The sequence below is a fragment of the Lontra canadensis genome, unplaced genomic scaffold (assembly GCF_010015895.1).
Source record: "Lontra canadensis isolate GAN:19392208 unplaced genomic scaffold, GSC_riverotter_1.0 scaffold5, whole genome shotgun sequence".
NCBI classification, from domain to species: domain Eukaryota; kingdom Metazoa; phylum Chordata; class Mammalia; order Carnivora; family Mustelidae; genus Lontra; species Lontra canadensis.
In genome coordinates this window covers 28,795,303-28,939,481 of record NW_022630999.1, presented here as the reverse complement: position 1 = coordinate 28,939,481, position 144,179 = coordinate 28,795,303, and the positions used below count along the sequence as shown (strand labels likewise).

The 144,179-nt window shown below is 34.3% G+C and overlaps 1 long non-coding RNA gene and 1 pseudogene across 1 annotated transcript; both read left to right on the top strand.

Annotated features, from left to right (window-relative positions):
- The first annotated feature begins 69,092 nt into the window (after positions 1–69,092).
- LOC116864061 lies at positions 69,093–80,197 on the top strand. The gene is made up of 3 exons (XR_004381932.1): positions 69,093–69,179; positions 70,105–70,107; positions 80,188–80,197. It is a non-coding gene; the product is annotated as an uncharacterized LOC116864061 (long non-coding RNA).
- Positions 80,198–97,550: 17,353 nt separating this feature from the next.
- Positions 97,551–119,368, top strand: LOC116864427 (annotated as a pseudogene).
- The last annotated feature ends 24,811 nt before the right edge of the window (positions 119,369–144,179 follow it).

Below are 144,179 nucleotides of genomic sequence, written 5' to 3'. Positions count from 1 at the left end.
GAGAAGGAGAAGCAGACCCTCCAATGAGCAAGGGAGCCTGGCACAGGACTCAATCCAGGGCTCTGGGATCATAACTAGAGCCTAAGGCAGACGCTTAACTAACTGAGCCATGCAAGCACCCCAAAACTCATGTTTAAAGGCAAAGAATCTTTACTGAGAATGTCATTATGCAATCCTATCTTTGAAGAGATAACATTATCTCTGAAGCTTCCAAAGAAGCTCTTTAAAGAGACTACCTCAGCTGGAATTGGTACCCTCAATATTCTCTCCCTTTCCTGTAGTCTAGAATGGGATGAAAGATTTGTCTTCTAATGACCAATGTGTAACCTTCATTACAAATTGTCTTTGCAAGATGGGGTTCGTTCACAAGCTGTTTAGAAAATGAAGCTCTCTCAACTACAGAGGTAAATGGTAGAGACTGTGTTGGCATTTACTGGTTCCTTTCTTACCACTTCTAGCAAAGTTCCATAAAATAGAGAAAAGCTCAGAGTGAAGCAAGCTATTCTGAAAATAGAGTTGGAAGGAAAATTCTGCTATCTGCCTTTGTCCAATCTATGTCAATGAAATGTTGTATAGTAGGAAACTTGTAACACTGAAAATCCAACTGCTTCTGGATTCTAAATTGAAATGGTTGTCTGTGGTAATTTTAAAACTAAAGCTTTAGCAGAAGATAAAGCTGGTATCCAGCCTTCTAGTAAAGACAGAAAAAAGCTATTGTCTTCCAGCTCAAACCATTGTTTACTGGGTCAATAGTTTGAGAACGAATCTGAGGAGTAAAGGTCTTGACATAATGGATAATTCTCAGGGAACAGAAAGGGAAAGACTGATCATGGTAATTAAAAGCAGAACTTACATAATAGGAAGTAAATGGCAAGAGTTCCCAGACTTAAAACTATATGAAATCACGATATTTGGTTGTGGTCACTCAACCAAGGAATTAACCAGAAGCAGAGACTAGAAATCTACTAAATTTTTGCAAAGAGATTTATTGAAAAGAATAAAAGAAGAACAAGACAATACAAACTTCGTTGATGTGAACCTTTAAGAAACAATCCTTTGACTTAAACTACAGCATAGGAAGTGAGCTTTGCCATTTCCAACAAGAATTTCTACTTCATTACCCAGATCTAAACATGGAAGATCATAGAGGAGAGCCCCGCAAAGGGCATAACCAAGGCAATGGGATGAACTCAGGAATTTTTCTAGAACACCTTTATGTTCACAGACATCTAATTATTTATAAAGACCATGACTACTTAGTGTTTTCCATTTTAAAATGGCCATTCTTTAATTTTGTTAGAATGTTTCTTCTCCATCTTCTCCCATCCTCAGCAGGTTGGGTACTATATGGTTCATTAGATTATTAAACACAATATTCAACCCTGACAACAAAGACCACACATTACACTCATGTCCTGGAACTTGTGGGAGATGTAGTAACTGGATGACACTTTAAGATGGTCTCTTTTGGAGTGAAATATGTGTTTGATACCTATGAAAATCAATATATAAATGTAAATCATTTGATAGCCCTTCCAAGTTCTTTAAAGGAGCTGCTTCAGTTGGAATTTGTACTATTAATATTCTCTCTCTTTCCAGAAATGGTTGATGTTCTGATGACCAACCTATAACCATGAAGCAACTTTGCAAGTAAAAGCCAAAGATAAGGATACTGAAGCAAAAATCAGAAGTCAATCACCCAGTATTACCTATTTCTGGATTTCAATTTTTGTGAAAGAAAAACAAATACCTACCTAATGGCAGACATTCTTGTAGACATACTGTTCTTGGCCTCTGTTCTAGACCTCAAAGGTAGTTCCTAAATGCACATTCATACCAGTAGGCCCTAAACCAAACTTTGGGAACTGCTATTTTAGAGGTATGAAAGGTACTTTTTCAGTACTTTTCCAAAAACAAGTTGTCTACCATGCACTAATAATTTTAAGAGGCATGGTATCTGATCATGGTTTTAGAACAAAATTTTGGTTGTCTAATTTAATAGTTTTTTTTTTTTTAAGATTTCACTTATTTATTTGACAGAGATCACATGTAGGCAGAGAGGCAGGCAGAGAAAGAGGGGGAAGCAGGCTCCCTGCGGGGCTTGATCCCAGGACCCTGGGACCATGACCTGAGCCGAAGGCAGAGGCTTTAACCCACTGAGCCACCCAGGCACTCCTTAATAGTTTAATAAATGAGTATATACTGTGTTCATGCATGCTTAGTGTATATGAATGTGCACAGACATATATCTAGACATAGATAAACATATGCAGATCTGGATATGTTTGAGTGTAAATATAAATTTGACAATTTGTTAGAAGACCATTTGTTTCAGTAAGAACATTTCTGATTTCCAAGAGTTTGCAAATTAAATAAATACATTAGGCTGTCAAAGCAAGTTTACTTTCTAAAGAAATGACAGACTTGATTAGTAAGTATGCCCTTTATCTGTAAGGTTCTTATTTGTCTACCATTTCACAGCAAGCAATTCTGATGAATGGCACAATTAACCTTTCCATTATTAAAACAATTAATTCCAAAAATTAAAGACATGACAAGGACAAAATATTAATGCATAAATTATTAGGCTCAAAAAGTATAATTATTAATCCATGTATAGTAATTGTGACAAAAACAATGAACAAATAGGATGCTAAAATCTGATATATATATGTGTATATATATATATGTATGTATATATATATATATACACATACATACAATTTTTTTGTTTGCTTCTCACTTCTTTCACATACCAAGGGATGATTATTTTATGTTCCACATGAGGTTTAAAAGAAAATTAGTATCAGCTAAGTACTGTAAACATCCAAGATATGACAATAAAGAATTAATACTAATTATCTAATAAATATAAAGATATATACATACAAAAAGTACTTTTCAAAATAACCATCTTGAGAATATATACAAATGATGTTATGCTGGTATTTGCCAAAAAAAGTTAAGTTTGTTTTTTTTTTTAAGTTGCCTCTTACACTACCTTAAAGCTATAGGGACACAAAAAAGTTAGGAGAAACAGACCACCTCTTATTTGGAATCAGAATATTCAAACTAAATTCACAACTCTGCCTTTAATGGCCAAAAAAATTAATTTCCTTGATCTTCTGATTCAAGAGAACAAAATAATACTTCTAAACTCTCTTCTCATCTATTTTGTAATAAGTAGATACATATAAGAAAGCACTTTAAATGTTTCAGTATTATACAAATGTTAAATACTATTATTATTTTATTAAAAATAGTTTCAGGAAAATATTTAATTCTGCACTGTCCAAAACAGTATTGATATGTACTGGACACTTGGAATGTGGCTTGCTCAGTGACTTAAGAATCGAACTTTTGACTTTAATTTTATTTCATTTAAATTTAAATATTCTCATCTATTGAACTTATTCTTTACACAGAAGTTACACAGAGGCATTCATCAGTTTTGAGCCTCTGATTGGGCAGTAATAACTATTAGGCCTGATCACTGTGTTTTTAGGAGGTATGCATTCACCAATGTCCTATTCAACTCCATTTGTGATCCTTTTGTACCTACAGGAAACTTGAACCAAGAGAATTTTTGGAACTTCCCAAATCTGTTGGTCATGACATCACTGGTATCACTGAACTTTTACCTCATATTCATTTGTATGTGAACTGCATTCTGAGGTTTGAGAAGCTTAATAAAGATCATCTGCAGAGACCTAATGCAAGAGAAAAAAATATTTGCCATAGTAGTATTCAAATGCTATGTCAAGACAAATTTTGATGTTTTTCAAAATGATACAGTACTTTTGCAACAACAGCACTTGTCGATTTATTTGGTTAAAGGAAAATAGAATGAAAGAGTATTTTTTTTGAATACGTGGTTGGAAACATAATAAGCTATAAAATGACTATGACCAGGTAAAGAGTTAAGGTATTGCTGGTATATTTTTCCAGATAGATGAGACTTAGATAGTCAGATGACAGATATTTGTTTCACTGATTCTCTGAGAGGATATTTTATGTTGCATATAGAATAGTCTACATGCACAGAGTCACATGATGAAAATACCTGAAGATTTAACTTGGCATTTTGTGCTAGTTACATAGTAGGCCCTCAACACATTTGTATTGACTCAAATCATTATTTCTCTTTTGGGAAGATTTTCAAGTTTCTCCGTTTATTATTATTACTATTATTATTATTATTATTATTATTATAGTAGCAGATGTATAAAATATACAAGTCAAATAATCAAGTACACCAAGGACACCTAAATCAATAGTCACCATGGATTATATATGCAAATGACAATATTTTGTTTCAGACAGAAATTATTAGTTTACTTCTAATGTCCTATTCCGATGTGTGATCAAAACAATTATTATTCATTCTTTTAATTTGGATAAAGTTTTGGGGAAGGGGCAAACAGGAACAGGTGGATTATGTGGTTCCTGGGGGTTTATGCTCAATGAAGTGGCTCAAACATGAAAAACTGATCTGCCTGACTTGATGGAACTGTAGGCTGAAAAATAATGTTTGTTATTTCCTTTTAAGTAGGACAATTTAGCAATACATTTGAAAAAAGCCTAAGAATGAATGAGTCTTATCATGGTTTTCTCCAAAAATTAAGTGAAGGGGTGCTTGGGTGGCTCAGTGTGTTAAGCCTCTGCCTTTGGCTCAGGTTGTGATCTCAGGGTCCTAGGATTGAGCTCTGCGTCGGGCTCTTTGCTCAGCAGGGAGCTGCCTTCCCCCTCCCTCTCTGCCTACTTGTGATCTCTCTCTCTGTCAAATAAATAAATAAAATCTTCAAAAAATTAAATTAAATTAAATTAAGTTTTAAAAAGAAAAAGAAAACTCACATTTCTACTTATAAAAAACATTATTTCTTCAACACACAGTTAAAGTTCTATTTAGATTAAGGCCTTATTTTTAGCTCTATGGTGATTTAGAAATAAGATTAAATCACCAGAAACCATCAAAAGTATCCTCTTATCATAATGATTCCTATCTGCTTCCATGCAGTGCAACTTTATCAAGTATCATTATTTATCCATATAAAAAAGAAACATAATTCCATAATGAAACTTTAAAAAATTTTCACAAATCAGTCATATGAAAACTCCTAGCCCTTTTTTTTTAAGGAAATGAAATTAATTATACCAAAAATACAGCTCTGATTTTTCATGGTTCCTTCAATGAAAAAGTGAAGTAAAGTTTGCAGAATACAACTGTAGTTCCTCAACAATATACATTGTATTATTCAAGGTAAAACTCCAGAGAAAATCAATGGAATGTATGGAGAGACTGAAAGATTTTTAGGAATTGGGTCATGATGTTTTGGAAGCTTGCCAAGTCTAAACTCTGCAGGGCAGGCTGGAAGGCTGGAGACCCAAGGAAGAGGTGATGTTACAGTTCAAGTTCAAAGGTAGTGGCCTGTTTGAATTCCTTCTTCTGGAAAGATCAGTCTTTTCCTATTAAGACTTTCAATTGAAGGATCAGGCCCACCCACATTACGGAGTATAATCTGCTTTACTTGAAGTAAACTGATTTAAATGTTAATTTCATTTTTAAAAATGTCTTCACAGAAACATCTAGAATAGTATTTGATGAACTATCTGGGTACCATGGCCCAGCTACACAGACACATAAAATTAACCATCACGAATACAGAGCATATAAATCTAAATAAAGAAGAACTTTGGTGAGCACTTTAAATTACTTTTGAAAATGCATGCTTTTTAGTTTAAAAAAAAGTGTGAAGTTACTGAGTTACGATCAATTCATTATCTTCTCAAGCACCAGAAGATTTCACTAATACCTTCATAATCTTCCCTTACATTCAGCATCGTTTCTGACATGTTAACTAAATGACAAATAAATAAATAAATAATAAAATAAACATTCCCAGCATCATTCCTACTTTTTCTATTTAATTTAATATGGCTAAATCCCAGGATAATTTCCCAAACTCACTCTAGTCACTAAGTTTGTCATAGTTGATCAAATTTTGATATACCATGTTTATAGCCAAAAGAAATGATAAGTATTATCAAATTGAGATTGTTCTAACCACAGTTTAATACTACCTATCTCAAAAAAAAAAAAAATACTACCTATCTCAAACATTATCCAATTGTTTTGTACATTTTCTTAGTATTAGCCTCACATCCTCGTTCTAATATTGCATCATCTATTTGCACAAAGGAAATATCAATCATATATATTTATCCATAAGATTTAGTTTTGTAAATATGAAAACACACACTAAAGATTTCCAAGAAGAATGTAGCTCATTACAGGTAATAGTTGAGAAGTATGACATGGTTAGCATTCTACAAATATGTAATCTTGTTATATTGTGAAATGTTATAATATTATGCCCTTTTCTAAAATACAGTTTACTAGAGCATAGCAGGAGGAAGGCAAGAGTCCAAAAACTGGAACAGGCAATTATACAATGTAAGTTATTTTTCTCATTTTTAAAATAAAAATTTCTTTGACTTCTAATCCAATCTTTATCATAATATGTCATGCCTAACACCCCTATGGACATAGAAAATTTAATAGTCATGCTTTACTGCATCCATCTATTTTAATTGTTTTTCCCCAAATAGTTTTAAATTTTAATTTATATGATTTTTCTGTTAAGTAAAGTGAATTGAAGTTTATTTTCTATATTTTTTTCTTTGTAACTTCTTAAACCTTTCTTTGTATAACAGCATTAGTAAATGTTATATAGTTGAAATTGTTTCCATGTTTACTCTGGTTATTACATGTCATTCTAATTTGTTTGGAATTTTCAGGCAGGATTTGAAGGAATTATTTGTCTTGATTTTATGCAAACATATGTTGTATATAGATATAGGATTTCCTTCTTCCACTTTTCAAATTGAAATACTTGGGCATCACAAACTCTAAAATGTCATTTGCAATAACAGGCTTTAAAATATTCTCTTGTACTAAACTGGTCATATCTGTAAATCAATTAATTCAAAAAGGAAGTTTTGTGGAACCTAATTCTGTTTTGCTAAAATTTATAAAGTTTTTTCTCAAAGTTTCAAATGTGATTTTTCCTTAAAAAGTTACTGAGCTTAATATTTGAATTATGTTGTCCTGATTTTCTCATACTTTAGATCAATTTCTATTTCATCACAGAAAAAAAACCTTGATGTTGCTATATATTAGGGAATTGGTTGAATATATTATAATGGCCTTGGTATCCATGTTGTTAATAGACCAAATTATTTCTAATCACTGAATTTGTTTTTAATAAAATTAGGTTCTACCTATATCTTAGATGCTGACTTATACACTTAGTCATTAATCAATATAATCAATCAATATTTATAGAATTATAGATTATATATTATAGATACTTATATAAAAAATTGAGGATTAGAAAAATACTGAAATTTATTCTCTCATTAATAAAATACATATTAAACATGCATTATATGTCAATGGGCCACACACTCAGAACATTCAGCTGAAAAATCCTGGGCCTATTCTCAAAGACCTGGGAAAAGTCCCTGGAGAAATTTCAAAAAGTCGTAAGAATCAAAGATCAGAAAAGTAAAAAGTAAAAGTAAAATCAAAAACAAAGTAAAGTTGTTAGAAACATTTTAGTTAAGCTAACTATCAAAAAACTATATAGAACCCTATTATATAATCCAACCTAATACCTAAATAATATTCTAAAAAAGATAAGGGAAGCTGCAGCAATTTTTCCCTCATTTTTACTATGTTCAAACTTAGTGAGTCTAAAACTTTATTATAAGGTCTCTTCCTATGAATATATAATACAACATGGTAAGTTATAGTTCCCATCTTGCTGCTTTTTTTTTTTTTTTTTGCAACTATTGGCGGAGTGTTATCTTCTATTTTGTTTGTTTTTGAATACTTTTCCTGAACTTCTCTGTTTATTGACATGGTGAAGTGTTGTTCTATTACTAACTTGATTACATTGCAAACTGCATTTCTCATAATTTCCTTCTTTGTATGATTCCAAGTCTAAGACGGATGAAAAGTAAAGTTGCAAGCAACTTGCAAAGCAGAAATAATGTAGCAGCCATTACCTCTGAAGCTTCTTGCTGGTTAGAGGCAATAAGACACAGAAGTACCAGCAGATACTAGTACATCCTCAGTGTTTCCTGCTCTACACCCAGTTCTCCTTCTCAGATTGGTCCCTACAGACCAATAGCAAACAGAGGCTCACCATTCCCAGAGTTTAGTAATGAACTCAAGGAGCTGGTAGCCAGGAAGCCCAGCAACCCTCCCTAGACTTGCTGGAGCTTTTCCCAATTCTACTGTGCTTTGTGAAGAAGCAAAGAAAACACTAATAAAAGGACAAAGAAAATAGTTAAATTCCTCTAGGGCCTTATTAGAACTGGGAAGAAAAATCCTTCATAAGATTATTAACCAAAAGTTTAGGGCAAGTAGCTGAGAAATGCAAACCAGAATGCAGGGGCTATTTGAATTAGAAAGTACCTGAATGAGAAGACCAGATTTGAGTTTATTATGAGCCTGAAGCCAAGGAGTCACAGTACAATCCTACTAAAGCAGAGAATACACCAAAGGATTAGTTAGATACAGCTCACTAAAATCAGCTTTTACTTTTCCAAGGGAATCAATATCTTATTTTTAATGGAGCAAAGTTATTAATTAGAGACATAAGATTTACGAATTTGAGAGTTCTGTCTTAATTATGGGTAAGTTACCAGCTACAGCCACCAGCAGCAGAAGAAAAATAGTGCAACCACTCACACAGAGAGAAAGGCAGAAGTAGTTGAAAGATTTTAGGAGCCTTCTGATGACTAGACATATTTTTTCACATCAATTCTGTATCTCTGAAGGGCAGAAAGTTTAGAAAGGGTGACTAAAAACAGTGCCTCGATTTTGTGCACAAGTCTTTACGATGCTCAAAAATCTAGTGTGCCAGAGTACAACAAGCAGAAGCACATAGAAGATAACAACAAAGGAGCAGAATTTGGGGTGGACAATTTTACATTTTGCCTAGTTTGCATTTAATTTACCATGCACATATATAATTTTCACATTGGAAGGAAAATAATGACAAATCCCTTTATTGGGATTTACTTAATTTTTTTAAATTGAAAACAAGTTTTACATAACACTTAATGACTCAGTTTAATAAATCCTTCTTAAGTGTATACTATGCTCTATACACTACCTTAGATCACAGGAATTTTATAAAATTAAAAAGTCAAAATACTTATTTTGTTAAAAATGACCACTGTTATATCTATGTGCCAAACTCACTTCACCAGATGAGAAATCAACTTTACTGATTTACATTCCATAGTTCATAGTTTCTAAAATAAATATTCAAGAGTTATAGAAGTAATTTATATTATAAACAATGGCCAAAAATAGGAGAGCTATCGGTTGTCATATCTATTTCATCAAGCTTGGGACTATTGGTAAAATCTCACTACAGAAAATTAAATATTGGCCATAATTCTTCAGTCTCCTATAATAATCCTACACATTCATACCCTTGGAATAATTCCATCGTGGCTGAAGTATATCTATTTGTCCATAAACTCTGGGCATGGCCATAGAAATTATTTGGCCAATGGGCTACTGGCAGACAGGATACGACAGATGTCTTGGAGTATGCCTTTATGATTGATCATGTCTATTTGTTCTTCTATCATTACTGTAAGAAGACTTCCTAGCCTGCTTATATATCCAAGGAAGATGAGAGATGTGGACCTAAAATGTAGCTATAGCCAACTCCAGGTATATATAGCCTGGATAAGTCAACTCACTACCATCCAAAATATGTATGAGTAACTAAGTAGGTCACTGAATGTGGGGTTGCTTAAACTGCATTGCTGTGGCAATATTTGAATGAAGAAAATAAGTCCACATACACATACACATACACACACAAACATAAAATACAGGGCACTGGTAAAGTGACTAGAAACTATTAAACAGTTATAAAAGATTAAGGGATTGATTTTTTAAAAGGCCTATTGTAGAAGGATGGAAAAACAGTGACACATATTGTGTAGTGGCAAAATATTTAGTTAAATAGTCACCTGAGATCATCAGGAAAAAAGAAAGTATATCTGATGAATCTGCCGACTTGAAGGAAGATATTTCAAAACTAGCTGCATTTGAGAAGATATTACAAGAAAAAGACAAAATTAGAAACAAACTGATTGGTGTACAAATATTTATCCAATAACTTGTAGAGCTGGATAAAGAACGAGTTTTGCACCAAACTAAAGCTGTATTCATTGTCCAAACAATCCAAAATCCTTACCAGCAGCAGCGTGTGGTAGTGCATGTGTTGTGTGTGTGTGTGGGAGAGAGATCTAATAGTTGAAATGTGATACTCCATCTGTCCTCATCCATTTTCTGATTGACCTTAGAAAAAGTATTTATCTATACCTGTTTTCTCATTTAGCAGAGAACACATAGGGTTGTTTTGATCTATCAAATGAAATAATGCAAATAAAATTTTAAAAAGTGCATGACATGTAATAAGCACTAGATAAATGTTTTTTACATAACTATTATTATTAGTCACAGTATTATAATAAAAATTTCAATACTGGCAGACAGATTTTTGTGTAATATATTTACTATACAGACTCCATCCCACCTAGATTCTGATAATACAATAAAAAATAAATGGCCATGACATATTTATATAGATACTGAAAACACTAGAAAAAGGACAACATTAGCTATAAAATCACGTTTGTTCCAATAAATGTCATCCATATTAAACTTACAACATTTTTTTATACTAAGTCCTAATATGAACCTAACACAATGCTCATCACTATAGGCTCCATAAACAGTCTGTGACTTACATGGTCTTCAACTCTGGGAACATAGTTGTATGTACAAAACAGAAAAAAAAAATTTTCTGAACTCTTTTACTGTTTAAAGAATCATGTTGTTAAAAAAAAAAAAAGAATCATATTATATAAATTATTAACTTTTTGCCTTCTGGCCCTTTGAGTTTTTCACATCAATTTTCTTTCTTGTAAACCAAAATACTTTTTTTCTCTTGCTTTAATGTTGCGACAGAAAAGTATATTCCTTATCTGTATGAGTTTACTCCAAGTTTATAATATCCAACCTTACTTGTAGCTTTACTCCTTCTAAGACCATCCCAGATGTAGCAACTTTCTCCAACTTAGTCATACAAGCACCTTTACTGTCAACAGATGGTATCAATTAATTCCCTATTAAATTCACTCTTTCCCATTGACTTACAAATTTACAAATCTAAAGACGTGTTTTTAGCCATTATTTGACACAGTTGACTTTCACTTTCTTCTCAAAACTCTCCCTGATAATCTTCCCTAGCTACAGTCTTTAATTTTGTCTCCAGGATCTCAATGTGCCTTCTTTGCATGTTGGCTTCCTTTTCTCTTTTGCTGTTCTTCATTCTTTCAAGTTTTACTCATTAGATATTTTTCTGAAGGTTTGTTTTTGGTTCTTATGACTCTTTTACTTTCTATTGATACCTAAATAGTTTCAACTCACTTCTGTACAGTGACAAATTCCATATCTATATCTTCCATCCTGATCTCTTATGCTACATACCTAGATTCCCTGCTACTCAGAGGGCTATCTTAAAATTCACTTTGTCTCCAGTTCAAATTGTTTCCTTTGAAACTTCTTTTTGTCTATAGTATCACTGGTAACTTTTATTACTGTCCTTTTGATTTTCAAACCTAGAAGCATTTATATTACCTATAGTCTGCCTATCTACATCTAAACAGTAGAATAGGCTCACTGATAAACTTTGAGAAGAGATTTGACTGAAAAAGGGAGGAAGCAATGCTGACATCTGTGGGTAAAGTATTTCAGCCAGAGAAAGAGAAGAAGAAAAACAAAGAATCTTAGTCATTAGTGAGCTTCTTGTGTTTAAGGAATACCAAAAAGCCAGTGTGTCCAGGGAAGAAGCAACAACAGAGAGATCATTAAAAAAAAGAGAAAATAAAATCTACAGAAAACTTCCAATTTTTTATACCTGTCCATTTTCTGCCTGAGGCTGAGTAACAGAATGGCTGCAAATGGGCATATATTTGCATAATCACTTTCCTTTTACTTGTGCCTTTCTTCCCAGATGACTTAGAATGCCTTTGTTAAAAGAAAAAAGAAAAAAAGTCTCATACTATGTCTCTATTACAGCAACCCTGTAAACAATAGTATGTTAATACTGAAGACTGTATGTTTTTCCAGTCTTCAGATACAAACCAAATGTAGAATTGAGACTTTCTGAAGTTGAGTATGGCACTGCCAAAGTGTGTGACATGATCTACATACAACATTAATAGATAAGATTACTCCTCATGAACTACCACTTCTGTGAAAGTGAATGAAAGAAACCTCATTTAAAATGGAGTCAGGAGGCCAGAGGGGAAGCTCTTACTCCCGACAACTCATCATCAGTTGTAGACCCCAACCAGAAGAGACAGTACCTTGCATTCCCAACAGGTAGAACCCTACCTTACTCCTCCAGCAGGAAGAATTTTTCCATGCCCAGCAACAAGCTTAGCCAAGAAGAAAATACCACAACTTAGCCAACGAGAAACTATCACTACCCTGGGTTCTATCTTTCTTCTGATGGACGTATGTTCAAAGCAGCCCCTCCCAACTTCTTTATATCTATATGAAATTAACACTCTTATTTGATCTTTGGACTTGACTCTGGTTTGCCATAGCTTGCATGTCCCAAATTACAATTCCTCTTCTATTCCTGAAAAACCTTATTTTGCTCGTAAAATGATTGGCTATTTTGCTTTTCAGTCCAAGTAACACTTGGTGTCAGAGAATTGGGATCCAGAGAAAACCCCCAACAACTCTGAGGCTGGTGAACAAACAGGTGCCAGTACACACTGAGCCTACTGAACTCACTACTTTCTCATTGACCCTGGAGTTTGAGGTAATTTTATCCTGCATTTGAGCTCCAACCCCTTTTGATTTTGAGTTCTCCCATCTTTATTCAGGATCTGTTTAAAGACTGTCCTTTCTGTTTTTTGAAGGCTCAGTCCTTTCTGGTGAGTACTCATTTGTTTTTCAGAACCTCCAATTTTGCATAGTGGGATCCCAAACCTCTAAATGCTTTCATTAGAGCCCCACTTCAGGGACTCTGGTCAGTTTTTTGAAAACTATGGTCCCTCCTCAAGCACATTTTTAATTAAATGGACCAACTTGGCTAAAGAAAATCTGGAACTTCTATGGCCATTATGGGGAACTTGCAATCTCCAAAACTTCTTTTCCTCAAGATTAACTTACAAAGTTACAGCTCCAAAATTAAAACAAACAAACAAAAAACAGAATGGGATACCTATTTAATTGGCATACAGATGCCTCCAAAAGGTTCCAAACTTCCAAAATGGTTTCATTGAAAGATTCCTTGCAAAGGGCTAATGGAAAATTAAAGAGATAAAAGGTACTTAAAACTAAAAACTGTAGGACTCATGTGTAAGACTGGGGTAACTCCCATTTTTCCCCCTGTCCTACTTGATTTGAATACTCATTCTAGTAACCCTTTGTCTGAATTGCCTTTGCACTCTGAAAAGACTATTGTTGTCTTTCAAAGTAAGTCAACCCCAGGCTTCAGGCAATCCTCAGGTGTCTTTCTCTCCTTGGTCAAAGGCCAAACTGAAAGCCATAATTAAAGAATTTTTTTTAACCCAGGGAGAATCCTCAAAAGTTTTAGTAAATAGATTATCTCCTGAGCCCAGTCAAAAGAGGGAAATAAAATTGCACATTTTCCCTTTCTTTCCAAATCCAGACCAACTGGTTATTGATCTTTTCTCTCTCAGGGATTGCTATTGCCTTCTTGTCACATTTTACAAATTTGGCTTGGCTTTCTGCCTGCATGGGACTTGCAGGTTATTGATTCTTTCTTTGGCTATCTTTGGGAGTGACTCTAGATCCTATGAAGTTAATCTTTTGCACCCTCTTGAGGATGTCTCTTGGGTGCATGGTGTTGTTTAAGGCTGCCAAAAATATTAATAGTTTCTCCTGGCTGAAACATTTTAAGAAATTTTAAAAGAATTTAGTAGGGTTACACTCAGAAATTCAGCCAAATTGTTATATGATATTCAGAGCCTGATAAGAATTTTTTTTAGGCCTTCTCCCTAAGCTAAATGTACACAGAGGGAAAGAAAAACATTCTAACATAGATAGTGTGTCAGTCCTTTGATATTAGTTAGATGGCAACCCAGTATTTTGAGGAATTAAAAATAGCTGTCTTTGTTTTCCAAACAAAGTCTTTTCGTGACCAGTGGTGTGGCTCCAGATACAATTCACAGTCCACCAATCCTTTTTACGATCCCAAAACCTCCCCTATTCCTCTCAAATGGCTTACAAATATTGAATTTGTAAGGAAAGCCAAATCTTGGAGAAACTTGCTTCCCCCCGCCCCCTTTGCCTTTAAGATGTGAAATTCTACCTTGGGTCCTGCTCCAGAACTCTCATCCAGACTATCTCTTTGATATGCAAACTGCAAGGAGGTAATTCTTATCAGAAGCAGGAATAAGGATGGGGTGCCTGGGTGTCTCAGTGAGTTAAAACCTCTGCCTTCAGCTCAGGTCATGATCTCAGGGTCTTGGAATAGAGCACTGCATCGGGCTCTCTGCTCAGCATGGAGCCTGCTTCTGTTTCCTCCTCTCTCTCTGCCTGCCTCTCTGCCTACTTGTGATCTTTGTCCGTCAAATAAATAAATAAAATCTTAAAAAAAAAAAAAAAGAAGCAGGAATAAGGAAAAAAAAAGTCATCTGAATAGATACAATTTCTTTTGTAACTAGTGAGTTGTGTATTATCACATCTAATTCATTGCAGTAATTTAAAATGGAACCTATAAGGTCTCTGCATCTGTATGTTCCTGTGTGTGTTTTGTAGCTATGTGATATTTTCTACTTCCTGATGGTATTGCCAAAATTAATTTGTAAAAGAGCTCTATTTAGTTGGCTTAAAGAAAAATGCTTATATAAATTAAAGTCTCAGAAATATAATAGAAACTTAATCTAAGTGAATTTCAGGTTTCCATGATCTGGGAAAATATTTAGTATTAAAGCTGGTTTAAGTTTGTTGGTTTAATTAAAACAGGCATGTCTTTAGAGTTATTGGCATTAAATATAATAGTTTTATTCCACTTAAGCTTATTAAAGGTCAAATGAGTTCATGTTATCTCTTATTGAATTTGTCAGCCAAAAAAGATAAGATGATGATTAGTTGTTTGTCATCTCATGAAATTCTCATGACTAATCTAGACATAATGACTAAGAACAAGTGAATTAAACAGACTTAAAAGTTTTTAAGTAAACTTTCAACAATAGTTATGCCTACTGAAGTAGTTCCCCCAAATATTTTTGGTAACTTAAAACCATTTACTTTACTAAGTAAATTGGATGATGGATACTCATTATGTATCTAGATTATTTTCAAATAAGATAAAATACTGAAATATTAATTACTGAACATAGGTTTTTCTACTTTGGGCTTTTTATAACAGAGAAACTAAATGATATTTGGATGTCTTAAAACTACATTGAAAAATGGAAAAAAACAAATTATGAAATTTACCAATCTAAAGAATTCTGGTACAACAGATCATTTACAGTTGCTTTATTCTGTTTTCATTAGAAATTAAGATATCTAAGAGGTAAAAATTCTAATAAATGGGATTGGGAAGAGGAAGATGGCAGAGCTGGAGAATCCTAAGCTCACCTTGCCCCATGGACACACCCAGATAACAGCTCCATCAGTGCAACTAAGAAAACAAAGACTGACAGAAAGACTTTCCAGTTAATTGTAGAAAAGAGGCTGTAACAAAAAGGGTAGGAGAGACACAGAAGTTGTTGTGAACCATATTCCCAGAAAGACTAACCACAAATGTGAGGGATACCACAAGCATGGCAGGGAGAGAAGCAAACCCCACACCAGGCACCTCAGGCATGGGAAACCTGAACTGAGAAGACCAGTCCCTATAACACTTGGCTTTGAAAATCAGTGGGGCTTAACTTTATGAATTTATACAATCACTGAGCCCTAACTCTGGATACTTTAAAAATCAGTGGGCTTAACTCTGAGAGAGCTAGAGGGCTATAGGAAACTGAGTCTGTGGCCTTCTAGATAAACAAGCCTGCTGAGATATTGCATAGAAGCAACAGTCTGAAAAGCACCTTGGGTACAGGTAATGATTTATCTATTAATCTCAGAATGTTTTCTGAGAAGTAGGAGTCTTTAGGAAACTTCTCCAAGAACAAAATAGCTGGTGGGGATCACTTGGGTGGCTTAGTCAGCTAAGCATGTGACTTCACCTCAGGTAATGATCTTATGGTTCTGGGATCCAACCCTACATAAGGCTCCCCATTCAGCAGGGAGTCTGTTTGTCCCTCTCTCTCTACCCCTGCTCATGCTCTCTCGCTCTCAAATAAATAAATAAAATATTAAAAAAAAAAAAAGAGTTCGTGAGTACCATTCATCTAGTCCCACCCCCATGTAATAGTCCAACACTCTCAGGAACCAGCATACCCTCTACCTATCCTGCTAACAGTGTGCACTCCCCCCACAGTGTTCTCCCATAGAGAGAGAGAATGCTCTCGGGTTGTCCCATCCAACCTGCCCCCACTGAACAAACATCCCTCCAAAGCAGTTCTTACCCTATCACATCCTGCAAGCAGCCCTGACAAGGACCAGCACCACTCTAACGTGATTCTTGCCCTGGGAAGAAGGAAGGATAAGCAAACACACTAGTATGACTGCAACCCCAGCAGATGAACTCAAGGCAGGCATCTAGTCTGACTGTCAGCCTCATCCACCAACAAAAGCCTCTTGAAAGATAAGAAAATGAGAGCACACTGCAATTCTGCATCCCTGGAAGACAAGTTGAGGGCAGGTGTTTGGTTTGACCACTGACACCACTCAACTACAAGCCTACGACAGCACCATATTAGCTTCTTTATGATACAGGAACCAAACCCTGTGCAGTGCACCCTCAACAGGCAAAGTGGGCCAACACAGTCAACTGGACTGAAGACAAATAAGGCTTGGCCACAATAGTAGCGTCCACAAAACACATATAAGAGAAACCCCTAAAGTGCCTGGTTGTGGTGAACAGAGAACATTGTTCTACAAGCCACCAGGCGATCTCTTCTTCATAAGGCCACTGCTTTCAAGAGCAAGAAATGTAGCTAACTTTCCAAACACACAGAAACAAACACAGATAATTGGGCAAAATGAGGAAACAAAGGAACATGTCCCAGATGAATGAACTGGACCAAACCAGAGCAAAAGAGCTAAATGAAATGGAGATAAACACTATGCCTGGAAAAAAAAAAAAATTCAAAGTAATGGTCTTAAAGATACTCACTAGAATAAAGAAAAGTGGAGGATCTCAGTCAGACCTTCAAGAAAAAAGATAGAAAATATGTAAAAGAACTAATCAGAGATGAAGAATTCTATAAGAAAAATTAAAAATACACCTGGGGGAAATAACAGCAGATTAGAGACAACAGCAGATTAGAGGAGGAAAAAAAAACAAGAAAGAAAGGATCAGTGACCTAAAAGAAAAAGTAATAGAAAGCAACCAAGCTGAATAGCAAAAGAAAAAAATTGTAAAAAATGAGAACAGGTTAAAGGGACTCAGTGACATCATCAGCATAATATAATTTGCACCAGAGGAATTCCAGAAGGAAAAGAGAAAAAGGGAGAAGAAAACTTATTTGAGGAAATATTAGCTGAAAATTTCCCTAATTTGGGGAAGAAAAGAGACATCCAGATACATGAGGTACAGAGAATCCCAAGAAAATCAACCCTTGTCTGATATAAGTGTTGCTACTCCTGCTTTCTTTTCCACACCAAGAGGAAGGTCCTGGTGAGTAACACCCTAATAGTTATGACACACAAGACACATAATAATTAAAATGGCAAAAGTGGTGACGAAGAGAGTACTGATAAATTTACACACAAGGGAAATGTCATAAGGCTATCATCTGACTTTTCAGCAGAAATTTTACAGGCCAGGAGAGAATGGCACAGAATATTCAAAGTACTGAAAGGAGAGAACCTTCAACAAAGAATATTCTATCCAGCAAGGTTGTTATTCAGAATAGAAGGAGAGATAATGAGTTTCACCAAAAAAAAAAAAAAAAAAAAAAGTTAAAGCAGTTCATCACAGTTAAATTAGTCTTAGGAGAAACATTAAAAGAAATTCTTTGAATGGGAAGAAAGGCCATAATCAGGAGTAAGAAAATTGTGAAAGGAAAAAAATTCACAGGTAAATGCAAGCATAATAAAAATAATAAATTAATTATTTATAAAACAGTGTGAAGGTTAAAGCACAAAAGCAGTAAAATCAATTATATCTATAAAATCACTCAAGAGATTAACAAAATAAAAGGATGTACTGTATGATATCATATACATAAAATGTATGGTGGGGGAGTAAAAATTTAGTGTTTTTAGAATGTACTCAAACTTATGCAACCACCCACTAACTATCAACTACTATATACATAAGATGTTATATATGAACCTAATGATAACCCCATGTAAGAAATCTTTCACAGATACACACGCACGTAAAGAAAGGAATCCAAGCATACATATCAAACCACAAAGGAAGAGAGCAAGAGAGGATAAAGGAACAGAAAAGAACTACAAAAACTGAAAAACAAGTAACACGATGGCAATAAGTACATACCTATCAATAATTATTTTAAATGGACTAAATGCTCCAATCAAAACACACAGGGTGACTGAATGGATTAAAAAAACAAACAAACAAAAAAGACCACTTTATATGCTATCTACAAGACTCACTGCAGACCTAAAGACACATAGTGTTTTAAAGTGAAGGGTGGAAAAGCATTTATAATGCAAATGAAGGTGGAAAGAAACCTGGAGGTGCTTGGGTGGCTCAGTCAGTTAAGTGTCTGCCTTTAGCTCAGGTCATGATCCTGGGGTCCTGGGATGGAGTCCTGTATCAGGCTCCCTAGCAGCAGGGAGTGTGCTTTTCCCTCTACTCCTTTCCCCTGCTCATGATACCAATCTATTACCCTCTCTCTTGGATAAATAAATAAAAAAGAGAAGAGAAAAGAAAAGAGAAGAGAGAAGAAGAGACAAGAAAAGACAAGGAATGAAATGAAACCTGGAGGAGCAATACATATATATTTCAGACCAAATAGACTTTAAAACAAAGACTGTAATGAGACAAAGGATACTACATAATAATGAAGGGAACAATCCAACAAGAGGAGGTAACAACTGTAAAAATTTAGGCATCCACCATCACAACACCTAAGGACATAAAGCAACTATTAACAAAGATAAAGAAGAAATTGAGAGTGGTACAATAGCATCAGACTTTAGCATCTCACTTATATCAATGACAGATCATCCAGATAGAAAATTAACAAGGAAACATTGGCTTTAACTGACATGTTAGGCCAAATGAATCTAAGAGATATATGCAGAACATTCCACACTAAAACAGGAGAATAAAAATTCTTTCCAAGTTTACATGAAAAATTATCCAGAAAAGATCACATATAAGGCCACAAAATAAGTTCCAATAAATTCAAAGGGACTGAAATCCTATCAGGCATCTTTTCTTTTTTTTTTTTTCTTTTTTTTTTATTTATGTTTTTATTTATTTTTTTAATTTTATTTTTTATAAACATATATATATTTTTTCCCCCCAGGGGTACAGGTCTGTGAATCTCCACGTTTACACACTTCACAGCACTCACCATAGCACATACCCTACCCAATGTCCATAACCCCACCCCCCCCTCCCAACCCCCCTCCCCCCAGCAACCCTCAGTTTGTTTTGTGAGATTAAGAGTCACTTATGGTTTGTCTCCCTCCCAATCCCAACTTGTTTCATTTACTCTTCTCCTACCCCATTAACCCCCCATGTTGCATCTCCTCTCCCTCATATCAGGGAGATCATATGATAGTTGTCTTTCTCTGACTGACTTATTTCGCTAAGCATGATACCCTCTAGTTCCATCCACGTTGTCGCAAATGGCAAGATTTCATTTCTTTTGATGGCTGCATAGTATTCCATTGTATATATATACCACATCATCTTTATCAATTCGTGTGTTGATGGACATCTAGGTACTTTCCATAGTTTGGCTATTGTAGACATTGCTGCTATAAACATTCGGGTACACGTGCCCCTTCGGATCACTACGTTTGTATCTTTAGGGTAAATACCCAGTAGTGCAATTGCTGGGTCATAGGGTAGCTCTATTTTCAACATTTTGAGGAACCTCCATGCTGTTTTCCAGAGTGGTTGCACCAGCTTGCATTCCCACCAACAGTGTAGGAGGGTTCCCCTTTCTCCGCATCCTCGCCAGCATCTGTCATTTCCTGACTTGTTAATTTTAGCCATTCTGACTGGTCTGAGGTGGTATCTCATTGTGGTTTTGATTTGTATTTCCCTGATGCCGAGTGATATGGAGTACTTTTTCATGTGTCTGTTGGCCCTCCGGATGTCTTCTTTGCAGAAATGTCTGTTCATGTCTTCTGCCCATTTGTTGATTGGATTACTTGTTCTTTGGGTGTTGAGTTTGCTAAGTTCTTTGTAGATTCTGGACACTAGCCCTTTATCTGATATGTCGTTTGCAAATATCTTCTCCCATTCTGTCAGTTGTCTTTTGGTTTTGTTAACTGTTTCCTTTGCTGTGCAAAAGCTTTTGATCTTGATAAAATCCCAATAGTTCATTTTTGCCCTTGCTTCCCTTGCCTTTGGTGATGTTCCTAGGAAGATGTTGCTGCGGCTAAGGTTAAAGAGGTTGCTGCTTGTGTTCTCCTCAAGGATGTTGATGGCTTCCTTTCTCACATTGAGGTCCTTCATCCATTTTGAGTCTATTTTCGTGTGTGGTGTAAGGAAATGATCCAACTTCATTTTTCTGCATGTGGCTGTCCAATTTTCCCAACACCATTTATTGAAGAGGCTGTCTTTTTTCCATTGGACATTCTTTCCTGCTTTGTCGAAGATTAGTTGACCATAGAGTTGAGGGTCTATTTCTGGGCTCTCTATTCTGTTCCATTGATCTATGTGTCTGTTTTTGTGCCAGTACCATGCTGTCTTGATGATGACAGCTTTGTAATAGATCTTGAAGTCCGGAATTGTGATGCCACCAACTTTGGCTTTCTTTTTCAATATTCCTTTGGCTATTCGCGGTCTTTTCTGGTTCCATATAAATTTTAGGATTATTTGTTCCAGTTCTTTGAAGAAAATGGATGGTACTTTGATAGGAATTGCATTAAATGTGTAGATTGCTTTAGGTAGCATAGACATTTTCACAATATTTATTCTTCCAATCCAGGAGCATGGAACATTTTTCCATTTCTTTGTGTCTTCCTCCATTTCTTTCATGAGTACTTTATAGTTTTCTGTGTATAGATTCTTAGTCTCTTTGGTTAGGTTTATTCCTAGGTATCTTATAGTTTTGGGTGCAATTGTAAATGGGATGGACTCCTTAATTTCTCTTTCTTCTGTCTTGTTGTTGGTGTAGAGAAATGCGACTGATTTCTGTGCATTGATTTTATATCCTGACACTTTACTGAATTCCTGTACAAGTTCTAGCAGTTTTGGAGTGGAGTCTTTTGGGTTTTCCACATATAGTATCATATCATCTGCGAAGAGTGATAGTTTGACTTCTTCTTTGCCAATTTGGATGCCTTTAATTTCTTTTTGTTGTCTGATTTCTGAGGCTAGGACTTCTAGTACTATGTTGAATAGCAGTGGTGATAACGGAAATCCCTGCCGTGTTCCTGACCTTAGCGGAAAAGCTTTCAGTTTTTCTCCATTGAGAATGATATTTGCGATGGGTTTTTCATAGATGGCTTTGATAATATTGAGGTATGTGCCCTCTATCCCTACACTTTGAAGAGTTTTGATCAGGAAGGGATGCTGTACTTTGTCAAATGCTTTTTCAGCATCTATTGAGAGTATCATATGGTTCCTGTTCTTTCTTTTATTAATGTGTTTTATCACATTGATTGATTTGCGGATGTTGAACCAACCTTGCAGCCCTGGAATAAATCCCACTTGGTCGTGGTGAATAATCCTTTTAATGTACTGTTGAATCCTATTGGCTAGTATTTTGGTGAGAATTTTTGCATCTGTGTTCATCAAGGATATTGGTCTGTAGTTCTCTTTTTTGATGGGATCCTTGTCTGGTTTGGGGATCAAGGTGATGCTGGCCTCATAAAATGAGTTTGGAAGTTTTCCTTCCATTTCTATTTTTTGGAACAGTCTCAGGAGAATAGGAATTAGTTCTTCTTTAAATGTTTGGTAGAATTCCCCCGGGAAGCCGTCTGGCCCTGGGCTTTTGTTTGTTTGGAGATTTTTGATGACTGTTTCAATCTCCTTACTGGTTATGGGTCTGTTCAGGCTTTCTATTTCTTCCTGGTTCAGTTGTGGTAGTTTATATGTCTCTAGGAATGCATCCGTTTCTTCCAGATTGTCAAATTTGTTGGCATAGTGTTGCTCATAATATGTTCTTATAATTGTCTGTATTTCTTTGGTGTTAGTTGTGATCTCTCCTCTTTCATTCATGATTTTATTTATTTGGGTCCTTTCTCTTTTCTTTTTGATAAGTCTGGCCAGGGGCTTTTCAATCTTATTAATTCTTTCAAAGAACCAGCTCCTAGTTTCGTTGATTTGTTCTATTGTTTTTTTGGTTTCTATTTCATTGATTTCTGCTCTGATCTTTATGATTTCTCTTCTCCTGCCGGGTTTAGGGTTTCTTTCTTGTTCTTTCTCCAGCTCCTTTAGGTGTAGGGTTAGGTTGTGTACCTGAGACCTTTCTTGTTTCTTGAGAAAGGCTTGTACCGCTATATATTTTCCTCTCAGGACTGCCTTTGCTGTGTCCCACAGATTTTGAACCATTGTATTTTCATTATCATTTGTTTCCATGAATTTTTTCAATTCTTCTTTAATTTCCTGGTTGACCCATTCATTCTTTAGAAGGATGCTGTTTAGTCGCCATGTATTTGGGTTCTTTCCAAATTTCCTCTTGTGATTGAGTTCTAACTTCAGAGCATTGTGGTCTGAAAATATGCAGGGAATGATCCCAATCTTTTGATACCGGTTGAGACCTGATTTAGAACCAAGGATGTGATCTATTCTGGAGAATGTTCCATGTGCACTAGAGAAGAATGTGTATTCTGTTGCTTTGGGATGAAATGTTCTGAATATATCTGTGATGTCCATCTGGTCCAGTGTGTCATTTAAGGCCTTTATTTCCTTGTTGATCTTTTGCTTGGATGATCTGTCCATTTCAGTGAGGGGAGTGTTAAAGTCCCCTACTATTATTGTATTGTTGTTGATGTGTTTCTTTGATTTTGTTATTAATTGGTTTATATAGTTGGCTGCTCCCACGTTAGGGGCATAGATATTTAAATTTGTTAGATCTTCTTGTTTTATAGACCCTTTGAGTATGATATAGTGTCCTTCTTCATCTCTTATTATAGTCTTTGGTTTAAAATCTAATTGATCTGATATAAGGATTGCCACTCCTGCTTTCTTCTGATGTCCATTAGCATGGTAAATTCTTTTCCACCCCCTCACTTTAAATCTGGAGGTGTCTTCGGGTTTAAAATGAGTTTCTTGTAGGCAACATATAGATGGGTTTTGGTTTTTTATCCATTCTGATACCCTGTGTCTTTTGATTGGGGCATTTAGCCCATTAACATTCAGGGTGACTATTGAGAGATATGAATTTAGTGCCATTGTATTGCCTGTAAGGTGACTGTTATTGTATATTGTTTCTGTTCCTTTCTGATCTACTACTTTTAGGCTCTCTCTTTGCTTAGAGGACCCCTTTCAATATTTCCTGTAGAGCTGGCTTGGTGTTTGCAAATTCTTTCAGTTTTTGTTTGTCCTGGAAGCTTTTTATCTCTCCTTCTATTTTCAATGATAGCCTAGCTGGATATAGTATTCTTGGCTGCATGTTTTTCTCATTTAGTGCTCTGAATATATCATGCCAGCTCTTTCTGGCCTTCCAGGTCTCTGTGGATAAGTCTGCTGCCAATCTAATATTTTTACCATTGTATGTTACAGACTTCTTCTCCCGGGCTGCTTTCAGGATTTTCTCTTTGTCACTAAGACTTGTAAATTTTACTATTAGGTGACGGGGTGTGGACCTATTCTTATTGATTTTGAGTGGGGTTCTCTGCACCTCCTGGATTTTGATGCTTGTTCCCTTTGCCATATTGGGGAAATTCTCTCCAATAATTCTCTCCAATATACCTTCTGCTCCCCTCTCTCTTTCTTCTTCTTCTGGAATCCCAATTATTCTAATGTTGTTTCGTCTTATGGTGTCACTTATCTCTCGAATTCTGCCCTCGTGGTCCAGTAGTTGTTTGTCCCTCTTTTGCTCAGCTTCTTTATTCTCTGTCATTTGGTCTTCTATATTGCTAATTCTTTCTTCTGCCTCATTTATCCTAGCAGTGAGAGCCTCCATTTTTTATTGCACCTCATTAATAGCTTTTTTGATTTCAACTTGATTAGATTTTTGTTCTTTTATTTCTCCAGAAAGGGCTTTTATATCTCCCAAGAGGGTTTCTCTAATATCTTCCATGCCTTTTTTGAGCCCAGCTAGAACCTTGAGAATCGTCATTCTGAACTCTAGATCTGACATATTACCAATGTCTGTATTGATTAGGTCCCTAGCCTTTGGTACTGCCTCTTGTTCTTTTTTTTTTTTGTGGTGAATTTTTCTGCCTTGTCATTTTGTCCAGATAAGAGTATATGAAGGAGTAAGTAAAATACTAAAAGGGTGGCAACAACCCCAGGAAAATATGCTTTCAGAAAGTGGTTGATTTTCTGTTTCTAGAATTGCTGTTCTTCTTCTCTTCGATCTCCCGTTGGGTTTCTAGGTGTTTGCAATCTTTAGATAAGCTATCTAGCTGATCTCCCGCAACCTGAAGTAGTCTCAGCTGCTACTTCTCCACCATCTTGACTCCCCCCTCCTATCAGGCATCTTTTCTAACCACAATGGTATGAAACTAGAAATCACTCACAAGAAAAAATCTGAAAAAACTCACAAATACATGGAGGCTAAATAACATACTATTAAACAATGAGTGGGTCAACCAGAAAATCAAAAATGACATTTAAAAAATATGCACATGAATGAAAATGAAAACACAATGGTCCAAAATCTTTGTGATGCAGGAAAAAGCTGTAGTAAGAGGGAAGTTTACAATACAGCCCTACCTCAAGAGATTAGAGAAATCAAACAAATGACCTAACTTGATACCTAAGCAAGTTAGAAAAAGAAGAACAAAGCTGGTAGCAAAAAGAGAATAATAAAGATTAGGGCAGAAATAAATGAAACAGAGGCTAAAAACCCAATAAAACAGATCAATGAAGCCAGGATCAGTTTCCTTGAAAAGATCAACAAAATTTATAAAACTTTAACCAGATTCATCAAAAAAAAAAAAAAAGGAGGAAAAAAAGAGAGAGAGAGAAAGAGAGACAGAACTCAAAAAAAATAAAATCAGAAATGAAGGACCAGAATTAATAACTAACAACACAGAAATACAAAAGATTATAAGAATATTATGAAAAATTATATGCCAACAAATTGGACAACCCTGAAGAAATGGATAAATTCCTATAAACATATGACCTCCCAAAACTGAATCAGGAAGAAATAGAAAATCTGAACAGACTGATAACTAGCAATGAAACTGAATTAGTAATCACAAACTCTCAACAAACAGAAGTCCAGGACTGGACAGCATCACAGGTTAATTACACCAAAAATTTAAGAAGAGTTAATATCTATTCTTCTCAAATTATTCCAAAAAATAGAAAAGGAAAGCAAGTTTCAAATACATTTTATGAGGCCAGCATTACCCTGAAACCAAAGCCAGATAAAGACACTACAAAACAAAAAAAAAAAAAAAAAAAAAAAGAGACAGAGAGAGAGAATTATAGGGCAGTATCTTTGATGATCATGGATGCAAAAATCCTCAAGAAAATATTGGCAAACCAAATTAAACAATACATTTAAAAAATCATTCAAAACTATTAAGCGGGATTTATTCCCAAATACAAAGGTGGTTTAATATTTCCAAATCGATCAATGTGATATATCACATCAACAAGAGAAAGGATAAAAACCATATGATCATTTCAATAAATGTAGAAAAAGCACTGGACAAAGAGCATCCATTCATGATAAAAACCCTCAACAAGGTAGGTTTAGAGTTAACATACCTCAACATAATAAAAACCTTATTTGAATAACCCACAGCTGACATCACATGCCATGGGGAAAACTGAGAGCTTTACCTCTAAGATCAGAAGCAAGACAAACATGTCCATTCTTACCACTTTTATTCTACATAATACTGAAAATACTGCATGCAGCAATAAGACAAAAAAAAGAAATGAAAAGCTTCTACACTGGTAAAGAAAAAGTTAAAGTGTCAGAATTTGCAGATGGCATAATACTACGTATGGAAAACCCTTAAGTTTTCACCAAAAACTACTAGAAGTGGTAAATGAATTCAGTAAAGTCATAGGACCCAAAATTAAAATACAGATATCTGGTGCATATCTATACACTAATAATAAAATAGCAGAAAGAAAAATAAAGACTATCCCATTTATAACTACATCAAAAAATAATGACATGCCTAGGAATAAACTTAACTAAAGATGTGAAAGACCTGTACTGTGGAAACTATAAAACACTGATGAAAGGAATTGAATACGATACAAACAAATGGAAAGATATTCCATGCTCACACATTAGAAGAACCAATTTTAAAGAACCATTGTTAAAATCTCTCTCCACCCAAACCAAATTATAGATTTAATACAATCCCTATCAGAATACTAATAATATAATTCACAGAACTAGAACAAATAATCCTAAAATGTGTAAGGAATCACAAAAGGCCCCAAATAGCCAAAGCAATCTTAGAAAAGAATAAAGCTGGAGGGATTATACTCCCAGATTTCAAGATATACTACAAAGCTGTAGTCATCAAAACAGTATGGTACTAGACACAAAAACAGACACACAGATCAACATAAAAGAACAGGAGAGTCCAGAAATAAATCCACACTTGTATCATCTATTAATCTATCATCTTATGATCATATTTATGTAATCTATTAATATTGCCTCTAAAGGAGACAAGAATACATAATGGGAGAAAATACAAGTCTCTGCAAAAAATGATACTGGAAAAACTGAACAGCTACATGCAAAAGAATCGAACCAGACTACTTTCTTAAGCCACACACACACACACACACACATACACACATACACACACACACACACACACACACAAACATCTTGAAGCAGGTTAAAGACCTAAATGTGGAACCTCAAACCATAAAACTGCTAAAAGAAAACAACATAGGCAGTAATTTATTTGACACCAGCTATAGGAATGTTTTCTAAATATGCCTCCTCAGGCAAGGGGGGAAAAAAGAAAAATTAAACTATCAGGACTACAGCAAAATAAAAATCTTTTCCACAGTGAAGGAAACCATCAACCAAACAAAAAGGCAACCTACTGAGTAGGAGATAATTGCAAATGATATATCAGATAAGGTTTAATATCTAAAATATATAAATAGCTCATATAACTTAGCACCAAAACAAAGAATGCAACTTAAAAAGATGGGCAGAGGACCCAAATAGCCATTTTTCCAAAAAAGATATACAGATGTCTTTGGAAAAATGGCCAACAGACATCTGAAGTGATGCTCAACATCACCAATCATCAGGAAAATGCAAATTAAAACCACAATAATATATCATCTTATACCTGTCAGAATGGCTAAAATGAAAAATACAAGAAATAATAAGTATTGGTGAGGATGTGGAGGAAAAGGAAACTCATGCACTGTTGGTGGGAATGCAAACTGGTGTAGCCCCTGCAGAAAACAGTATGAAAGTACCTCAAAAAAATTATTTCTCACTAATTCCACTATTTACTCATAGAAAATGAAAACAGTAATTCAAAAAGATAAATGCACCCCATGTTTATTACAACATTATTTACAACAGCCAAAATATGGACGTAACCCAAGTGTCCACTGAAAGATGAATGGATAATGAAATGGTATATACATATAATGAACTACTACTCAGCCGTAAAAAAGATTGAAACCTTCCATTTGCAACAACATGGATGTGCCTAGAGAATATAATACTAAGTGAAATAAGTCATTCAGGGAAAGACAAATGTCATATGATTTCACTCAAGTTAACTGAGCAAAAATAGAAAAAAAAAAAAAAGAGAGAGACAAACAAAAAACAGACTTTTAAATACAGAGAACAAACTGGTGATTGCCAGAAGGGAGGTATATGGAGGAGAGACAAATAAAGGGAATTAAGAGTACATTTACCTTGATAAGCACTGATAAATGCTTATAGAATTGTTCAATCATTATATTGTATACCTGAAACTAATATAATAATGTATGTTAATTATACTTAATTAAAAAAAGAGTTCTAAAAATTATAATTAAGGTTACTAGAAATAATATGGGCAATATCTCCAAATGAAAGTGAAGTAGGGTGTTTTCAGTAAAAGAGGGTATGAAAAATGGAGATACATTTTTTTTTTTTTGCTGAGGGAAAAGTAAGTAATTTTGTCCTAAAGTGAGGCTGGTTGTTTAAAAAAGAAAAAGAATAAAAAAGGGGTGGGGACAAAATCTGAATGTAATAAAGAAGTTTATAGAAGGTTTATAGAAGGAAAGGAATCTTGGGAAAGGAATTTTATGCATGTTAAAAGTAAATGAATTTAGTTTTTTTTAAATATCAATGCTGCACTTGTGTAATAATAAGCATTAATTATCTTTCTTCTGCTGAAATGATGAGTCTTTTTAGATTATTCATTTGATCAAAAGAAAACAAGAAACAAAACAAAACAAAACAAACCCCAAAGGTTCTCTTTAGCTTTTAAGTGATATTTTAATCAAAATAATTTTCTGTGTTTGCTATCTTTATTAGGTGCCTGATTACTCAAATCTAGTACTCTTGATATTAAAAGAGCTAAATTTCACTCAGAATTATGTAATCCTCCATATTTTCCTGTGGAGTCTTTGCTGTCACTATGTTTAAATGAGTAACAAAGTATTGTATCACAATGAACTATGGTCCTATTTAACCAAGCATTTTAAAACTTTTTTATATTTTTGACAAACTTTCCCAAATGAAATTCTAAATGAAATCTTCTTTGACCATGAGCTAGCTTTGAGATTTCCAAAGGGTCTCTGTGACATCTTAGAAAACAGGTTCTCTTTCCTTACTAAAAGGGAGATGTTAAACTAATTAGGATAATTTGATATGTTAAGTTACATGGGAAGCATTGTTAAATAAGAAGTAATACTAAGCCTTCTTTATGTCATATTTCTGTAGATATATGCTATAAGTGCTCTAGAAATTCTTAGAAATCTGATATGTCCCAGCATAATGTTATCAGTCATAATTCTCCTTAATATCTTAAAATGTTGCATGTTACAGAAACAACCAAATTTCTTTGTCAATTCCATTATAATGAGATCTCATCAGATCTTTAACAATGAGCATCTTTAAGTAGTATTTTCACAGATAGTTACTGTTTTAATCTGATGTTATTACAAAAGTGCTCCTGCAAAAGTATTTCATATTCAAGGAGAGTCATGGAAAAGACTTTTGGGAACTTTAATATCATAAAACTTAACTGGATAAGAATTTTCAGAACTAGCAGAAAAAGTGGATTCAAGCATATCAAATATTACACAGGACTGAATGAACTAAGGAGGCTGATTATAATTTTTATGACCCTGACTGTGAAACACTGCAGGTTCCTTGATGCTTTGTTTTTGTCTTTGGGTTTTTTGTTTTTGTTTTTTTTCAGATTTTTTTTTCAGATTTAAGGAAACCCCTTCCTTAAGCTGTCTATGACTTAACAGCAATTTGATAAAGTATACCCTTGTAAATGAAGATGAAAACATTTACTTTTTCTACCTGATCCCTCCAAAATACTTTTGAGTATTCTTTTCATGGCAGTATAGTGAGTTATTTGCATAAATTCAGTAGTAATCTGCTCTCCTTGTAAAAGGTCACAATTGGCAACACTGGCAATATTACCAAGGCTTTGACTGAAATGGTATTGGAAATAAATCTGATGACCAATCTCCGGCTGGGCTTCCTGGCCTCAGAAGCTTTCAGAGTTCATCCTGAGAAGTCTTATGAAAGTTCTAGCAAAGCAGTCTTAAAAAGAGTTCACATGGTCAATAACTATTCTTGCTATCCTTATGTAAATCATCAGGTCAAGTTTAATACACACAAATTAGTTTTAATGTTATCATCTTTGGTAAAAAAAAAAATGGATAAAAGTATAGGGATAAAAATTATGTTTGCACTTTAGTTCATGCAAGATTTTAATCCTATTAAATTGTCTTTGAGGTTGTGTTATATCCCTGTAAACTGGACTGGATCCTGAATTCTAGTTTCCTCAAATATCTGCCTATGACTTTCCAAATTAACATTTCCAGTTTTCTCCCACCCTTCTGATTTGGAATCACTGTGAATAAAGATTGTCCTTGAATCTCCTTGGAAGGGACTATACCAGGTCCTCCTCAATTCCCAGATGGCAGCCCAGACCTCATGACTTGAGCCTTGAATATTTATCTCAATAGCTGAAGAAAGCTATAGCTGACATATGGTCCTATGCAGATGTTGGTGACCTCTGAAACAAATTGTTGAGGAAGAAAAGTAGCTGACATTGAGGTAGGCTGCTTCCTCTCAAAACAATGGATTATGACTTCCTACCTTAACTCAACATGAAACTCTTTTCTTCTTTCTTTCCTTTACTCTAGCATTGGCATAGAAAGATAATGCTATCATTTGTATCTCCCAGGACATTACTGAGAGGGGTAACTTTTCTGTTTGATCTACCACCAGAAACTCCAATCTGTTTATGATGTTGGAGATAGGTAGTCCTACCTATAACCCATTTCTCCTATGATCTACTCCCCTGCACTCAAGGGAAATATAAATGGGCTAACTCTTCATGGCAAGGCTTTCAGAAAAGACCCTTCTAGGATAAGCTAGTAACTCACAGAATGTCATCCCAATTCCTCTGATCTCTGGTTTGAAAAGGCCAATCAGGAAATTCCTGATAATAATCATCAATAACCAGACCTTACCTGGAATCTCTGTGCTCCACCTGGTTTCATTTTTGTCTTCAATGAATGGTATTTTCTTTTTTTTTTTTTATATTTTACTTATTTATTTGACAGAGAGAGAGCACAAGCAGGGGGAGCAGCAGAAGGAGAGGGAGAACCAGGCTTCCTGTTGAACAAGGAGCCAGAGCAGGGCTCCATTCCAGGACCCTGGGATCACGACCCGAGTGGAAGGCAGACATTTAACCCACTTAGCCACCCAGATGCCACACAGGTGCCCCAGTGAATGGTATTTTCAATGAGCATATGAATGTTTAAAATGCTGTTGAGGGTCGCCTGTGTAGCTCAGGTCATGATCTCAGGGTCCTATGATTGAGCCCCCCATCAGGCTCTCTGCTCAGCAGGGAGCCTGCTTCCCTTCTCTCTCTCCACCTGCCTCTTTGCCTACTTGTGATCTCTCTCTCTCCCCCTCTCTCTCTGTCAAATAAATAAAATATTTAAAAGAAAAAATAAAATGCTGTTGAATTGGAGGTCAATACTTATTGGTATGTTCAACTGTCCCTGTTAAGATCCATAATAAATCAAAAGCCTCTTACTGGTCTGCCCCATTAAACGTCCATAATGGCCTTAAATGGAAACTTTCCGGAGGCATACATGAAACCAGACTTGCCTCCATAGGGAGAGACTTTCTCTCCTTGGTGAGAATAATTATCAATGAATGCATGATCAGAAATATCTCCCAATTATTAGGAGAGGTAGTCAATTCCATAACCAAAGCAGTAACAATTCAACAATAATCACTTGACTCTTTGGCTAACATAGTTTTGAAAAATCACATAGGTAATCTTATAGATGAGAGACTAGGGAGCCACCAGCATTTCCTCAGAATCTTGCTTTGTTAAGTGTCTCTTATAAAACTTGTTCTTTATGCTATTAGAATAACATCTCCTAATCTCTGTTCCATGATATGGTAGCAAAGAAGGAACCCATTTTGCACAAATATTGCATGTGTGAACCAAACATATATTTGTGAAAATCTCTCTATTGTTGAATCAGACATGATGTAAGATATTGACTTGATTTCCATGGAATGAAGTAATGTCATGAAGAAAATCACACTTTCTTAATTTCTATAGCTAATTTATATTTATCTATATCTATCTTTACCCCCTATACTTATATTCCTCCAGACACCTAAGGACTGTAGCTATAGAAGGATGGAAGCTTGGGGATGGAGTCTTCCCAGTGAGGGGTACTAAATCAATTAAACATGAAGGCTTTTATACTGAGGTAACTCTAATTTTGTAACCACCCATGTAAGAAAACCAAGATCTAAGCCTATAAATATCTCAAGGTATAAAATTGAAACCTAAGGACAACCAATCACAAACAGTCAGCTAGGCTTTAAGTTATAGCCAATCAGTAATTTCCTTACCTTATTTCTACCTGCTCTCTATAACAATCTCTCTCAGAGCTGCTGTCCATTGAGAGGTCCTAATCACTTCCGGTTTGGTGCTGCCCTTTTCAAATACATTTTTGGTCATATAAATTTTTTTTTTAAATTATTTGTTTATTTGAGAGAGAGAGAGAGAGAGAGAGAGTGGGAGTGTGAGTGGGAGGAGAGGTAGAAGGGAAGGGAGAGAATTCACAAGCAGACTCCCCACTGAGTTCAGAGCCTGATGCAATGTTTGATCTCGGGACCCTGAGATCATGATGTGAACTGAAATCAAGAATGGGATGCTAACCAACTGAGCCATGCAGATGCCCCTCAAATAAATTCTTTTAAAAATTCAATATGCTTCAGTTTATTTTTTTAACAATGGTAAATCTTTCAGGTAAGCTTTTTTTAAAATTTTTTTTTTAAGGATTTTATTTATCTATTTGACAGAAATCACAAGTAGGCAGAAAGGCAGGCAGATAGAGAGGGGGAGGCAGGCTCCCCACCAAGCAGAGAGCCCAACATGGGGCTCAATCCCAGGAAGCTGGGATCATGACCCAAGCTAAAGGCAGAGGCCTTAACCCACTGAGCCACCCAGGCGCCCCTCAGGTAAGCTTTTAAAGTGATAGAAGCTTAGAGTGTTAAACTTTGATTCATCACATGATCACACTTAAGAATTACACTTGCAAGAGAGAAATATCTAAACGAAAAGAGGCATGTGAGGTAAACAACAAAACAAAACAAAAACAAAAAACAAAAGTAAAAAACTGGAGAAATATGAATATTGTATGATTTCTTATAAGCAGAATCTTAAAAAAAATAATTGAAAAATTAAGAAAACACAAGTTCATAGACATAACTGGCAGATTCATAGAGGGATCTGGGGTAGGAGAAATGAGGACAGTTTAGTTTTTAACTTTAAATAATGTGAAATACACACACACACACAGACACACACACACACATGTATGCAGAGAGAGAGAGAATTGCTGCTGCAAGGGAATAAGGGATATGGTTTAACAAAAAAAAAAAAAAAAAGACATCTGAGGTAAAAGGAAATGTCCCTTGATATTTCCAAAGATACTCCCTCTGCCATATCTTAAGCCACATCAATTTGACAATGCTTTCTCTAGATGACAATAAAGCAGAAGCTTACACAAAGCCATCCTTGGGAATCTCTACATTTATATTGTTTAGCTGTCTTCCTATGCTTTCCCTTGATGGCTATGAATAGAAAACATCCCTTGCTATGATAGACCACAACAAATGCATAGTTATTATAGGGAACAAGGTCAGCCTTTCCGCCCCTGCTACTATACCCTGAGTAACTTCATCTCACAATGTTCTTTGTTGACTAGAAAGGCAGTAACAACTTCCATTACATTATTTAATAGCAAAACCCATAGTTCTTTGCCATACTTCCTTCTGAAATGTTTTATGTCCTCAAAATAACACAAGACTTTTCATACCATAAATAATCCACTGCATAACATGTAACACCCCAGATGATGAGCTAGAGCAATAAGCATGTCCTTGTATACATTTAGTTTCTAGAGGTAAGCATGTCCCCAAGAGCTGCTTCACGTAGAGATAAGGACAAACTAAAATGTCTAAACTTCACATTTGTGTAATGCAATAAAATGATTTTAAAATTGCCTCCGCCCTGCCCAGGGATGATCAATCACAGCTAACCTGCCTACAACTTCGTAAATTATGAATCTGAAGAGATTACAACTGTCATCTTCATCTCTTATACTGGCAAAAGATTCATATTTCAAATCCAGGCTATCTTTGCATATGATTTGGTGTTATATTGTCCTGCCACCAACTAATCACGATTTGGAAAGATGATGAGTTGTCCAAAGGCAAACATGAATTTTCCTCTTATCACAGCAGCACAGTTCACTTTAGCAGAGTTAAGGTAGCATCAGTATTCCCATTATAAACTCCTGATTTCAAGAGGTTATGTTATATATGTTGTAAAAGTTCACAGTGAGAAGATATTTGTCATATGCAATGTATTCTGGAATACTTAAATACTTAAATCTTACACCTGAAATTGTGTCTTTTAAATATATTTTTTGTGACTGAAAATTCAGGAAATTATTCTTTTTACCTTACAAATAGTATTGTTTTCCCTCATGACAAAACATGAAATTGTGTACAAAATGAGGCTTTGGGATAAACTAGCATTGAGCAACAAACAAAAGTCAAGCACCCCACCTTTCTGTGGTATGTGGGTGAATGCATGACCCAGATGTGACCAGTCAAAGCACTGCATCCTCCTGACCCAAGTGAATGCTCTGGGTTGAGTCCATGATCCAATCTGCCCCAATGAGAATAAAGCCCAGAAATTTGGGAATGAGTCTAGCAAGGTGTCTATTCTTACTGCTAGACATGAACTTCAGATAAATTGATGCTGGGGCTTCTTTAGGCATTTTTCCACCTAAGGTAAGATCTGGAACTGACAGATGTGATACTGTGGAGCTGTTGAGGTAGGCCATCACAGGTGAGACACATACCAGAGACAATTTAGCTCTAATGACATCAGATGAGCCCCTAAAGCTGTCACTTTCTGAATTCAGCTCTATACACGGATGTTTTAGTTGTATGATCTGATAAATTAAATTCTCTCTCTCTTTCTCTTGTTAAGTCACTGGAGTTAGGTTTTCCTGCGACCTAAAGCTAAATGTCTCTAAACTAATACAGCCTCCTAATCCATTTCTCCCATCTGGGCTCTAGACTCTTTAATCAATCCAGTGCTTTCTTATCAGACTAATCTTCCTAGAAGTATATTTCATCATGTCATTGTTTAAAAACAAGTGGGGGAAAAATGTGCCACTTCTAACAATGCCCATCACATTAAGTCCAACACCAGAATCTGAAATCTGAAGGCTTCCTTTGTGTCTCACAAAATATACAAGTTTATTTCTCATTACATATATATATATATATATACACACACACATTATATATTACATATACATATACTTTGTATATGTATATGTATATGTATATGTATATGTATATATAGTTAAGCCAGTTAAACACTGTTTCTTCTACTCTTTGCTGTGTTTTAACTCCATGTCTCTGTTGATGATATTTCCTTCTCTTGGAATGGCTTTTTTTTATTCTCTCCACATAAGGAAATCTTTCTTAAATTTCAAGAATCATATTATCTTTCAAACCTCTCTCAGATACTCTAATTTCAATTGTCTACATATAGTCTGTATCTCGGCACTATTTCCTTACCTTTCCAGATAATGGCTTTCTGAATTCAGTGACCATGTTTTAATGATTAATTTAAATCCCTTTTTTAGGGAGGACTAACTCATGGCCTACAAGTAAAGGGATTCATTCACCTTAAGCAAGAGGGGAATACATATTACTAGGGTGCAGGATGTTTGAAGAAAGCCAGAGAAGGTGTGACAACCAAGATCAAGCCTCTCCTCAAAACTCTGACCCCCTTTGTTTAACTATTTAGCACTCTCTTTGAGGTCTTTTTCTACCCCACTTTCCTCTCCTTCCAGTTTTTTGTTTTTTTGTGTTTTTTTTTTTTCTTTTTTGGTCTTCCATTTTTTCTCACTTTTCTCCCTTCTCTCTCACATACATCTTTCTCTCTCCATGATAATACTCTCACATTTTTTGTTCACAGCTAGACTACAGTCAACACATAAGGAGAATAATTGAGTACTAGTAAACCCCCAACTTCAAATTCTTGATAATGTTGCTGCTTTTGAGTTAAATACTTTGGTTCAATCAGACATAGACAGTGGGAGGAAATCTTGTAAAAACAGCCACTCCCTTACAAGTCACAGAGATGACTTGTGAGAAGAAAAGTGAAGTTGACATTCCCATAGATGTCTACTACAATTTCACAAAAAACTAGCATATTATTTTAATACATGTTTATTGACAGGGGTTTCACAAAAGATATAGGGGATGATTTAAACCCTCAAGAATTAGATTCATAAAAATGGATAGAAAAGTCTAGGTAAAATGGATGAGAAATTTGATTCATTCAAAAGAAACATATGAGTCTTTCAAAGGACAAATAAGACTAATAGATAACTTCAGGGTCAAAATGGCATATGTGATTAAAAATGGCATACTTTCCATGTTTGTAAGTTTAAAAATGTTTTGAGGGCTTTCAATTAAGATAAAGTAATAGGAACTAGACTTACTCTCCAGCCTGAAACAAACAAAAATTTTAGACAAAGTTTATTTTAAGATTATTTTCATGATATCAGATAGCAGGAAACAGAGCATAGTAATTCCTGAGGGTCAAAGAGCAAAAGTACTTAGCTGTATAATTAATTGTACCATCTTATACTACCTGGATTTCTCAGGCCCTAACACCAGGATGGGTAAGGCAACTGAAACATTAGAGTTGTTCAATGATCTTCTGTTCTGACTGTCTACATACAGTAAAAGAGACAGAGCTGAGAGTCTGGGGAGACCAAGGCAGCCAGAGTTTACAAAACAGAGTACTAGAATTATATATAGAGAGAACTCTGGATATCTCACAGGTCGGGAGGAACACCTGTGCTTTTCAGCCAGAGTGGAAAACCTCATAATTAGTGAGGCACTGAGCAGAGTATCAGAAGAGTCTTGCCTCAGTAATGTGTAATAAATTTAAAAGGATTTGAGTAAAACAAAGTATGTTCATGGACTTCTACAGAATTTAATTAGAAATCAATAATAAAAAAGATATTTGGACAATCCACAAATATGTCAATACTAAATACTAAATACTAAATAATATACTTCCATATGATGAGGAAATCCATCAAAGAAGAAATCAAAAGAGAAATTATAAAATAATTTTAATTCAATGAAAATTAAAACAGCATATTAAAATACATGGTATGCAGCTAAAAATATTTCTTAGAGGGAAAATGATAAGACTAACCATGTTTTTTAGGAAAAAAGAAAAGTCCAAATAAATAACAGTGATTTCAAACTTAAGAAACTAAAAAGAAGAAGAAGAAGAAGAGGAGGAGGAGGAAGAAGAATTACCTCCCCCAAAAGAAACAGATGAAAATTAAAGGAGTAAACAATAAAATAAAAATTAGAAAAGCATATAGAAAAATCAATGAAACCAAAAGCTGGTTCTTTAAGAAGATCAACAAAATTAATAAACCTCTAGCCAGAGTAATCAGAAAAAAAGGAAAATGACACTAACTAGCAGTATCAGCAATAAGAAGAATGACATCACAGATTCTACAGATATTAAAGGAATAGGGAATATAATTAATATCTATGCCAATGCCAATAAATTCAACAATTTAGACAGGGAGTCAGGAAACTTTATTTTCCCCCAGCCCCTGGACCAAGGCTTATTCAGCAGAATCACCACCATCAACCAAAAGCTCACTGTCGGGACATCTTCCTGCCATTTGGGCAAAGGAAATGCTGTACCAGTCATAAGACAGAGTCAAATAAGCACGTGGAAATTAGATATGAAAAGTTAGTTCTTCTGTGGCAAGGAAGATACTGAAACTTCAAACATGTGGTAGGGAGGAGAGAGATTAGAGAAGGATCTCTTTCAGGTATATTAAACCATTAATACCAAGTGAGAAGTTTTTCGTAGCAAGTTCTGAAAGTCGAAAGCCTTGAAATGGTGGGAAAGGGTCAAATATCTATGAATTTTAAAGAAAATTAAGTCATGTTGGAATTTTTTGAAGTAAATGAAAAGTTTTAGAGAGAGTAAACAGGCAATTTAAAAAAAAAGTTCTGTTTTGAAAATATCAAACCAATACTTTTTCTTATGTGTGAACAATTTCATTATAACACTATTATTGGATGCTATAGATTAGAAAAAAAGGATACTGGAGGACAGAATGTATTTGAATTAGAAGAAACATTATAGCTATATGGGAGCAACAAAGTCTCAGTAACACACAGATAAGTACATAATACCCAATTAATTTATTTTTCTTCAGTCTTTCTCATCTGGGGAGTAGTTTTGTTCTGCAGTGGATATTTGACCACGTCTGGAGGTATTTTTGGTTGTTATGCACCAGAGGTCTACTGTCGTGTAGGAATGCTGTTCAACATCCTACAATGTACAGGACACCACCACCCACCAAAATAATTATCTGGACCAAAATGTCAATACTGTCAAGGTTGAGAACACTTGTTCTTTTCAGTACATATTTCCTCAATCTCCATATATCAGGCACCATTCCAGTGAGGGAATAAATGAATCATTTAGTCAGTCATTCAGTCAGTCAGTCAGTCATTGTTGGGTAATGTCATCAAAAAGATGTCAACTGACCCATGAGCTGGAGCTGAGCACTAAGAGGCTTCTCATCCCTACCATCTTTAGAATGTGGATTCCACTTGCCTTTCTTACTCCCAGAGGCCTCATCAAGGATATAGCCTTGGGATACTGATGTGGTGCTGAGAATACCTGTGTGGTATACATGAATAAACTGATGAGTGTGTTCAGGGATCCACTAGTCTTACTGCCAAGATAAGCCTGTATGGAGCCCCTGTGCTTATTTGAAAATGACAGTCTTCCTCAAGACAACAATTGCATCAGTTGGAAACTTGTGTAACATGCCTTTTTAAAAAAAGATCAAATGAAATCACCTAATATCCTTTGCCAATATTTTCTCAGTATTAACAATATCTGTGATGTATAATGATGCTGTTGTATACCATACAGCTTGCATAGCTGGTCAAGGACCCCTGATGGTGAACACTGGGTTCTAGATTACAGAGTCAAAAACCACAGATCTGGTCAAACAGTTGTTTTTCATGTTGTTTTCCAATTCCATGACCCAAAAGTAAGTCCCTTGACAAATATGTACTTAGCACATATTCTTTTTATTTAAAGATTATTTATTTATTTATTTATTTATTTGATAGCGCAATCACAAGTAGGCAGAGAGGCAGGCAGAGAGAGAGGGGGAAGCAGGCTCCCCACTGAGCAGAGAGCCCAATGTGGGGCTTGATCCCAGGACCCTGAGATCATGACCTGAGCCAAAGGCAGAGGCTTAACCCACTGAGCCACCCAGGTGCCCCCTTAGCACATATTCTCATTGCTTATTTTTTTGTTTTATATATTATCCCTATACATTTACATGGAATGAACCAACTTAAGGAAATACAGAGATAAGCTTTAACAAAATGAAATGTTATATTTTGATTTGTTATCATCAGGTCAATATTTTGATTAATTATCATCAGAGAGACAAGGGCTTATTTGACCCGAGCAGATGAATTAAGCATATGAGAAATGGGGTCATTGGAGTGCTGATAAGGAAATAGAAAATGCATATCTGTCTTGAAATAAGGACTACACATTTGAATAGTGTATAAGTTAAAGTTTTTAATAAAAGGACTGTTATAGAGACATAGCCCAGAAATGAGTGAGCCAAATGATGGAAAAGTGCCAGAGGTAATAATATCTAGAGTTAAGCTTATATTGCTTTTCTGAAACAGGAAAAATAAAAGTAATCATAATCTATGTGGAATTTAAGAAACAAAACAAAGTAGCATAAAGGAAGGGAGGGAAAAATAAAATGAGATGAAATCAGAGGAGACATACCATAAGAGACTCTTAATTATAGGAAACAAACTGAGGGTTGCTGAAGGGGAGTGGTATGGGGATAACTGGGTGATGGACATTAAGGAGGGTGGGTGATGGACATTAAGGAGGGCATATGATGTAATGAGCACTGTGTTCATTTGGACTGATGAATCACTGTCCTCTACCTCTGAAATTAATAATATACTATCTGTTAACTAAATTTATATAAAAAGTAATCTAATCTAAGGAAACATATATAAATCACTTAATTAGATTATAGGATGTGGAGATAGATGAAAAAAGAAAATGACTTGTGAAAAATACAGGAGCAGTTTGATTTTAGCCAAAAATTTCATAGTCTTCATATTTACAAAATAAATATGACTATACATGGTTGAGGGCAGTTGAGTTACAAATATTAAAAACAAACAAACAACAATAAAGTTATAAAGAGGATAAAGTTATAAAGAGGAAAAAGCTTAAGATACTTGCAGTCCTTTTTCAGAGGAAATAACCCAGCAAGTTTTAGAGAAATAAATATTTATTTAGGGAATCAGGAGCATAAGAAAAGCCCTGAAAGCAGAAGATTTTCTGAAAAGCAGCAGCAATAAAGGGCTATGCATACTGTAGACATCTGTAAAAATCACAATAAAGAAAAAAGACAAGGTACAAGAGAATGTAGTAAAATACTGGAGGGAAAGACAAAAAAGGAACCTCAGAGATTAAAAAAAGGAAGTTCATAAAGCATACATACCAGAGTAATAATAGTAATAATTGATCTTTGAGGAAGATTTGTCAGATTCAGGAAGGAAGGAAAGAAGGAAGGAAGGAAGGGTGGGAAGGAAGGAAGGAAGGAAGGAAGGAAGGGGAGAAGGAGAAAAGGAGGGAGGGAAGGAAAGATGATCAAAATACCAGTCCTGAGAAATGACCTCACCAGAGAGTATGTCCGCATCTTCTCCCTCTGTGAAGAAGGCCTCGTGGCCAAAGCAAAGCTTACAATTCAATAGTATGTTGTAATTAGTTGAAATGTTTAATTTAACGGTTTAGTAAATTCAGCCAATAGTTTGTCTCAAGTGTGTGATTAAGTTATTCTCAAGGAAATTCCTTTTTTCTGTTGTTCCAATCTCAATTAAGATTTCTAACATGGTATTCATTGTTTCAAAAATATCCTAACCTAGAAAAAGAAATAAGATGGATATGTATCTTAATCCTTGTTTGAAAATACACTGTAGATGAATCAAAATCTAAATGCACAAAAATACATATCAGAGCAGCATAAAGAGTAGCAAAATTTATTTTTTATAAAATCTTTGAATAAGAAGGTCTACTTTTGCATAAATCCAGGAGCCCTAAAAAGAATACTGTTATATTTGTCTACTTAAAATATTTCAAAATTCCTATTCATAAGAAAAGCCTTAATAAAAAGATAAATGAAAGTTAGAGGGAAATATGTGTAACAAGTGTGATACACAATAGCCTATTTTCTTAATACTTAAAGAGCTCTAAATAATCAGTAAAAAAAAAAAAAAAATAGAAAAACCAGGAAAATAAAAAAGACAATTCCCCAACAAAAGTATATATAAATGACTATTAAGTACTTGGATTAATATTTAGACTTGCTCATTGTAAAATACAAATACACTAAGATATTAAAATTAAAAATACATTAAGATAGCATTTTCACTTAGCAAACTGGCAAATATCAAAAGATGGGTAATTTGTTAGTGAGATTAGAGAGAGAAATAGGCACTCTCATGAATGCTGATGTTAATATAATTATTAAAATATATTTATAGTCCACATAATCTTTGGCTCTACCATTCCAATTCTAGGATTTTATCCTATAGATTAACATGAACTACTAAGAGTCTGAGATTTTCCCCTACTTCTGAGATAACAATCAGCCTGTCACAGCTTCAGGGATATTGGCATGAAAGAAGAAGATGGGAGACTCCTGAGCCAGAAAATGAAGAACTTTATCACTCATGTGATAGCAAGCAGCCTGAGCTATATGTTTTCATCATTTTCCTTTTTCCTTTCAAATCCCACAAAGATAAAAGGGGTGGGTCCCGATGGATGCTGTCTGCATTAAGGGGTTGCCTAACAACTGAGGAACCATGAGTTTAGGAATCTGAAACTTTTATGCTGGTTACTAAACTTTTATGCTGACTTTCCTTCCAGAGAGAGATGCCATCTCTCTCTTCCATGGTCATTTGCCATACAGTGAGATAGTTCAAAATAAAATAGTAGCTAGTGCCTTTGTTCACAAGATATGGAGAAAAGTAACAGATCCATGGAATATTGATTCCTAACACAGATATCTCACATAGTTTTAAGTATGAGTATTTTCACTGTGATTTTTACAGTATTTCACTCTGTATAATAGTAAACTATTAGAAAATATAAAATACCCATTAACTAGTAAATGTATGAGGGACCTCTCCATAAGCTCATGTATGAATATATAATAAAGGCAGAAAATCGGCATATCTTTTTCAAGTTGTATTTTCTAGAACTTAAATTCATTCATATAATGAATAAAAATGGTAATAGTATTGTGTCTAGGGCAAAAAACTGCACAGTTGGGGGTATGTAGGAAAAAAATTTTATTTTTATATTTTTATGCCTTTTGTATTTTGTCACATTTACTTTATCTTTTTAGAATATTCAAATTTACTAACCTATTCTTGACCCTGAACTTATGGCAGGCCCCACTCTGTGATACATGTATTCCTAACTGATAGAAAGATGAAGGAGTTTTCTAAACCACTCAGTATAAAGTAGAATCCCTAGTAAAATTACTTTCATTATCAGTACCCTGGTTTTCTTCTTATAAAATACATAACAAATGTAAACTATTTATTTAGGTACTTTATATGATTTAGTTTTGGTACACAATAGAGAACACTATAATCTCTACTATCCAGCCCATAGTAAAAATTGACTATAAACATTAGAGGAATTATATTATGACAAGAAACTATATAGTAAGTTCCAACATATAACTGCTATTATATTGCACAATTGTAAGAAAAAATTGACCAGATTAATGCAGGGTTAGTAGTTTGGTACAAATCTTCATCAGGAATTATCCCAACTCCAAGGAGTATTAACAATAGCTTATATTAATGTACTGATGTGAATTAGAACAATAGATTCTGATAATTTAGATGCCTCTTTTTCTAGAGCAGGGACCAGCTGACTGCAACCCAGAGGTCAAATATGGCCCATCATCTATTCTACAAATAAAGTTTTATTGGAACACAACCATGCTCATTTACATATTGTTTCGGACAGCTGCGATATACCAGAGTTGAATGGTTGCAACAAGAGATCACAAGGCCTAAGATATTTACTATCTGACCCTTTACAGAAAAAAAATTTTGCTGACTGCTATTCTAGATGTTCTTTGTAAAGCTCCAAATAATGGAGAGAACAGATGCTTTCAGGAATATTTTAAAGAAACTGAATAATCATCAGCATCAGGATAAAATTTACTCAAAGTCTTTTGTATGGAGAGGAAAAGAACATAATCTCTATATGAAAATTCTCTAAAAAATATTCCTTGAAATGAATAACTGCTTATTATTATGATAAGACAAAGCAAGAAGCATGAGCAATGAGAAACTTCCATTATCTTTTTAGACATTGTCTTCTGAGCTAATACCATCCTAATTATTTATTTGAGAGGTCATTTTTGTGTTCAGATACAAGTCACACTCTAAAAATTGAATGTGAGTGCCATTCCCATGTTCTCAATTAGTTTGCTTTCTTAATAGCATTTCCCCTATTGAAGTATAGACAATCCACATGTGGTTAAATATATATATTTAAGTGACCCAGTGGTAAAAAGATTCTTTCAAAATATATATTACTTAAGCCATATATTTCCTCAGCCTAACTGTAACTCACACATTTATTGCTTATGTTTATAAAATAATAATGTTCCAGACAGTAACTAAGAAATGCTTATTTGCCCATGGGTCACACATCAGAGCTTACATGCTCACTGATAGCTAGGGGAAGGCGATTCAGTTTGCTTTAAAAAAAAAAAAAAATGAGATAAAAAGAAATAAAGGAAGGAAAATAGCATTCTCAGTTGATCAGTTTGATCACGTCCATAGATTGCATGTCAGAAGGGGAAAAACATCACAAATATCACTTCAAGTTTTCAAAAGATTAGCATTGGACTAAGTTGTTCTCTAAACCCCTTCCTACCATTATGCCTCAATTATTTGACTTTTCTGTTAGTAAATGCCAATCACTCCCAGGTGTCCTTCATTATCAAGTCAAAGAATTTTCCTTCCCAAACCTGATTGAAGCATTTCCCAAGGCTTACTGATGGTTTTAAGAGGAACCAAACTTTCCAGATAAGATATTTTATACTTTGGAAATCCTTTTAAGAACAGCATGCTGTAAGTGTGTGAGGTTAATTCTCTCTCCATCACATGCAGATAAAGTTGGGTAGGTTTTTCTACTATAATCTGGAGAACTTTCTGTTACAGTAACCCTTTCTGATTATGATCCAGCATCTTCCTGTTTGCAAAATAAAGGAAAAAAAGAAGTAAGCCTCAAAGCTGCAAGTCAAAACTACTGTATATTTTAAAAATATACAGTAGTTTTGACTTGCAGCTTATCTGAGGTCAATTGTGTTAAAATAATTTATCCATCAAATTAATTAAATTTGCTCATTTCAGATGGACATGGACACTGTTGCTGTTTTTTAGTTCAGTGTGTATGTTTAGTTCTACATATATGCAACTCAAATGCAAAATACTATAAAACAAACAGAAAAGAGCTAGTGTTCTAGCATTTCTATTTAGAAATGACCAAATTCAAGGTAAATATTTGCACATCAATGAAAGCTAATCAGGCATCCTTATCAAGTGGTAAAGCTGGTGCTTTACTCAAAGTTTAACATGGAATGGTTAAAGGCAAGGACAACTTTCAGGTGCCCTTATCAACATATTAGCCCCAATTGCATTCTCCAAATATGTTATCAAAATGGTAATTCTGTGCTTTCCTTTCTGTATCTAGACTAGGTTTCATAAAGGTAGAATTATTACTATAAATATATTGGGGGGAAACTATTTCAATTACTGGGAGAATATGTAACTCCAAGTCTATTTATTTCAATTTATTCAACTGTCTTGATATATGCGCGCATGGAACTTTATAAAGAATGAATAAATTCACCTTGAAATTGTACCAATTGACTTTGGCTGGGCTAGACTGTGAGAGGAATCAGAGTCCTTTTTTGAAATAAGCCTTGACAATGCTGATCAAAACAAAGAGGCTATTCATTTATTAAACTGACAGCTCAACCCCGGCTTCAAGCTTACAGGTTGAGGGCCTGGGGTGTTAGTTATGGCCTGGGGTGCTGGCCTCTACTAGATACATTTTTGCTACTCACACACTCAGAGCCTATATCTGATGGTGTGACATTTCCTAGGGCACTGGCAGCTGTTCAGATGTCAAGCAGCTGGTGTGAGAACTGTCATCCACTCCAGGTTGTTATTCCATGAGTGACATGTTAGCCCAGAGAATTTTTTCATAAAACCACCTTGGTTTCCCTTTAGTTACTTACAATCTTTCAAAAATTTCGGCAAAGAGATGTGTCATGGATAACAACTCTATTAGAGCAAAATTGGGCATGCAATGGTCACACCAGACAACAGTGGTTACTATTACAAGGAAATATGGCTTAAGGAATTTGTTACTAATATTAGTCAATATACTAAATTTTGTAAACAAATCATTTATCTTGTAAGTGATATTGAATTCAACTTTCTATTTACTTATCCAATCGGTAAAGAAAGCATTGTAATGCCATTCTGAATACTCTCAGAATGCTGCATAAACCAGAATTATCTTGGGTATGGCAATTGGACTGGCTTGGGGACACAGGAACATCACCATCCACGTGTGTGTGACAATCCAAAGGCTGCACAATCATATGGAAAAGAGCAAACCATTATCAGTACAGCACATTTAAATTTTCAGCCATCTACAGAATTATCTTGGCTTCCTAAGTACATTCAGCAACATGTCAAAGCATTCTTTCTTAGAACAGTGATTGCTACATGTTAAACCAAAAGGTTCCTTCCTTCTAAGAACATTCTGTCATAAAACCAATACTAATTAATTTTACTTAAATCAATTTTAGTAAAATTGATTTTAAAATTGAAAACCAAAATACTAAAGACAAGTTCTTGAACCAGGAAAACGTAATCTTAGAATCTAATCATTTGGAGAAAGTAGAAAATTTCTTAACAAAAAATAAAAATAAAAAAGCCTAAAAAGAATAGCACTGAGTAGGAGTAAGTTTGTAAGAAACCTTTAAATGAGAAGAGCAAAATAATACTAGTCAAAACTAGAGGCTGGATATTCCCAAAACCTCTAATAAACATTGGCTTTCCTCAAAAGACAAGTTTATTCAGGTTTACTCAGGATGGCAGAAACAAATCTATGAATTTTAAAGTCATTTTAGTAAGATGAGAGCAAAGTGGCCTGATAAAAATAACACCGGCAATGCCACTAATTTTTCATTCTTTCATTTCCTGCTAAGCATTTGCTCATGCTTATTCTACACAGAAGTATTCATCATCATCTAGTTCAGCTTATTGCTTATCCTTTCTACCTTGATTCATTTCCAGAATTTCTGTAACATTATTATAATTTCTCTCAGGGCATCCTTACCCCTACTGTCAGCCCACATAATATAGACGTAGCCGCATAAATCCCAACATCAAGGTAGCAGGCATATGAACTGAGGCCTAGGCAACCACTGCCTTCTGTACCCTTTAACAAAGCAAATTATTCTGACTGGGCCAATCAAATTCAGTCCGGTAATTCCAATTTGAACTGATGAGGAAAAGTTTTAAAGCAGTAAGTCAGCCACTTTATTGCACCATTGAGAGAGCTTCTCTGAAAACTGAATCATTACAGTAGAAAAAATAAACATAGCTATGCAAAGAGCCTAGTTACATCCATTGAGGTCCTGAATTTACCCTTACCTGAAAACACAACCCACACATCTTTCAGTTACATAAGCAAATAAATTCCCTGTCATTAGCCAGTTTGCAATGGCTTTGATATCTGTACCTGGACAAATGTTACTACCTATGTTCAAATTTTTATTAAATCCTCTTTTACAAGTTCTGATACAAATTTATGTTTGGAAAGGAAAGAATATAATTAAGATAGATTTTTGTGAATTTCTGACAGATAACCTTCACCTACATTTTGGATCTATGCTTTGATGGAAAAATATATTTAATCAACTAAACAGCTGGCCACCCACATGAGAAAAAAAAAAAAAAATCCAGATAGGTATCTTAAACCATTCACAAAAATCAACTCAAAAAAAAAAAATCACAATCTTAAAAGCAGCCAGAGACAAGTGACAGGGTATCTTCAAAGGACTGACACCCCTGACTTATCAATAGAAAGAAAAAAAAAAAAAAGGCAAAACAATTTGGAATGTTAATCTTCAAAATTCTGAAAAACAAAACAAAACAAACCCCTATTTACCTAGAATTTTATATCTAGTAAAATATCTATGGAGAAAGAAGGTGAAATAATTGTATTTTAGACAAAAAAAAATGAAAGAAAGTAAAAAAATAAAATAACCAAAGAAAAGGAAACTTAGAAGAATTTGTCATCTTTAGGCTTGTATTAAGGATACTCTGGGAAGAGTTTGTTCATGCATTACAATGATCACAGAAGGCAGCTAGAATGAAGAAAGAATAGGAAAAGTAGTGATGAGTAAATATACACAGAAATTAATTCAAAATGGATCACAGACCTAAATATAAAATACAAATATAAAAAAACTTCTAGAAGAAAATACAGAAGAAAATCTAGATGACCATGGGTATAGCTACAACACCAAAGACATGATCCATGAAAGAAATAACTGATAAGCTGGACTTCATTAAAATTAAAAGTTCTGCTTAAAAGATAATGTTAAGAAAATGAAAAGACAAGAAATAGACTAGAATAAAATATTTATAAAAGACACATCTGATAAGGACTGTTATCCAAAATATACGCAGAACTCTTAAAACTCAACAATAAGAAAACAACTTGATTAAAAAATGGGCCAAAGACGTGAAGAGACACTTTACCAAAGAAGATATACAGATGGCATAAAAGCATATCAAAATATATTCCACATCATTTGTCATAAGGGAATCACAAATTAAAAAACAATGGATTACCACTACAAGCCTATTAGAACAGCCCAATCTGAAATACTGACAACACCAAATGCTGGTGAGAAAGTGGAGCAAAAGGGCTCTGATTCACTGTCGGTGAAGATACAAAATGATACAGCCTCCTTGGAAGACAGTTAGGTGGTTTCTTAAACTAAATATATTCTTACCATATATAATCCTGCAATCATACTCCTTGGCATTTACCTAAAGGAGTTGAAAACTTATGTTGAAGACTTATATCCATAGAAAAACATGCACATGGATGATTATAGCAGCTTTACTCATAATTGCCAAAATTTGGAAGCAATCAAGATGTCCTTTAGTTGGTAAATGGATGAACTATGGTACATCCAGTGAAATATTATTCAGGCTAAAAAAAAAAAAAAAGCTATCAAACAACAGATAAATAAATATACATGAAGGAACCTAAAACATGTATTACTAAGTGAAAAAAGGCCAATCTGAAAAGGCTATATGGTACATAATTACAACTATATGACATTCTGAAAAAGGCAAAACTATGAAGGCAGTAAAAAAAAAAAACACTGGTTGCCAGGAGGGTAGGATGAATAGGCAAAGCACAAAGGACTATCAAGGCTATGAAAATACTCTGTATGATACCATAATGATGGATACATGTCAATACACACTTGTCCAAACCCACAGAATGAATAATATCAAGAATGAACCAAAATATAAACTATGGATTTGGGGTAATTATGATGTGTCAGTATAGGTTCATTTATTGTGACAAATGTACCATTCTTGTGGTGGATGCTGATAATAAAGGAGAATATACATGGGTGATGATGGGGGGTACATGGGGAATCTCTATACCTTCTTGTCAATTTTGCTTGAAACTAAATCTGCTTAGAAAAATGTATCTCAATAAAAAAAAATATATATATATACACACACACATATATATATATACATACACACATACATATATATGTTTAAAAAATAAACACACACACAAAACAAGCTGTGATTTCATAGAAAAATGACCATTATATTGTGCCATTGAACACAGAATCCTGGTCATATGGAAATCCATCACCCTGACTGATCATTTTTCTTAGATTTCTAAGATTATTTCAGCCACATGCATTTTTATACCTATATCTCTCTCTCCCTCTCTTACCACACACGCACACACACACACACACATTTTAGAGATGAAGAAGTGTTCTGAAATTGCCAGCCTATACAAAAATAAAATACATAAGCATATGCATGAAGTTTAGAATAGGTTCACTAAAATTTTTGAGATTTTAATATAAATATAGAATTATGTAAAGTAAAATATAAAAGAAATGTTCTCAGAACACACACACATATATCTGTAATAAATAAAATATTTGTATATGTAAATATATAGGCATATATGCATTCTTATGTATGTTGATATACATATATTTTTTCTTAATTTCATAGATTTTCCTTAATATCTTGATTCCTTTAATCCTATTTTTCCTTGCATGTTATCAGTGTTTGCTTATGTATGGTAACTGTTGCTTAATTTTATTGGTTTTTATTTGTCTTTGTTGGATTCATGCTCACTAATTATTTAATACTGAATTTATTAATAAATTTAGTGACTTAATGCTCACTAAAAATAATTTTCTGGATTTTTTCAAGTTTCATCATTCTCAGATTTTTCTCCTACTGTGTACTGAATTATAGTCCTTTAAAATGAATATATGTATGGTATATATAGAGAGATATCTGTATGTGTATATAGAGAGATATTTTTTATCTATCTATCCATCTATCGGCCTATCTATTTAGTTAAATTTCAGCTTTAAATTTAGGCTTTGGAGCTTCTCTCTTCATCCATTTTAAAATATACTCTGGATACTTTTGCATGTTCCCTTGGAGACTTTTCTGGAAAAACAAAAACGTTAACATTTTCATCTACTTTAAGTCAAAAGATTCATTTTTTTCTTTTTTTTTTTTTTAAGAAAGAAAGGAATGATGCTAGGTTGAAGAAGATGGGGAGAGGAAGTGAGACAGTCCATTAGCTTTTACAGCCCCTAGTCTACTGTGATGGTCAAGGTTGTAAAGCAAACCTGCTAAGCAGAAATAAATAAATTACCATATTAGAAACAATGGTTTTGAAACCATGAAATATGCACAACAGAAAATATTTACATTAACAAATGTGTTTATTTTCTGTAAACTATAATATTACCATAAGATAGGACATTACAATGTATCTGGAATTTTCCCATTTTACCTAAAACTTTTTTCCTTTTTTTAAAAGATTTTGTTTATTTATTTGTCAGAGAGAGAAAGAGAGAGCAGAAGCAGGGGGAGGGGTAGAGGGAGAAGCAGGATCCCCACTGAGCAAGGAGCCCAATGCTGGACTCTATTCCAGGACCCTGGGATCAGGGAACGGAGCCAAAGGCAGACGCCTAACAAACTGAAACACCCAGGCATCCCATTTTATCTAAAATGTAAATCTTAAGCTCTTATTTGATTCAGTTCAAAGCAATAATCTTGCTCCCATCTATTCTCCTTTTACATTCATTCATCTTTTTTCTTACAGTCTTCTCATTGTGCTAGTTCAGAGTCTGTGAGGAATTCTTTTGCTTCATTTTCTGATTTAAGACTAAACAAGGAGGGGCACCTGGGTGGCTCAGTGGGTTAAGCCTCTGCCTTTGGCTCAGGTAGGGATCCCAGGGTCCTGGGCTCGAGCCCTGCATTGGGCTCTGTGCTCAGCAGGGAGCCTGTTTCCCTTCCTCCCTCTCTCCTGCCTCCCTGCCTACTTGTGATCTCTCTCTGTCAAATAAATAAATAAAAATCTTTATTTAAAAAAAAAAAAGACTAAACAAGGAAAGTGGTCACTTCTCATAATTTTTATTCTGAGATCCAGCAAACTGTAAATATTAAATTAATATCTTTTTAGTAGTTGGATCATGTTGAATCAGGCAAAAGCTTGTTATTTTCTCCATCCCTTTTAAGAAATTTTCCTAGTTTTTCAAAATTTAGATTAGGATCCATGTAAATATCTTGCCTCATATAATGAAAACAAGTAGGAAAACAACCTCTTTTACATGCCTTTACAAAGTCCCCATTAGTGATACAGGGGCTCACAATTCTGTGGAAAGAATGTGATTTCTAAACAATATTTCATGTACTTTAATAGAGGTTCTTAGTTATGAAATACAAAGTTTTATGCACATTCCCAGGAAAGAAAGGCCGTGGAAACTCTATTTATTTATTACTACCATTTGACTTGTTTTAATTCTGGTTACTGAAAATACTGTTTCCTGTATACCACTTCTAAACACTTCCCTATTTCCCCTTCTGTTCATTCTGGGGTTTTAGGTCTTTTGTTTTTGTTTTGTTATTTTCCATTTGGTTTTTGTTGTTGTTTTTGTTGTTGTTTCAGAAACAAGAAACAATGATTTGAAATTATTTTGTAGAGTTAAATGTTCTACGATTCTATCTTCGTCTTCTCTTACTCTCAAGAGAGAACAGAAATCTCCATAGTCTTCAAACATGGAGCTGCTTCTTTCATATTGGTGATTTTTACTACCCCCCTCATCAGTAAAATTGCTGATCAAGTGTCAGGCTCCATTTGAAAGGCTTAACAGCACATCTTGTCAGCTTTTACAGCTCTGGAAAATGTCCCCAATTTACTTTAATTGTCTTCTCTCAGGTGGCAGCAATCAAATGACAGTGATATGGGAAGTGTTTCCTATTAGAGCAATGAGCTTGGATTCTCTAGCCCTCTCAGCCATACCATATACAAGTGATAATGAACAACCTGACAATTAAATAGACACCATTTTTGAGTTGCTATATAAACAGCGGGGCATAGTCTTATTACTTAATTACCAGAATACCAACTGATACAAAAAAGCCAGCATTTTCTTCTAATGTGTGGACTCCAGAAGAATCTCCATGGAATTGATTTTTTTATTTACTTACTTAGATTAAAACCTGCCACTGTGAAATGAAAAAACACATTTCTTATACTTAACCTGCCAACATGTTCCCTTTCCCCTTCTAAAACTACAGACATTAATTATCTATTTCTCTACTTGTAACTAAAGATGGGGAAAAAAAACAAACTTAGTTTCATAGTTGGTGGTCCTTGGGAAAAAGGAGGAAATTATGTTTTACCTTAAATAATATTTTCCTCATTTACACTAAATTAGTCCCCCTTTGAACTCAGGGTAACCAACCACTAGTAGAGTGTCAGTGAAGAATTGTTTTAACAATTTAATAATTTCAAAGAGGTAATTAACTATGCCAGTGTTCAAATTAACTTTCATAAGAGAGATATTTTGTTTAAATCCCTTATTGCTATCTGGTAGATGGCTGAATGATGCAGAACTTGTAAATAATTTCTTACATGTATGGTCACTGTTAGATTCTTCAGACTCAATACTAACTTCACCCTTTCTTAGAATTATAAATTACAGAAGGGGTCTGTCTTCTTTTCTTGTAGGGGGCGGGGGGAAGAGGGAGAGAATCTCAGACACACTCCCTGCTGAGTACAGAGCCTGACTCAGGGCTCAATCTTATGACCCGGAGATCATGATCTAAGCCTAAATCATGAGTTGGACATTTAACCAACTGAGACACACAGGTGTCCTGTTTTGTCTTCTTTAGTCACCTACAGAATTTTACTTTGTAATAAGAAAAGAATATACAATTTCATGCCCAGGACTTTGTTGTGAACAATTAAATATTTCATCTAAACAAAGTTCTTCTTACTGGGAAATGACAGTTACAGACACCATTATTATAAAGAATTGGACATATCAGATTTCCTCCACTGTAATTATGTATACTGAAAATCCAAAAAAAGTAGTTAGCTGTGGGGTGCCTGGGTGGCTCAGTGGGTTAAAGCCTCTGCCTTCGGCTCAGGTCATGATCTCAGGGTCCTGGGATTGAGCCCCGCATCGGGCTCTCTGCTCGGCAGAATGAATGTATGCATACTCCCGGTCCCAGCAACTGTAATCTTAGATATGTAGCAAAGAAGAATACATGCACAAGACATGTACACAAATATTCATAGCAGCATTATGTAGGATATTTGGATAAACAGAATTGTCATACAAATAATGGAATGATACATATCACCGAAAACAACCAACCTATAGCTACACTGAACAACATGGCTGTATCTTAAAACTCTGTTATTGATTGGGTGAATGACACCTGACATAAAAGACTATATGCTGTATGATAGCATTTATACATGTCTCAAAAAATAAACCAAACTCGTTTTAGGGTTTATGTTTGAGACATGTATAAATGCTATCATACAGCATATAGTCTTTTATGTCAGGTGTCATTCACCCAATCAATAACAGAGTTTTAAGATACAGCCATGTTGTTCAGTGTAGCTATAGGTTGGTTGTTTTCGGTGATATGTATCATTCCATTATTTGTATGACAATTCTGTTTATCCAAATATCCTACATAATGCTGCTATGAATATTTGTGTACATGTCTTGTGCATGTATTCTTCTTTGCTACATATCTAAGATTACAGTTGCTGGGACCAGGAGTATGCATACATTCATACTTAATGGAAGGGCCAAACTAATTTCCAAATATTTACTATTACCTTGCAATATAAGAGAGCTTCCAGTGTTCTATATTGTTGCCAACATGGAGATGCTGCCTTTTTAATTTTAACCATTCTGATGGGTACATAGTGGTCTCCCATTATGTTTTAATCCACATTTTCATGAATACTAGAAAGGTTAAGAACTTTCTTGAGACTTTTAGTTGACCCTTGGGTATCTTATTCAAGCCTCTTGCCTATTTCTCTTGTGTGTTCTTTCATCTTTTTCTTATTAATTAGTTGGAATTCTTTATATGTACTGGATATGAGTGCTTTATCCACCTATGTATTGTAAACAAATTCTCCCACTCTGTAAATTGCTTTTTTTATTCTTTTAATGGCATCTTTTGAAAATAAGTTCTTGAATTTAATGTTGTCCAATTGCCAATACTTCCCTTTATGGTTAATGCTTTGTGTGTCCTATTTAAGAGATACTGTTCCACTCCATTGTACAAATATTCTTCTATATTACCTTCTAAAAAAGTTGTCCTTATTACCAACCTAAATTTATAATTTCCTGGAATTTATTTTTAACATACAGTGTGAGGGGGCAGTCAAATTGCACCATTTTCCATTTGGAAATCAACTGTTCCCCCATCATTTGTAAAGGCACTATCATTTCTTACTGGTCTACATTATCATTTATGTTTAAGTGTTCACATATGCATGCATCTACTGATATGCTATGTTTTATGTTCTATTGATTATTCATCTATTCTTGCACAAATACCATGTCCCCTTTACTGCAATGTGATATTAGCCTTGATTTCTGATACAGCAAGTCTTCCCTCTTTGTTTTTCTTCAAGGCAAATACGACGGCTATAAACATTTTGCATTTGTGAATATTTTAGTGTAAGGCCAATCATGTTCCATAAAAACTCCTGTTGGGAGGCACCTGGGTGGACCAGTGGGTTAGGCTTCTGACTCTTGATCTCAGCTCAGGTCTGGACCTCACAACTGTGAGTTCAAGCCCCAAAGTATGGAGCCTATACACACAAACACACACACACATACACACACAAATCCTTTTGAGATTTTCATTGGGATTGCAATGAATCAAAAGATAAGTTTAGGGAGAGTCAGAATCTTTTCAGTAGTGAATCTTTCACTCCATAACTTTCACTCCATATGATACACATATCAATATAGTCACATTTTCTTTAAATTCTCTCTCTAATACTTGGTAGTTTCTTCCAGAAAGGTATTGCACTTTGTCTGCTAGATTTATTATTTGATATTTTTATGGCATTTTACAAGACATTGTTTTATACTATCTTACAAGACATTGTTTTAGAATTGTGTTTTCTATTTGTTGTTGCTATACAAAAATAATGGGGTTTTGTACTTTGCCTTGAATCCAAAAATGTTGCAACAATACTTTATTGACTTTAATACTTTATTTGTATTCTTTGTTTCTATCTACACATTATATGTGAATAATGAGGATTTTTTTCAATTATATTCCTTTCTTTTTTCTTTTTCTTGGTTTACTGAATGGTTAAGGTTTCCGATAAAATGTTGAGGGCTGGGGACAACAGCTACCTATGTCTCCATGTAAAACTGAATATTTTTAAAATATTTATTTAAATATTAAATATTAAATATTTAAAACTGAATATTTTAATATTAAGGACAATTTTTCCTAAGGGACTTTCATTGTTGCATATACATTTATTAGAAAACCAAAAATAAAAAGAAAGTCCTCAGTCTAAAATTTTTGAAGTTATGAATGAACACGGGATGCTATCAAGCCCTTTTCTTTGTAACATTTTTGAGATGTGATATGATTTTTATTCTTCTGTTAATAATGTTACATTAAATTAATTAACTTTCTAATGTTAAACTAACTTTATATTCCTGGAATAAAACCAACCTGATTATGATTCATTATCCTTTTTACATATTGCAAATTAAGTTTGCTAATATATATTTTTTTATTTTATTTATTTATTTGGAAGAGAGATAGGGAGAGAGAGCATGAGCTGGGGCAGTGGGATAGGAAGGGCCAGAGGGAGAGGGAGAAGCAGGCTCCTTACTGAGCAGGGAGCCCGATGTAGGGCTCCATTCCAGAACCCCGGGATCATGACCTGAGCGAAGGCATACACTTAACTGACTGAGCCACCCAGCTGTTCCAAGTTGGCTAATATTGTAATTAGGATTTGGAAGTCTATATTAATGTTAAAGATAGGCATGAAAATGTCCTTGTATTCTATCCTCATAATATGAGCCAAAAGCATTTGTATTATTCTTTGTTTTTGTTTTCATAGCTTTTTAAAATTTTCTGAAAGTTTTTGTGCAAGACTAAGTTATCCATTGTTTAGATATTTGGAAGCACTCACCAAAGAAGACATCTAGGCTGAGTTTTTTGTTATGTATTGCTTTGTGATGTTTTCCTTAAATCAATCTTTTTTTTTTTTTTTTTTTTGCAGAATGGTTTCAGTAGGGATCAAATTTGGTTAGTACTCACAAAATTATTCAAATTTTTATTTTCCTGTATCTACTACATTGTTATATTACAATTTTAAAAATTGTTCATTATATCCTATTATCTTTTTATTGTCTCTAAAATTTTTTTAAGTTAAAACTTTATTTTCTTCAAAAAGTTTAAGGATCACAATAAAACTGAGGGAAAGATACAGAGCTTTCTCATATACCCCCTATCCCCATACCTCCATTACCAACATTCCTCATCAGAGTAGTATGTTACAACACATCATAATCACCCAGTGTTCACAGTTTACATCAGGGCTCACTCTTGGTGTTTTACGTTCCATGGGTTTAAATAAATGTATGACTGTATCTATCATGATAGTACCATATAGAGTATTTTTACTGCCTTGAAAATCATCTGTTTTCCACCTATTCATCCCTAAATCCCAGAGGACATCATTAAAATCATTTAATGAAATTAATATTTACCTAGATATTCCCACATATTTACCCCTTCCTGATAGTCTTTACCTTCTTATGATTTCTTGCTCTCATCAAAGTTCCCTTAAAGAACCCTATTAGTATTTCATATTTTGATTCTTCAACTCTTTCTCAAGGAAGATACAGAGAAGGGCTGAGGAGTCAAAATATGAAAACTTGGGGCACCTAGGTGGCTCAGTGCGTTAAACCTCTGCCTTCGGCTCAGGTCATGATCCCAGGGTCCAGGGATCGAACCCCGCATCCAGCTCTCTGCTCAGCGGGGAACCTGCTTCCCTTCCTCTCTCTGCCTGCCTCTCTGCCTACTTGTGATCTCTCTGTCAAATAAATAAATAAAAATCTTTAAAAAAATGAAAACTATGCTAAAAAAAAAAGCCAATGAAAGAAAAAATATTTTTAAAGTATTCACAGTTAATAAAGTATTTCTACTTTCTGCTATGTTTTCTAATACCACCACACAAATTTCCAATCCTTGGTGGGCCCTGAGTGGGTGTCCTACAAATTTAGCTGAATTTTGACACTGTCTATCCAAGTTAAGGTCAGATCCCACAGGTTAAGGGCTCAGTCCTACAAGAGTGCCCCTCTATCAGATGCTAATCACAACTCCAAGTTGTTACCTGTGCTTCTGACTGGCTATACACCGGAGATTCCTAAGACCCCTTCTTGGGTTATTTTTTTGCTTGAATGGCCCACAGAACTCAGCAAACAATTTACTTACTAGAGTATCATATACTACAAATAATATTAAGGGATATGAGTGAATTACCAGATGAAGTGACACATATGGCAAGATCTAGAAGGGTCTCAAATACAGGAACTTCTGTCTCTGAGGTTTAAGGTAGGCCACCCTCCTGGTATACAGATTCATTCTGGTTCACTAATCTGAGCCATCAGGCACCCCAAGGATGACATCCTACAAATAATCTAAAGGGACACCTGGGTGGGTCAGTCATAGGTTCCTAACTTTTGATTTCAGCTCAGATTATGATCTCAGGGTTGCAGGATCAAGCCCTACATGGGCTCCTCATACAACAGGAAGTCTACTTGGGATTTCTCTCCCTCTCCCTCTGTCCCTGCTCTCTCTCTCTAAAAATAAATAAATCTTTAAAAATAATTTAAAAGCTAAATCACCAATTGTTTTTCTCTTAATTTCATTGACAACTCCGTCATTCTACATATCTGCTTTTTTTTTTTTTTAGATTTTATTTATTTATTTGACAGACAGAGATCACAAGTAGGCAGAGAGGCAGGCAGAGAGAGAGGGGGAAGCAGTCTCACCACTGAGCAGAGAACCTGATGTGGGGCTCGATCCCAAGACCCTGGGATCATGACCTGAGCTGAAGGCAGAGGTTTTAACCCACTGAGCCACCCAGGTGCCCCTACATATCTGATCTAATTTTATCAATGTACATGTATGTATACTGTGATCTATCAAGAAAAAATTCAAGATATCTGTTTATTTCCAAGTATAAACATATTTCAATGACATCATAGGTCTGTGAGTATATTTGAATTTTATAAATTGTATCAATGTAACTGGATTAAAGTCAAGTCACTTTCAAGGAACAATTTTTAAGATAGAAAAGTCACACTACACTGTTTTTCTAAAATTATTACTTTTAAAATTATTTTAATCTTTGCATGCAATAGTCTGTCTTTTTTGTTGACTTAGTAAAGTTAACTGGAAGTTCACTAATAGCCCAATGAAGGACCAGAAATATCAGAATTACCTGAAGTTCCTAATAAAAATGAAAATTCTATAAGAAGCCTAGCCTATACCTATAAACAGCATAAAATCCAGAATCCCCTTTATAACATGCTCCCCAGATGATTGTTTATACACTACAGTTTTCAAATTGCTAAAGTAAGACCTAAGGACTATCTCTCTCATCATTATAACTTATTAACTAATTCTATATGAAGAATGCTGAAACTCATTTAACAAAACAAAATATCCAAAAAATATTTTGCTTTAGGTATTAGCCTCATTCTTGAGGTTATGACTAGTTGAGCAAAAGAATATAGAAATAGAGCCTTTTTGTTTACTTGTAGAATTGCCTCAGTTCTTACCCTCTGGGGTTGACACAGCAGATTTCCTGGATATTTAAGATAGATAGAAAGATAGATGGATGAACAGATAGATGATAGTTTTTTCACACTGCTCAACTATTTAAATTTAATAACTTTAAGAAAAGTCTCTTCTAGAAAATGACTTCATTTCATCACTTGACATTTATTATTATCTGAGATAGAATTTTAGACTACTTCATATTTACTTCACTTTAATGACCTTTTAAATAATATCATCAGATAATGTATTTGCTTTCTGGAACAAGTTCCATTTTGTTTGCAAAACTAAAATTTATACTTTCAAAGTAATTCTTTTAAGTGGATCCACCTTTAATCCAGCTTCCTATGCAGTTTTTAATTCTTCTACAGCTCAACATGTTTTATCACTCAAGGCAACCCAAATCACAAATCACAAACAACCCATATCATTCACAGACAGAGGTACATGAAGGCCATAAATAACTGCAGAACTAGAGATTACAAATTTAAAGCATAATTCAAAATATGAGGTATTCACACATTATTTGGGTAACATTTTAAATAACATTTTATTTTATTTTAGGTTTTATTTATTTATTTGACAGACAGAGAGAGAGCACAAGCAGGCAAAGCAGCAGGCAAAGGGAGAGGGAGAAGCAGGCTCTCCACTGAGCAGACAGCCCAACATGGGGCTCAATCCCAGAACTCTGGGAACATGACCTAAGCCAAAGGCAGATAGATGCTTAACCAACTGAGCCACCCAGGCACCCCTAAATAACATTTTAAATACAGTATTAATGTAGTAGCTTAATCTATGCAGCCCACTAATTTTCAGTATAGTACAATGCTTAAGTGCTTAGAATTCAAAGTCAAACAAACGTGAGTGAAATTCTGGCTTTGCAAAGTGATGGGGCAAGTAGCTAACTGTCCAAGGAAAACTTGAAGTTCTCATTTTAAATATCAGGATAAAATAGTACTTACCTCCCAGCAGATAGTGAGGCCCAGCAGAACATTCATTTCATAAAGGCAAGAACTTTGCTATCTTTCTGTTTTATTGCAAGTACCCAGCACGTTATCTAGTGAATAGCAGGTATTTGACAAATAATTATTTAAGGAATTAAATATGTCAAAATGCAAAAGTTAGCACAGCATTAGGCATTAATAAGATGATTAGCTATTATTGTTTGTTATACCGGGTTTCAAGATACTTACAATCATATATTGTCCATTTAATAAAACCAACTATGTGCTTATTCTCCACACATTTCTAAGGTGTTCCAAACAGTTAACCCAGTAATAAAATCTGGGTGTAAATATTAAGGCTAATGTAGAGAAATAATACAAGCATCAATCTTTTCCAATTCATATCTATCCAGAGGCAATTATGATTTACTTTACAAGAGCCCACTATGAGGTTGAGAACTTTATTAAGCTATTTGGAAATTTTGAAATTATAAAGAAACATTTAAAGTTATGCTTTACACTCATAATGCTGCCACGGGAACAAATGTAAAAGGACAAACAAATCAAAGCTTCATTTTCAGATGTATGGTTGTATTGGACTTGTTTCATAACAGAATGCAAAATTTTTTAAAAATGAAAACCTGATTTCATAATGATGCCATCAGTCAAGTTGGCCTTGAAAAGTATTTCTTAAGAGTCACTAGCCAGCACAATTTTGGACTGGGCTCTAAGATTTATCCTTCCTCTATGTGCATTTTATTTATCTGTTCTTACAACATTGATCAGTGGAGGAAGTATTTATAGTATCCATAGCATAAAAAGACCTCTGTCAAAAACAAAAAACACAACTAAAAAACCCTGGTGAACATCGATGTGCTCTGCTTATGAAAACATTAGAGCTTTAGGAAATTGAGAGCTAAAGGCAGATGCATATGAATCCAGAACTGTGGTTTAGAAAGCTTACATGAGAGTGATACATTTTAAACTAAAATCTTGAGACTATCTCTAGCCATGGGTATTTTCACAATTTAAAGTCTACAAGCCTCAGTTTCTTTATCTGTTAAATGGATATTCAAAGGAAAGAATAAAATGAAATAAGGCAAGCAAGTTGTTTTAGAATGTTTTGTAACATAAAATAAGAACTTCATAAAAGCCATATTTTACTTTTTTCATATAAATCCAAGGCAAATTACAACTCTGTGAAGGTATTGTGATAGAGAAATTGAATTTACAGTTGATCCTTGAACAACACAGGGTTGGGGTACCAACACCTAGCACGGTGAAAAATACATATAATTTTGACTCCCCAAAAACTTAACTACCAATGGTCTACTGTTGACTACAAGCCTTAGTAATAACATAGTCAATCAACATGTACTTGATATGTTATATGTATTGTATACTGTATTTTTACAATAAAGTAAGCCAGAGGAAAAAACATTGATACGAAAATCATAAGGAAGAAAGAATACATTTATTATACTATACTATATTCATGAAAGAAAATCCACATAAAAGTGGACTTGTTCAACCACACATTTTGCTCCTTAGAGGACAGTGTCTTCAAGACAAGATGGATGTAGAAGAGAAAGAGCAGACCATAACTTAGATGATAACAGACTGAAGCTAAAGAAGCTACTGCAAAACCACTGTATTAAATGAAGGTGTTTGAAGGGTTACACTAGATTCATGGCAATCAAAGTGGAAAGATAAAGAATCAAAGAATCATTACTAGTAAAGCATGAATAGAATTAGGGACTGAATATATGTATTTATTTCACATTTAAAAGAAATATAAGCATGAAGTGCATAAGAGTAAGCAAAGATACTGATCAATCAAGAAATATATTTGCCTTCTCCATAGGCAGGTTTTAAATCTCTGGGGCAAATGTATGTGTGGGGAGGGGTGATGGTAGAGACAAAGGAACATGTCCAATTTACAAATTTGCTCTTTGGATTAAAGATGCTTTGGGGGTGCCCGGGTGACTCAGTGGGTTAAAGCCTCTGCCTTCTGCTCGGGTCATGATCCCAGGGTCCTGGGATTGAGCCCCGCATCTGGCTCTCTGCTCAGCAGGGAGCCTGCTTCCTCCTCTCTCTCTCTCTCTGACTACTTGTGATCTCTGTCAAATAAATAAAAAATAAAATCCTTAAAAAAAAAAAAGATGCTTTGGAAGAGCTAAGAGAATAGAACCTGTGTTGCTGGTGAATCCATACAGCTTCCAGTGACAATTTTTTAGGTACTTCTTATGTGTGAGGCACTGTAAATTACCTATACAGCAGTAAACAAGATAAAATATGACTACCTTCATTGCTCTTATATTTTGCAAGAAGAGGCAAGTAGGCAAAATAAACTAATAAACAATATAAGCTTAGGTGTGAGTATTTATTATATATAGATATTATTATACATTGAATTTGAAAGCAGAGAGTAGGAGCTATATATGTCTATTGCAAATGTGCTGCATATCATCATATATAAATAGATATTTAACACAGGTTTACAATACATTACCAGTGACTATCAAATTTAATCTGGAACTCAAACTTGCCAATCTCACAAAACTGTATTACATGCAAGACAATTAAAATAGTATTATTATAATTATTAGAGTAATAGTAATAGCAACAACACATTAAAGTGTTGGCTTTTTTCAGGTCTAAAGAATAAGAGGTAAGCATGCACTCTTATTAACATGAACTCTTTTTATTCTTTTTTTAAAGATTTATTTATTAGAGTGAGATAAAGTACACGAGCTTTTTGGAGGGGCAGAGGGAAAAACCTTAAGCAGACTCTGCACTGAGCGGTGAGCCCCGTGGTGGGTTCTGATTTCACAACCATAAGAACATGACTTGAGTTGAAATCAAGAGTCAGATGCTTAACTGATTGAGCCACCCAGGTGTCTCAACATGAACTCTAATCATTAATTGCCAGATGTGGGCACCTGGGTGGCTCAGTCACTTAAGCATCTGCCTTCTGCTCAGGTCATAATCACAGGGTCCTGGGATTGAGTCCTACACCAGGCTCCCTGCTCAGTGGAGAGTCTGCTTCTCCCTCTGCCCCGTCATCCCCCACTCATACCTTCTCTCTCTCTCTCGCAAAAATAAATAAAATCTTTAAAAAAAATTGTCAGATGTGTTCTATGTACCATAAATTTATTACCTAATTTAATCTTTAAAATAGCTCTATAAGTTACATGTTATTATTCTTCATATACTGTAAAAGTTTGTGTTCCATGACCTATTATGAATGAAGTATCTGAGATAAATGCCTTGTTTTTATTTTTCCCAACAATTAATAATTAATATAGCTATCCAGGGGAAAGAAATTATTAAATATTTTCAGATGTGACTATTTCAATCATATATTAGTTGTTTATAATGTGTTTTGCCAAAATGATTAAAGCCATATGGGTAAATGTGGTGTCTTAGTCACTTTAACTTTCTTTCTTTGTTTGTTTGTTTTTTTAAGAGATGTGGGGGGTCAGAGAGGGAGAGAATCTTAAGCAGGTTCCATGCCCAGCATGGTCTTAATCAGGTCTTAACCTCACAACTGTGAGATCATGACCTGAGCTGAAATCAAGAGTTGGATGCTTAACCACCTAAGCTACCCAGATGCCCCTGTCTTATTCACTTTAATTCCATTTAATAGCTACTATAGCTGCTGTCACACATAGGTATTTGAAGTGGCTTTTACTTCAGCTTTCTAATGTCTCCCTACTCACCACTTCCCACTTTCTAGAATCACACCTTTTCAGAAATGTCTAATCATGTATAGACTTGATGGGAGCTAGTTTATTTAATTCCTACCAATAGAAAAATTAACATAATTAGATTCAGATTCTCCTTCCCAGTGTTTTGAGGCAACAGTTGTATGCTCCATATTCAGTCAGATATACCCTTCTTAAAAATCTTGAGAGAGTGACATAATCTTGAGAATGAAAATTTGAGAGCATGACATATGGCATGAAGACATGAGATCATCTTCACTGAAGCAACAGAGCAGAATTGTGGAGGACTAGGCTTTCTGGGGAGTGAGTTCTGTCTGCATTTGCTTTAGTTTCTCAGCTAGTCTCCATCTTTAGGCCTGAGTATAAGTAAATTAAATTTAGCTAGGCTTGTTATGAAACATAATTTTATTCCATTAGAAAGAAGACATGGATTAGCTGGTAATTCCATCATAGATTCAAGGCTTCAAATGATTATATAATGTATCAACTTCCCATTGTGTTCTAAGTAAGAAATATTTTAATGGCATAAGGACAGTTTTCTACCTAACATTATTTAGGATAGAATTACTATATTTATTTCCAAGTACGGTTGTTTGGTGTTTGGTTGCCGCATTCCTTTTTGGATTATGGGACCAAAGCGGCAGAAATCAAGAAAGCGTATCCTTAAGTATGTAGACAAAGCACATCTAAAACACTGATACTTCTTTCATACCAGTAGGCCTAATGTCGCCATTCTTCAGTATACATTTAGCTTGAAAAATATTAAAGCAATACAGAAAAGCAATAGCCTAAAAAGAATAGTATCCATCATCAGTGTTCTCAAATTCTGTATTTGAAAAACTATTATATTAGTATATTAACCTGCTTTCTAGTATTTCCCTGACACTACTCTGTAACTCTTCCACAGTATTCATTTTACTAATTTTGATTACAGTTTGGTTAAGCATTAATCTACTTTCCCCATTCTGTTTCAGAATTTTTGCATTTGAATTCAGACGAGACAAGTACTAAAGCCACAAGAGAATCAATACCTAATATATTTCTGAATGTAGTCCTCAGCATTTTTATCTTGAATTAAAACAACTTGAAGTGCTCACAGTACCACCTTTAATCAAGTGTAACCATAAACTACAAAGAATTGAAAATGAAATGAGTATAAGATATTTCACACTCCAAGCAGTCAGAGGATAATAAGTTTCCACCTGTTAACATATTAATAGCAGTGTTAAAGAGCACAATGTGCCCGAGGTATTACAAGTCTGTGCAATTTTACATATGTCAAAGAAATGGTTTGCTTGTTAGCAACTAGTTAGAGTATCAAAGCAGAGCGAAATCCACAGGGAAACTAGTTGTGTAATAAGGAAAAGGGGAAATCTTTATTCCTTGAGTCATTTAAAATAACCCCCCCAAAACACTGTATAATATAGCAAGGATTGCCCTCTAAAGGATATTAGATGACCTACAGTAATAGATCATTTCAAACCCTAACGTGTGTGATTACCATGTCCTAATTTTGAATGGTGCACTCAGGAAGAAGAGAGATGATGAATACTAATACAACAAGCCATAGCACAGAGAAAGGGTAACCAGTACTAATTACTGAGGTAACAAGGCTAGGCGGAACATATGGACAGTAATCAATTACATAATTAATCAATTACATAAGTAATCAATTATAGAATTGAAGATGTTGAATTATGTTTCTCAACATAATAACTGGTTGCTTAAATTAGGTTTCTCAGATTATTTTACTTTCTTCCTATAAGTGTCCCCCTCTGTTCGAAAAACTTGAAAGTATTTTAGCACTAAGCTGAAAATCTGAATATGAAAAAATTAAGCAGGGCAAACAGAGCATAATATACTTTACCTAAATTTTTAAAAAGAATATTAAAGCTTTAAAAAAAAGGCCAAAGCCAAAATATAAAAATAGTAACATTTTCATTAAGCTCTTTTATTGCTGAAAAGTCAAAAAATGTTCATAAAAAATGCATCACTGTCTAATGTTCATAACAACTGTACCATTTTGTTTATCATCTTTCTATATTTAATGACTAAGACATGCTAACTTTGAAAATCATGATAACTGTGTTTAGTATAATTGTAAATATTTACACTTCCCTTATAATCTCCTAACAAGTTTGCTTGACTGTATCATACATTTTTTCCTTCAATGAACCAATCCCCGCCCCCCCCCAAAAAAAACCTAAGGAGTCATCAATTAAAAATTGCTAATCTATTGGTTGATTATCCATTGGTGATTCATTTGGGCTATTATTTTTTTTTAACTTGAAAAGTATTCTTAGTGCTTCTTTTAAATTTAAATTCAATTAGCCAACATATAGTGCATCATTAGTTTCAGATGTAGAGTTCAGTAATTCTTCAGTTGCATATAACACCCAGTGCCCCTCATTCCACGTGCCCCCCCTTAATACCCATCATCTAATTATCCCATCCCCCCATCCACCTCCCCTGCAGCAACCCTCAGTTTCTTTCCCATAGTTATAAGTCTCTCATGGTTTGTCTCATTCTCTGATTTCTTCCCATTCTGTTTTCCCCTCCCTTCCCCTATGATCCTCTGTGCTGTTTCTTATATTCCTCATATGAATCATATGATAATTGTCTTTCTCTGACTTACTTCACCCACTTCATCCATTCACGTTGATGAAAATGGTTCATATTCATCCTTTCTGATGGCTGAGTAATATTCCATTATATATATATATATGCCCAAAACATTTATTTCTAATTAATATAAAAGATTATACTTCATGATGACTGAGAAATAGAACCAGCTATGTGTTATAGGTAATTTTTTTTACATTTATCATCCAGAAAAATATGAAAATTATATAAAATCATAGAAGAAGTAAAATAAGGCAAATTTGCACAGTAAACAGTAAAAAAAAAATTGATATTAGAAATAATCATGGTCTCCCCAAGAACAGAAAGGTGCCCTTAACTAACCTTCTATAGTGAAGAAAGACTAAATCCAAACCTTTCTGAATTAATATTAGTCAATCCCAACAGCACATAGGGAAAACCCACATGGTAACCCAATAATCAGGGAAACTGACAAGCAGTCATTATGCTAAATACATGCAGGGAAGGTCTATATAGAGGCATTTTGATCATTTATTTAATATACCAGTTTTCACAATTTAGGTTGAGAAGAACTAGTAGAAGCATGCTACAGAATAGTGAAAATCTGTAGTTTGTGTTTCCTACTATGCAAAAACAGGAAAGTATGTTCTTTAAACAATTCTAAATAGTTTATATAAAACCACATGTAGCAAATGGAAACTGACAGATATATATATAGATATAGATATAACTTATTTATCCTAGCTAGGTTTATAAGGGCCACACAATACTCATGTAAATCTAAGGATACTAAAAGCTCAATGTAAATAATGAGGTCTGTGCCTAAATAATCTAAATTATTTGCCTTTTCAAATGGTGTTCTGCTGGATATGGTTGAACAACACACTGTTAGAAAAAAACTGTCCCATAGCAAATATGTATGCGAAGTTCTGCTTGCACTCTTTAAAAAAAAAATACACAATGATACAGTTTTACCTCATTAAAGGCTCAAGTGATCTAACATAAGTGGGTATAGGCTTTTTTTTTTTTTTGCAGCATGCCAATTAATATTCTTTGGAACAATGTAATTTCAAAGTCTGAGGAGCTCGAAGTAATCAATTAGAGAACTGAAGATGCATCTGCTAAGGGTTAGGAAAACTAGTAATTTGCCATTGCTAACAGAAGGAGCAATAACTCATATTTTTAATACAACAAATAATGTTTTGGAAAGGTTTATTTTAAATTTTAAAAATCCTGTTGTTTATTCTAAAAGAAATTAAATAGAAAACCATTAGGTTATACTACAGTTTCCTTTATAAAAATTATTTCTAATAAAATATTAGTAAAAGTATATGAATATTGTTGCTTTATTTTATTTATTTATGTATTTATTTATTTGCTTTATCAAGCTGAAACTATTATCAAAATACTGTGTAAGACATAGATTAAACATACCATTCAAACTATTTGGAACTTAAAAAAAATTCAAATCAATTTCTCTCTTGAGATTTTTTTTACCCAGATAAACAGCGTCTGGCAAAGATAATTTTAAACAATTGCTCAATAATTTTGTAGCTATTGCAAACACATTTTGCCTAAACCAGAGTAATAACGTGTAACTGGTATCTGTGATTCATTCTCCATACAAAATTGAAATGCATTTGAAAAGTCACTCAGATCATATTATTCCCTTCTCATTATATGGAGTCAACAATTCAAACATGTTGCCATGTCATGAAAGGACTTTTTGCAAACTGGTCTTTCTCTATTTTTGAGTTTATATTCTATCATTCACTTTCTTAGGATTCAACAACATTGGCTTTGTAATGTCAGAGTTGCCAGACTCAGTCTTACCATAGGGCTTTTGACCTCTCCGTTCACTCTGTCTGGAAACTCTTTCTCTAGACCTTGATAAACCAACTTATTCTAGTATAGAATGCGGCTGATTTAATCACCACATCTCAAAGAGGATTTTGTTAACCATAATACCTAAATAAGCACATCTACAGTCTTTGTCATTGCAACATAATTTCTTTTTGTACTAGAGGTTTGCACTACCTGAAATGATCTTGTTTTTTTCTCTCTCCATCAGAATATAAACTCTGAGAAGTAACTTGTCTGACTTCTTCACAACTTTATATCCAGTGCCTGGAAAAGCACATGACCCATAAATATACTTAATAAATATTTCAGGAATGAATGACAATCACCTGGATTAATATATCATGAAAACGTAAATTTGGATTAATTTAAAAATTCCTAGAATGTATACAATTAGCAGTCTTAGAGTAAATGCCTTTTATTTGCATCATTCCCCTAAGATACATATTTTAACTCAAAAAAGATAACTTTATTCCTCATTTAAATAATGTGAGCTTCTTCCTCATAGAAATTCATATAATTCAAAGGCCATAATAAAAACTCAATTTTTTCTTACTCAGTTTTATTTCCAAGCATTGTTTTTGTTAATGAAATATAAAACAATGAGTGAAGTAGGCAACTACAGAAATCAGAATGTGTGGTATAGAACGGACGTAGTGGATCTCTATTAATTACATGTAAATAAAACAGTAGACATCTTGATTGCTAGGAAAAAATTAAGTTGTGTCCATGGTTCTGGCAAACCCTCCTTGCATGGCATGGCCAATGATATATTTTGTATAATAAATATTCTGCTGGTAACTTATATTTCCAAAATGACCTTTGCATATCAAATTCTAATTATATAATAGTCCTTTCTTAATGTGGAATGTAGCTATTTTACACAAGTGCCAGCCACTAGAACTTTCTGTGTGGTATAAGAGCCCAATTTTCAAGACAAGGCAGTGATAGGAATAAACAAAAAAGCCATTAACATAATACTCAAACATGTTCAAATATTAGGTATGATGAATGAAAGTTCTGATTTTCAGGAGATTATAAGCAAATTACTATAGAAACCTTTTTTATTTAATGTTTATATGATAGCTACCATGTGTGACTCAAAATGATAATTATTAAATGACTTCTAAAAGAAGAAATAATATTTTGTGGGGGTCCACACATTTTAGAAAACTGCCTAGTAACATTTGTTAGTGGCTGTTGTGTCATGAATTTCAATAAATTTGTTCACTCTTTCTCAAGCAACTAAACACTGCATTACACCATGAATGATTCTTTTATGAAAATTTAGTCACCTGTGAGTGGCTAATTGTAAAATAGTTTGATGCTGTCATCTATTATATTTTTGATAACTTCTAATAGATCAAGTTAACTAGGTTTGACATCTTCCATCATATCTCTAAAAAAAGATGCTATCACCTAAGAATTGGATATTGATCCTTCTTTAAGTACAGACATAGGACTTGTGTGTAGCTATTATATAGTCGTAGAACATGCATCTCTCAAATTCAGGCAGAAGCAAAATTGCACCTGCTACTTTCCAGCAACAGTGTCACTTTATTAATGTTCCACTCACTAATCTACTTTTTATAATAGTGTGGGAGGCAAACACATATTATAAATTTTAAAGTGCCATATCAGTAAGTGCCACTGAAACCACTGGTTTCCTAAATTCATTTAAAAATCTAATAAAAGTACCCTTTTAGAATATTTGGCAGAGTTATCTATTTGAAAAACAAACACAATTGAGTAATAGTCTCTCTGAAAGACAATATAGATCCTTAAAACTAACTATAGAAATCACAAATATTATATATAATTAAGTCTAAATCATGATTCAGGTTTTTTTTTCCTCCAGATGACACAAATACAACTCAAACTCTGTTTCCATAACGTGTGAAAGTATTTGTTCAGGAACTCTTTTAACTAGGAGTCATTAAATCTCAAAACAAAGTGACAAACTTTGATCATTCTTTATTCCTTTTGTACTTTTGTTTTGGGGGCTTGCAACAAAAGAGCAGGTTTATTTTGTTTGTTTGTTTATTTGTTTTAATTAAGACAATGCAACTTTTGGTAAAATACCTTCTATACGGCTAATTTATCAAGCACTTTTTGATTGTGAAGTGGTGCTTTTTCATTTCTATCCACCGCCATATTACTACCTCTCCAAACTGCCCAGAGTTCAAGCTACTTTTTAAAACTTTTTAAAAATTTTATTCATAGCACACATAAAAGTTTATAAAATATAAATGATTAGCTTTGACACATTATGATGAAAACATTAGCCATGTAATTATCACAGCACAGACACCTTAAGTACAGAAGCATCTTCCTTTCCCTATGCATACACCTCTTCTAGACCAGACCACTTTTATATCCAGCCTTAATTCTTTTGCTTACTTCCCCTTCTATAGTCTTACTAGCTAGGTTTGCATACTTAAAACATTAATGTTTATCTTTGTTTTGAAATCTATAAAAATAGTTTTTTCAATATTCATTGCTGTTACATGGAGCTGTAATTCATTAAGTTTTACTAAAATAGGGTATTCTATGTTTATAGCACAATCTTTTAGTCAGGAGGTTTGCTAAAATATTTTATTAATTTTAATAATACACTTGTAGATTCTCAGATTTCCTAGTAGATAATCATAGCCTCTACTTAAATGAAAGTTGGTATACTGTCTTTAATCCCTTTAAATTTTATATCATTTTCTTCCCTAAAAGCATTAAGACTTTAAAAAAAAAAAAGGCATTAAGATTTCCAGAACAAAATTAAGCAGCACTGGTGATACTGGTAACAAGAACTTGATCTTGTTCTTGAAGTGGAAAAAATGTCATTGTTTTTTAGAAACCAAATATTAAGTATGATGTCTTCTACGTAGCTTTTGCAGGTTCATTTAATTTCTTTCTAATTAAGAAAGTTCTCTTTCCACTTTGCTGAGGTTTTTTTTCTTTTATTATAAATAGATTCTGAAATTAATCAGCTTTTTCTTTATTGAGCTAGTGTGAATTTTCTTCTTTTTTCTGTAATGTGGCAAATTGTGATTATTGATTTTTTGAATGTTAAATGAACGATGAATTTCTCAAATAAGCCTCAAATGAGCACATTGCTTTTTATAGATACGGGTTTCTCAATTCTGCTTAACAGTTTTGAATTTCTGACTAAGAAATTGTCAGATTACCTAAAAATAGTATTTTCCTATCCTCTCTTCACTGGGTTTTAGTGTCAAAGTTTTACCGATGGGGGAGAAGCAGAAATAAGTAACTGTTTTTTTATTGTTTCATTATTTGGAAATTTGTGAAATACTGATATTTCTTATTTTAAATGCACATTTGTTAGAAACTGCTAGAAAAGCCAACTGGTCTTAGAAAATTATGGAAAATTTTAATTACTGATTCAATTTCTTTAAAAAGTATATTAATATTCAAGTTTTCTATTTCTTTTTGTGATAATCCTGTTGTACATTCCTATAAATTTCTCTTTTCATTAAATTTTCATTTTTGGCATAAAGTTTGTTTATAATTTTCTTTTATATTTTTAATGTTTATTCTAGAAGATCTAGAGTAATGTTTATTCCTTTTATTCCTGATAATAGTTACTTTTGTCTTTGTTTTGTTCTCTCACATCAATGATTTTTTATAAGTCTATTAAAAAGACTTGGGCATTTTTTTTTTTTAAAGATTTTATTTATTTATTTGACAGAGATCACAAGTAGATGGAGAGGCAGGCAGAGAGAGGGAAGCAGGCTCCCTGCTGAGCAGAGAGCCCAATGCGGCACTCGATCCCAGGACCCTGAGATCACGACCTGAGCTGAAGGCAGCGGCTTAACCCACTGAGCCACCCAGGCACCCTTGGGCATTTTTTTTTTTCCATTCTATACATGTGCTTCCATTGCATATATGCTTATAAACACATATATATTTACATACGTATGCTTTTATAAATTTCTGCTAATTACTAATGCTTTATTAATTCTAATTTCTACTCCTATTTCTATTTTTTCCATTCTTTTATTTTTCTTTGGCTATATATTGCTTGTGTTCTAACCTCTTAAAATGGATATACAGGTTAGTAATAGCTTCATTTTAAAAAATATAAATATATAAGGCTATTAATTTCTCCCAAGTAGAACTTTAACTGTTTAACACAAATTCTGATAGGTAGTGTTTTATTATCTTTCAGCTTAAAATATTTTCTAATTTCCAATTCTGTGAGACTCTTTTTTCAGTAAGTATTTAGCATTGTGTGTGTTAAGTATGTGTGTATATATATATATTCATATATGTATGTAAATATATATATATACATATATGTATTTCAAAATGTATGGGAATTTTCTCCATTTCATTTTTGATTTCTTGTCTAATTGGACTATAGTCAGAGAACACACATTATATAATTTCAGTCCTTTAAATTTCTTGAAACTTATGCCTAGTTCATAACGTAATCAATGTTTGCAAATATTTTATGTGTTCTTAGAATGATATATTCTGCAGTAGGTGGGTACAATATACTAACAAGTTCATCAGATCAGTTTTGCTGATTTGTTATTCAAATGTTCTATATACTATTTAAGTTTTGTCTGTTTTTTTCCAAATAACAACACAGTAAAAAGAAAAAATGTTAACATCTACTATGATCATGCATTTTTCTACTTCCCCTGTCAATTTCATGAATTTTCACTTCATATGCTTTGAGGGCATCTTATAGCCACATACAAATTTGGAACTGCTATGTCTTCCTTCCTCATGAATTAGATTTTTATACATTTGATATATACAGATAATCTTCTTTATCTATCCTCTTTATCTCTATAATGATTATTACCTTAAAACCTATATTCCTGATAATTGTATCAAGCAACATCAGCTCTCTTTTGTTTAATATTTGCAATTATATGCCATTTCTATTCTTTTCAAACTTTCTATATTCTTTGTTATAGATGTGTTTCTTATGAGCAAGTTAATAAAAGCAAAAAATGAATTTTGTTATGTCTCCCAGTTTTAAACTGAAACATTCATTCCATTTAAATTTAATAGAATTATTGCTTAGTTTATGTTTAAAGTTAAATTTTGTTTTTTTAGCTTTATTGAGATATAATTGAAATATAGTATTACGTAAGTTTAAGATGTATAATGTGATGATTTAATCCATTTATATATTGCAAAATGATTATCACTTTAACACCTCTATCACATCTCATAATTATCATTTCTTTTTGTACAGAGAACATTTAAAATCTACTTTATTAGCAACTTCAAAGTATATAATACAGTGTTCTTAACTATACTCACCACGCTGTACAATAGATCCCCCAAACTTACTCATCTTAAAACCAGAGGTCTGTGCTTTTTAAGCATCATCTCCACATTTCTGCAATCCCCAACCCCTGACAACCAACATTCTAATCTCTGTTTCTACAAGTTAGACTTGTTTAGACTCCACATATAAGTGGTATTATACAGTATTTGTCTTTCTCTACCTGACTTATCCTATATACATCTTATATGCTTTCTGTTTGTCCCATTCAATTTCTATCTCCTTTCACCTTTTGCTTTCTTTTGCATTTATTAAGAAAAAGAAAAAGATAAAAACGTGTCACTCTGATAACTTGGAATTTACATATGCTTATTTTCTTATGGCAATCAAAAGAACAGCAACTGCTCTGTTCTCTCTCATGTCGTGAATCTTCCTGTTCCTTGTTATATGTCACGATGTACTGCATATTATACTTGAATAGTCATTTGTGAAAATATCTTAGGGTCAAGAATGATGTTATCTTTATTCAAAAATGACTCTTTTGCTCAATTTTGTTTGCTTGTTTTTGCCAGCAATTAGAAATCTAGAAATCTCTTAATTCTTGTTAAGAGTTTGAGATTTTTTCAAAGTACGAAAATGGCATGAAACTAGGAAAGAGTCCTTTCAAAAAATCAAGCAATTTTGAAAACACCCTTACTTTTAGGGTATAGCCGTTTGCAATTACAGTGCTAAGTACTCTTATTTCTCACTGTGGTCCACTTAGCCCTTTGACTTTTTCAAAAACACAGCTCAGCTTCTCACCTATATATATTGATATATATTGGCAAATGCTTCCAGGAAATTTCCAAGTTCTTGGCTCAATTATACATTCATACATATATAAATACATATACATATGCATATACATATACATGCTTTTTGTGTTTGGCATTTTTGACAAGATTTTTAAAGATTTCTTCTGTCATTTTAGTGTCTTCAAAGAGAGAGTTGGCATCAACTAGCTAATCTACCTTTACTGGAAGAGAAAGTCCTTGAGACTGAGCTATCCTAATGATTGAAATATACAGTATATAGTTTATAATAGAAATATATATTTTGAATACATACTTAGGATAAGAGTATTCTTTCCTTTCTAACATTTTCTGGCCTTAGTAATAATTTGTATTATCATAGTCTTGCCATTATTATATTATATGTTTGATTTCAAATATTATCATGTCTCCTAATAAATCCAAATCCTCAGTATATATAGCTAAATTTGTGGCTGTATATATCTTCCCTTATTCTCTTAGTCACTGAGCTGACAGAGCTGGTAGTTGGACAAGTTGAGATCAGGTACTTTTTTCTGCAGGGAGGAATAGTTCTTTGACACAGGTACTCACAGGTTCTTAGAGCACTTATTTTTATCTTTTCAAAGAACCAATACATACCCAAAAAATACGTATGGATAGCTGTATCATTTAAATGTGTAATACACATACCAACATTCCTCCAATGCCTTAATGGCAGAAAATATCTCTAAACCATTTGTCTTTAATTAATTAAATGTAATTGAAAGGAAACAAAATTTAATACACAATTTTCCAAGTGACCTCTTAGGTAGCATTATTATCTGTTTAGAGTTACTCAAGTCAGAACACTTACTTCTATATTAAGAACTTCTTATATTTATAACATATATCTCTTATGCTCAGAGTATTTTTAAATAATTTTAAGACTGAAATTTTAGACATTAAAAATAATTTTTATGATAAAGAGTAAATATTTAACTTGTGTTCTAAATGTCACTCTATTTTTTTTATTTTGAAAAAATTAAAAACACAAAGTAGTACAGAGAATAATTTGAAAATATTGCCATTAGACTAGACATGCTCTTCCTTTTTCTTAGTTTACCCCATTATCTTGTTACTTGGCTTCCTCTATTAGCTTCCTCTGAAGGGGCTTTAGGAGTTTTTGTTGTTGTTTTTTGTTTTTTCTACATTTTACATGCAAAAAAGAAACTGTAATTCAATTTTTATCTCCTATTGTCACTTGGTTAATCCTAATAATCTATGCTGCTATTTGATACCTTAGAATTTTGTTAGTAATTTTCCACGGTCATCTTAAGCTTAGGGTATTGTTAATAAGTCCAGTGTTATTCCCATCTTTGAAACTGTGAATGTGAACTGATTATTTCCTCTGGAAGTTCTTGTGACCGTGTCGACAACCCTGGTATTCTAAAATTCCATAATGATGTGCCAAGTGTAGATTACTTTTCACTTAATTTCTTGAGACCTTAGTGGATACTTGCAATTAAAAAAAATCATGTCCTTCAGTTGTGGAAAACTTCATTGTATATCTCTTTGATATTTTTTCCATTATTTCACTAGTCTTCCTTCCTGCTTTCCTTCCTTTCCCCTACTCTCCTCCCAACTCCCACCACATAATTCCATGAAAACATTCTTTTTCCAGCTCTTATCTCTTTGGCACCCCAGATCTGCCTTCATTTCTTTTCATTTGTTTCCCCCAGACTCCTGACTCCTGTCAAGTCTTTAATCCTCCAGATACACTTTTGGAAATTTTAGTTAAGGTAAGGTTAATTTCTATTTCTGCAACCAAGGTAAGAGCTCTAAATGACACACCAACTGGTGTTATAAGAAACAGATATATTAATACTATATATGTTTATATAAACATACTTATAATATAATCATTATACTTAAAATGATTCTTATATCATCTTTTCATATTTCTTTAGTAATAAAATTAAATATGCATAATTATAGTTATATAATAACAATAAATATTTGTTAAAATATATACATAATTCTGTCACTTAAAAAAACAATGCAATAACCATTCTAAATATAATTTGAAGTAAAAAAATGTGTCATAGCATATTCATTTGATGCTGATTTTAACAGGTAAAAAATAAACTGCTTTAAAACCAGAAAGTTTTAACCTTGGATCAAAAAGAATTAAAATATAAATGCTTCATAGCCATGAAAACAAAGTAACTGCACTGGAAACTTTAAAGGATTGATTTGCTTTGTAAGGGAACTTTTTAGTTCTAAATATTTTCTAATGTACTAAATGATAATTTTATCAGTCTAGTGTTAAACTATTTAGCATGATTATACACTGGGTTATAATGGAAATTGATTGTAATGCATACAGTATGTTTCTTTTACAAGTATAGAAAGAAGCAATGGTATTTTTCAAATTCATCCCAGAGGCTATTTTAGACTTTCTCTTAAAAATAATTTTTATATTCTATATAATGATATAAATAAAATTACATTTAATTTTATTGAAGATAGTTTATTGTTTAATGATGCTGTTATACAATAATGTTCTATTATGCCATCAATAAAAACATTACATTAAGTTGGTGTAATTGTCATCAATTATGCATTATAAATTGCAAATATATTTTCTCACTCTTTCTAACTGAAATTACTCTGTACAACTGAAGTTAGACTAAGGTGTCTATTCAATTGAAAATGTGAAGAGTATAAAACACTCAATTCCTTCAATGATTCATTGTGTATTTTCTTTGAATATGGAAAAAACCAAAGTGGTAATGGACAGCATGAAAAGAGATCATTAGATTTTAATATTCCTTTTTTTTCTAAGGGAATGATTCTTGTGATAGAGTTTTATTTCCCACAAATTAATATCAATATCCCTGATATTTTAATTTTTGTTTCATTTGTTGCTTAATTATAGTAGAAATTATTAATATTTACTTGGAGAGGCCACTACTGGATATCAGCAGGAAGGACAGAGTACGGAACTCAAAAAATCCTCTCTTCCATAAATGCAATGAGAACAGCAGAAAAATTGTCAAAATCAACTTTTTCTGAAGACTGAGTTGGAAGCTTAACCGATTGAGCCACCCAGGTGGCCCTTTTTTGAGTTTATTTTTGTATATAATACAAGAAAGTAGTCCAGATCCATTCTTTTGAATCTACCTGTCCAGTTTCCCCAACACCATTTGTTGAAGAGACTGTCATTTTCCCATTTCATTTTCCTACTTCCTTTGTCATAGATTAGTTCACCATGTAATTGTAGAGTTACTTTTGGGCTCTCTCTTCTGTTCCACTGATCTGTATGTCTATTTTTGTGCCAGTAACATACTGTTTTGATTACTACAGCTTTCTAGTTTATCTTGAAATAAGATGCTAATACTCATTCCTAAAACAATTTATCTTGACATAAGATGCTAATATTCATTCCTAAAACACTAAGAAAATAATTCAAATAGCTCATATAGTAAAAGAAATGACAAGGAAATTAAAATGGCACACCAGAAATAACTATCTGACATAAAAAGGAATACTGGGGGGCTTGAGGAACAAAAATGATATATGATAAATAGAGAAAATAACAAAATGACTGAGGTAGATCCTAATTTATAATAATTACATTTAATGTCAATTATTTAAACCCTCAGATCAAATGGCAGATATTAGCAGAATGGGTTTTTTAAAAACAAATGTTCTAGGAGCATGTGGGCGGCTCAGTCAGTTGAGCATTTGACTCTTGATTTGGGCTCAGGTCATGGGCTCAGGGGCATGGAATCAAGCCCAATTTCAGGTTCTGAGCTTGGCATGGAGTCTGTTTGTTCCTCTCCCTCTGCTTCTCCCCTCATTTGTGCTTTCTCTCTCTCAAATAAATAAATGGATAAAGTTTTTAAAAAGAAATAAAAGAAAGAAAAAAAACATGTTCTAATTACGTTATATTCAGAAGAGTCATACATTTATTAAAAAAAGGTAGAAAATAAATGATAAATATATATATACCATGTAAATAATAACCAAAAAGAGCTGATATGACTAAACTAACATCAAAAAATAAAACCCTTTTGTTAAGATTTTTTTTTTTTTTTTATTTGACAGAGAGAGATCACAAGTAGGCAGAGAGGCAGGCAGAGAGGGAGAGGGAAGCAGGCTCCCCACCGAGCTGATAGCCCGACACGAGGCTCGGTCCCAGGACCCTGATATCATGACCTGAGCCGAAGGCAGAGGCTTAACCCAATGAATCACCCAGGTGCCCCCAAAACATAACCTTTAATACAAAATTTTTATAGAGACAAATAAGGACATCTTATATAGGTGAAATTGTTAACCCACCAAAAGTATATAAAAATACATAACAATTCTAAACATTTGTAACTAATAACAAAGATCCCAAATATATGAAGCAACAACTCATAAAACTGAAGATATAGATAATTCAACAATAATAGTTGGATACTTTAACACCCCACTTTAAGTAATAAATAAAACAACTACACAGAATATTAAAAGAAACAGAAGACTTGAAAACACCGTAAAACAAACAGACTTAACAGACAAGTGACACTACACTTAACAAAAGCAAAATATACATTCTTCTAAAGTGCACTGGAAACATTTATCAGAAGAAACTATATGCTAGGCCATAAAACAAACCTCAATAAATTTAAAGGACTGAAATATTTAAAAGCATTTTCTGTGAGCATAAGAGGATAAAATCAGAAATCAGAAAGTTGATTTGAACATTTCCAAATATGTGGAAACTATAGAACACATCACTAAATAACTGATGTGGTTAATAAAAAATCACTGTGAAATACTGAAATATTTTAAGATTAATGAAAAAAAAACCACAATATATCAAAATTTATAGATGTAGTGAAAGCAGTACCTAGAGGTAAATTATAATTACAAAATCTTATATTAAAATGAAACATCAAAACAATAACCTAACATTCCACCATTAAAAGCTAGAAAAATAAGAGCAAAACTTAATAAAAAGGTAGTAGAAAGAAAAAACTAATGACAATTAGGCCAGATATAAATGAAAATGAATATAGGAAAACAAAGAAAATCGATGGAATCAAATGTTGTTTCTTTGAAAACATCAAGAACAAAGATAAACCATTAGCTATATTGACCAAAAGAGGGGGAAAAAAGGGAGAGAGAGAAAGAGAAAAAAAAAAAACTTATTAGAATCAGCAATAAAAGAGATCACATTACCAGTACACTTATAGAATTTAAAAGATTATAATGGTATTTGTTATATAAAAAATTCTATGCCAGCAAATTAAATAACATACATAAAGCAAATAAATCCTAAAAAAGATTCTAACTGCCAAAACTGACTCAAAAATAAACAGGAATCTTCAAGAGCCTATAATGAAGAAACTGAATTGATAATTTTTTTTAAATTTCCCAAACAATAACCCAGGGCCACATGGCTTCACTTGTGAATTCTATCAAATGTTTATAGAACTGCCACCAACAATTCTCAGTTTATTTTATGAGGCAAATATTACCTTGATACCAAAACCAGACAGACATCACAAAAAACAAACAAACAAACAAACAAAAACAAACAAACAAACAAACAAAAAACAGCGGTGGGGGAAGACAGAGAGAGAAAGAGAGACTACAGATTGGTATTACTTACATATTACATATTACGTATTACATATATTACTTACATATTACATATTACTTACATATTCTTGACTAAAGACTAAAGACCAAGTCCAAAAATACATAAAAGTATTATATATTATGACCAAGCAGGATTTATCCTACAATGTAAGATTTGTTCTACATATCAGCAAGGTTGAAAGATATAACATCAATATTTAAACATTAGTTGCATTTCTAAGTGCTAGTAGTGACCAATCTAGAAATGAAATTAAAATAAACAATTCCATTTATAATAGCACCAAAATGAGTAAAATATATTAGTTTTACTACTAACAAATTTTAAGAAATTAATTTAACAGAAGAAGAGTAAGACAATAATCTAAAAGGAATTTAAAATGCCTAAATGTGTGAAGGATCCTGGGTTTATTAATTAGAATATTTATTTTTTTAAATGGCAATAATCCCCAATGTATAGGTTCAATGCAATCCCTATAAAAATTGTAGCTGCTTTTTTTTTTCTTTCAGAAATTGGCAGACCGATCCCAGAATTCATATGGAAATGCAAGGGACCCAGAACATTTAAAACAATCTTGAAAAGGAAAAGCAAAACTGGAGGACTCACAAATCCCCATTTCAAAATGTAATACAAAATACCATAATCAAGACTGTATAGTAGTACTGGCATAAAGATGGGCCTAACAATCAAAAAAATAGAATCAAGAGTCCAGAAATACACCTTAATATTTATGGTCAATTCATTTTCAAGAAGAGTACCAAGACAATTCATTGTAGGAAGAACAGGCTACAACAAATGGTACTAGGATAACTGGACATTCAAAAACAAAATAATGAAGTTGAACCACTAATTAATGTAAGATATGAAAAATAACACACTGTAGATTAAACATAAGTATAATAATGGAAGCTAAAATTCTTAGAAGAAAACAGATTTAAATCCTGTGACCTTGAATTAGACAATGTTTTTCTAGATAGGAGACCAAAACCAAAAGCAACAAAAGAAGAAAACAGAAGAACTAGATATAATTTTTAAAAATCTGTGCTTGAAAAGACATGATTAAGAAAGTGAAAAGAAAACTCATAGAATGGGACAAAATGCTTGCAAACCATATGTCTGATAAAAGACTTGTATTCAGTGGGAGGATGGCATGAATTTTAATATTTATATGAGGATTAAATCAAATATTCAAAATAATTTAAAACATTACATGAGTTTTAAAATTTATATGAGGGTTAAAATCAATAATTTATAGAATATGTAAATAATTCTTATAACTCAACAATAAAAACACAGCTCAAGTAAGGAAAAGGAAAGAATTTTAGACATTACTCTCAAATATATAAAATTTAGGTATTTCTCTAAAAAAAGTACTTATGGGTAAGATGGTAGAGTAGGGGGACCCTAAACTCACTTTCTCCCAGAGATCCAACTCGATAACACCCACATCAGTGCAAATAACCCAGAAAACAACCAAAAGACTGACAAAATAAACTTCACAGCTAAATGGAGAGAAGAGGCCACATCAAGTGTGTAGGAAAGGTGGAAATGTGGTAGGTTGCTAAACAGACTTGTGGCAGTGTCCAGTGGAGGGAGGGATGCTGCAGGAATGGAGAGAGAAAAATAGATTTGCACACTGGGGAGCTCACACAGGGAAAACAAATCCCCATAACAGTTGGCTTTGAAAACCATAGGGGCTGAATTTCATGAGTTCCTATGATCAACAGAGCTTAACACCTGGACTTTAAAAATCAGTGGCTGGTCTCTGGGAGAGGTGAGATGTAAGAGAAAACTGAGTCCCTGCCCTTAAAGAAGCAGTACAACAAACAATTCCCAAGAGATAAAACATAGAAGCAACAGTTTGAAAAATGCCTGACATACATGGTAGGGAGTTTGTTTAATAATCATAATACCTCATAACTAAAGGGGCAAGGATCATGGGAGACTTCTTCAGGAAAAAGGAGGTGGCAGGAGCCATTTCCCTACTCAGCTCCCCAGCCTGTAAACAGTGACATATTCAATAACTAGCAAAACTTGAACACTCTTCATCTAACTTGCTAAAAGCACATCGTTCCACTGCATTCTCCTGAGAACAGGCAACCCCCAGTCAGGTCTTGGCTTTGGGTCTCCTTTCACAGCAGACCCACACAAACCTTGCTAACACCTAATCCTACCACTGCATGCTTCTGCAGATCCACTCCCTACAACTGGGCATGCCTCAGTCCCTGTAGCTAAAGGTCCCTTCCCACAGTGAACCTGTGCAAACCTTGCTAACACCCACTCACCCTACCCACTGTTCTCCTAAAATCCTGCCCCTTCTGATAAGCTCTAGGCTGGAGCCAATCCAAATTCATGTATGCAAGCAGCCCTGACAGGGGCCAGCGCCACTCCCAAGTGACTCCCTTCACAGGGAAAGAGGAAAATAATCACATATACCAGTCCAATTGCTGCTCCAGCAGTTGGTTGGTGGCAGATATCAGGTGTAACTGCAGACACTGAGAATCAGAAAAAGCTTCTCAGAGAACAACACAGGGAAAATATCCTGCTGTTCAGCGCTACTGCATCTTTAGTAAAATCCTGGCTTGACTCAATTTAAGCCCAAGCTGACCAGATGATTGGCCTGCTAGCCAAGCTCTGCCTACAACAGAGAGCAATTATAGATGACTGGACTGAAGGCCAATGCAGCTCAGCCACAACAGTAGGGTATACAAAACTCACATAGGAGACACACCTGAAGCACTTGGTTCTGGTGAACAGGTGACATCATAATTCAGGACACCATGGGACCTCTTCTTCTTAAGCCTACTACCTCTAAGAGCAGAAGACATATCTGTCTTTCCTAACACATAGAAACAAAGAGTTAAACAAAATAAGGAGACAGAGGAATATGTCTCAAATGAAAGAACATGACAAAAATCACACAAATCTAAATGAAATGGAGATAAGTAGTATTCTTATAGACAATTTAAAGTAACAGTCATAAATATATTCATAGAACTTGAGAAAAGAGTAGAAGATCTCAGTGATGTGCTTAACAAAAAGACATAAAACAAAAAAGAACCATTCAGAGATGAATTCAATAACTGAAATTAAAAATGCACTAGATGGAATGAATAGTAGACTAGAGAAAGAAGAACAGATCAGCTACACGGAGGACAGACTAATGAAAAGAAATCAAGCTGAACAGGGGAGAGAAAAAAATAATAATAATTGAGGGGCGCCTGGGTGGCTCAGCAGGTTAAAGCCTCTGCCTTCGGCTCAGGTCATGATCCCAGGATCCTGGGATCGAGCCCCACATTGGGCTCTCTGCTCGGTGGGGAGCCTGCTTCCTCCTCTCTCTCTGCCTGCCTCTCTGCCTACTTGTGATCTCTATCTGTCAAATAAATAAATAAAATATTTAAAAATAATAATATAATAATTGAAAATAGACTCAGCAACACCATCAAGTATAATAACATTTGAATCACAGAGATATTAGAAGGAGAAGAAAAGAGGGAGAACAAAATTTATTTAAAGAAATAATAGATGAGAACTTCCCAAATCTGGTGTAGGAAACAGAAATCCAAGTCTAAAAGGTACAGAGAGCTCCCAATAAAATCAATCCAAGGAGGTGGACACTAAGACACACAGCGATTAAAATGGCCAAAAGTAGTGATAAAGAGAGGATTTTAAAAGTAGCAAGAGAAAACAGTTACATGCAAAGGAAACCCAATAAGGCTGATTTTTCGGCAGAAACTTTGCAGGCCAGAAGAGAATAGCATGATATATTCAGTGTTGACAGAGAAAACTTGCAGTTAGGAATGCTCTATCTCAGCTAAGGCTATCATTCAGGAAAAGGGAAAGAAAGAGTTTCCCAGACAAACATAAATTAAAGGAAGTCATGCTCACTAAATCAGCCTCATAAGAAATGTTGAAGGGGACTCTAAGTGCAGAGGGAAGACCATATATAGGATTAAGAAAAGTAGGAAGCATAAAAGCAATAAAAATAAGTATATTTATAAAAGTCAAAGGATTCAAAAAATAAAAGAATATAAAGTATGACACCATATATTTAAAACATGCTGGGTAAGAGGAGTAAATAATGGGTTCAAACTTAGGAGAATATCAACCTAACATAAATTGCTATATGCGTAAAATATTAGATACAAACCTAATGGTAACCACAAATAAAAAACCAATAATACATATGCAAAAAATAAAGAGAAAGGAATCCATGTATATCCTAAAGAAAGCGAACAAATCATGAAAGAAGAAAATAAGAGAAGAAACAAGAAAGAACAAAAAAAATCACAAAATACATAACAAAAGAAAATAAATGCATACTTATCAATAATTAAATTAACTTAATTAACTTAATATAAATGGACAAAATTAACTTAATTAACTTAAATGTAAATGGACCAAACATTCTAATCAAAGACATAGGGTGAAAAAATGGATAAAAGAGCAATACACATCTATATGCTGCCTATAAGAGACTCACTTCAGACTTAAAGACACATGCAGACTGAAAGTGAAGGGATGAAAAAGTACTTATCATGCAAATGGAGTGAAAAGAAAGCTGGGGAAACAATACTTATATCAGACAAAAGACCCTAAATAACCAAAGCAATCTTGAAAAAAGAACAAAACTAGAGGCATTAAAATCTTAGATTTCAAGATACACTACAAATCTGTAATAATCAAAAAGCTATGATATTGGCACACAGACAGACACAAAGATAATGGAACAGAATAGAAAGTCCAGAAATAAACCCACACTTCTATCATCAATGAATCTATGACAAAGGAGGCAAGAATACATTATTGGGGGGGGGGAAGTCTCTGAAACAAATGATGCTGAAAACCAAACAGCTACATGTAAAAGAATGAAACTGGACCACTTCCTTACACCATACACAAAAATAAACTCAGAATGGATTAAAAACCTACACATGAGACCTGAAACTGTAAAAATCCTAGAAGAGAGCATAGGCAATAATTTCTCTGAATCAGCTATAGTACCATATTTCTATATATGCCCAAAACAAGGGAAACAAAAGCAAAAATAAACTATTGGGACTATATCAAAAACAAAGGAAACAATCAAGGAAGCTAAAAGACAACTTACTAAATTGGAGAAGATATTCGCAAACAACATATCCAATAAAGGGTTAGTATCCAAAATATATGAAGAACTTATAACTCAGCACCAAAAAACCCCAAATAATCCAACTAAAAGAATGGGCAGAAAATATGAACAGACATTTCTCCAAAGATGACATACAGATGATCTATAGACTTGTGAAAAGATGCTCAACATCACTCATTATGAGTGAAATGTAAATCAAAACCACAATGAGATATTGTCTCATATATGCTGGAATGGCTAAAATCAAATATGCGAGAAATAACAAGTGTTGGGTGAGGATGTGGAGAAAAAGGAACCCTTGTGCACTGTTGCCGAGGATATAAACTGGTGTAGTCACTGTGGCAGAAAGTATGGAGGTTCCTCAAAAAATTAAAAATAGAACTATCCTATGATCCAGTAATTCTGCTAATGGATATTTACTGAAAGAATATGAAAACACTAATTTAAAAAGATATATGCACCCCTACATTTATTGTAACATTATTTACAACAGACATGATATGGAAGCAAAGCAAGTATCTATCAGTAGACAAGTGGAAAAAGAAGTGATATATATATGTATGTGTGTGTATGTGTGCATGCACACGCACTTGTGTATGTGTGTATGTATGTAGTAATATATAGTAATATTCCATTGGAAAAAAAATTACATATATATGTAATTTTCCAATGGAATATTACTCAGTCATAAAAAAGAATGAAATCTTGCCATTTGCAGCAATGTGCATGGGTCTAGAGTATAATGCTAAGCAAAATAAGTCAGTCAGAAAAAAATACCATATGATTTCATTCATATGTGGAATTTAAAAACAAAAGAAAAAAGAGACAAACCAAAACACCAGACTCCTTAACTATAGAGAAAAACAGGTTTTGTTACCAGTGGGGGTATGGGCAAAATAGTTGAAGGTGATTAAGAGTACACCTATCTTGATGAGTGCTGAGTAATGCATAGAATTGTTGAATCACTATATTGTACAACTGAAACTAATATAACACTGTATGTTAACTATATTAGAATTTTTTAAAAATATGCAAATGTCCAATAAATATCTAAAAATCAGATACTCAACATTATCATCCTGCAGGGAAATTTTGTGGAGTTGTAAGACTGTTCTATAAATCCTAGAAAGATTTCAATTAAATCTGAAACACATAGTTGAAATCACAAATATCTGGGTGCCTGGGTGGCTCAGTTGGTTAAGCCTCTGCCTTTAGCTCAGGTCATTATCCCAAGGTTTTGGGATCAAGCCCCATGGGGGATTCTCTGCTCAGTGGGATCCTCTTCCTCCCTCTCCCTACCACTCCCCCTGACTGTACTCTCTGTCAGAAAAATAAATAAAATCTTTTAAAAAATGAAATCACAAATACCAAGTACTATTGACTGCATACCAAATAAGGACACCAGTTCTTAAAGTTAATCGTTCATGTCAACTATGTAGGAGGTTTGTGAAAATATATATAAATTTAAGTAATAGACATCATAGTATAAGAAAGTAAGGGTAACAGGGGCGCCTGGGTGGCTCAGTGGGTTAAAGCCTCTGCCTTCAGCTCAGGTCATGATCCCAGGGTCCTGGGATCGAGCCCCTCATCAGGCTCTCTGCTCAGCAGGAAGCCTACTTCCTCCCTTCCTCCTCTCTCTCTGCCTGCTTCTCAGCCTACTTGTGATCTCTGTCAAGTAAAAAAAAAAAAAAAAAAAAAAAGTAAGGGCAACAAAAGAACAAAAAAACCCCAATATTTTCATTTCTAATAAGTAATTTTTCCTAATTTGTATATACTGCAATAAAGATCATTTTGTCCAATACTGTTAATAAAAATATATCAGAATGTCTTAAAATATTAATGTATGTCCCCAAGTTCTTTAAATCAATTAAACTGATGTTTGTAAGTATCATATATTTATTGAATGATTCAAATACTTTTTGAGTACCTATTAAATCTAAGACTCCTTTTTTTCATTCTATCAGTAAACAAGACAGAGAAAACTAAGTTTTAATTATTTTAATTATCTAAGAGTTCACAAATTAAAATAAAATATCTTTATTAATATTTGATCTTATATTGGTAAAATACAAAAAATTCTATTGAGTTTAAGATGATTTCTAGGTTCTAAACACTATACTTTTTTTTTTAATGAAAAATGGCTACATGAACTGAAATTCATCCAACTGTTAAAAAGCAGTCAATTCCCCATAACAGTACCTTTTTTTTTCTTTTTTAAATATGGTCACAAGCTTCTTTCGCACACATACACACAATCTTTAAAACCAGGTATAGAATCATACCATCCAAATTGTTAATTATTATGTTAACTGAAAGGGGAATAATATTACAAAAGCGATAGTAAAAGGGATTCTTTTTCCTCCCTTTCTGTATATGTTTTTCAATTTGAATTTTTGTAATTAAGTATAATTGATTGATTGATTTAAAAGTATGAATAAACAGAAGTGTATGAGTTGCTTTTTTTGGCAATGAAGAATCATGGAAAGTTTATAGGGTGACAAGCATCATAATTATACTTGTGCTTTATTTTTTTTTCCTAATGAGTTATATAGGATAGATTGGCAGGGGAAAACAAACAAACAAAAACTGAAGAAAGCAATCCAAGTTATTTATCCTGATCCAGGGACTAACAGTGAGACTGGAATGAACTGTATGCATATGTCTCACAGATGGATTTAATTCGTCATCGTTACTAAATAGTTGTGAGAGATGAATGGAAAAATATATTCGATACAACCATGCTTTTCAGTGTGAACAATTGGGAAGATCTTGCTAATGATGATTTAAAAACAAAAGGGAAGAAAAATTAGAAATTTTGTTTTTTTAGATTTTGTGTGTGTGTGCAATATATGGGAGGGAGGAGAAAAAGAGGCAGGTCATTTTGACTGGCTTGTAAAATTTCTAGAGAAAGAAGACAAAAATAAGAGAAAGAAGAATTGAACTTAGGGTTGATGAGAGCCCACATGTCATTTGTTAACCTGAGTTCTCTGTGGTAAATTTAGAAAATAAAGTATAAAGGATTCACATGTAAACCAATTTGTGGCAACTCTTGATTTTACAGTATACTTCCCTTTATGTTTCTTTTGCACACTGAATTATAATGGAAAATGAACGAAATACACACTAATTTACACACATATTCTCATATGCTCACATTGCTGTGTGTAGAAGGAACAATTTGTAATAAAATTGATGTCTCTAAAGTCATGAAGTGTTTTCTCCTTCCAACTGTATTTATATGCATAGAGTTGATATTTCAGATATTTTTGTAGTGAGATAGTCTTTTGGGACTTCAACTACTGGGGATAAAAGGAGTGTGATGTTGATAGAATTCAAAATGCTGTTTGAAGAGGCATGCAAAAGTGGATCTCTCTTATTACCTTCAGAAAAATTGTGGAAAATAGCAATCTTATGTCAATTATATTAAATACACTTATTTTTATATTTTCAGCACAGGGCTTTGAAATTTTAACAAGATTTAAATGTAAATGATAAGTTATCATGATATGATTTTAATAGCACCAACACATCAGAAAAAGATAATTACCATCTTACACTTTCAACCATCCTTGGAAAATTTAAAATATGCAGTTGAGTTTAGGCATTTGGTAGTTGTCTAATAAAGAACATATTTAAATATAAATGCTTTCTAAATACGAATCATTGACAGTTTAATATGCAATGGTTCACAAATAAATATTCGGTCTTCAAAACTCTGCCATACATGTGTATATCAACATCTATCTTCAGTCATAAAAACATAGGAATTGATTTAAATACATTCAGCAAATTGCAACAATGAATTAAGCTAAACTTAATAATAAATATGCAGATCACACAATACCACCCAAGGATTAAAAAGAATATATATATATATATATATATGTAATTTTAACACAAATTTGCTATCTTCTTAGCAATCTACAACAATATTCAGTCCCATGCTGGTCTCCATAGTAATGGCATACACCTGTATAAGTCCTGTTCATCTTAATACTAGCTAATGAAGAAACGGCCAACATCTGTCAGCCAAAGTGAGCAGAACATTAGGAGAATATTAAGATATAATTGTAAAACATTTCCTGAAGATCTAGGCATATATTTCTGTCCTTTGCCTTGTGAAAAGACTAGATTCATTATACAAATGCTTATTGAGTTCCCCCTCTAAGTAGATACAGATCTATGCATTGGAATATCAGGAGAGAATAAGAAAGGTTACTGCTCTGCACAAAGTTTGTTCTAACAGATGGAGACATACAATAAATAAGAACAGACAAAATACTTTCATCTAAGTACTGTGAAGAAAAAGACTGTGTGTGTGTATGTGTGTGTGTGTGTGTGTGTGTACAGAGGGGATGGGACAGAGGGGATGATGTGAGCTTTCATCTAATGATGAGACATGATGGAGGGAACAATTCCCACAGAGGAAATAATGTGTAAGTGCCTTAGGATTGTGTGTATGTGCACTCAAGTGCATGCCTATACATGTAGCATGTGGGACTGAGGGGAAGATCTGAGCTCTCGTCTAACAACAAGAAGTAGGCAGTCATATAAAAATGGGGTTTGGGGAGCAATGTCCATGGAGGGAATAGCATATGTAGTGCCTTGATGCCGGAAAGAGATTGGCATGGTTGAAGGAGAGAAAGAAGGGCAGTGTTCACAGAACACAGTGAGAAAGGAGAAGAGAGGGAAAAAGTATAGGTAGTCATGTCTCACCCAATTCCTGTTTGTAGTATGAAGTTACTAATCCTGTTGAATTCTCAAGTAAATTCTAAGGTGATGTGCTACAATTATTATAGGAGCATATAGTTAATTATATCAGGAAAAAAATTTTTTTAAGATTTTATTTATTTGACGGAGAGAGAGAGTACAAACAGGGGGAGCAGTAGGCTGAGGAAGAATCAGGCCTCCACTGAGCAGGAAACCCGAAGAGGGACTCGATCCCAGGACTCTGGGATCATGACCTGAGCTGAAGGCAGTTGCTTAACTGACTGAGCCACCGAGGTTCCCCTAAGGAAGGTTTTTAAATAATATTTTTGAATATAATAGCAAAGCTTCTAAACCTTCCCATAGCTATTCAATCTTTAAATTACAAACACAATGAATAAATTACAAACTTTATGAAAGTAAGGTAATAATGTACACATATTAGAATTCTGTCCAAATATGTAGTGATTCAAAAGACATTTTCAGCACTGCTGTGTTTATTTTACTAAGTTAATCCTTTACTCCATTGTAGTCAATAAGTACTTAGATTACATTAACATTACCACAAACTTTGTCCTAAGAAACTGCCCAAATGGTACCTCTCATTATGCATAGTTCCTTTTATGCTTGTTATTTAAAATTTTTCCTTAAGGGGCGCCTGCTGGCTCAGTTGTTAAGCGTCTGGCTTCGGCTCTCATCATGATCCCAGGGACCCGGGGTAGAGCCCTGCATTGGGCTCCCTGCTCAGTGGGAGGCCTGCTTCTCCCTCTCCCATTCCCCTTGCTTGTGTTCCCTCTCTCGCTGTGTCTGACTCTGTTAAATAAATAAAACAAAATCTTTCAAAAATTTTTTTTTCGTTAAATTTCTTATGCTAGATTTTTACTAGGAACATCTGGATTAAGAGTTAGAAGATACAATTTCTCCGTTTCCAGGTTATTTTTTCTCTGTCTCTCATCAGATGATAGAGCATGTCCCAACCCCAGGATGGAAATACGGAAAAGCCAAGGTTGGAATTCTACTCTAAAATTTTAAGCTTAAAAAATGGGTTTTAGAGTCAAATGATGAAATTCACAGTAGACTTGAGAGCCCTACAGATAATAGCCTAGGCTAAGTATACTGCCCTGATTATGTGAGATAACCATCTACAACAATCAGTGAAGCAAAGCAAAACCTCAACAGTTAAAACATTCTGAAATAGCTTCAAAGAAAAATCAATCTTCCTTTTTTCATATACTTACCTCCCCTTTCCCCCAACACTCTTCCCTACTTACTTGTAAGATTATATTTGCCCCACTGCTTGTAATCTCTATCTGTCAAATAAATAAATAAAATCTTTAAAGAAAAAAAAAATTATATTTGTCCCAATGTTACTCAACACTTTCCAGACACAAAATTGTGTCTTCAATTGGTGTTGCAGAAATGAAAGGTAACAAGCCCTAAAAGTTTACTCCATGCAAATAAGTCATTGCTTAAAAATGTCCACTCAGTGTTCCCCTCTGTGACATTTTTACCTTGAATGTACTCATGATATAGTGAGATTTCCATTATATGATAAAACAACACATTTGATATTATGATTCATGACACATTTCATGCAATTCAGCCAGATAATAGGTACCGAGGAGGAGAGAGAGAGAGAAAGAGCTTAGAGAAATAATTTTATGTACATACATATATTGATGCTGATTTTAAGTCTGTATCTCCAACCTATCAGAACTTTTCTGGGATATATAACAAAAGTAATATAATAATTTATGTGATGTTTATACAATGAAACTAATACACACACACACACACATACACATATACATACATATATATATATATATATATATATATATATATATATTTTTTTTTTTTTTTTTTTTTTTTTTTTTTTTCTGTTTAAGCTAGATAAATGGTTTGACTGTGGGGAACTTTCCTTCTCATGACACTGCTCAGTGGATCACAGACAAACCTCACTATATCAAGATGTTTCCAGCTGGTTCATGTTTCCATTGGCCATGTGTGCTCTTGGGGCACTCACCCCAAACACTGATCTGAAGTGCCTAAAGAACTTCTAAGAGGAGGACATACACCTAGACCAGTTTTCTCTAGCCCCTAGATTTGACAACACCAAGTTAGTGATTATTTACAGCGTTCTGTTAAGCCCCTAATGAAAGTCATTCACAATCTTTTTGCCAGTATTTTGTTTCGTTCTTTCCCTATAGGTATTATGCATGACAAACTTTTATATTTAGTGTATGGCATGCATTCCTCACAAAATTCCACAGCTAACATAGATTTTCTTCTTTATATCCCTTTGAATGTTTTAGTAAGAATTTAGTAGGATGACATTAGGCTTGTATTTTACTCATAAATCCCCATGTATATGGATTAAGGGGTATACTGAAAGATCTCATAATCTGAGTATATTGAAGTTGGCACAAACTTCATAAAGGAAGTCTAATACAGAGAGAAAGGATAATCCAATAAACACAAAAAGCATGGAAAAGGCTATTTAGAAGGAAGTGACATCTGGAGATTCTAGCAGGTAGGAAAACAAATAATTACCATCAGGGAAGTCTATAAACCATGAAGAGACATTTCTCCACAGAAGACATACAAATGGTCAACAGACATATGAAAAAGTGGTCAACATCACTCAGAATCAGGGAAATACAAATCAAAAACACAATGAGATATCACCTCACACCAGTCAAAATGGCTAAAATTAACAAGTCAGGAAACAACAAATGTTGGCAAGGATGCAGAACACTTTTGGTGGGAATGCAAGCTGGTACTGCCAACTCAGGGAAACAGTAAGGAGGTTCCTCAAGAAGTTAAAATTAGGGCAACCCTATGATCCAGCAATTGCTCTACATGTATTGACCCCAAAGGTACAAACGTAAGGATCCAGGGGACACATGCACCCCAATGTTTATAGCAGCAATGTCGACAATAACCAAACTGTGGAAAGAACCTAGATGTCCATCGACAGATGAATGGATAAAGAAAACATGGTTTATATATACAATGAAATATTACTCAGCCATCAGAAGGGATGAATATTTATGTTACATTGATGTGGATGGAACTGGAGATATTCTTCTGAGCAAAATAAGTCAATCAGAGAAAGACAATCGTCATGTGGCTTCATTTATATGTAGAATATAGGAAGCAGCACAGAGGAAAACTGAATGGGAGATGATCAGGTAGAGACAAACCATGAGAGACTTTTAACTGGGAAGTGGGCTGGGGGTTGCTGGAGAAGAGGTAAGTGGGGATGGGATGACTGGGTGGTAAGCATTGGGGAGGGTGCATGATGTGCTGAGCCCTGGGTGTTATATGCAACTGATGAATTATTGAACACTACATCTGAAATTAATGACATATTATATGTTGGCTAATTGAATTTAAATTAAAAATTAAAAATTAAATCCAAGGGGGGATTAATTTAAAAAAAAAAAAAGGAAAGGAAAGTCTATAAGCAAGTACCAGGGTTTTGACAGAAACAAATGTATAGGGTCAGGATTCAAGACTCTGGAGTTGAGAGGCCTGGAGATTGGTAAGATCTAAGCAAAAGTGTCTTGAAATTGGGATCTAGTTACCAAAATTACAGGATACAGGCCACAGAAGTCAATTTTCCAGAATAGAACTAAGAATGACTTATTATAGAATTCTGATCTAAAGTACCTTAATTCTTTATAAGTAGGGTCATGATGACACTGACGGTTTAGGGAGAGAATATAACTTACATTGGGGAGAGGAGTGATACAGAGACAGACACTGATATTTTGCTATACTATTAACTTCTGTGATACTGCAATCCACGTGATAAGAATCACAAACAAATCACAGGTCATAGTGAATCGTATGAATAATATGCTAAAAAGGAACTAAACATTTCTGGGTTTATCCAATAACTCATCTCTTATTTTCCAAATGCTATATTGCTTGTCATACATGATTTGTATTCTTTAAAAAACACAGTTCTTCATTGTCCAAAGCTCTACTGTTTGCTTTTGCATCTATATTCTGCACATTGAAATTATCCTTAAGTTATATTAAGAAAATGTTCTCTATCACATAAGTGAAATTGAGTTTGCTATTCAACATGAACACAAGGGTTTTTCTCCTGTTGTATCAATATATAAATTTTAATGTCTACAAGTGATTCAATTTTCCTTATATTTTATTCATTTAATAAGTAATTGTTATATACTATTTGAATGCACAGTTCTAGGTTATTATATATTGAATTATAAAAGAAATGTGATTTCTAGTCCCCAAAGGCAAAATTATATCATATATAGCATTCAAATTCAGAACTATATATGAATAAATAATATTATATAAATTGACCTGAGAAGATTGGCAGTATGACTATACAAAATTGCTTATACACAAATGAGTATAAATAAAAAATAATAACCTATTAATAACATTATTCGTAAGAAGTTTATAAAGCTAAAAGTTCTTGTGTAAGGAGAAATAATAGCACTTATCACCACTAAAGGAAACTTCCTTAACTGGACAAAATAGATGAATATATGTTCAGTGCATATATTCACCAGTAACAATGGAAGTTTACTGAAAGTTTTACAGAAATCTCAAAGAAAAGACAGGAAGAATGCTTATGCTCACTTAAAATTAATTTCATTTTTTCTATTCCTTAAAGAATCACAAACCCATCAGATATACTCACTTTACTATGATATTTTCTCAGAATAACACAGATTTTTGATATATAATTAGATATATGGAAGGAATTAAATTATGTTATAGAATCACACACAGTAGCAATATGGACTTGTCCTTAAATTTATTAAGGATTATTTATCAAAACAAGCTAAATGAAATTAAATAATTTTGAACTAATTCTCTTTCAATTAAATTTATTTAGCATTTTACTATTCTTTACAAAAAAAAAAAAAATACTGGATCTCAGGCACCCTGTTCTATGAAGTTGAATATACATTGCAACAAAAGAGAATAATATTCCTAAAGTATAAATTTAATTCATCCAGTCATTCTCTTGATTAAGAATATTTAATGGTCCCTTCATTGCCCATTAAGCAAAGTAGAACCCAGAGGTGACGGGCATTTAATCTTACAGTTATATCAACCTTAGAGGTCATCTTGTCTGAGAGCCTACTTAATGTATATATCACTTCTGTGTTTCATCAACACAAAGAGTGAAGTCAGAGGAGTTAATCTGCATCTGGATGGTGATCTTGGCTCTAATTTCAGTGTGGCGGGGGGCTGTCAAAGGCTATGTTCACATAAAACCAGCTCTTGGTACTTGAATGGTGCTACCACACTCTAGCAGAAAGAATTTGGTGACTCTACAATGAAACAAAACTCTACTTACATTCCAGGTTTTAAACAATTACACACTGAGAGAGACTGGATACATGCATGCATGCTCTTTTTAAATTCTTTTTCAAAATTCTTTCTGTGCAGATAGCATGATTGAATTTCTCGGCTTCTTTGTAAGTTACACGTAACCAAGAGACTAATTTCAAATCAACCTGAGTGAGAATGATTTGCACTGCTTTCAGGTCTTAAAACCACCCAAACATAATCTTCCATGTTTTTCCCCATTCATTCATTGGCTGAATGCAAAGGACTTTCAGGCTAGAGAAGAGAAAATCTACCTTATGATAATCCCGTGTCCCTAGACTACTATGTAGGAAAGTGCCTGACAATTAAGAACATCATTTTTTAAATTTTACTTAATTATAAATATATTTGTAATTATATACTTGATTATAAATAAATTATAATAAGTGTTGTGTTTGCCATGGAAACTAGTGTCATTTTCATTAATGCACTTGTAATGTGAATATACCACTTATATATGGTTAATATAACATTAAATAGTCCATGTATTGCTAAGACTAAGCATAATAATGCTCAATTTTCTGCTTCATAACTTTTTTACTGTTTGTTCTCAGAACTTCCTTCAACCTGGCCAGGTTCAACACTATGGTATATCATAAACCAAGTTTACTAACCCACTCATGTTAAGACATTTTAAATCTTAAAAATCATCATTGTTATTTTCTTCTCTATTTCAAAATGAATATTTTTGATTAATTAATTAATTATTTATTAGAGAGAGAGAGAGAAAGAGGGAGGAGAAGAAGGAGAGGGAGAAGCAGGCTCCCTGTTGAGCAGGGAGTCTGACAGCATGGGGCTAGATCCCAAGACCCTGAGATTATGACTGGAGCTGAAACTAGAGAATTAACTGAGTCACCCAGGAATGCACCCCCTTTTTTTAATTATTAGTTTTTTCTTTGAGAGAGAGAGAGAAAGAAGGAGAAAAATTTCTTAACCTTCCCTTGCATACTATTATGATTAGCTTGGAATTCTACATGGAGTATCCATCTATAAAACAAGGATTAGTTGGGCATCAACTATATGTTATGTATAATGTTCTATAAGTACCAGGGACATAAAGATTAAAAAAAAAACTATAAATCAAAGTCTACTATAAAAGACAACATAAACAGATATGATACTTATATAATATGGACTATAGTAAACATACATTTCAACTTGTTAGTATCATAAATAATAAATAATAAATAAATATATAATAAATAATAAAATTGTCTGAACTTTGTAGCATATGCTCAAGCTATCATTTCCTTTAGGACATGATTTTTACAGCATTCACTCAGTCACACAATACTCAATGAGCATTTTCCACGTGATAGACACTGGTATTATTTAGAATAAATATAAACTGTTCATGCCTTTATGGGGCTCATTGACTTTGAAGAGATTACTGAATGAATAAAACAGCCTAAGGAATGTCAATAGATTTTTGACAAATATTTTAATCCCTTGTTCTTCCTCTTTACTGTATCTCTTCTGGCCATAAAATAATTCTCTAACATCTTTATAGCTTTATGCATCACTAGCTCACAGAATCTGTGAGATTCAGGTATTCCAGCACAATTAAGCTTATTAGCATTGCAATTCCCACCTACAATGTAGAAGTTGTCTTGTCAAATGGTTGGATAGTAGGACAATGAGAATAAAAAGGAAAGACTTAGTTCTAATAGATTTTTAATAAATAGTTGACATGATTCGATGACAGCAGGACAAAAGAGAAATAGCAAACATTATTCTGATTTTGAAGAATGAAAAATATTGTTATCATTAATACAAAGAGTGTAGTGAGTAAATAATTCACATATGGGTGGTAATGATGACTTTGGGGTCTGATTTAGACAACCAGAAAGAAACATTTAGAAAGGAGCTCCAAATAATGGTTCTGAAACAAGGAAAATCTGATAAATAAAGTACTGAAGTGATATGTCAAGAAAAACTATACAAAACAGAGATTAATAAGGACAAACCATTTCATCCAAATAAGTGATTAAGTGGGAAAGTATTCAAGTTTTTGTAATTCTCTAACTTAGGGTGATATACCTAGGGGTCCTGGATAGAGGTTAGAGGTGTGCCTTTACCCAACCACATCATACATGCTGCAAAATTTAACTCTATTGCTGTTAAATATTTAAGATTAAATTATCATGCTGTGGTCAATCAGGAAAACAAAACTATTCTAGGTACTTCACAAAAAATGATTCAATATAGGGTATTAAGTATTTACAAGACCATTCAATGCATTGTAGGAGTGAGGTCAGGAAAAGTCTTTACTAGCTCTGGAGTATCTGGACCCTAAAAGTCACAGCTGTTGTAATAACAAGGCAGGAAGTCCACTGGGGAAAGCAACAGGCGATGCAAAATTTCTATCTGCTGAAACCCAAACATGTGCCTTTTACTAGTCTTTCGTTCTCATTAGTGGAATCAATGTTGACCAAGGATCATTAGGCTTTTAGCCCTGTGGTTATAGCACAGAGGGCAGGAATAGAACTAAATACCAATGGGAAATCTGGTACAGCAGCATTAGTTTGTTGGCTATTGAAGGCTATGGTTCAAAGAAGATGTGGTTCAATACGGCTGATTCACCAAAGTGCAAGCTGAAGAATTCAATTTTACCTCTCTACCCTAGTGGTGGTCAGGTCTGTGGAAGCCAACATAGGAATCTCTGAAAGTTTAATTTTATAACAAAGTATTTAGTGAACTGATTAGGAAGGGAGATATAATAAGAACATGAATTTTTAGTGGTTATTCATTTAATATGTTACCCACACTAGACTATATATATGTTCCTTGTGAGTAGGGAGCTTCTCACTTTTGATCACAAGTTCACATGAGCCAAATGGAGAATAATAAAAAGATGGCTTTTAAGGTTTAATTCATGTTACTTATCTTTATGAAAGACCTTTTTCTTCTCTGCAAATATTTCTCTTTTTTTAAGATTTTATTTATTTATTTGACAGAGAGAGACAGCAAGAGAGGGAACACAAGCAGGGGGAGCTGGAGGACACTGGGATCATGACATCCCAAGACACCGGGATCATGACCTGAGTCAAATGCAGACACTTAATGACAGAGCCACAAAGGCACCCCTCTGCAAATATTTCTTAATAGAAATATTTAATAAATAAAAATATTTAATATAATTTTAAAGTATTTAATAAATAAAAATATTTCCTAATAAAAATATGTATTAATAATTGCATATACCAATAGCAAAATGGAAACTCAGGGTCAAAATAATGAACCTAGAGGGGATAATCCCTAAAGAGATTACTGAATCATCAAAGAAAAATGGATTTTTTGTACAGTTTTTAAGAATAGTATATCATATTTTATCACACACTATTTGAAAAACTGAGAACAGTATATTCATTTGCCAGACAACTTGAATCCGAAAGCTCAATTAGGGTCACCTGGGTGGCTCAGTTCATTAAGTATCTTCTGCCTTTGGCTCAGGACATGATCCCAGCGTCCTGGGATTGATCCAATGCATCTGCATTGGACTTCCTGCTCAGCAGGGATCCTGCTTCTCCCTCTCCCACTCCCCATGCTTGTGTTCTCTCTCTCTCTCTGTCAAATAAATAAATCTTTAAAAAATTAAAAAAAAGAAAGCTCAATTAAAGTCAGAAATGTAATTGAGAACACTCAATTAAAATTCAATTTAAAGTTTAGGGGCAATGTCCATTAATAGGGGATCTATTAAATAAATTATATGTTGTAATATTTAGCTATGAAAATAATGTTAATAGCAATGAGAAACATTTACTGTTTACTTTGCAGAAAACAGTTTGCTAAGTGCTTTATTTGCATTAACTCAATGAATAATTTATTATTTTTTGTATAAATTTATAATATAATAAAATCTATTAAAATAAAGATACTTCTATTTTAAAAAAGTAAAACTAAACAAGCTTTTGATGGAAGATTAGATAACATTAAGTAGGTATTTTATAGCCATATGATATGAATCCTGTGATACCCTCATTCCACGCAAATGGAAATTTTAAATTATATGCAGAATATATGTACTAAGATGATTTAGTTAATCATTTTTACTGAAAATTCTACATACATTATCAATTACATATTCCCTTAGTTATAACAGGAGAAAATTACTACTTACAATAAGCTTATAGTAAACATCAAATATATTTCATAAAAACTAAAACTGAAAGAGTGATTCGTGCCTATTATACTCCTCAGTTTTTCCAACTTACAAATCCTTAAATAATTTTAAGCATACTTAGGATCCACTAGTTCAAATATTGATTCTTATTATAAAGAAAAATCATTTCAAAATATAATTATGATCACAAAGTAAGAATTTTGGAATTTTATTCTACATAGAGTTCTATAAACAGCAGCATGGCATCAATTTCAACGGAAGACAGCTTACATTTAAAACCATCAATACATTTCTATACTTTCCTTCTTTTGTATCCTTAATTATTTGTATGATAAGTTTTTGCCACATATCTGGGAGTCCCAAAGGACTTATTCTAATGGTCCTCATCTGCAAACTTGAGCATATATAACATCTTACACCGACTGTACATAGCCAAACCACCTACTTTGTGGGTTCAGAGACAACAAATCAATGCATGATTAAATAACACCATTCTACTTTTGACTAAAAAATGGACGGCTGAAGTGTTTCCCATTATTGGTTGGTACCAAGAAAAAAAGAAAATATTCTCCCTATGAAAACAGATACTGGTTTCTCTTCTTAACAGAATGTAAGTTTATCTATAGAAGGCATCCGAGGCATTCTCAGTACATTCTTCATAATAATCTAACAGTCCTTTAAAAAATAAATATAAGACCAAACTTTATATGTATTCTCTATAACAAGTATTTAAACCATTTCATATATCTACAAAGAGTTGAGTAGAGAGTATATTAGGTACAAAGTCTTTATTCCTATTTCATGGTCCTTATAAGGCAGACAGATATACATGTATACATGTGAATAAATATATCACAAAGTACTCTGCATTCACAATAGTACAGGAACAAATATAGAAAATATTTTAGCAGTTAATTATGATAGAGTCCCCATGGTGGTAGTGGATGGTAGGCAAGGACATTGAGAAGAATATAAATGAGGGGAAGAAGTTATGGATGCAATGGCACTAAAACTTGGTCTTGATAAATGAGAAGAATTACAGTAAGTAGGTGGATTATAAAAACAATCCATGTCGATTGAATATGATGGGTGAGGTCTGAATATTCCCATGTATATAACTTAATTAGAGACCAGAAATTGAAGCATATAAAAGCATCAGGATAGGAACTCAAATATGGGTGTAGCTATCGACAACTGAGTTCCAAAATAAAGCATTCACAATTTATTTGGTATATAAGAACGAGAAATTAAAGGATACTGAGGAGGAAACCCAACTTGCAAGAGAAGATGGGAAATCTACTACAGTCTGTAGGAATGATGTTGCGAGACAATTTTGATAGTCTAGGTAAGAACATGTAAAAAGACCTGAACTGAGGGGAACTAGTTATAGTAGCAGCCTGATAGCTATTGGCATAATTCTAGCACTTAGCTATAGTGAATTTCCCCAGAAACATATCCCAAAACAAACATGCTAAAGAATCATATGTTACAGGGAAGCAGCAGAAGAAATTATGTGCATGTGTATGTTTTGGATGTTACCTTTTTTTTTACACTATGGTAATTATTAACCTCTGTGTGCCATAAAAAGAATAAAAGACAAATGTAGTTTGGGCCTAACTTATAAATTAATATACACACAAAAAAATCATCAAGGACATCTGCGTGCAATACCTCCCCCACTAATGTGTCAAAAAAACTACTCACCCTCTTAAAAATGTACCTGCAAAAGACAGAGAAAAAAGTTCTCATCAGGAATGCTTTTTCTTTTTCCTACAGCAACATTAATTACATTGTCGGCTAGAGCCAAAGAATGAGATAGGCAGAGGCAATCTGATTCTCATCTTGTTTAAACTTGTCAGTTCTAAAATGAAGTCAAGAGTGAGTCAGGGAAAATGGAGAAGGTCTCCTTCTTCATTGAGAGATAAATGGGAAGTCCAACTCCTAAATTTTTTAAAAGGAGGGTTACTCTCCAGAAGACAGTTGTCTCTTTTTAAAAGTATTACTAATTCATCCCCTCACATGACAGCCTCCCAGAGGTGGGGACTGATGTTTTTCATCAGGAGACACTCCTGTCTTTAGCACAGCTATGAATCATCTGTTGTGCCTTTGACCCTCTGCGAAAAGAAAAGGTATCTCTAAAGTGCTTAGGAGCTGCCAAGACTTACGAATTTTTAATGTTGAAATTTTGCTTCGACTCAGTGTTCTTACTTCCTAGCTCTGCTGTTTCACGTGACCTGCTAGGCAACTCTGAAGAGAAGCTGAGTTCAATAAGCATTTATTTGTTATAATTCTGGCTCATCAAATGATCTTGGAGATTAACATAATATAATATATTATAGCAGATGAGAGAAAGGAAAAGGAAGAAACCCGAGAGAATAACAAAAATAGATAAAGTATGAATGAGTAGATTACCTATTGATGGGAGAGTTAAGAGTATGATATTTAGATGTGAAGTAAGAGGATGAGAGGCCAAGATGCATGTGATTTGCACCAACGATCAAAATACTCTGAATGTGCCATGTAGTGCAGCAAGTTTAAATATAGATCCTGTTCAGTTAACAAAACTTTTTCCCTCTGAGTTGTGAATTCCCCGCCCTTCAAGTTGTGTATTCCTAACCTTCCCCCCACCAAAAAAAAAAAAAACCTTTTATCTCAAGTGTTAAATGAGTGGAATAAAAAGAAAAAGGCCTTTTTTAATTTCTTTTTTCCCAAACAGATTTGTTATCCCAAATTACTTACTGAAATTATCTGGGACAATTCTTTTAAAAACCCAGTGCATGAATGATCTTATTGTTGAGATTAATACATTCCACAAAATTCTACCCACTATTCCACACCACTCTGATTGCTCATGTGAATTTTTTAATTAGATAAGTTTTTAAAGTGTGTTCTTAAAAGAATCTGGTTTAAATGTTGATTTTTAAAAAGAAGCTTAGATACATGAGTGAATATTGACTTTTTTGGAAAAAAAATTACTTGAATCAAAATATAAGGTTTGTTCTATTTACCAATGCTGTGCCTACAACTTTGATAAAACATTCCAATGAAACCCGAAGAGTTAACACTTCCTAAATTCAGGTTATCTCCACATGGGCTGGGAAATAACAGTTTCTCCATTATCTTCTTTATAACCTGAATCTCAAAGGTCAGTCGATGATGGCAAATGCAATGGGGGAAAAAGAAGCAACAAAAACAAAACCAACAAAAAGGCTTTAGTGCCAATTTAAAAAAAAAACAAAAAAAAAAAAAAAAGCCCTGCTAAGTAACAAAGAATCCTGATTTTTAAAAAGAAAGTACATTTACCAATTTTTTTCTAATCTCTTTAAAGTTTTTCAATAGTTCTAAATTAAATCCCTTTCACCCTTATCTCTTTATCCATCAGAAAATCCGAAGGGTATTTGGATTCAGACATCCATTGGACCAAAGATCTTTCATTACACAGCACAAACAAGCACTTTTATTGAACAAGAACCCAATTACTTAACCTAGCTTCAGGTTTCATTCTACCCTATGGCATCTACTTTGACAGAAGCCTACTAATCTGTTCTGATGGATGTTGCTACATATCAGTTCTGATACACAGAGATGATTCCTAACCTTCTTGTAGAGACCACTGATTAAATAAACTGAGATGCCCATCTCAGCTTCCGTGGGCCAATGAATAACAATGAGAAAGACTGCAGGCAGATATGGACCCTTTCCTCCTCTATAAGGCACCAGCAGAGAAAGAGTTGGAAAAAAGGAGTATCTGCTCTGAGAAAATGACCAGCATTTACCAAAGTCCTGTATCAACATTGTCTGGGATTCTCTCCAGATTGTTTCTGCTCTTTAAATCACTGTCATACTTCCCACATCTTGCTATAAGAGAAGAAAATCAATTATGTAAGGTTCTTGTACCTTTGCTACTGCCATTCTTATTTTCAAACTTATTGATAAACAATGTTAAGGACTTGAACTTTAGGTCGGTAATTCTCAACACTAAATGCACATTAGAATACTCTGGGAACTTTTAAGAGAGTCTGAGATCCATCCTTACAGATTCTGATTTACTTCATCAGAATTCTTACAGATTCTGATTTACTTCATCAGGATAATAATTGAGCATTATTATTATTTTTTTAAATGTTCTCCAGATGGGGGAAAAAAGGGAGGGTGGGGAGTTCTCCAGATGATTGTAATATAAAGCTAAAGTTAGAAGAATTACTTGATATAAATAGCAACAAACATTTTTTTAATTTTATATTAGAATTATAAAGAGCTGTTAGGAACCATTTAGTCTAGTTTCACTAACTTCACTAACAATGCAGGAATATTTTAAAGAAAAGCCTCTGAAAAGTTATACAATGAACGTATTTTTACCTCATGGCAGTCTATATCTTTGGTTTCCTTTTAACATTAAATATTTAGAAAAAAATCCCCAAGATCCTTCAAAGTATCCTGCTTATGATAACACTGTTTATATTAATAAGCTCAATAATATCCAATAATAAAGAATGGGGATACAGAGAGAAAGAGGGAGAGAGGGACCCACCCAACATAAATGGGAATAGGAAGAATACCTTTGGTGTAAAATATTTTAAGGATGTCCCTACCTATGTTCATGTAAAATAATACCTTTTTGAAGAATATGGTGAAGACGGTTTCTAAGAAATATAAGGTTAGGCTTTTATTTTTAGTTTACACCTTTTAAATTACGTCTATATCTAATCATTTGTATGAACTGCTTTCATGTATTTCAACTAGCAGAATTTATTTGGATATTGGGATAATAAACCATTTGTATCCCCCTTTTAAAATCTTTTAGTCTTATTTTCCAGTACTGATATGAAATTAGCTACCCGCCTTTTCTTGTGCTACCATTTAGAGCTAACAAAATTCCATATGAGGGCCTGTTGGCTATTTGAAAGAAAACAATAGTGTTTTCCCTTGGTGGAAACTCATTTCAATTCTTCTTCATATTCTTTTAAAGATTGTGTATTGTGTGCTTAGTATTCATGTGATGGAACTGAAGGATATAAACATAATTTCACCAATTCCTGCCATGAAGAAGCTTATATTAACAATGAAGGAGATAAAAATAATAACAAAAAGGAGGAGGGAGGCAAGATGGAGGAAGGGTAGTAGACTGAGATGACATCAGGTCACAGGAGTTCCGCATAGGTATCAAACCATTCCGAACACCTACAAACCCAACAGGATATTGAAGAGAAGAATAGCAGCAATTCTAGGAACAGAAAATTGACCACTTTCTGAATGGTAGGATGTGCAGAGAAGTGAATCCAAAGTGATGGGAAGATAGACCGTGGGGGGAAGGGCCAGCTCCTGGCAAGCCACAGAGCAGCAGAGCACAAAATTGGAACTTTTAGTTAGAAGTCTACTCCACTGAGGGACATTGTTCCAGAGGCTAAGCGGGGCTGGAGTCCTCGTGGGGACAGTGGTTTCAGGTCCCCGGGGTCAGAGAAAGACTGGGGTGTCTGAGTGTGGCAGAGCTCACAGGTATCAGAGTGGGGAAGCCGACTACAGAGACAGAGCCAAGGAGTGAGCTCTCAGCTCAGGGTTACCTTAAACTGGGATCTGTGGCATAATTGGACCACTGCTCTTTGAGCAGGGACCCCACAGCTGGCAGATCCAAGGAGACTCAGCTTTCTCCCCCAGAGGAGCAGCATAGCAAGTATATGCTGGATTTGGAGACTCCAAATGGGGCTGTGTGCCAGAAAGAGAAATGCTCAGTCACAGACCACATGAGCTTGGACCGGGTCTGGAGATTAGGGAGACGGGAGTGATTGACCACTTTTCTCTGAGGGTACACTGAGTAATAAGGCCCCAAGCTCTTGGCTCCTCCAAGCCAGAGATTGGGAGGCCACCATTTTCATTCTCATCCTCCAGAGCTCTACAGAAAGCATTCAGGGAACAAAAGGTCCTGAGAGCGAACCCGAGCAGGTTACTTAGCCTGGACAATAGCAAGGGCAGTGCAATTCCATCTCAGGCAAAGACATTTGAGAATCACTATAACAGGTCCCTCCCCAAGAAGATCAGCAAGAACATCCAGCCAAGACCAAACTCACCAATTAAGGAGAACCATGGAACTTCAGAGCTGGGGGAAAGTAATGCATGGAATTCATGGCTTTCTCCCTAAGATCCTTTAGTCTTGCAAGTTAAATTAATTTTTTTTAATTTTATTTTTTTCTTATTCTAATTTTTTAAAAACTTTTCCTCTTTCCACTTTTAACGTTTTTTAACTAGTTTATCTTAACAATACCTTTCTAAAAAAAAAAAAATAAAAAAAACTATTTAAACCTTCATTATCATAGTCATTTTTTAGCCTTCATTGTATTTAGCCTTATTTTTTGTATACATATAGGGTTTTTTTTCCAAAAAAATTTTGGGATACAATTTCTTCTAATGGATCAAAATATACCCTAAATCTAGCACAGGGCTTTGTTCTAGTTTCCAGCCTGAGCATATTCTCGCCACTTTTTTTTCTTTCCTTTTCCAACCAACTTATCTTATCAATTCCTTTTCTAGAATTTTTTAAAAATTTTCATCTTTACAGTCTTATTCCACTCCTTTATTGAGTTTATGCTTATTTTTGTATATATATATATAAGTTTTTCTTTCCTTAAAATTTTGGGAGGTAGTTTCTTCTAAGAGACCAAAATACACCCAAAAATCAAATGGGTGGCTCTGTTCTATTCACCTGTCTAGTATGTGTGTGTGTGTGTGTGTGTGTGTGTATGTGTGTGTGTTTGTGTGTGTGTGTGTGTGTGTGTGTATATATTTTTTTTTTTACCCCCTTTCTTCTTCCCCCAATTTGGGGTCTCTTCTGATTTGGTTAGCATACATTTTTCTGGGGTCTCTGCCACCCTTTTAGTATTTTATTCTCTTGTTCATATATTCATATCTGGATAAAATGACAAGGTGGAAAAACTCACAACGAAAAAAAGAACAAGAGGCAGTACTGAAGTCTAGGGACCTAATCAATATGGGACATTTGTAATATGTCAGATCTAGACTTCAGAATGATTCTCAAGGTGCTAGCTGGGCTTCAAAAAGGCATGGAAGATATTAGAGAAAACTGCCTGGAGAAATAAAAGCCCTTTATGGAGAAATAAAAGAACTAAAATCTAACCAAACTGAAATAAAAAAAGCTATTAACAAAGTGCAATAAAAAATGAAGCTCTTACTGCTAGGATAATGAGGCAGAAGAGAGAATTAGTGGTATAGAAGACCAAATGATGGAGAATAAAGAAGCTGAGCAAAAGAGAGACAAACAACTGGACCATGAGGGGAGAATTTTGGAGAAAAGTGATACCATAAGATGAAACAATATTAGAGGGGCACCTGGGTGGCTCAGTGGGTTAAGCCCCGGCCTTCGGCTCAGGTCATGATCTCAGGGTCCTGGGATCGAGCCCCACATTGGGCTCTCTGCTGAGCAGGGAGCCTGTTTCCCCATCTTTTTCTGTCTGCCTCTCTGCCTACTTGTGATCTCTGTCTGTCGAATAAATAAATAAAATCTTAAAAAAAAAAAAGATGAAACAATATTAGAATAATAGGGATTCCAGAAGAAGAAGAAAGAGAGAGGGGGCAGAAGATATATTGGAGTGAATTACAGAAGACAATTCCCCTAAAATGGCAAAGGGAACAAGCATCAAAATTCAGGAGGCACAGAGAACCCCCCTCAAAATCAATAAAAATAGGTCGACACCCCATCATCTAATAATAAAACTTACAAGTCTTAGTGATAAAGAGAAAATCCTGAAAGCAGCTTGGGATAAGAAGTCTGTAACATACAATGGTAAAAATGAGATTGGTAGCAGACTTAGCCACAGAGACCTGGAAGGCCAGAAAGAACTGGCACGATATATTCAGTGCACTAAATGAGAAAAATATGCAGCCAAGAATACTATATCCAGCTAGGTTATCATTGAAAATGAGAGAGATAAAAAGCTTCCAGGACAAACAAAAACTAAAAGAATTTGCAAACACCAAACCAGCCCTACAGGACATATTGAAAGGGGTCTTCTAAGCAAAGAGAGAGCCTAAAAGTAGTAGACCAGAAAGGAACAGAAACAATATACAATAACAGTCACCTGCTCCTTACAGGCAGTACAACAACACTAAATTCTTATCTTTCAATAGTTACTCTGAATGTAAATAGGCTAAATGTTCCAATCAAAAGACCACAGGTTATCAGAATGGATTAAAAAAAACAACAACAAAACCATCAATATGCTGTCTTAAAAAAAAAAACTCATTTTACACCCAAAGACACCTCCAGATTTAAAGTGAGGGGGTAGAAAAAAATTTACCATGCTAATGGACATCAAAAGAAAGCTAGGGTGGCAATTCTTATATCAGATAAATTATATTTTAAGCCAAAGACTATAATAAGAGATGAGGAAGGACACTATATCATAATCAAAGAGTCTGTCCAAAAAAAGGATCTAATAATTATAAATAGCTATGCCTTTAACATGGGAGCAACCAATTATATAAACCAATTAATAAAAAATCAAAGAAACACATCAACAATAATACAATAAAATATGGGACTTTAACACCCCCCTCACTGAAATGGACAGATCATCTGAGCAAAAGATCAACAAGCAAATAAGGACCTTAAATGACACACTGGACCAGATGGACATCACAGACATATTCAAAACATTCTATCCCAAAGCAACAGAATACACATTCTTTTCTAGTGCACATGGAATACTCTCCAGAATAGATCCCATCCTGGGTCACAAATCAGGTCTCAACTAGTACCAAAAGACTGGGATCATTCCCGCACATTTTCAGACCACAATGCTCTGAAGCTAGAACTCAATCATAAGAGAAAAGTTGAAAAGAACTCAAATACATGGAGACTAAATAGCATCCTACCAAAGAATGAATGGGTCAACCAGGAAATTAAAGAAGAATTGAAAAAATTCACAGAAACAAATGATAATGAATACACAATTGTTCAAAATCTGTGGGACACAGCAAAGGAAGTCCTGAGAGGAAAGTATATAGTGATACAAGCCTTTCTCAAGAAACAAGAAAGTTCTCAAGTATGCAACCTAACCCTACACCTAAAGGAGCTGGAGAAAGAACAGCAAAGAAAGCTGAAACCCAGCAGAAGAGAATTCATAGAGATCAGAGCAGAAATCAATGAAATAGAAACCAAAAAAACCAGTAGAACAAATCAACGAAACTAGGAGCTGGTTCTTTGAAAGAATTAAGAAGACTGATAAACCCCTGGCCAGACTTATCAAAAAGAAAAGAGAAAGAACCCAAATAAATAAAATCATGAATGAAAGAGGAGAGATCACAAACAACACCAAAGAAATACAAACAATTATAAGAACATGTTATGAGCAAATATACACCAGCAAATTTGACAATCTGGAAGAAATGAATGCATTCCTAGAAACATATAAACTCCCAAATCTGAACCAGGAAGAAAGAGAAAACCTGAACAGACCCATAACCAGTAAGGATATTGAAGCAGTCATCAAAAATCTCCCAAAAAACAAGAGCCCAGGGCCAGACAGCTTCCCAGGGGAATTTTACCAAACAGTTAAAGAAGAATTAACACCTATTCTCCTGAAACTGTTCCAAAAAATAGAAATGGAAGGAAACTTTTGAACTCATTTCATGAGGCCAGCATTACCTTGAGCCCAAAACCAGAAAAAGACCCCATCAAAAACTAGAATTACAGACCAATATCCTTCAAGAACACAGATGCAAAAATTCTCACCAAAATACTAGCCAATAGGATCCAACAGTACATTAAAAGGATCATTCACCATGACCAAGTGGGATTTATTCCTGGGCTGCAAGGTTGGTTCAACATCCACAAATCAATCAATGTGATACAATACATTAATAAAAAAAGAACCATATGATACTCTCAATAGATACTGAAAAAGCATTTGACAAAATACAGCATCCTTTCTTGATCAAAACTCTTCACAGTGTAGGGAGAGAGGGTACATACCTCAATATCATCAAAGCCATCTATGAAAACCCACAGCAAATACCATTCTCAATGGAGAAAAACTGAGAGCTTTTCCGCTAAGGCCAGGAACATGGCAGGGATGTCCATTATCACTATTGCTATTCAACTTAGTCCTAGAAGTCCTAGCCTCAGAAATCAGACAACAAAAAGAAATTAAAGGCATCCAAATTGGCAAAGAAGTCAAACTCTCACTCTTTGAAGATGATATGATACTTTATGTGGAAAACCAAAAGAATCCACTCTGAAACTGCTAGAACTCATACACGATATAAAATCAAAGCACAGAATTCAGTTGTATTTCTATACAACAACAACAAGACAGAGGAAACAGAAATTAAGGAGTCGATCCCATTTACAGTTGTAACCAAAACCATAAGATATTAGGAATAAATCTAACCAAAGAGACAAAAATCTGTACTCAGAAAACTATGAAGTACTCATGAAAGAAATTGAGGAAGACACAAAGAAATGGAAAAATTTTCCATGCTCATTATTTAGAAGAAAAAATATTGTGAAAATGTCTATGCTACCTAAAGCAATCTACACATTCAATGCAATTGCTATCAAAATACCATCCATTTTTTTCAAAGAGATGAAACAAATAATCCTACAATTTATATGGAACCAGAAAAGATCCCAAATAGCCAGAGGAATGTTGAAAAAGAAAGCCAAAGTCGGTGGCATCACAATTCCAGACTTCAAGCTCTATTACAAAGCTGTCATCATCAAGACAGTATGGTACTGGCACAAAAACAGACACATAGATCAATGGAACAGAATAGAGAGCCCAGAAATAGACCTTCAACTCTACGGCCAACTAATCTTCGACAAAGCAGGAAAGAATGCCCCAAAGAAAAAAAGACAGTCTCTTCAACAAATGATGTTGGGAAAATTGGACAGCCACATGCAGAAAAATGAAACTGAAGCATTTCCTTACAACACACACAAAAATAGACTCAAGATGGATGAAAGACCTTAATATGAGAAAGGAATCCATCAAAATCCTTGAGAAGAACACAGGCAGCAACCTCTTCAACCTCAGCTGCAGCAACTTCTTCCTAGCAAACGAACTACAGTTACTGACTGAAGAACTTCTTAAATAGGAAGACTCCTTACTTTTTACAAGATTGAAATTAAATAATTTTCCCCTGAATTGGTTGAAATTTTAGGTGGCTTACTTACAGTTGCATATCAAATAAAATATAGCTTGGATAAGCCAAAATTGATAAAAGTATCTGAAGTGTTCCTTTAATTTGACATAAATATTCTTTGATTGAAGATGAGTGTCTGTAAATCCAAAGCAGTTCATGAAATGACCTTGAGTTTGCAACCAGTGAATATTTAGTGTTTTTCAAGACTAAAAGGTTCTGGCATGCAGGTACCAGCAGGGAGCAGGGAAAAGTAGGTCAGTAACTATGACTTTAAGAATACTACCAACAAATGGAGTAAGAATGTAGGTTAGCTGTGACAAATTATAGGAAATGATCATGTGGACAAATGGTCTGTATAAAGTATGTTAGTGAAGGCAAGATCCCCTACCAATTCCACTTCAGTTATAAAATGTCTCTAGTTGCACAGTTTAGCCCAGGAAGAAAAACAAAATAGTACAATATAATGGAGTCAAATTATTGAGGAGAAAATATTTCATCTTTTTTTATCTGAACTTGATACCAAAGGGGGGAAAAAAAAGGAAATTAAAAAGAAAAAAAAATGTGTAACTTTCCTAAGATTTCTATTATCATGTTTCTAGATAAGTCTCACTTAAAGTCCTACTTACTTAAAAAAAAATAAAAAGAAAAATCACTTTTTTTTTCAGGTTCCCCTCCCATCACAGGTTAGTAAGTATACATCAGCATGTAGTTCATTCAGTATGATTTATATTTTTTTCTTAGTATATCTTTGAAACTACTTTTTAAAAGGAAAAGTATTTCTTTTTTGTTTAATTGAGATTTTATGACATTTAGGGTATAATGCCAACAATTAATGTTCATCTAACTTTTGCAATAAAACTTTAATCTGTGACTTTTTAAAATAACACACATTGTTAAAATCACTGCATTATATTTAATGCAGTTTCTATCTGTATGAACCAGTACACTCCCCTAAATGTTATATCATCTTTTTCTGACATAAGATTTTACGGTTATAATAACCTGTCCCACATATACAGACTTCTAAGGGAATCTTTCTGAAACACAACTGTAAATGATTCCATTGTACAGTGTGTGACTTCCCCTGTACATTGTTTAGTAAAAAGGATGATCACTGGGCAAAGGCTAGCCCAAGCCCTCCATGACTGGAGGAAAAAAAAAAAAAAAATGGTCCACTCCAATAAATGCTTTCTCTCTCTCTAGAGCATTTACCAGGTAGAGGTGGAGTATCAGAGTATAATCAATAATAATTCCTTGATTTTGAGTTGGAGCTGGCCAGGCAAACTAAATATCCATGTTCTGAAACATAAATAATTACAGAAGAGGATGAGTAATCAATGGGTAGCTAATCATTTAACAGATAGAGGATATATGCTGGATAAAAGCCAAAAGGGACAAAAAATGTCTGCTCTCCAGGGTTCTGACAAATTTTAAGACATGTCTATTATTAATATAAGCATATTTTTCTTGAACTTGAGTGGAGCTATTCCTTAATACCAACAAAACCCTGCTTAAAATAGACCATTCTAAGCAAATGTGAACCTATCCATAAAAATCATTACCCTTTCCATTTCAAGATGATATTTCTAAACATTCTGCTGTTCATTCACATAATGGCAAAATCTGATGCATTTGCCTAAGTCCTTTCAATCCTGTTATATATATTAACCTGTCACCTGGAGAGCCCCCCCTTTTTATCATTTTCTATTAATTTTTACAATAACTGTCTCTTTTGCACCCTCTTTTCTGTTGGTGGTTGAGCACTGGATTTTCCTTGTCAGGATAATTTGCTCCATCTCCTACATCTCTCTCTCTATTTTTCATTCTGTTGCTTGTTTGCCATTTTTCTGTTTAATTAATGAGGAGTATATATATCACAAAGTCCCAGGCTGTGATTCAGGGAACCCAGAATTTAGTCCTTCTTACAAATATGAGACCTGGGGAAAATCACTTCACTTTTTGAATGCCAGTTTTCTCATCTAGAAAAGCCTACAATCTCTTCAACAAATTGTGTTGGGAAAATTGGACAGCCACATGCAGAAAAATGAAACTGAATCATTTCCTTACAACACACACACAAATAGACTCAAAATGGATGAAAGACCTCAATGTGAGACAGGAATCCATCAAAATCCTTGAGGAGAACACAGGCAGCAACCTCTTCGACCTCAGCCATAGCAACTTCTTCCTAGAAACATCACCAAAGGCAAGGGAAGCAAGGGCAAAAATGAACTATTGGGACTTCATCAAGATCAAAAGCTTTTGCACAGCAAAGGAAACAGTCAACAAAACCTAAAGACAACTGACAGATGGGAGAAGATATTTGCAAATGACATGTCAGATAAAGGGCTAGTATCCAAGATCTATAAAGAACTTATCAAACTCAACACCCAAAGAACAAATAATCCAATCAAGAAATGGGCAGAAGACATGAACAGACACTTCTGCAAAGAAGACATCCAGATGGCCAACAGACACATGAAAAAGTGCTCCGCATCACTTGACATCAGGGAAATACAAATCAAAATCACAATGAGATACCACCCCACACCAGTCAGAATGGCTATAATTAACAAGTCAGGAAATGACAGATGCTGGCGAGGTTGTGGAGAAAGGGGAACCCTCCCACACTGTTGGTCAGAATGCAAGACGGTGTAGCCACTCTGGAAAACAGTATGGAGCTTCCTCAAAAAGTTGAAAATTGAGCTACCCTACAACCCAGCAATCGCACTACTGTGTATTTATGTAGTGATCCAAAGGGCATGTGCACCCTAATGTTTATAGCAGCAAAGTCCACAATAGCCAAACTATGGAAAGAACCTAGGTGTCCATCAAGAGATGAGTGGATAAAGAAGATGTGGTATAAAATGGAATACTATGCAGCCATCAAAAGTAAAAAATTTTGCCATTTGCAACCACGTGGATGGAACTAGAGGGTATTATGCTGAGTGAAATAAGTCAATCAGAGAAAGACAAATATCATATGATCTCCCTGATATGACGGATTTGAGAGGCAGAGTGGGGGATGTGGGGGGTAGGGAAGGAAAAAATGAAACAAGATGGGATTGGGAGGGAGACAAACCATAAGAGACTCTAAATCTCACAGAACAAACTGAGGGTTGCTAGGGAGAGGGGGGTTATGGAGACAGTGGCTGGGTTATGGACATTGGGGAGGGTATGTGATATGGTGAGTGCTGTGAAGTGTGTAAGTCTGATGATTCACAGACCTGTACTCCTGGGGTAAATAATACATTATATGTTAATAAAATAATTAATAAAAAAATAACAAAAATTAAAAAATAGTAATTTTGCTGCAAGTTTATAAATAAAGGAAACAAAAGCATACAGGGGAGTCTATTCTTTCAAGATGGTGGGCAGTAAATACAGGGAGAGTAAAGTTGGTAAATAGGCATAGAACACTTTTATAAAAATTTACTTTTCAAGTTAACAGTATTTTTATGTGTTATTTTAATTCACTTTTATAACAGTGCCAATACTACTATTTCTAATTTATAAATGCATAAATGGAAGCTCATGACATAATGGCTTTAAGATACGTTTCTTCTCTGAACATACCCTGATGCATCAATGTTGCTCTACAATAGCCAAGAATTAAAGATATTTTCTAAATGTGGTCTCATCAGTGCAGAAGCAAGTGACTCTACCAGGTCCATTGATTTTAAGACTAACACATCTGATAATTTGTTCTAGAGTGAAGAGTGTGGTGGGGGTGGGCAGAGGCAGAGATCAAAGAAGTTGAGTATGTGGAGGAATGAGCAGCTAAGCCTGCCTAGAAGAGTCAATGATAGCTTCAAGGGGAAATAAGGTTGGCTCGAAATGAGGTTTGAAAGGCAAGGTATAATATTCTGGGGAGACAAACAATGGGGTTTTCATTCTAGGCACAGGGAGTAACACAACCAGAAACACTGTCTGTTTTGGCATGCTTTCATACTGCATAGAATTATAAGGACAGGAACAAAGGGACAAATGGGAATGAGATCAGAAAGGTAGATAGAAGAATGACCATTATTATCTCGGGGATTTGGATATGATTCCACAGGCAATTGATCAACAAAATAATAACATATTTTATGTCCAGGAAAATATCTGTGTATTCAGTATAAGTTAAAAAGGAATAAAATCATATATAATAGAGATGCTTTTAGCTAAAATAAAATATCCACAAAAGTATCAGTAGCTTTTAAGTTAAAAAGCCAGTTTGTTACTTTTGTAATTTTTACTCCTTGTCAGAAACATAGTCACACACTTTTGTGAAAAAGAATGGTCTTTTTCATTAAGTTATGTGTGATATAGAAGAGTCAACAGGTGCCTAATATGAGTGCTTGTGGTTAGGATCACTTTCAAATTTATTTTGGCATAATATTTCCAGCAAAAAATTCTAAGTCAGTTAATTTAAAAAAATGTCAAACTTCTATTAGAGGCCATTTATTGCAGGCTGTATACTATGATTTCTTTGCTTCCAATTTCTTGTCAAACGAAAAGCCGTATCTTAGTTACTCCCGAACAATTTTTAGTTTTAGCTTCTATAGTACAGATGTCTACCGCATATTCTAAAATTGGGATCCCTACTGAGAACAACAGGAAACCATGGTAAGGAAAGAAAATACACAACAATATGCATGAAAAGAGAATTTTTTCTCTCTTAATTTTAATGTTCTTTAAGACAGCATGCTGATTTCCTATGATGTGAGAACATTCCTCAAAGACACTAAATTTAGAGTCTTTAAACAATATTCTGTTCTACGAAATTCTTATAAAACACTCACTGTTGAGATTTTAAAAGTATGGGTTAATAAGTAGTTTCAGACAATAACAGAACAAAGCTACTTATTTTATATTTGGAATATGAGACTAAAATGTTTTTGTGCAATCCAATGTTAGGGATTACACTGTTTTTTTGTTTTTTTACTTGATAGAAGTATAATTTATAGCATCTGTATGTAGATTAATTGTGATTGTTTCATGTTTTATTGTCAAATTTCCTTGGCTAATAAAGCCATAGATAATGAAGCTGGCAGAAGAGATCATTTTCTAGAGTTTTCAAGGTCAATATGTCAATTAAGATCTCTGGGCTAATTCATTAGTACCAGAAAAAAATGAACATGCTGAGCAACAGGAGATTGCAAGTCTGGGATATCAAACATCTGTATTGACTTATGACAGCCTCAAGTCCTCTCTTTTGTGAAGTGATTTAGAGAGGCAAATTACTTTTTCACTAATTTGACAAAGATGAGACTTTTTAAAACTTCATAATATAGGTTCAAAGATGCTGCATCATATAAATCAGTGAACCGTGATATGTATATTAACCAAATTCTCCAAGTACATAAGTTTTCCATGTCATTTAGAAACAGCATGAATTTGTTTCTGTTAATTCATTTGACAAAGATTTATAATTTACTGAATATGTACTCTGCACAAATTCTATGTTAGCCATGTGGGAGGAGGGAAAAAGACGTATCCACTGTCTTCAGTCTCAAATACCCTACAGAGATAGATATTAAACAATTGGGTACACAGTTGTTAATTATAGCTGCCACAAGTCTCACAAAGGTAAAGTTATGCAAGATGTGAGAGTATACAATTGTTATCATATAGTAGCTTCAAAACGAGAAAAACATGGCCTGAACATATTCATGGACTATATAGACATTAATTTTATAATTAAATATAACTGAATAAGGATTTAATGAGAACCTAATGTATTCCATTCATTCTGTGGGGGTTAAGGATATAAGGAAGTCATATATTGTAATTGGGGAAACAGACATAGGCACAGCAAACTGCTAAAAGCTATAGATAAAAGAGTGGCTAGAGGTTAAAAAATGCTTTGGAGAGAGGACTCATTCATTCATTTATTAAAATATTTGTTGAATACTTACCATTTTTCCAACATTGTGGTTGGTGTTAGGGATATATGTCAATAAAACATAACCCCAGTCCGTAAAGGACTCACTTTCTAGAGCAGTTTTCTAAACAGGACTCACTTTCTAGAGTAGTGGTCTAAACCAGGGTGGTTCTACCCTCAGGGGACATATGGCAAAGTTTGTAGATATTTTTCTTTGTCACACTGGGGAGGGGACACTACCTTCATCTACTAGGTAGAGGCCAGAGGTACTATTACACATCCTACAATAAAAAGAAGAGTAGCCCCCATGAAAAATAATTAAACATCCCAAAATACCAATATTGCTAAGACAGGTAAACCCTTTAGAGTCACAGAGAAATAAGTAATCAATTACAATTCAGTAGTATTAGTGATGAATGGGGATATGCTTTAAAAGACTGAGGAAAGTAAAGGGTAGACTATAACATGTCAAGGAGAGTAGGCAAGAAAAATCATTTCACTTGGTACACTATTATTGCAAATTATGGTGAGATACTGGGAAAAGGATAGAAAGATTAATAAAGAATAGATATGAGAGAGTATTTGAGAGATAAAATAATTATTAAGTTATTCAGCAACTATATGATGAAAGTTTGGGAGGAGAAAGAGTTGAAGCAGATGAAAGAGCCAAGGATTTCCTTAAAATTTGTTTCATTTGGGTGGTGTTAATGTTCACATACACTGGAATGAAGGAAAAAGAATAAGTTTTGAAAGATATTAATAATGATAAAAAATAATATTTACATGTTATATGTCAGACAGTGTGCTAGTCACAGCAAACTATTAAATTTGTCATAACCCTTGATAGGGAGATAGAACTATTTAAATAGGTACTGTTACCCCTAGTTTTTAAGATAGGATAAGAGAGATTAAATAAATTATTCAAGGTCACATCGCTCATTAGAGGCAATATCCAGACTCCAACTGAGATTTACCTTCTAAAGCCAATGTTGTCAACGTCTATGCTCTATATGATAAGAACAGACCATAGACAATCCAGGTGGAATTTTCACAGTTTGGATCCAATTTGCCTAAGTTCTTCAAAAAGCAAAACCTGGCATAAAAGCTTGTATACGACCAGTTTATTAGGAAGGACAATTCCAGAGAAGCAGAAGTGAAGAGAAATATGTGTGAGTCAAGGATGTACAGAGAACAAATATTCAGTATTAAGTTAAACACACTTGATCTCTTGATTGTAGGACAGTCTTCTAAGAGGGCATTTGAACTATCATATTTCAGAATAGTCCATGTGGAGGATGAAAGGGAGAATACTCACCAACTCTCAGCAACATTAAATATTTGCTCCAAAAGCTTTAGCTCCCTGCCTTTCCTAGGTTGTTCATACCAAGTGGGCCTCAGTGGCAAGAGAGATGTCTTATGGCAGGATGCAAGAAAGATTCAGCATGAATGGAAAAGGCACTGATGAGTTGTTGGTTACACAATCACAAGGAAGCTAATGCAAAATAAGAGGCCAAGTTCCTGAGACAAGTACAATTGGGAACTATGCAATGGTATGCAAGAAATAGCTGATATATCTGTTCTCTAAATATTATCAGCTTTGTTGTTCTCTTATGTTATTTCCCCTTCTGGTGTCTTAATTTCTACAAAATGGAGAAAGCCACAGTACCTGTCAAGGAGTGTTGTGGGGATTAAAAGGTTTTAATATTATCAATCATTTAAAACAGTAACAATATAAGCATCAAATGCACTTATCATTTGTTATTGACATCATCACCATCATTGTTGTTGAGAAGGAGAAGATCACCCCCTTAATATCCAGGAACTGGCTGACACTAACACCAAAGCCTGGGTACTGTTAGAAGCTGGCCTGGCACTCACGGCTAAGAATATAATGTTCTCTTATTGAATATAAACAATCTAACTGAAAACATGAGGATCCAACAATGTCACTTTGTGACCATTTTGAAGTGAGACAAAAAACAAAACCTTCATTTATCAAATAGGGAGTACGATAGTCCATATTCAAAAGAGTATTTGAGAAAACAGGTAAAATAGAAGACAGATTACATTGGGCAAATTGATGAGTAGGAGATGGGGAATTCAGTCATATTTAAAGTATAAATGTGAATAGGACAGAGATGGAAATTTAACTTGGGGAAATGTAAGGTTGCAGGAGAGATTACTTAACAACAGGGAAAAGTAAACATTTTAGTTTGCTTTAAGAAAGGGTCCATGGGAAAGATGTGTTTGAAGATCCAAGAGAGCGAGGAGACATTTGATGAATGAAATTCCTAGTACATAGAAGAAAGAGATATCAAGAACATAGTTGGAGAACTAACCCTGAAAAGGAAAAGGTATTTCATTCTCTGAAATTGGAGGGGAAAGGGAGATAAATAGTATTGCCCAATGTGAAGGATCTGTGATAGATGCTAAAGGGAGAAGGCAGTAAGAAATTTTGTCACTGATGACTTGTTTTCTCAGTCAGGAAATAATCCAAGACATCTGTTGAAGGTACGGGTTAGTAGCTTGGTAACACTGGAACAGCCACAACAAAAAGAGAACTGGAACCAATAGAAAGGAAAGAACAAGGTATCAGGCACTATTAAGAATCCAGGTAACACTTCCTTTCATGGGTGCCAGTGAGAGCAGATAGTGCACCCTGAAGGCCTCAGGCACATTGTGAGAGTACAAGGTGGTGTGGTGATGCCTGCCCACCTCCAAAAGGCACACTCTTATCCTCTATCCAGGTGAATCTTTGCTCCTAATCATGGCATTGCCAAGTTTCACTTCTGATACTTTGCATCTCAGCTGAAGACTGAAGTCTTCAGGGGAAACTGTCTACAAATTGTCTACCTGTGGACAGGTGTTGAAGAAATCCACTTTACGGGTGAAGAACTTCAGCACCTGACTATGCTATATGACTCTGGAAGTGGCAACACAGCATGTACTGAGAGGACCAGGACCTGACCACTGCAGGAAGTGTCTCCCAGTGCTGACACATGGATGAATGGCACTGTGTCTGGGCCCACTCAATCCAGATCATGATGGTGGAGGAGACTGCAGCCAGCAAGTGCCCACTGGCAGCCAAGCAGTTCCATGACTCCAAGATCAAATTTCGACTGTCCTGCCCGGTCCTGAGCTGCCAGCACAAGCCACGCTTCACCAGCAAGAGGCCCAACACCTTCTTTTACATGCAGAGCCTCCCAGTCCTAGGTCTGCCCAAATAAACTCCTTGGGAAAACCAGGGAAAAAGAGAGAGAGAGAGAGAAAGAATATAGTTAAGTCAGAAGACTCTATATTCATAACCTTAATGGTCCTGATCAGTGAGGCTATGTAATGTTTCTCTAGAAGTCCTCAGCAGCTGAAATGAGAAAAAGACAAATCAAATGCTTGGACTGATTCCTTTTCTCAGCGGCAAGTTTTCTGTGGTGTAAGGTTAATTAAGAGGAACAAAAGAATAAAAAATCTAAAGAGAGCCCAGTTGAAATAAGCAATGAATATGTCTGGACTTGATAACAGATAAGCAAAGCCAGCTACAGACTGACTCATTAATGGAAGTCAAAGTTCTAGGTCACTGGAGGTGCGGGATGGGGTAAGTAGGTGGAGATGCAGAGGAGAGGAAGAATGATGGCTAGGGTAGGTGGCAGTGCCACTGAGGGAACTGGAAGGTTGGAAGGATACAGGGTTTCAGATAATAAGTTTAAGATTTTGGAAACTGAAGAGTTGTAAAGGATAGTGAGATGCATACAATACTCTAGAAATTTGTCCTTGAAGTTGGGCAGGGGTGTGGAGAGAAGTATCAGAGAAAAGTTCCAAGACCCTCACTGCCATAAAAGGTATTAAATAATAATGAGACAAATTTTGAAAAAATTACCAAATATTAGTTATTCTATTTTCTCAGGGAATGTAAGAAAGAAGTATAAGAAGTGTAAAGAAAGAAGAAAGAAGAAAGAAAGAAGAAAAAGAAAACCCCTTTAATGTTTCATATTATAATTCAGAAAATTTACACTACTGTACGATAAGTTTCATTAAGCTCCAGTGAGAATTATTTTTATAGAATGCTTATATGCTACACATAGACATTTCGAATAAATTTGCTGGTATCTACTGATACAACTTTAAAACATATTCAAAGGATTTAAGAAGCTACATTGTTAAAAGAACAGTGTATAATTCTTATGCCACTTTTCTATGTATGAAATTCCTTTTTTTATTTTTAAGATTTTATTTATTAATCAGAGAGAAGGGGAGGGGGAAAGAGAGAGAGAGAGAGAGGGAGGCAGAGGGAGAAACAGGTTTCCAGCTGAGCAAGGAGCCTGATGTGGGACTCAATCCGAGAACCCTGGGATCATGACCTGAGACAAACGCAGCTGCTTAACCGATTGAGCCATCCAGGCATCCCTGTGTATCAAGTTCTTAATAGGAAAAGTAACTGGACAAATCTAGTGACCCTAGTAAATATTTGTTACTTAAACTGAAGCTCTACTTAGCCCTGAAAAGAAATTCAGTATTCTCACTCTTGGTGAAATCTTAAAGAATGACTCATTACACCTAACTGTTCCTCCAAAATGTCTGGCTGTTAGAGGTGACTTAGTAGGGCAGAAAATAAAACATACCCATATTTTACTTGCTATAAAGACTGTAAACTGTAATTATGAAATATTAAATCCCATTTCCACAGAAAAAAAGTTACCTGATTACATCCCTGAAAAAATACATATGTCTTAATTCTTAACATCTTAATTTTGCTACATTTAGTAAGACCTTATTTTAAGGTTTGCCTTTTTCCTGATGCTGATCATCATACTAGGAGAATAATCAGAAACCACTAAGAGAAGATGGCAAAGAAATGTCATAAAAAATTACTTAAATAGGATATATTGGGGAAAAAAAAACTTGTGTCATCTAGGCAGTCTTATTTGATATGTAGAATATCTTTTACAAAAATTAGGTGATTTTTAGGTGGTGTTTACAACTAAAAGAAAAAGTCAACATGCTTTTAATTTAACTTTTCTTCTGGAATCCCCAGGCAATGTTATAACTGATTATAATTGACTCATTTAACTCATCTGAATTAGTTTTTAATAAGCTATCAAAAGATGGACCAATTTTCTCTAGTTTCTCTTGGGAATTGGAGATAATTAAATGAAGGTGAAATCCTTACTTCTAAGGATATTTTTTGGTTAATTTTTGAGGCTTCTTCCTTCTAATTTTCCTTGGGTCTGTATACCATTCTGACCCTAACTCCACCATGGGTGATTAAGAGTTCTACTTGTATATATTTCACTATCAAATATGAATAACTCTTATGTCACAGTTATGATTTACCTGCAAAGCCAAGAACTTTGTCAGTTATTACCTAGCATTATACTGTTTTATTCACAATTCACTTATTGATTTCATATGTAAGTAATGTTTTATGTTCTTAGCAATTAGATTTCAATCCTGAAATCCTTACTTTTATCTCTCAATTTCCACATATCTATTGGGATAATCAAAAATTATGAATAGGCCATATATGAGTATCTACAATTCTGCATGCAATATAAGAGCCACTAATCACGTGCAGCTATTGAGCCTTTGATGTGTGTCACTAATCTGAATTGAGATGTGCTGTAAGTTTAAAATACAAAGCAGATATTGATGTCTTAGAACAAAAAAGGTAAAATATCTCACTAACTTTTATATGGATTAGATGTTGAAATGGTGATATTTTAATATATTTGCTAAAATAAAACATATTAAAATAATTTTATCAATTATAGTATAATGGTATGGCTATAAAAACTTAAAAATTACATATATGATTGACATTTCCATTTCCCATTACAATTTTATTGGGCAGTACTGCCCTAGCACAAAGATCAAAATTAGTACACTCAGTAAATGTATCCTACAAAAGAATGCAGGTATGGAGAATATTATAGGAAACCCTATTATCTGCCCCACCATTTCTCATGGGTTTTGCTCATTTTTCCTCTTTGAAAATAACCAAGATTTTAAAACAGCTGTTTAAAGGTATGAATGGACCAAGTTTTAAAGTGTTTCAGAGTACAATCCAATAATTATATAGTATTTCTATTGCTTACAACATAATGTGTTACAATGTAGAAATAACACTCAAAATAGCTGATGGAGTATGAAGTTGAATAGAAATTCTGTATCTCCTAACTCTAGCATTCTTTACACATTAAAATGGTTATGTAAAAGCAGACCAAAAAAAAAAAAAAAAACACACAACAACAACAAAAAACTATGGCTACTCACATAGTTACTCTTTTGGTGACAAATATGCAATGATTCCTCATGCAACATTTTATAAGTACCCCACTGCTGTAAATGATTCAGCACACTCTGGCCATGAATAATTCATAGGGGAAGAACCAAATACCAAATTTGTTGGGTTATATGATGTTTACAGTAGCTTTTAAAACTTATCTGCTGAGAGGCACCTGGGTGGCTCAGTGGGTTAAAGCCTCTGCCTTTGGCTCAGGTCATGATCCCAGGGTTTTGGGATAGAGCCCTGCACCGGGCTCTCTGCTCAGCAGGGAGCCTGCTTCCTCCTCTCTCTCTCTGCCTGCCTCTCTGCCTGCTTGTGATCTCTGTCTGTCAAATAAATAAATAAAATCTTTAAAAATAACTAAATAAAAATTAATACTTATCTGCAGATTTATTCCCATTGCTCTATTTCTTATCATTATCTTTGTGGGAGGACAATTACCATGATGGACATAAAACCTGAAACAGTTAAATAATACTGCAAAATGCTCCATAAAATTTAAGTGCAACATGGAATAATTTCTCCATTTCTCTAAGTATGATGACTAACCTTGGGATTCGTGGAAACATCAAACCTCTGTTTTAAATAGGGATTTTTTTGAAAGTATGATAATTTTAGCTTTGTAACTACAGATGGCATATAATGATTTAGAAATTATTGACTTTTTTCAACTCTTTTTCTTATTTCTTCCTCTATTTTTATTTTCTTTTAATCATCAGTAGTATTCTTTTAAAATCATTAAAGAATCAATATTCCTTATAACAAGTTACAAAAAAAAAGTGAAAATATTTTATTTTTTTTTATTTTTTTAAAGATTTATTAATATGAGAAAGGGAGCAAGACAGTAGGGGGAGGGGTAATAGGAGAGGGACAAAGAGAACCTCAAGCAGAATCCCATGGAGACCCCACCTGGGGTTTGATCTCACAACCCTGAGATCGTGACCTGAGCTGGAACCAAGAGTCAGTCACTCAATTGAGCCACTCAGGCTCCCCTCTTTTTTGATTTATAATAGAAATAATAATATCAGGTTTAAAATATAACCTTCAATGTCTAAATGTCAATGAGGAATTACCACTTCCAAAACTAACTTCTTACTTACTCCTAAAGCTATGAGGATCTAAAACTTTTTTTTAATACCTATGTGGATTTATCTTATCTGTAATTCATAACTACTGATACTAATTTACATTAGAACTACAAAGAACAAGTATAATCTCTCTTCCATGTAAAGTGAAGTACTTTCTTAACATTTTTTAGCACTTTATATTATTTTTGTAGGTAATCTCACTCACAATCATGTATATATTATATATACATAGCTTAAAACATTTCTTTCTGTGCTCTAGTTCCATTCAACTTTTTATTTTTTTCTCCATTTAGCACAGGCATACTAAATTTAGCAGTCTTTAGAGCATCTCAAACTCCATGCACTGAAAATGAAACCTCTATGTCCAAATTTGATGAGTGACTTTACTCAAAATGGAATCATTCTTAGATCAGCTTCATCTTCACTTCCCATATCCCATCAGTCACTATGTCTTATCAACCTCATTCCTCAGTATTTGCTAAAACCCAGGATTTCTTCCCAGCAATCTCCTCAATTCTCTGGATTAACTTCTATTATCTCTCACCCAGATGGAGGTAATGGCTTTCTAAATGGTCTCCCTGCATCCATTCTTGATAACCTCTGCTCATCTCTGAGCAATCAAAGTGTTTACTTAAATATATAAAGAAGATGAAGTAACTCCTTGCTCAAATTTTTTGCATTGCCATTTCTAGTTATTTAGTGAAAACTCAGAAGACTTAGTAGTGGTCAACCACTGGCTACAAATTCTGGGTTCTGCTTACCATACCCTTGCTTAATTAATTACTCCTCACAGTTCAGATATCAGGAAAAAGACTTTTGCCCAAGAAAGCCTTCCCTAACTTCACTGAGCACTGTCCATTCCCTCATTACAATTTACTCATCATACCATGTATCTCAACTTCATGATGTTTAATATTATGATTTCATATTAATTCTGAAAGAAAGAATAAAACAGTACATTAAAATTAACCTTTCAAATACTTAAAATGTTTATGTCTAGATCCAAACTGTAGCCACTGGTATATATTCATATTTAACATGATTCAGGCAAAACAACAAGAAGAATTCAAAGATTAATTACACACCCAAATCTAAAAAAGCACAGGCATACTAAACCACTATAACTCTAAGCAGCAGAGAAAAGTTACACCCTTAGCCTATAAAATACTATAATCTGGATGGAGAAAAGCAATACTTATTTTCAAGACTACCATTATAATATAGTTGTGAGTGAAGGAAAGACCATGACCCTGAAAATAGTCAGAAAAATAATATGTAATACAGTCTTCGCTATATCAGAAGCTCTATTAGGCAACCAGATCTGCTTCTGCTTGTAGGGTAGGTCACTACGGATAATGTGAGAGGACTGCCTTAGGGAATGTCACAATTTCCCCATAAAGCCATTTTCATAAATAGATGTTTCAGTTGGACGGAAATTAAAAAACAAAAGCAAAGAAAAATGTCACTTTCTCAGTGGACACTTTCTCAGATGGGCACCAATACATTCATTTAAAAACACAGAATAATCTGGGAAACCATCAAAATAAACATCTGTTAGAATGGTCTTAAAGGGGTACACTTTCTTACAGCCAAACTTCAGAGGTGACCCAACAGAATCTGAGAATGGGAGTGGCAGATGGCTCCTGGAGACTACATTTTAAATAACTTTGTTCTAACCTGTGGGTATATAAGAAGTTGTAAGAAGTAAAAAAGAAACAGAGATAAACTGGCCTTTCCTGCATTTACTGTGACACAATGAAGGATTTAAGTAATTCTTTAAAACTTCTTATATAGGCTTACACACATTATAAATTTTATTTTATTTTATTTTTTATTTTATTTAGATTTTATTTATTTATTTGTCAGAGAGAGAGAGAGAGAGACAGCAACACAAATGAGCACAAGCAGGAAGAGCAGCAGGCAGAGGGAGAAGCAGGCTCCCTGATGATCATGACCTGAGTCAAATACAGATGCTTAATGACTGAACCACCCAGGCACCCCACATTATAAATTTCACAATAAAGTGCACATTTTGCCTAAATTTGTCCACGGCATTGCATTTTTCTTAAGCAAGAGACTATGTCATAGAACATGGTCACTCAGAGTTATGAAAAGCTCCCACTTGTTGAAATGAACTGTGAGTGGAGGGAAACGAGTCTTCTTTATCGTACTACTCCACCTATTTTGATATCAATTCCTAGTTAATATTTTAGAAATTTTACATATTACAAATCTGGTGCCCAGAATCTTTTCTTTCCCTTATAAATTAAAAAACTGGTTTAACAAAAGCTGTAAATATCTATTAATGGGCTGAATTTTCTCTCCAGAATTCTTATGTTGAAGTTCTGGCCCCCAGCGAAACTATTTAGAGTTGGGGTCTTTAAGGAGGTAATTAAGGCTTAAAGAGGTCATAAGGGTGAGCCTTAATCCAATAGGACTATTCTCCTTTTAAGAAGAGAAAACTGTCTCTCCCTGTCAACAAGAAGATGCCATGTGAAGACTCAATGAGAAGGTGGCCCTCTGAAAAACCAGAAGAGGCCTCACAAGAAACCAAATTTGCCAACAACCTGCTCTTGGATTTCTAGCCTCCAGAACTGTGAGAGAATGAATTTCTATTGTTTAAACCACCAAGCCTGTGATATTTTGTTATGATAGTCCCATCTGACTCATACACTCTGGTGTCTTTGGAGGACCTTAATTCTTTGGTTTGTTGGTTTGGTTTGTTTGGTTTTGGAGCAGGCCTATGATAATTTGGACAAATACATAGTTTTGAACATACCTATGACTATAACTACATAAACATTTTTATGTGTCAAAATTATTTTCACCCCCCGAAAGTTTTGTGTCATCTCGATTTCATGTTGAATGAATGTTTGATACATTATCAAAATACAATAGCAAATCTGAAATTCTAGAAAACATTCGACAATAGCAGCTTACCTTAGACTACCTCCCCATTAATTAATAATGACTTGTCCCTAGCAATACCACTACAATCATGTTATGTAGCTTGGACAAGGTCAAGCTTTGGAAATGATGTTTTTAGCAAAAAGAGTAAAGTGGCTGGGTGCCTGGATGGCTGAGTGGGTTAAGCCTCTGTCTTTGGCTCAGGTCATGATCCCAGGGTCCTGGGATCAAGGCCCACATCAGGCTCTCTGCTCAGTGGGGAGCCTGTCTCCCCCTCTCTCTCTCTGCCTGTCTCTCTGCCTACTTGTGATCTCTCTCTCTCTCTGTCAAATAAATAAATAAATAAATAAATAATCTTTAAAAAAAAAAAAGAGTAAAGTGGCTACTAGCTCAAAAATTGGGTATGAAAATGTTACTTAATTATTTTTTTATTGAAAGAATGCTTATAATCTTCATAAAACCTTTAAGTCCCAGTAGCTCTTACAACTGAATATGGATACTGAAAAAAAAATACGAAAAAGCAATTAAAAAATGAGGCAAATTATATAAATATGCAATTAAGAAACAAAATTCAGAATGAATAATACATTTGTTTTAAAAGTTCTTTTCTTCGGCTCAGGTCATTATCTCAGGGTCCTGAGATTGAGCCCATCCTAGGGCTCACTGCTCAGCAGGGAGTCTGGTTCTTCCTCTCCCTCTCCTGCTCCTCTTAATTATGCTCTCTCTCTCTGCCCCTATTTCAAATAAATAAATAAAATCTTAAAAAAAAAAAGTTCTTTTCTCACTTACTAGACATATAATGAAAATTAAAATATAATATGATTTTTGTCTATCTAGTCAGCATTTTTTTTTTAAATTTAGCCTTTATTTTTTAGAGCCATTCTGGATTCACAGCAAAATAGAGAGGAAGATACAGGAATCTCCTATTTACATGATGGCTCCCCACACATACACCCTTCTCCTTTATCAACATTCCCCTATGAAATGATACATTTGTTACAAATGGTGAACCTACATGGAAGCATCACAATCACCCAAAGTGTACAGTTCACACTGCAGCTCACTCTTACTGAAATATACTATGGGTTTGAACAAATATCTAATGAGGTATATCCATTATTACACTGCCCTAAAAATCCTCTGTGATCTTCCTATTCTTCCCTTCCCTCCCCAAAATGTCTGGCAACTGCATATCATTTTATTGCCTACAAAATTTTGTTTTTTCCACAATGTCATATAGTTGGAACCATACAGTATATATAACTTTTTCAGAGTGGCTTTTTTCACTTAGTAACAGGTATGTATATCTCTTCCATGCCTTTTTATGGCCTGATAACTTCTTTTTTTAAGTGCTGAATAATACTCTACGGTCTAGATGTGCAGCATTTGTTTAGTCATTCACACGGAAGGACATTAAAAGGTTGCTTTCAAGTTTTGCTGAATTCTCTGTAAAATTACTACAAACATCCATGTGAAGGTTTTTGTGTCGATGTAAGACTTTCACATAAACTTTCAACTCCTTTGGGTAAATACCAAGTAGCAGATCACTGGGGTCATCCTTAGTTTTGTAAGGAAACAACCACATTTTCTTCCACAGTGGCTGCATCCTTTTGCATTCCAGCCAACAATGAATGAGAATTCCCATTGCTCCACATTCTTACTGGAATTTGGTGTTGTCCATAATTTTGGATTTTTCCATTCTAATAGGTATATAGCAATACATCGTTTTTCATCTGTAATCCCTTCACATCTGATATATGATGTGAAGGAGCATCTTTTCATATGCTGATTTGCCATCTATATATATTCTCTGGTGAGGTGTCTCTTAAGGTCTTTGATCAATTTTTTAATGAGTTGTCTTCTTATTGTTGATATTTAAGTGTTCTTTGTATATTTTAGGCAACAGTTCATCAAATAAGTCTTTTGTAAGCACTTTCTCTGTTTGGCTTGTCTTCTCATTCTCTTGACATTATCTTTCACGAGCAAAAAGTTTTAATTTTAATCTTAATCTACTTTGTCATTTATTTCTTTCATGGATTGTGCCTTTAGTGTTGTATCATTATCAGTTAGCAGTTAAGGTTGATTTATATATATGCATATATATTAAAATGATCTAATTTATAAAGATTAAAGTATATAAATACTTACAATTCTGTTTTAAAATGGAAAAGAAAAAGAACAACATACCCAAATTCTTTGGAAATTTTAAATAAATTACAGCATATTCAAAGACTGAAATACCATGTATTCATTAAATGATCCTGAGAATATTCTATGATTTGGAAATCATCTATGATAAAATTTTAAAATAAAATGCAAAAAAAAACAGGTGTGCCTAGGTGGCTCAATTTGTTGAGCGACCAATTCTTCGTCTCAGCTTAGGTCATGATCTCAGGGTCATGAACTCAAGCCCCGTATTGGGATCTGCCCTCAGCATGGAATCTGAGAGAATTTTCCTTCACCCTCTGCCTCTCTCTCTCTCTCTTTCTAGTAAATAAATAAATAAATCTTCAATAAAATGCAAAAACAATATGTGATATAAACTCAATTTAAATAAAAATTGTATTTATGCAAAGGTAATAATAAAATATACAAAATGTTTTCTCTGAGTAGAGGATTATGGATGCTTCCAATATTATTTTCTTCCATGATTTCATTTTCAACTTTTCAAATTTTTTAATTATAAAAATACAAAAAAAAAATTCACCCTTTAAAGAACAGACTTAAGACAAATCTGATAAGATCAACTAATGAGATAGTATTTTTCTAGATTATTACTGGGTTTATATATTGAAATCTCTGAACAATGCTGATGATATTATTGAGATACAAGCTTTAAGTAATCCTCCAGCTTTATCAACTCTATTTTCAGGGAGAAGAAGGAAAACTGAAAATTCTCATTATATTAAATATTTAGTCACTGCAATTCCTTAAATTCTCTGAAACTTCTGTGTCTGACCCATTGTTTTGTTTCAAAATACTTAGACAGGGGTGCCTGGGTGGCTCAGTGGGTTAAAGCCTCTGCCTTCAGCTCAGGTCATGATCCCAGGGTCCTAGGATCGAGCCCCGCATCAGGCTCTCTGCTCAGCAGGGAGCCTGCTTCCTCCTCTCTCTCTCTGCCTGCCTCTCTGCCTGCTTGTGATCTGTCTGTGTCAAATAAATAAATAAAATCTTAAAAAAAAAAAAAAACTTAGACACATAAATTTTGTTTGTTTCAAATACAAACAAATAGAACAAACAAAATATTTTTCAATAAGTACCAAAATTGGGCAAATTTGATTTAAGTTTCAAAGTTCCCAGGTAAAGGACCTATTCATTTGCTTTTAAGTTCTTGAGCGTGTGTGTACAGTGCGTGACATTTTCTAATTTTCTAAGCTTTACAATTCTGTCCTCAACACTAAATGAGTAGATCTTCAAGAGGTAGTTCTTATGAGGTAATAACTACTCTCAGCAAGCCCAATCTTAAAACACATCAACACAAAATTACGTGAATTAAAAAGAAAGATAAAATACAAACACTACACATATCCATATACACATATCCAGTACAGTTCTCTAGAAAGAGTCGTCTTTAATGAATAATGTTTTCTTAAAGTTCAAATAATACATCCCCAAGTTCAAGGTAGATGATATACTAAAATAAATTATCCTTTGTTTCATTCATCTCATTATTTACATTTCAATCTTTTCCAACAGTTAAAATAATTTTTAAAAATTAACTGACAATTCTAATTACATATTGCATAGTTGCCTAATAAGCTAAATAAAACAGATTCTGAGGCCCATTCAACCTCCCTTTAAGAAAAATACATAAACTCCAGTACTCCCCCACAGCTGAGTTCCCAAGCATCTATTTTCTTTCCTTTTAATTTTAACCACACAATGTTGCCTTGTCTTCCTTTACATTTGTTGTGAAATCTTCTGCCACTTTCTTTTCCCTTTCTTGTTGAAGTTGTCAGAGTCTATATTTTCCCTTCAGTATTTCACTCAGTCTTAATGAAAATTAACCTCACAGTCAAAATAAAATGGAGCTTAATGGAAGAAAAGAAGAAGGTAATAAGTTTATAAGAAAACTGATGCCATACTTAGGAAAATCAGTGTCAAAAGCTGTGATCATGTTATCACTTGATGATACAACATCATTAACACAGCTGATGAAAGTTATCCTGAGTATAAGTAATTGTGTCTGAGAGAACACAGGTGTGAGTGTACATACCACCCACTGGATTTCACTCAGAATCTGTGAAGGTCATATGTTGTCATCACATTTCAGGACCTGACACCAAAATAGCAGCACCTTTGATGATAAAAGATAAAGCCGAAGCATGAACGGAAAACCAATCTCCTTCTTTATAATGCAGAAAACTCACACTGCAAGGCATTTCCATTCTAATAGAAATATACTTCACACATTCTACAGATCAAAAGGTATTTGAATCTTTCATATCTGGCATATGAGGATATTTCATTTCATGTTCCAGACTATTCTCCTTTCTCTCTCCCTCTTCCTCTCCCTTCACTCCCCTTCCCTGTTCTCTCCTCTTTGACTCCCAACCATGTTTCCTTACTAAATCACACCATAAGCAGTAAGTTTCAACTTTGCCTTAATCGAATACACATAAACCAATCAAATCGATTAAATGATTGAGCACCCAAGATTTACAACAGTCTCTGTAGAAAATAAAACTAAGAATACATCTACAATACAGCTTACATTTTCAAAGTGGCAATCTTTCCTTCTATTCACCTCTTATTTGGTTATTTTTCACTTGATTATTTTTTGTAAACTTGAAGTTCAGGAAGCCAAAGAAAATCCACAAGAGATTTTAAGGTACCATAATAACCTGGTGTTTAAATTTTAACTTTTCCTAAACAATTTAAAAAACATATAATTAAAAACAAAAATAATCCAAATCTTTCTCTAGTTTTTTGGAATTCAGAAACAGTTGATTCTGGAATAAGATTGTAAATTATCTTTTATGATTGATTATGATTTAGTAAAAGTTTTATTAGTTTGTGTGTATTTAGTATGATTTTCTATTTTTTAAAAGCATTATTTCACTGACAGTAATTCCATTAGTGGTGATAACATTCAAGATTTTGAATCCTTCTTCAGTTTCCATTTTCTTACTTATTAGAGTCATGTCTGTCCATTCTTCAAGGCCAAACTATTCCAGGCTCCTTTATAAAACTCCCAGGTTATTCTAGATCTGTCACGCAGTAGCTAATATATATTTTTGGCTATTTATTCTCATTTGGGAAATAGTCATCACCTATTCTCAACACGTGTGGTTCCCATGAGAATGATTCCATTTGTAGTTATATGCCTGTCATGTGACAAACCTGACCAATAAAAGCCTCACATTTCTCTGCTTCTGATTGGCTCAAAAATGGATATGTGACCTCATCAGAACCAACTGAGTAGGTTTTACTAAGATTTCTCAGACAGAATTCATCTGCTTTCTTTGCAGTAGTTGGCCTAGTGGTACCCAACTTGCAAACACAAGGAGTATGTCTGTCTGAGAATGGAGCTCATGTGAAAGAGAACCAAGATCTAGAAAGCAAATAGATTGAAGGACATTGTTTGATCCTCTGACTCAAGCAGCTAATGAGTTTGCATGTATGGTTAGAAGTGTCAGTTTCTAGAGACAAAGATTTTGCCTTTTGTTTGAACCAGTCCGGGTTAAATTTTCTGTACCCTGCAACCAAAAGTCTTAACTGACACACAGCAGTGATCACTGTCACTTCAGATTTCCTATAGAAATTGAAACTGTAAGAATTGTCATTTACTAATATATAGGCTTAAATTATTTAGCATATATTAACAAATGCTTGTTTTTAATCTCTCTGATGGGATTTAATTTCTACAAGGAAAACTTTATAGTTAGCCATGTTCTCCTGTATAAAAAGGAAAACTGAGACACCTTAAAATTTTCAAGAGCTTATTTGAGCATATTTTTAATGGAATCACATAGGCAAACCAAGAACAGTTGAAAGCATTGCACAGACAAAAGCTAGGGGCAAGGTTTTTATAGAGAAGACAAGGAAGCAAAGCAATTATTTGATTGGTTATAGCTTAAGCCGTTGCCTGCCTTGAAAAAGCCTCAGCATCTGTTTGTGATTGATTGTCATTAGGTTTCATTTTCTTGGATTCAGGTGCATTGACTCTGGCATAGGTTTGGTTTGCTTACATAGATTACTGAGGCATTAGAGCCACCCCAGACTAATGGCCTCCTTCTTTAAATTCTTTGACACCAGCATATATTCTCCGTAAGTCTAGGTTTGAATATGACACATAGGGACAAAAACAAGACTTATTGAAGCCAAGTTCTGTTAAGGATATATCTAACCCCACCTTCTCACCTTAACTACGATAATAAGAGAGAGAAGAGAGGTTCACCATGTCAAATATCTTTCCTGTTTAACTATCACATAATTATCTAGGAATGAATTTTATCATATTAACAACACAACTGATTAAGAATGAGAGAATTCGGGGTGCCTGGATGGCTCAGTGGGTTAAGCCTCTGCCTTCGGCTCAGGTCATGATCTCAGGGTCCTGGGATCAAGCTCCGCATTGGACCCTCTGCTCAGAAGGGAGCCTGCTCCCCCCCCCCCTGCCTGCCTCTCTGCCTACTTGTGATCTCTGTCAAATAAATAAATAAAATATTAAAAAAAAAAAAGAATGAGAGAATTCCCTGACAGGATATTTTATTTATTGTGTTATTTACTGAAGCATAATTATATTATTTTCATGTAAAACGTGGGTTTCTGATATAATTTCTTAGTACCTTAAGCATTGGAAATCCTTACACCAGTCTAAGGATTATTTTTGAACCAATCAGGACAAATATTCCCTCTATATCACCTACTTAATGTTATTCTGTAACTCTGGATATTACAATCATCATTTATGCCAGTCTGTGTTATGAAGTTACGTCTATGTGTTTGGTCTAAATTACTGATTGTATAAACGTCTGTCTGCATCTACCATTTTTTTAAAGTTGACCTCTTAGGTAGAGTCTTTATCATTGGTTTTTACATTTTTCTAATGCTTTTGAACAAATTTATCTTTTTTTTTTTTTAAGATTTATTTATTTATTTGAGAGAGAGAGTGAGAGCAGAGGGTAGGGGCAGAGGAAGATGGACTGAGAGAATCTCAAGCAGAGTCCCATCTGAGCACAGAGTCCTACACAGGGTTTAATACTATGACCCTCAGATCATGACCTGAGCCAAAAATCAAGAGTTGGAACATAGGTTCCAATAATAGTTGCACGTATTGCATAGAGCACTGTGTGTCATGCACAAACAATTAATTTTGGAACACTGAAAAAAAATTAAAAATTTTTTAAAAAAGGGTTGGAACATTCAACCTACTGAGCAACCCAGCTGCCCTTCAAACAAATTTCTCTCTCTGTTATTATCACTTAGGATTTTTTCTTCCTAATTAGATCGCTGTGAATGTCATAAAAGGTACTATCTCTCCAACCAAAACCCCCATCGTCTCAGCTCTCTGATTACGTGGCAATAGTTTTTCTAACTCTTGCCTCAGTTACTTCAGTGATAGGACTTTATACATAAGCCATGTCATTTAACAGAAAGAACCCTTTCTACCTAGACAATGCAGATCCAACTGAGAGCCAAAAGAACAAGGTATCAACATATTTTGTATTAATTACATTTAGCATTTCCCCCACCTCAAAGTTACAAGTATTTTATTTTTATTTAAATACCATAAGATACATGTTCACCAAAGTCTGGCACTTAAGATGTACCCCCTGACTATGTTGACTAATAAGAAAAACTACTGGCTGATAAAAGTAATGGGCACCATTCATTTTCCCTTCTCAGTTTTCTAAACTGTGGCTTTCAACATTAAGTCCTATTATAGGAAGTGTACTAAGTGTTGATCTATTAGCTGAAAAAAGAATTTCCAGGCTGATGATCAGTAATAAAAAAATAACTAAATTCAACTGAATACAAGTGTCAACATCTAATTAAGAAGGTCATCAACTCAACAAGAATTATGCTACCATCTTCATTGTGTTATTAATAACCTCTCAAGGAGCAGCTCTTCACTCTTCAGGTTCTGCACTGAATCCATGCTTTGAATACAATTCCTAATCCAAGATTAATTCATTTAAACTTTACCTTTCTGTAAAACCTATCAATTTCAAGCAGACGTAGTGGGACTATAGGAACTCAGGGGCTCTATAATATCAAAGTGTAACAGTACTGGATTTTAACATAAGAACATTTATATTTTATCAGAACATATGAAAAATCATCTTCCTCACTTGTATTTTGGTTTACCAAATTATTTAATGAAACCATTTCTCCTGAAAATCAATCTGCCACAACACTTTATTGTACAACCTGTTATATACAAGACCTTAAGTAATGAGAAGTTAAAGTTATAATGGTTACCTCTTTTGAGGAATTTCCATTACTACTTACAAATATTTTGAAAACCTCTAACAACATACAATAAGATAAAATAATAACTCTGGTCAGCTTTCCTAATGTAATGGAATGGAGATGTTGATGAAGGCTGAGAGAATGTTTCAAAATAGGAGAATTTGAAATTTTAAAATTGATAAAGAGCAAGTTTGGAAGAGAGTGAAATGAAAGCAACTAAAAAGTCATCATAATGAAGAAGTATCAGCACTGCCATCATTACAGAGCAGTCAGGAAACTAACCTTAGCATAACAGTGAGGTGGATGACACAAAAAATTAAAATATGGACAGGTACTTTAAAAATGCTATTTTGCAGGCAATAGATTCACAGGAATATAAGCTTTATCAAATGTGATAATTAGTGGGAATTTCTTTAGAAACTCTGAACTGTAGTCTAGTTATCAGTTGTTACTATCATCACTCCTATAATTTGGAAACCAAAATAACAAAATAACAATGCAGTATTAAGTAGCAAGAATTTAGACAGAAAATCATCAAACAAACTTAGGACTTTAGACAAGGACCATAGTTAAATAGGAAGAGAACTCAAGATAGGAAAAAAAAAAAAAAAAAGGCAGATGAAGAGATAGGAGAAATAATAAGATGCTAGAGTTTTAGGAAAACAAAGGGGAGAAAAGGATATTTCTTCCCGTCTTTTTTTCTTGCATGAGAATGTACATTTATGGCTTTATCACAACTGTTATTTTTTTCACAGTTCTTAATAGACAAGCTAACCTGTAATTACCAAACAATGACTACAGTAGTTCTTCAGATAGCAGTACACTGAAAACACATTTACACTTAACAGGAGGTGATTAGTTGGTGGAATGTGTTAGAAAAGCTGCAAATCCCATACAACAAGTATCAATCCTCTCTTGTTCAGGGGTTATCACTGACTGAAAACATAGTCAATTCATTAAACTTTCTTTCAAGTTCTAAAATTGTTCCAGGTGAGTTATCAGGTGTTTTTCCCATCATATCATCTATAGTGGATTGGCAAAGACACAAAACACCTGGTCAAATATAACTGAATGAACTGAAGTCTTTCGGGAAAAATTTACTATCAAATGGCCATCTCAACATTAAAAAAAAAAAAAAAATGGGGTTTGGATTCAAAACTACATTAAAGAAACATTTTTTGAGTTAATTATGTGCCAAACACTGAGGTAAACACAAACGTACATCCCACCCCATGTAAAACCAAAAACAAACACATTTACTCCAGTCAAGCTTCCATTTAGTAAGAAAATAAACAGCAACAAACCAAATACTAGTGATACAATATGATAAGGGGTAAAACATTCTGAAAAGATAGAAGGGAAAGTGACTATTTTGTAAGGTGAAAAAAGGCAAGTTGATAACTGAGTTGGATCTTGAAAGATAAGGTGGTTTCACTTTTTTTTTCATTGTTTAATTTTTGTTTGTTTTCTTGCTGAAAAGGAGAAGTAGGTAATAGGCAAGAGGGAGCAAGTGTTAAAGTATGGCCAAAAAAACGGGGCTGATTGTTAATGCTCTTCCACTTGAAATGGTCACTGTATCACCAGTCAGATTCTCCCGTGAAACAACTAATAGGATATAGACAGAATGATTAGATAGATAGATAGATGATAGGTAGATAGATAGGAATGACAAAAGGAAAGAAGGGGAGGGGAGATTTACTATAGGAAGTGACTCAACCAGTTATATAGGTCTGCAAGTCCCATAATCTGCCCTCTACAGACTGGTATAATTCAAGCCCAAAGGCCCTTGTATCAAGGGCTCTAATGCCTGAGGATAGGAAAAGATTAACATTCTAGCTCAAGAAGAGAGTGAATTTGTCCTTCTTTTCCCTTTGTTCCATTCAGGCCCTCAACAGATTGGATAAGGTCCTCTCACATTGGTGGGGGCAGACTTCTTTACTTAGTCTACTAAATCAAATACTAATCTCTTCCAGAAATACCCTCACTGACACACCGAGAAATAATGTTTTACCAGCTATCAGGCATTCTATAACCCAGTTAATAAATAAAACTAACCATAGTCACCATTAGAAAAGTCACCAGACTTTTCACAAATCTACATCTATCTTGTCTCTTATGTTCCAGTTTAGATATCGTGATTTAGATACTGAGATTTTCCCTGATGCTTTAATCTAAAGCAAGACCACACCTCCTCTCCAGTCCTATCACATCACTTATTTTACTTTATTTTATTTTCACCCTATTTTTCTTTCACTATAAAACTATGACTTCCTGATTTTTTTGTTACTTGCATATTTATGTATCCTATGTATCTTTCTATTGAAAACATAAATTCCATAAAGCAGGGCCCATATCTTTGTACTCACTGGATATTCTGAAGAACTAACCTACAGATGTATCTTTTATGTGCATGAGAGCAACAGATGAGCACACAAAATTTCAAAAAGCTCATTTAGGAGAGTGATTATTTTAAAAATAAGCAAGCATATAATCCTAAATAGATATCAAAAGCTTAAAGAATGAAAGAAATAATGATTCTCCAAAGACCACAGTCTGATTCAGTAGGGCTTAATTTTCTATTATATATAAATACACAATATTTACTCAAAAAAGTAATACTAATGCATTTATTCTCAAGAACTGAAAAGATAAAGTTCAAGGAAAATGAAAGTTATTATAGTAAAAGCAAAAAAGATTTATGCTAAAAGCTTAAAATTCCAAATTCTCTTTTCAAGTTTTGAAAATTAGATATTACTAATTTCTTAATGGATCAAATAACTTTTCTCCTACCACCCCCAACACCCAGTAATAAAAATCATATAATTATCTACATTAGACTGCCAGAAAAATAGCTGTTCCATTAGTATCTGCCTTTACAATTCTATAATTGTCTTTCAAGACTTCTTTTGAAGAGATATTGGTCCCCCAGTATTTGATGGTTTTAAAACATGTGTTCAAGTTCTCTGACACTCCGTACATGAGGAGGTAAATTCTATGTTCCTTCCTTCCCTAGAATCTGGTTGAGTTTGTAATTTGCTTGCAACTAATACAACATGGCAGAACTGACACTGTATGATTTCTAGGGCTAAGTCATAAAAATCAATGCAGCTTCTGTCTTGTTCACTGTAACACTCACTTATGGGACTCTGAAATGACATGCAAGGGTCTAACCATTCTGAGGAAGCCATTTTATAAAAAGCCCAAGACACATGAAGACTCCAGATATATTGATGGACCATTTGAGAATCCAGGCTAAGGTCCAAGCCAGGCCCCAGATATCACTAAAGAGTGAAAATCTATTTATGTTGTGACTTTTTAAAATTCTTAACCCACAGAATCAGTGAGCATAGTGACACTGTTGTTTTAAGCCACTAAGTATTAGAGTAATTATTACACAGTAATAGTTAATCACTATACAAAGATTCCAAATTTCATCAGCATGAACAAGGGATCCATACAAGCATGGAGTGAAAAATATAATACTTCAAAAGTTTATCCTCAAATAATTAGTTACTCACTGTTAAAGAGGATTCCATTTGGCCTGGAAGAACCCAGACATTTGGAAATTCTAAAAAGTATTTACCAGATAGGGTATTATTGTGCTCTATCAAGTCAAGAACCCTACAGAAAATTTATGTGCTTAAGAAATTAAACTAAAACTAGGTTTGTCTTTTCTACTTATCCTAAACTGATAATTGTGATCTGGTATATTTGTCACGCATACAATGTTTTTACTTCTGAGTATCTCTGCCTTTAAAATATGCGTCATAAGCAAGGGAAATGGCTGTATAAAACAAGCAAGCAAGTAAACAAGTGACAAGAGAAGATAACCTCTTTCTCATCTGAACAGTTTCAACCTAGAGAGAATGTTTTTTCTGACAGTTCATATGGCTGGTTGAATTACTTAAACCAAGGTCTGTGTGCAAAAGTATTTGGATCAGATGGAAAATATCACTATAGTTTCTAGTTAGATAATTTATGAAAGTAAAAACTTATTTTTACCCAAAGGTGGTACCTGAAAAAGTCATCTAAGTTTTAGTTCAAATTGTACATGATCATGGAGAATGAAAAGCCATTTGACTTAGTCAATGTAGCTCGGTATTCTAGAAGACATTCTATGTTTCCCAACAAATTGGAACTTTTTTTTTTTTTTCCTAACATAATAAAAAAATCAGTGTAACCATCCCTCAGAACAACGTACTGCTTAAAAGATAACCTATGAGAAATTATACTCTGTACCAAGCATGCTTAGATGTAGCTTTAAGAAAAACATGTACTGGCAATAGGCCTCTGGGGGAGAGGACAGTAAGTGTCCTTGAAGCCGAGCAGCTGGGGACACCGAGCTTGCCCAAGGGCAGAATGCTGGCTGCTTCATTATTCCGTTATCTCCCCTTCCCTGGAGAGCACCAGCAGTTAGTCAGACAATCCTTTCGTTTGGGCTTGCTCACTATAGGTCATGTACTACATAACCAAACATTTTGCCTTTCTTCTTATGTATCTACAAGACTCATGGTCAAGTGTAATCTTCTCCGGCTTCTTTATTTGTTGTTACCCACTTTCTAATAAATATGAGACAGGAATTGTTCAGAGCAACAGTCTTTTTTACTGTCGTCCCCTGATCCCATTCTCTTGCAGCTGACTTTTTTGTGCCTCATTCTCCTGTGCACTGTCACGAGGTGGCAAATCAGTAGATTTCAAAGATTATTTTGTGTTAGCAGGTCATCCCCAAATATTAATAGACATTGGTCATAATAAACCTTAATATTATGTTGTCTTTTTTTTTTTTTAATTTTATTTTTCATAAACATATATTTTTTCCCCAGGGGTACAGGTCTGTGAATCGCCAGGTTTACACACTTCCCCGCACTCATCATAGCACATACCCTCCCCAATGTCCATAATAACCCCACCCCCCAACCCCCCTCCCCCCAGCAACCCTCAGTTTGTTTTGTGAGATTAAAGGTCACTTATGGTTTATCTCCCTCCAAATCCCATCTTGCTTCATTTACTCTTCTCCTACCCCCTTAACCCCCCATGTTGCATCTCCTCTCCCTCATATCAGGGAGATCATATGATAGTTGTCTTTCTCCGATTGACTTATTTCGCTAAGCATGACACCCTCTAGCTCCATCCACATCGTCGCAAATGGCAAGATTTCATTTCTTTTGATCGCTGCATAGTATTCCATTGTGTATATATACCACATCTTCTTTATCCATTCGTGTGTTGATGGACATCTAGGTTCTTTCCATAGTTTGGCTATTGTAGACATTGCTGCTATAAACATTCGGGTGCATGTGCCCCTTCGGATCACTACGTTTGTATCTTTAGGGTAAATACCCAGCAGTGCAATTGCCGGGTCATAGGGTAGTTCTATTTTCAACATTTTAAGGAACCTCCATGCTGTTTTCCAGAGTGGTTGCACCAGCTTGCATTCCCACCAACAGTGTAGGAGGGTTCCCCTTTCTCCGCATCCACGCCAGCATCTGTCATTTCCTGACTTGTTAATTTTAGCCATTCTGACTGGTCTGAGGTGGTATCTCATTGTGGTTTTGATTTGTATTTCCCTGATGCCGAGTGATATGGAACACTTTTTCATGTGTCTGTTGGCCATCTGGATGTCTTCTTTGCAGAAGTGTCTGTTCATGTCTTCTGCCCATTTCTTGATTGGATTATTTGTTCTTTGGGTGTTGAGTTTGCTAAGTTCTTTATAGATTCTGGACACTAACCCTTTATCTGATATGTCGTTTGCAAATATCTTCTCCCATTCTGTCAGTTGTCTTTTGGTTTTGTGAACTGTTTCCTTTGCTGTACAAAAGCTTTTGATCTTGATAAAATCCCAATAGTTCATTTTTGCCCTTGCTTCCCTTGCCTTTGGAGATGTTCCAAGGAAGATGTTGCTGCGGCTGAGGTCGAAGAGGTTGCTGCCTGTGTTCTTCTCAAGGATTTTGATGGATTCCTTTCTCACATTGAGGTCCTTCATCCATTTTGAGTCTATTTTCGTGTGTGGTGTAAGGAAATGATCCAACTTCATTTTTCTGCATGTGGCTGTCCAATTTTCCCAACACCATTTATTGAAGAGGCTGTCTTTTTTCCATTGGACATTCTTTCCTGCTTTGTCAAAGATTAGTTGACCATAGAGTTGAGGGTCTATTTCTGGGCTCTCTATTCTGTTCCATTGATCTATGTGTCTCTTTTTGTGCCAGTACCATGCTGTCTTGATGATGACAGCTTTGTAATAGAGCTTGAAGTCCGGAATTGTGATGCCACCAACTTTGGCTTTCTTTTTCAATATTCCTTTGGCTATTCGCGGTCTTTTCTGGTTCCATATAAATTTTAGGATTATTTGTTCCATTTCTTTGAAAAAAATGGATGGTACTTTGATAGGAATTGCATTAAATTGCTTTAGGTAGCATAGACATTTTCACAATATTTATTCTTCCAATCCAGGAGCATGGAACATTTTTCCATTTCTTTGTGTCTTCCTCAATTTCTTTCATGAGTACTTTATAGTTTTCTGTATATAGATTCTTAGTCTCTTTGGTTAGGTTTATTCCTAGATATCTTATAGTTTTGGGTGCAATTGTAAATGGGATTGACTCCTTAATTTCTCTCTTCTGTATTGTTGTTGGTGTAGAGAAATGCAACTGATTTCTGTGCATTGATTTTATATCCTGACACTTTACTGAATTCCTGTACCAGTTCTAGCAGTTTTGGAGTGGAGTCTTTTGGGTTTTCCACATATAGTATCATATCATCTGCGAAGAGTGATAATTTGACTTCTTCTTTGCCGATTTGGATGCCTTTAATTTCTTTTTGTTGTCTGATTGCTGAGGCTAGGACTTCTAGTACTATGTTGAATAGCAGTGGTGATAATGGACATCCCTGCTGTGTTCCTGACCTTAGCGGAAATGCTTTCAGTTTTTCTCCATTGAGAATAATATTTGCGATGGGTTTTTCATAGATGGCTTTGATAATATTGAGGTATGTGCCCTCTATCCCTACACTTTGAAGAGTTTTGATCAGGAAGGGATGCTGTACTTTGTCAAATGCTTTCTCAGCATCTATGGAGAGTATAATATGGTTCTTGTTCTTTCTTTTATTAATGTGTTGTATCACATTGATTGATTTGCGGATGTTGAACCAACCTTGCAGCCCTGGAATAAATCCCACTTGGTCGTGGTGAATAATCCTTTTAATGTACTGTTGAATCCTATTGGCTAGTATTTTGGTGAGAATTTTTGCATCTGTGTTCATCAAGGATATTGGTCTGTAGTTCTCTTTTTTGATGGGATCCTTGTCTGGTTTTGGGATCAAGGTGATGCTGGCCTCATAAAATGAGTTGGGAAGTTTTCCTTCCATTTCTATTTTTTGGAAGTTTCAGGAGAATAGGAATTAGTTCTTCCTTAAATGTTTGGTAGAATTCCCCCGGGAAGCCGTCTGGCCCTGGGCTTTTGTTTGTTTGGAGATTTTTGATGACTGTTTCGATCTCCTTACGGGTTATGGGTCTGTTCAGGCTTTCTATTTCTTCCTGGTTCAGTTGTGGTAGTTTATATGTCTCTAGGAATGCATCCATTTCTTCCAGATTGTCAAATTTGTTGGCATAGAGTTGCTCATAATATGTTCTTATGATTGTCTGTATTTCTTTGGTGTTAGTTGTGATCTCTCCTCTTTCATTCATGATTTTATTTATTTGGGTCCTTTCTCTTTTCTTTTTGATAAGTCTGGCCAGGGGTTTATCAATCTTATTAATTCTTTCAAAGAACCAGCTCCTAGTTTCGTTGATTTGTTCTATTGCTTTTTTGGTTTCTACTTCATTGATTTCTGCTCTGATCTTTATGATTTCTCTTCTCCTGCTGGGTTTAGGGTTTCTTTCTTGTTCTTTCTCCAGCTCCTTTAGGTGTAGGATTAGGTTGTGTACCTGAGACCTTTCTTGTTTCTTGAGAAAGGCTTGTACCGCTATATATTTTCCTCTCAGGACTGCCTTTGTTGTGTCCCACAGATTTTGAACTGTTGTGTTTTCATTATCATTTGTTTCCATGAATTTTTTCAATTCTTCTTTAATTTCCTGGTTGACCCATTCATTCTTTAGAAGGATGCTGTTTAGTCTCCATGTATTTGGGTTCTTTCCAAATTTCCTCTTGTGATTGAGTTCTAGCTTCAGAGCATTGTGGTCTGAAAATATGCAGGGAATGATCCCAATCTTTTGATACCGGTTGAGACCTGATTTAGGACCGAGGATGTGATCTATTCTGGAGAATGTTCCATGGGCACTAGAGAAGAATGTGTATTCTGTTGCTTTGGGATGAAATGTTCTGAATAGATCTGTGATATCCATCTGGTCCAGTGTGTCATTTAAGGCCTTTATTTCCTTGTTGATCTTTTGCTTGGATGATCTGTCCATTTCAGTGAGGGGAGTGTTAAAGTCCCCTACTATTATTGTATTATTGTTGATGTGTTTCTTTGATTTTGTTATTAATTGGTTTATATAGTTGGCTGCTCCCACGTTAGGGGCATAGATATTTACAATTGTTAGATCTTCTTGTTGGACAGATCCTTTGAGTATGATATAGTGTCCTTCCTCATCTTTTATTATTGTCTTTGGTTTAAAATCTAATTGATCTGATATAAGGATTGCCACTCCTGCTTTCTTCTGATGTCCATTAGCATGGTAAATTCTTTTCCACCCCCTCACTTTAAATCTGAAGGTGTCTTCGGGTTTCAAATGAGTTTCTTGTAGGCAACATATAGATGAGTTTTGGTTTTTTTTATCCATTCTGATACCCTGTGTCTTTTGATTGGGGGAATTTAGCCCATTAACATTCAGGGTAACTATTGAGAGATATGAATTTAGTGCCATTGTATTGCCTGTAAGGTGACTGTTATTGTATATTGTTTCTGTTCCTTTCTGATCTACTACTTTTAGGCTCTCTCTTTGCTTAGAGGACTCCTTTCAATATTTCCTGTAGAGCTGGTTTGGGTTTACAAATTCTTTCAGTTTTTGTTTGTCCTGGAAGCTTTTAATCTCTCCTTCTATTTTCAATGATAGCCTAGCTGGATATAGTATTCTTGGCTGCATGTTTTTCTCATTTAGTGCTCTGAATATATCATGCCAGTTCTTTCTGGCCTGCCAGTCTCTGTGGATAAGTCTGCTGCCAATCTAATATTTTTACCATTGTATGTTACAGACTTCTTTTTCCGGGCTGCTTTCAGGATTTTCTCTTTGTCACTAAGACTTGTAAATTTGAATATTAGGTGACGGGGTGTGGACCTATTCTTATTGATTTTGAGGGGGGTTCTCTGAACCTCCTGGATTTTGATGCTTGTTCCCTTTGCCATATTGGG